This window comes from Nuphar pumila, chromosome 5 (genome assembly GCF_984573655.1).
Source record: "Nuphar pumila chromosome 5, dmNupPumi1.hap1.1, whole genome shotgun sequence".
In the NCBI taxonomy this organism is placed as follows: domain Eukaryota; kingdom Viridiplantae; phylum Streptophyta; class Magnoliopsida; order Nymphaeales; family Nymphaeaceae; genus Nuphar; species Nuphar pumila.
Genome location: NC_143253.1, coordinates 31,550,247 through 31,694,425, shown reverse-complemented (window position 1 = coordinate 31,694,425; position 144,179 = coordinate 31,550,247). Strand labels below are relative to the sequence as shown.

Below are 144,179 nucleotides of genomic sequence, written 5' to 3'. Positions count from 1 at the left end.
AAAAGTGATATATGCCAAAAAGATGGACTATCTGTTGGACATTATGGGTTACGGGTCCAACCCACAGTCTGACCCGGTTTGACACCCTCTTAGTGGGTCACATAAGTGGCTGAGTAATGGAGATAGTGGGTGGGAGTTACGTGAATGTGGAGAGACCACATTCACGTAACTGCCCAATTCCTCCATTATATAAGGGGTTAGGGGTTACAAAGATGATGAGAATTCGTAACTATTCCCTGCCCAAATTCAGTTCTGCATTTAGACTTAGCAGAATAGGATCCTGCTCACCGTCGACATAAGGCCTGGGCTCATTGTGGGCGTCGACCGGCTGAGGAGAACGCCGAACTACCTACACGGACTATGGAGAATCCAGGTACACTCCCTGTCAATGATGTTTTTTACAGGGTTTCGCCCGACATTGGGTTATGGGCCCACAGCTACCACGCATTCCCGTTGTGTGTGGCTGTGTAGGCCGTTTCGGTGTTTACGGCATCGGTGGAGTCGCCGTGGGGCGACAACCACCGGTAAGCGGCTGATCATATCCTTATAAAAGAAAAAGAAAGGATGATCAGAATATACCTGTGGCCGTCGAGCTGCAAGGATGATCCGCTGTTGCCGGGATGGTCGCTGGAACCATCGCTTGAAGAATCCCCCGTAGCTGTCGGCTGGCAGATGGCGAAAGGGTTTCTTTGTTTTTCCATTTCTGCCATTGGGCAAGGGGCTTTTGCCGGAAAGCTGTAGAGGTGACAGCGGCGGTCTTGCCGGCGCCACTGGTTTTCCCACCTCATCGCCGGAGTTACCTGTAAACCGGCGGCGACAATAAAAAAAAAATTATTTAAACCCTTACCTGTCGCCGGGGAGGAGGTGGGTTCGTCGGGGTGTTTTGCCGGCAAGGGCAGCCATTGGTCGGCGGCATCCTTGCTAATGTCGTCGGGGCTTGCCGCCGGACTGGCAGGCGCTGCCATGCCCTTCAGCCATCGGACGACGAAGCCACCATCGTCGTCGTGGGGCGACGTCTTTTGGCGGGGACGTTGTCGTCGGACCGGCGTCACCGTGGGGTGACGCAGGTCGCCGGCCATCGTGCCGGTCGCCGTTACGGCGACGTGGATCGCCGTGGAACCAAAAAGGGAGGAAACCCCCTTTTCGGTTTCCCTAAAAATGAAACAGAAACCATCGGGTTTCTGTTTATTTTTTTTAAGGGACCGGATCGGGTCCGATGAGGAGACTCGATAACAGACCCGATTCAAACCCTTTTGGGTGGATCGGGTCTGCTTTTTCACTTTTTGGATCTGACCCAGACCCATAAATGTACCGGGTCTGGGTCTGATCCAGAAAGTATTGGGTTTTTCTCTCGGATCGGGTTTGACCTGGGTCCATTTAGGACCGGGTCTAACCTGGGTCTGCTTTTGGATCGGGTCCGATCCAGACCCATTAAGGAACGGGTCGAACCCGGGTCCATGAAGGACCCGGTCGTACACGGTATCCGGTTTGGACCGGGTCATACCCGGGTGCATGAAGGACCGGGTCGTACTCGGGTCCGGTTTGGACCAGGTCCGACCCGGGTCTGTTTTGAACCGGGTCCGACCCGGGTCTGTTTTGGATCGGGTCCGACCCGGGTCTGTTTCGGACCGAGTCTAACCCGGGTTCTGTTCAGGCCGAGTCTGATCCGCATTAAGTAAGGGTCGGGTCAGACCCGGATCCCATTTAAACCGGATCGGATCCATGTAATGTAGGATCCAAACACTATTAAGACTGAATCGGATCAGGAACCTGATCCGACCCCTTCCGGAACCGGTTCAGAGCCATTTTGACCGGTTCTTTCCAGTTTCTCACCGGTTCCGAGATGCTGAGACCATGTTTTCATAAATATAAAGAAATACAAGGATTTTGGCATACGGTTATAGGGTTTTATGAACTTTTATTCACATTAAGTATCAGTTTATAAGGTTAAGAACCAGTTCGGACCCCTAGATGACCGGTTCAAGGCATTTTCAGACTGGTTCAGAGTGTTTTTAAACCGGTTCCTACATGAGGACTCTGAGTTTTACCCATATGAGCATGCTTTTGTTATTTTTCATGCTTTATAAAGTATTTATTTTGAATAATGTATGACTTATGCATGTTAATTCATGTATTTAGCGTTGGTTAAGTTATGCATGATGATTTTAAGCATGAATTGTAACTAAATTTATGACAATTAGTTTATGCATTTTTGTTGAAGATATTATGTCATAAATATACATGCATTAAAATGTGTGCATGGGCGTGCTCCATAATACGAATAGGTTTTTCGGTAAAAGATTTTGATTAACTGATTCATGTAATCACCAAAGTGATCTGAGTCGTGTTAATTAAGGATTCTTTGGACCGTATTAAGATTCATAACTATGATTGTGTGTGAATTTATGAAACATCAATTCTACCCAAAGGTAGATCGTTGTGTTCCAAATTTACACAGGGTGTGATAGTAGATGTGCATTCTAGCCCATTAAGCATGTTTGTACCCAAAGGTACAGTGCTGAATTGCCTCTGGATTCATGATCTACTAGTTTCACCAACTGAAGTCAATTACTTGAGAATTGAAGAGACAGAGCAATTATGAGTATTGTCGTTTTCACCAAAGTGAAATGATAATGGCTCAACTATGTTTGTCTCAGAAAAGGTAAAAATAAAGGGTCTCACTTTTACCTTTCAACACGAGTCACGTCTGAGCAATAATAGTAATGTCTTTCCGTTTTTTCGTTCCTTGATTTATCAGGTTCCTTCCATATCGACGGTTTAAGTAGTATCCCTATCTTAGACAGATCAAATTTTTCTGATTGGAAAGAAATCGTGTTATTCACTTTGGGCTATATGGATTTAGATCTAGCCCTTAGAATTGACGAACCTCCCGCTCTTACAGAGCAGAGTACAGCCGATCAAAAGGCTGCCTCTGAGAAGTGGGAGCGCTCAAACAGACTTAGCCTGTTGCTTTTGCAATCTCGGGTGGCTAAGAACATTCAAGGCACAATTCCTCATTGTAGGATTGTTAAGGAATTTCTGGGAGCCATTGAGGCTCAATTCGTCACTTCTAATAAGGCAAGGGCCAGTACCCTCATGTCCAAATTAGTGTCTATGAAATATGCTGGTGACAGTCACATCCGACAGCATATTTTGGAAATGAGGAATATTGCGACTCAACTGAATGACATGAAGTTCGCCATCTCTGACTCTTTTTTAGTCCATCTGATCTTAACCTCGTTACCTACTGAGTATGGACCCTTTAAAATCTCCTACAACACACATAATGATGAGTGATCTTTTAATGACCTCTTGAGTAAGTGTGTTGAGAGGGTGCCAAGTGCACATATGGCCTCTCATAAGGATAAACAGAGGTCGAGGCCAAAGAAAAGCTCCTTCAAAAAGAAGAATCAGAAGAGAGCCACTGGAGAGAGTTCAAACTCTCAGGCGAAAGCCAAATCCCAGTTAGGTGGCCCTTCTATAAAGTGTTTCTTCTGCAAAAAGAAAGGGCATAAGAAGGTGGACTGTTTGAAGTTCAAGAAGTGACTCAAAAATAAAGGTAATAAGTCATTCGTTTCTCATGAGTGCAATCTTATTCATGTTCCATTGCATAGTTGATGGATTGATTCTGGTGTCACGGTGCACATTGCCAACTCTTTGCAGGCATTTCTGAACAAAAGGGAACCAACGGAGCACAAAAAAAGCATCTTCTCAGGAAATAAGATGCGTTCGCATGTCAAGAGCGTTGGAACCTGCAGAATTGTGTTGGAGTTGGGATTTGTATTGGATTTGGTCGATACATTTTATGTTTCATCTTATAGTCGGAACCTAATTTCAATTTCAAAACTTGACAAATTTGGTTTTGCTTTTAAATTTGAAAATTCTAAACTTATTGTTATAAAAAATTCAATGAATGTAGGTTCTGCATATATGTGTGATGGTTTGTATCGATTAAGAACCAAATTCCAAATTCGAGAATCTCACTCCATTGAGAACACAATGATTGGCAATAAACGTGGCCTAAAGGATGATCAATCTTATTTACTTTGGCATCGGAGGTTAGGACATATCTCGAAAGAGAGAGTCCAAAGACTCGTGAAAGAGGGAATCCTTGGATCCCTTGATTTTACGAATATAGAGTCATGTGTTGACTGCATAAAGGCTAAGCAGTCTAACACATATAAGAAAGATGTCAAACGTAGCAATGGAAAGTTAGAAATAGTGCATACGGATGTCTGTGGCCCCTTTTCATCGTGTTATACGGGTGAAAAATATTTTGTCACCTTTATAGACGATTACTCATGGTATATGTATCTCTACTTATTATCTGAAAAATCTGAAGTCTTTCAAGTTTTTAAGGACTTCAAGAAGGAAGTAGAGAAACAAACCGATGAAGTTATTAAGGTTGTCAGGTCAGATAGATGTGGTAAATATTATGGTCGTTTCACTGAGATGGAACAAAAGGAAGGTCCATTAGCACGATTTCTAAAAGAGAAAGACATTGTACCTCAGTATACCATGCCTGGTAGTGCTTACCAGAATGGTGTAACTGAAAGGAGAAACCGTACGCTTAAAGAAATGGTTCGAGGGATATTGAATCACTCAAACCTTCCTTTGACTTTTTGGGGTGAAGCTCTTAGGACTACAGTGCATATTCTGAATAAGGTTCCTACGAAGGTTGTTCAAAAGACTACTTACGAGTTATGGACAGGTAGAAAACCTTCTTTGTCATATATGCACATATGGGGATGTCCAGCAGAAGCTAAATTGTATAACCCACATATAAAAGCTTTTGATCCTAGGACAACTAGTGGTTTCTTCATTGGTTATCCAGAAAGATCGAAAGGCTTTAGGTTTTATTGTCCATCTCATACACCACAGATAGTGGAAACTGATAAAGCAAGATTTCTTGAAAATAGTTCTGTTGGGATAGATGCGTCTCAAAATATTGATTTTGAGGAAATGCAGGATTCAAGTTCTACACCTGCTGAGGATAATGACCCGATTTTCTCTATCATTATTCCTTCGAGTAATGTAAGAGAAAGTCCAGTCAATGAACATCAATCTCAACTAGATCCGGTTGTTGATGAGGATATACAACAACAACAGGATACAGAGGCTCATTTTGAACCACCTGTAGCACCTGTATGGAGGTCCACCAGAATTAGGAAATCTGCTATCCATCCGGACTATGTGGTGTATTTACAAGAGTCAAATGATTTCATAGACATTGATGAAGATCCCTTCACATTTGCAGAAGCCATTGAAAGTGAAAGATCAACACATTGGATCAATGCTATGAAAGAAGAGCTTGACTCTATGGCAAAGAACCAAGTGTGAGATCTTGTACCTCAACCTGATAGAGTTAGACATGTTGGTTGTAAATGGGTTTATAAAACCAAAACAAACTCTAAAGGTCATGTGGAGAGGTACAAGGCTACGCTTGTTGTAAAAGGTTTCACACAGATAGAGGGCATTGATTATAATGAGACTTTTTCTCCTGTCTCAACTAAGGAATCATTAAGGATAATCATGGCCCTCGTAGCTCATTTTGATTTAGAGCTACATCAGATGGATGTGAAAACGACCTTCCTGAATGGGGATCTGGATGAGGAGGTATACATGCAACAACCTCCTGGTTTCAGTATAGATGACTCAAATAACTTAGTTTGTAAATTGAATAAGTCAATTTATGGACTTAAACAGGCCTCCCGCCAGTGGTATAAGAAGTTCAATCAGGTAATTATGAACTTTGGATTCACTGAAAACATTGTTGATCAGTGTATTTACATTAAGACTAGTGGGAGTAAGTTCATAATTTTGGTTTTATATGTTGACGATATTCTTCTTGCAACTAATGATTTGAGCCTTTTACATGAAACAAAAGAATTTCTTTCCTCTCATTTCGATATGAAAGACATGGGTGAGGCCACTTATGTCCTTGGAATCGAGATCCGTCGTAACAGAACTAAGGGTGTCTTTGGCCTATCTCAGAAATCCTATATCCTTAAGGTTCTTAAAAGATATGGGATGAAGAATTGTTCTCCTAGTTCGGCACCTATAGTAAAAGGGGATAAATTGAGCTTGTAGGACTGTCCTCAGGATGATATTGCGAAGGCTCAGATGGATGTTGTCCCATATGCCTCGGCAGTTGGGAGTTTACAGTACGCGCAGACCTGCACTCGACCTGATATAGCATTTGTTGTGGGAATGCTTGGTAGATATAAGTCAAATCTAGGCATTGTGCACTGAAAGGAAGCGAAGAAGGTCATGCGCTATTTACAAGGAACGAAAGAATATATGTTGATCTACAGGAAAGTTGACCACCTAGAGGTCGTTGGATACTCTGATGCGGACTTAGGAGGGTGTATTGACAGTAGAAAATCCACTACTAGATACATTTTCCTTCTAGCGGGTGGTGTTGTCTCATGGAGAAGCGGAAAGCAGTCTACCACTGCTGCTCATACCATGGAGGCAGAATTTATTGCTCTATACGAGACTTCGTCACAGGCCATTTGGATAAGGAACTTCATTATGGGTCCTGGTATAGTGGACTCTATTGAGAGACCACTAATGATCTTTTGTGACAATGAAGCAGTCATGTCCTTTTCAAATAACAACAAGAGCTCAACATCGTGTCGACACATGGAGTTAAAATACTTTGTTGTTAAAGAAAGGACTGAGAATCATCTGGTATGTATTGATACAATTGGGACGAAGGAAATGACTGCGGATCCCCTTACTAAAGGGCTAGCACCGGGATTGTATTCCCAACATGTAAAGGGGATGTGTCTTTTTTATTACTTCTGATGTATGACAATACATTATGTAATCACATTTGTGTTTATGTTTTGATTCTCTAAGGTTTTGAGTTATTGTTGATTTTGCATAAAGAATCTCTCATATGGGTTAGAGAGAATAGCAGAATAACAATATTAAAAGACCAATAGAATAGGTGAGAGACCAGCCTATTCATAAAGGTAATTTCTTTACATGCCTAAGCATTGAAGGTGAATTGTAGAGTAGTACAAGGAAATATGACATTTCATAAAGGAGTGTTCATATCCTTGACTCATATGATTCATCCTTGTGATAAAGGGTGGCATGTGAACCCACATAAAGAATTAAATCGAGATAACAGTATATACCTCGATTTAGTACACTTTTGGTGTCAATGGGTCAAGTGGGAGAATGTTGGACATTATGGGTTACGGGTCCAACCCACAGTCTGACCCGGTTTGACACCCTCTTAGTGGGTCACGTAAGTGGCTGAGTAATGGAGATAGTGGGTTGGAGTTACGTGAATGTGGAGAGACCACATTCACGTAACTGCCCAATTCCTCCATTATATAAGGGGTTAGGGGTTACGAAGATGATGAGAATTCGTAACACTTTCCTGCCCAAATTCAGTTCTGCATTCAGACTTAGCAGAATAGGGTCCTGCTCACCGTCGACACAAGGCCTGGGCTCATTGTGGGCGTCGACCGACTGAGGAGAACGCCGAACTACCTACATGGACTATGGCGAATCCAGGTACGCTCCCTGTCAATGATGTTTTTTTACAGGGTTTCGCCTGACACTATCACCTGATAAGCCTATGCAATGGTGTTTTTAAAATAATTTCGAAAGTGATGGTGAACAGAATGAGTCTAGTTTTACAAAGAATTTATCTTAGGAAAATCAGAGGACATTTTTGAAAGAATTGTCCATTCAAGAGAGTATTGCTATTTCTCATGAGATTATCCATACCTTGAAAGAAAGTAGGAAGAAGATTGTTCGTGAAGGCATATGATTGGCTTGATTGGAAGTTCTTTGAGTCATCTCTAGTGTTCTTTGGCTTCCACCAAAGTTGAATCGAGTGGATCTTGTTGTGTGTCTCTTTGCCAACCTTTGTAGCCATGATTAATGAAAAACCAAGTGAGAAATTCTGGAGTTCAAGAGGTATTCAACAAGGAGATCTTTTATCTCTTTATCTTTTTCTGATAGTGATGAAATGACTCACCTGTAAATTGATAACTGCAAAAAATGAACTCTGTATTATCCCGGTGGATATCAAGACTTTCAAATGGAGCCATAGTTTCTATGCAGACGATTCTTTGTTCTTTTTTAAAGACAAGAAGTGATCGACTGATTTTTTTTTTGCTATATTGCAGCAATTTCAACATGTTTCGAGTCTTCTTATTAGTAAAGATAAGTCCATCTTTATCCCTTTCAATTTAACTCTAAGTAGAATTTTAAATGTTAGATATCTCTGTGGATGGAAGCTTGATCAACTCCCTTTTTGATACTTGAGAGTTTTGATTTTCACGTGAAGACTTATTACTTCTCATTGTGCATACCTAGTGTTAGAAGATGAAGAAAAGTTTAGAATCGTGGAATGAGAGGCTTCTTTTGATGGTCTATTGGATGTAAGAAGAGATGAGAAAAATAATTCAAAGAAGAAAACAATTTGGGGACCACTCCTCTTATGAAGTACCTTTGTTTGGATTAAAATGATGTAGAATAGTCTCATATTGATGAATCATAAAATGTTGGTGGGGTTTATATCCTACATGGTGATTCAATCACTTGTTTCAAAGAACAAGGGGATGGACTGATAACCACACATGTGCGCGCATGCTCGCCGTACCGTGCCGGGCCGGTTCGGGTAATTGTCTCTTTAGGGCCATATTCATTAATCTAAGTCCAATGTTCTTTTTTGTCTCACATTAATTGTTTTATTTGGATAAAATAAAAGAAAAAGAGAAAAATGGATAATGGATCATTTCATTGCAAGGTTACATCACTTCGTAACGGGTAATGGATCTCTTTCACATCTTTAGTATCCGTTCAGGGATTATAAAATGTGGTTAGAGGGTTGCGGTTATGGAGACTCTTTAGAATTATCCTATAGTATTTTTTTTCTCTCTCGCTTTTTCTTGCTTCTCTATGGGGCATTTTATGGAAAGGGGAGTTCTACAACAATTGTTTCCATAAATTGTTTTCGAAGGGTGATCTACCATCGAAGTGCACCTATCCAGATCGTCGAGGCTATTGTATCATGGTGGAAGGACGCTGGACTCTTTTTGCACCATATGTGGGGGCGAATCTTCTCTAAGGGGATTATTTTTATACGCCTTAGCCTATTACAAAATATTAACATGTTGTCATTGTTGTTCTTATTCTATTCTACGCATCTGTTTGATCTGTTGTCCTCGTCTGAATTTTGGTATAAAATAGAACTTGACTTGATTGAACCCTATTACGGTTTTGATATATTGTTAAACATGCATAACATGTTGATTTATAATCTGATTTGCCTCATGATATTGTATGTGAATATAACAATCTTAGAGAAGATTCTAAGCATGTCGACTTCATCTAATTTTATATCGAAAGTAGACATGTCAGGTATGCCTAAAAAGTTTGTCGGTCAGAATTTCAAGCATTGGCAATAACGTATGAAAATCTGGTTCATGACTATAGACTTGATTTTTGTTCTAGAGTTCGAATGCCCTACGGTTTTTTGTATTGATCATGATCCTGCCACTATTACTGCGGCTGTAGAGTGGAAATAGAATGATGGTATATGTTGTGGTTGCATTCTGTTGGCTCTGTCCAACACTTTGTTCAACGTATACAGTTCCTTCTCTACCACTGCTAAAGCCCTATGAGATCAACTTGACAAAAAGTACAATATCGAAGACCAAGGTCTTGAGAAGTACTCTGTTGCCAAGTTTCTAAAGTATCAGATGGTTGAAGGCAAGTCGGTTACTGAACAAGCACATGAGTTTTCGTTATTGCTCTATAATTTGGTTGAGGCAGATATGAAACTTTCTGAGAAGTTTTAAGTTATGACCATCGTGAAAAAATTTCCTAAGTCTTGGGTAGACTTTGGCATGTCTCTCAAGCACCATAGAGGAAAGATTTCCCTCGATGATCTTATGGTAGCCATAGCCATTGAGGAAGAACATAGGAGTAAAAAACAAGTTGTGATGCCAACTGAACAACCTAAAGTTAACATGATAACCAGATCATTTAAAGGCAAGGGCCAAAAAGCTAAACCTATAATAAAAAACCAATTCAAACCCAAGGTTAAAGTCAAGAAAAAGACAAAGAACAAACCTTGATGGAACTGTGGACAGGTTGGGCATTAGGCCAAGGAATGTCCTTCCAAGAAGGTCAAAGATCATGGGGCCACAGATGGTACTCCTCAAGTCAACATGGTGACTGAGGATGTTGGGACCAACACTGAGTATGTTTCTTTTAACCCTCAAATCTATCTTGTATATGAGTCAACTGAGTGGTTGGTTGACACTGGGGCTAATGTGCGCGTTTGTGCTGATAAGTTTGTCTTTGTCTCTTACCAGGCTATTGAAGGTCGATCCATGACTATGGGCAACTCTACGGCTGTAAAGGTGTTGAGGATTGGATGCGTGGACCTGAAGTTTTCTTCAGTATGAGTTTTATCTATATACAGAGTGCACCATGTGCTTGTAGTTAGAAAGAATATTTTAAGTGGTTCATGTATAGTTAGAGAGGGTTATGAGTTTAACTTTAAATATAATAAAGTTGTTATTTTACATTCTGGAATATTTATTGGCAAGGGGTATTTAGATGATGATTTGTTTAAACTTTGTGTTGAACATATTTGTAGTAATAAATTAGAGAATGATATTTCTTTTGATTCATTGTCTAATGTTGCTTACAATATAGAATCATCTGATTTGTGGCATAAAAGATTGGGTCATGTGAATTTTAATTCTGTAAAATGCATGATGAATTTGAAGATGATTCTTGAACATTCCATAGATAAAACTAAAAAATGTAAAATTTATGTGCAAGCAAAACAATGTAGGAAACTATTCCATACGATTGTTAGGGATTCTGAAATATTGGATTTAGTGCACACAGATATCTATGAGTTTAATGGAGTGTTAACTAGAAATCATAAAAAATACTTTATCTCTTTTATAGATGATGACACTAAATATTGTTATGTGCATTTGCTAAAATCAAAAGATGAAGCTTTTGATAAGTTTCTTATTTTTAAGAATGAAGCAGAAACACAAATTGGTAGAAAACTTAAAAGATTAAGGTCTGATAGAGAAGAAGAATATATGTCTAACAAATTAGATAAATATTGTCAATCCGTTGGCATAGTTCATGAGTTTACCGCTTCATATTCTCCTCAATCTAATGAGATTGCAGAAAAAAAGAATAGAACTCTAACTGACATGATAAATATTTTATTTGGAAGTTTTGGATTACCTACTTATATGTGGGGGGATGCTCTCAATACAACTTGCCATATTCTGAATAGAGTTTCACAGAAGCATAAAGATAATAGCCCATTTGAACTCTTAAGAAATAGGAAATCTAGCTTAAAATACCTCAATGTGTGGGGGTGCCTTGTAAAGGTACTTGTCTTAGAACACAACAGAAAGAAGCTGGGTCCTAAAATCATAGATATTGTCTTTTTGGGTTATGTAGAGAATAATTATGCCTATAAGTTCTTAGTAATTAAGTCTTAAATATCTGGTATAGATGTAAACTCTATTGTTGAGCTTCGAGAAGCTACATTCTTTGAGGATGTATTTTCCATGAAAGATTGTGTACCTCAGAATCTTTCTTCTTTAGATGTACCTTCAACCTTCGGTTCCATTCACGAACATGTGAAAAGGATGACAGATGTGGGGGTTGAGCCACCTTGTTCTGACTCTAGACCAAATGAGTTCGAGAAAGTGGTTGAACTAAGAAGAAGCAAGAGACCATAGATTACCAAGGATTTGGGAAGTGATTATATCACTTACTATATCGAGGATGATCCTCCCACTTTTCGAGATGCAATGGCTTCACCTGAAGCAAGGCATTGAAAAGAAGTCATAAAGAGTGAAATGGACTCTGTTGTTTCTAATGGTACTTGGAAACTGGTTGACCTCCCTCGTGGTAGCTCTACTATTGGGTGCAAATGAATCTTTAAGAAGAAGTTAAAACCAGATGGATTCATTGATAAGTACAAGTCTAGACTTGTTGTCAAGGGGTTCAAACAAAAGAAAGAAATAGATTATTTTGACACCTATTCTCTGGTTACACGAATGACCACAATTAGGGTGCTTATTGCACTGACTTCTATTTATGATTTCTCGGTCCATCAAATAGACGTGAAGACCGCCTTTTTGCATGACGATCTTGAAGAAGAGATCTATATGGATCAACCTGAGGGCTTTATGGTTCTTCGTAATGAAAATAAAGTTTGTAGACTTGCTAAGTCATTATATGGACTAAATCAAGCCCATAAACAATGGCATGAGAAATTTGATAAAGTTATTTTATCATTTAGCTTTGTTGTCAATGAATCTGATACATGTATTTATTTTAAAGTTAAAAGTGATACATGTATCATTTTATGCATGTATATAGATGACATTCTATTGTTTGGTTCCAATATGAAAATTGTGAATGTGACGAAGTCGTTTCTTAGTAGTAAATTTGAGATGAAGGATATGAATATTGCAAATGTGATCTTAGGCTTAAAGCTGACTCGTTCAGTTGATGGAATAGTTATTTCTCAATCTCATTATGTTGAGAACGTGCTTGAAAATTTTGGATATAACAAAGGAAGATCTGTAGCAACTCTATATGACCCTTCTACTCCTCTTTATAAAAATACGACTGGTGTTCATGTGTCTCAATTAAGGTATTCCCAGATTATTGAAAGTTTGATGTATCTTACAAATTACATGAGACCGAATATTATGTTCTTTGTGACAAAATTAAGTAGATACACAAGTTGTCCAAATCGTACTCATTGAAAGACATTGGACAAAGTACTTAGGAAATCGAAATGAACTATTTTCTTAAGTTTGCATTACAAGAGATTTCCTACCGTACTTGAGGGATATAGTGATGCGAGCTGGATAGCCATGAACTGTACGAGTTATGGTATAACAGGGTATGTATTTACCTTGGGTGGCGGCGTAGTCGCCTGAAGGTCAGTAAAGCAGACCATCTTATCACGATCTACTTTTAAGGCTGAGCTTTGTGCTTTAGATATCACAGGAATGGAAGCTGAATGGTTAAAGGGACTTCTAGAGGAACTTCCTTTAATGAGCAAACTAATTCCTGTGATATTTGTACATTGTGACAATATGACCATAATTGCAAAGATCAAAAGCATAAAATATAATAAAAAATAGAGAAGACACATCCAAGTTAGAATAAAATCTATAGGAGAACTAGTGTCTCAGTTAGTGGTTACTATGGACTATGTTGGATCCAAAGAAAACACAATTGATCCATTAACGAAAGGACTAGATACTATATTAGTCCTGAAATCTAGACAGGGTATGAGACTGAAACTCATTAGTAGTTCATCTATAGTGGCAACCCAACTTATATGAGTAGAGATCTCACAAAGTAGGTCAAATGAGGTAATAACAAGTTGTAGGGTGAACTGGATAGCACCTTCTTAATGTGATACTAAGTATATGTGTCTTTTCTTCTGATTACTCTGAAAATGTGCTATAGTTGAAAGTAAAGGAAGAGTGAAAACTCTGAATGGGTTCAAAGTCTTTTAGGTGAGATGTTAGCAGTGTATCTCTGGAGAATCCCACCTATGTGTGTGTGATTGTGTAGTTGCAGTTTAAGGATTTGGGTTATTTCTGAAATCACTCATGAAACAGGATTTGGGTGCATGGCCATTAACGCGCCGCCCCTAAAGATTACAACCAGAACCTTGATCATGTTGTTGCTAATGGATACTCATACACCAAAGGTTCAAGTTCAAGACTTTAGTTCACTTCGTTCCTGTGGGGGTAAAGTTAGACAACTAAGGTAGTGGTTCAAACTAGAAGGCACCATTACTAAAAGCATGATATGTCCTGCTTCAGATTACTCCATCTTGTATCTTTGTTTCTTCTTGTTTTCATTCTTTGAATTTGTGGAGGAAAGTTGGATATAAGAAAAGATGAGAAAAATAATTCTAAGAAGAAAATAATTTGGAGAACACTCCTCTTAAGGAAAACCTTTGTTTGGACTTTGATGATGTGGAAAAGTCTCATATTGATGAATCACAAAATGGTGGTGGGGTTTATATCCTACATGGTGATTCAATCACTTTTTTCAAGAACAAGGGGATGGACTAGTAACCACACGCGTGTGCGCCTGCCTGCCGCACCGTGCTGGTCCGGGTTCGGGTAATTGGCCCTTTAGGGTCATATCTATTAATCTAAGTCTAATATTCTTTTTTGTCACACATTATTTATTTTATTTTGATTAAATAAAGGGAAAAGAGAAAATGGATAATGGATTGTTCCGTTGCAGGGTCACATCACTTCGTAACAGGTAACAGATCTCTTCCACGTCTTTAGTATCCGTTCAGATATTATAAAACGTGGTTAGAGAGTTGCGGTTACGGAGACTCTTTAGAATTATCCTACAATATTTTTTCTCTCTCCCGCTCTCTCTTGCTTTTCTCGGGGGGCGTTTTCCGAAAAGGAGAGTTTTATAATTGTTGTTCTCAGAGGTTGTTTTCGAAGGGTGATCAACCATTGTAGTGCACAGATCCAGATCGTCGAGGCTATTGTATCTTGGGGGAAGGACGCTGGACCATTTTTGCACCGTATGTGTGTGGGGGGGGATCTTCTTTAAGGGGGGTATTTTTATACGCCTTAGCATATTAGAGAATATTAACATGTTGTCATTGTTGTTCTTATTCTGTTCTACGCATCTGTTTGATCTGTTGTTTTCGTCTGGATTTTGGTATAAAACGAAACTTGACATGATTGAACCCTGTTATGGTTTGAATCTATTGTTAAACATGCATATCATGTTAATTTATAATTTGATTTGCCTCATGATATTGTATGTGAATATAACATGATCAATTTTGTGTTAGCTTCTTTTCTCATATATTGGATGTCTGTCTTCAAACTTCCTCAGAAAATTATTGATACGTTGGAGCAGCTCATTTGGAATTTTCTTTGGGATGTGTTTCTTACCTCTTATCACTCCCACTTGCTGTCATGGGATATGGTTTGTAAACTGCACTGGGAGGGTGGTCTAGGCATTAAGCATATTGACAAGAAGAACATGGCTTTATTGTCTAAAATGTGATGGACACTGGCTTCTAAAGAAGTTAACCTTTGATGTTATCTTGTGATGATTAAATATAAAAGAAAAGGCTCCATTGGATTCTTGAGAATACTGTTGGTTGCTCTTGGATGCGGAAAAACATAATGAAAGTTATGTGTATTCTGGAAGAGGGGGGGGGGGGGGGCAATGGTCTATAGGAGATGGTGATAACATGATTTTCATAAGAAAAAACGTGAACCGACACACTCCAAAAACACTTGTTTACTGTGGAAAAATGACCCATTTTTGCCTAAAAAAAGGGCCCTTGATTTGGATGAAATAGACATGCCCTTAAATATACATGCAACACTTTTTTTTTTTTGGATTGGCAAGCTGGGGTTAGGCAAACCCCTAGAAACAAAATTAGCCTGGAGGTTTGTCCTTCCAAACCCATTTTCTGTCCATACAATTCATCCTTGCCAAACTACAAGCATAGTAGTTTTGATCCTTGTTTGCCCAAACATATTGAACTCGATTAAACGGTCATAGACATTCCACAATAACCTTCGAGACTGGATTGTTTACATGCCTACCTTCCAATATCTGATTTGTAAGAGTGACACTATCTTTTCGAGAAGACTCAATGACAACTTTACTCCGTGACTGCATCAACCCCAAACACTCCCACCAAACACACCATTCTCTATGTTGAAAGTCTACAGAATTACTGAACCATCCCAAATAAATATTTTGACCTTCATGATCTCTTATGATAAACCCACTCGCCAATAAGTAGTAGCAGGAATCCACATGCTATACAAATTTAATTGAAACCAACCTTGATTGGGTGATGTCCATCGACCAGCATACAACCACCTACGAATAATAGGACCAGATCTACCTTGTCAGATATGAAGCACATTGACTCGAATCTCATTTAACATAATATCTACAATTTTCTTATGCCTAATTTTCATTTATTGAAACACCAACTTATTTTGAATGTCCCACAACTTTTGAATGACGCATTGAAACAATACCAGCCAAGCATGCTGCAAATTTTTAATCACAAATTCGCTGACGACACATATCAGTGGTGATCTCAGATGAAGGCATTTTGTAACAAAGTAGACAACTGGTGCAAAGTTTTCCTCCAGACTTTTGCCATGGGACACATGAGGAATAGATGATTAGTAGACAACTCTTGATACTCACATAAGGCATGAACAAAATTACAAGAGTAAATGCTAAAACTACCTCCTCAATTCCACAAATGCCTTCTCAATTCTTTTCTCCTTTACTGACCAAAGTCCAATCCCATTAATCGACTTCCACCTGCTTTCCGTTGCTGAATAAAATTTTATTTTATCCTAATAAAAAAGACTTTCACCCCAACTATTGCTCCCAAATATACCTTGGTTTCTCAATTCCTCCAACACCCAACTACCTTCAATGACTTCCAAAGGCCACCTCTCAAATAAAACCTCAGGCTAATCTGCAGGAAACGTGCTTCCTGTGAAAACACATGAATTGCTTTTCTCATGAGGGGGTGCAACCCTGTTTAATGAAAAGCGCCAGGTTTTTCAGTTTTTAAAATTTTTGAAATATTAAAATTTTCTCATTTTTGGATTTTTGGATAAACACGAGTCATCGATGAAAAGAGGGGGATTAAAGCAGACATATTTTTTGGATTTTTCAATTTTTTATTTCTTTTTCTATATTTTTTTAATGATAATGTACAAGGTTTAGGTTAGAATCACTTACCTCCAGTTTGAGTATTACTACCCATTTTGACTTGTTGATTGGACTTATGGTTGACTTCTTTGATGAATGACGGTTCTCCAACTTCATCAAATTAAAGGACTTGCATCAAATGACACACCAGAGAATAAAACATCCAAACCTAAGGTTTCAGAATCTAAATCCAAATTAAGCGAAAAGACCCATTCTGTTCTCAAGCTCATCTGGGGAGAATACCTGATTGAACAGAACACGGACTATCATAGTCATTATCAAACACCAAGATTTCTAAATCTAGATAAGAAGGGACTCTTATGAATTGCTTGGAAGACTCCTTGAAAAGTTGGCTCAGACCAAAGTCTTCATCCTCTGTATCACTTTGACTAGACTGATTCCACAGACTTAGTAGTCTTCCCAAGTTTTAGAGAGTATTCCAAAGGTGACACTCTCAAGTAGAGATCATGAGGTTGTGAGTCTATTGCTCTCACAAATTTTCTTCTCAGTAATAATACTCTGCTTCCACCAAGTTACGCTGGTCTGACGATCTGTTTGGTGTACCTTAGCCATTCAGTGTGCATCCTAATAGCTAATTGAGGGTAGGTTCACACCACTTTTGGGAACGTTGAGGACTCGATCTCTACAGGTGCCACTTGTTGGAGATAATATCGAAGTGCTTATGAATGGTAAGGTCCGAACTAATGTTGGAAACGTTGTGATCTCGATAGTCATCCCATACATGTTTTAGCCAGACCTCAAATGCCATTTGGACTTCTCTTTCAAAATGGTAAGGTCTGAACAAATTCTCGGATTCGAGTCTATTTCCAAAAGTCTGAATGTCTGGAGGTGGGGGTGGTAGTGGATCAGGGTCATCATAACAGCCGATAGGAATGGGTTATTGGACCTCTCATAGTCACTATAGACATCGTCTTCAAACCAGGCTATAGTGGTATTGCCTCCAAGGTTGATCTGAGGGCAGCTAACCCTTCTGACTCAACGCTCTTTGGTGAATCTGTAAAGGTCTTGACATCTTCATGTTCTGAATTGGACTCACTTTCTGACCTATAGTCTAAACAACTGGCTGTCCGATGGTTTCCCCTTCGACAAAGTTGAGTGGTGAACTTGAATAGCTGACTTGTTTTTTCCCTTCAGCGCCCAACTCTCAAACAGTATATAAGTTTTGGGAGGATGGCATTCCTGCTGGAATTGAACAAGCTTAAAAAAGTGGGAAAGATATGAAAACTTGTTGACATCACTGAAAAATCAAATAAATATGCAAGCAGATGTCACTCAAAATCTAGAACACCAAAGTTTTTCAGATTCCAAGCTACAATTCAATTCCTACCAGTACCAGCAAAAGCAAGGAAACTCAAGCTGCTAATCACGCTTATACTTTGTTTTTTAAAGAAAGTTAGGAACTTTGTTAGTTGGGGCAAATACCCCTTGACACTATGCGGATGCTTGAATGCAACCACCTATCATGGGATACCACTGGGTGGTGATAACATCTGTCATAGAACACGCCATTGCAGTGAGACGTCACGCGACGACATGGACATTGACACGTATGAATATTATTTTAATATTTTTAAATTTTAATAATTTTAATTAATATTTCACTAAAAATGCATTTCTATGCATTAAAATATCAACGATTTTTTTATTGCAAAATTTAAAATCTGTCTCTTGGTGACCTTTCCTTTAAAAAAATAAACGAATTTAAGTGTTGCACTTGTGTCACATGTCGGGTCGGGTCCGTATCCTAGTGATATAGGATAAAAATTCTCATCCAACTTTTCTGGATAAGTGGTTTCACATATAAACAGCAAATCTCGATAGGTTAAATCCCCACAATTTACATTTTCAAGGATCTTTTTGGATTTATCAATACTAATAAAAAAAATGACGTAATGTACGACAAATTTGATGTGTTTATCTAAATGCCTCACAAATTTTGAATTTGGCCGGATGTCCAATTTTCCCAACTTTTTTAGAACCTTTTTACCCTTAGCATGAGCGGATCTCTCGATTTTTTAGTGTTACATCGCAACACTCTCTCAATCCCGCTAAATCTTACTAAAAATAAAATTTGCATGATATTTATCCAAAAATCATGAATTTTACATAAATAGTACGAATATCATGACATTGCTTGTGAAAATCTATTACTTGTAAATTTCGTCAAGAGTTTCACGTTGGTGGTTGCGAAAGTCTGGCTTTTAATGCAAAATTAATAAAAAGTTTGCAGAATTGATAGACTTTCGCATTCTCTCGACTTATAGCGATGCAAAATTTCATTTTAGTGTGTGAATTTACATGTTATATATAGTTGATTTGAGTGCAAATTTTGTCAAGAGTTTCACGTTGGTTATTGCAAAAGTCTACTTTCAATACATAATTTATAAAAATTTTGCAGTATTCACGAACTTTTGCATGCTATCAACTTTAAGCGAAGTGAGATTTCGTTTTATCATGCAAATTTACCTGTATATATATAAAAGCATTTAGAGTGTGAATTTTGTCAAGAGTTTTACATTGGTGGTTGTGAAATGTCTAAAATGTTTGTGAAATTCCTTAAAGGTTTGCAAAAATCGCAAAGTTTTGTATGAGGTAATACAAAATTCCTTTTTAGCATGAGAATTTTACAAGCATTAAAAGCAATGTTTTGTTTCTTAAAACCTTTTATGTGCAACCAAGTACTATTTTCACATAACCTAAGGTTCTTGTTGTCTCCAATCGATGGTCCCCAAACCTCTTCCACCCTGGCAAAGTCTTTGGTGAATATTTCTGGTGAAACACATCGGTGGCCCTATATAGATAATTGTTTCAGCCAATCAGGTGCAAAAACAAGGTGCAAATATACGTTTAAGTGACAATTAAAGAAAGGAGAAAGGAGGTTTGCATACATTTTATGAGAAAGACCTCATGAAGTCCGCATAAAATATATGTGATCGTTTTGTAAATTTTGAGCATCGTTTTAAATATTGAAGTGTCATATTTAATGATAGTAGGTGGAGAGAGTCACATTTAATATTTTTAAAAAGAAAGTTCACTTTCTAAAAAGTGAATATGCTTTTTGTATGCGACTTTCCTAATGAATTTACAAATTTTCCTATATATCACAAATAATAATGATGAATACAATATGAATTTCCTTCATATTTGAGGGTTTTTGTACAAGCATAGTATAAAAGCAAAGCTAGGGTTTCACAAAAATTTGGGTTTTTGTAGTTTCCAACCAATGAGAAATTATGACCATTTTTCAGGGCCAAGCATCAACAGTAAGAAGATTGACAATACTTCATCGACAAAAATCATCGACAATGAGTTTTTCTGGCAAGCACATCTTATGATATGGGTAGAATAGAAAAAACAAGTTTGCAAGTTATTCATGAGTCTTGTCATTGATCATCTAAAAACCCATTCTCATTATAGAGAAAGAGAATAATGATGAGGTAGAATTGATGGGGGTCTATGGCTTTAATGAATTGTGATAGCGGATAGATATGTTGGACGATGATGATATAGAATCAATGATATATTATATTTTTTCATTCAATACAAAGTCGATGTATCTCACAGTCAACGTTTGATCACATGGTATGAGTGAGATAGAAAAAATTAGGAGAACAACACTGAGTGTAGAATCAACAATGGTATACTGTGTTTTCTCTCCATCAAAGATGCAGTACAACATTCTTGAGGCCCAAGAGATGAAGGCACATACTATGTTTTTTTTTCATCAAAGAGATAGTGAGAAGCAATATTTTTGTGAAAGAATGAAATAAATGCAATGTATGAGCGACTCCATTTTGTAAAAGTGTAGAATGAATGCAATGCATTATCATTCATTCATTTTGTAAAAAAATAGCATGAATGCAATGTATGAGTGACTTTATTTTATGAAATAATGAAATGAATGCAATGTATGAGCAACTTTATTTTCGTAAAATGATGAAAAAATTGCATGTATACAAAACAGATCACACATATACAAAATATGTGAATTCCCCCTAAATATGTGAATTTCCTATGCAAACTCCTTATGTGCAAAATTTCATAAAAGAATGTGAAAATCACACGTATACAAAACAAATTACACATATACAAAACATGCAAATTTTTCCTATTTGCAAATTTTTAACTAAATATATAATTTTTTTATGCAAATTTGTACATAAACATGCAAATTTTTTATACAAATTTGCACACACACACACACACACACACACACACACACACACACACACATATATATATATATATATATATATATGTGTGTGTGTGTGTGTGTGTGTGTGTGTGTGTGTGTGTGTGTGTGTGTGTGAATTTCCTTTGCAAATTTGCATATATATATATATATATATATATATGTATATATATGTATATATATGTGTGTGTGTGTGTGTGTGTGTGATTTTTCTTTAAAATATGCAATGTTTTTATTTATATGAAAATTTTATCAAATATAAAACATTTTTTATTTAAATTATATTATTACAAAACAGATTCGCTTGTTTAACAATTTAACAATACATACAAACAAAACTTTTAAAATTTACAACTAAAATTCATCCATAAACATAACAAAACAACTATAAATTATGTCAAAATTACATGCAAAAATACAATCAAATTTTGAAATACAACTATGAATGAAATTTACATTCAAATGACATCAAGTTTTTGTTCATCCTGTCAAAATTGCATTCATATTTTTTATTGTCAAAATAGAATATACGAGGTACTGTAAATGGTCTTTGGTAGTCTGCATTATGCTTGCATTTGCTCTATGTGGTACTTTTAGAGTCTCTCTATGAATCTTTTTAGGTGTTTTATCATCAAAATAAGTTATATATTCATGTTAGATTTAAATGAGTCCACTTACAAACATAACAAACAAACAACATGTGATATACTCACTTCACAGACCAACAACGTTTTTTCTCTAAAACAGAGGCACTTTACTATATTTTGGCAGCTACATACCTTCTTCATTCTCATCACCCTGTTTTTATCATCAATTAAAAACAAAATATTGACATGTATATGTATCATTGGTTGTATACACACATAACTCAAAACATTAATAATTATACCTTAGCTTGGGGGTGGGGATGGGGGTCATGTTGGGGCAGGTAACCTGAGATTGCAGTCCTTTCTTGTGCCACATATATACATAGTAAATTTTGCTAGATACCTAAGATATACACAACAAACATAAAATATTGAAGTAGTTCATTGGAAAATACTATAAATTACAAAGAAGCACTTTATTAAAAACTACTAGTTAAATACTTTTTCAAAGCATAGAATACTTATACATACTTTTAAAAGTGTTTCCACATGTTGTGGCCAATCTCACCAAATACACTACACTAGGAGCAGAGTTAGGAATCTAAACTAGGGTGATCACAAATGCACCTAGATTTTATCTTTGTATACATGCATATAGAGTAAAAAACAAAAATTATACAAGCACACAAACACACATAAAGTAAAAAAAGAAGAAGACATATCTACCATTGCTAAGGATTTGACAAGGAGGCCACTGAACACCTGACCGTTTCCAATGCCGGATGGCAGTGCAGACTATGCCAGAGAGAAAGGAGTCTCAAAAGGGGGAGGGGCACATAAGGGTGCACCCACTCTGACCCGACCTTACACAAGTTCAAAGTGAGCACTCATCACCGTGACCCAAACCCCACTATGGGGAAAAATTTCAAGTCACGGTAGGTACTTGCCCACCCAAGCCCCAATGTGGCTTCGCTCCTACACTACACTTGTATGGCACCACATCTTTGTATTCTATTCTCTATCTCTTAACCTTAAGTCACGCTGGTTTATATCCCACTTTGGGTGGATACACAGGAATAAGGGTCAAATGAGTGACATCTGAGATGTTATCTACCATTGAAAAGAATGAATATGTACTATATGCACCTCGATACGATTAAACTATAAAGAACTTGTCAGAATAATCCTCTAATAGCTTGTTCTTGTACAAAATGCATAAGATTGTTTGTGATTATGAATATTTGCTAACTTATCACTCTTGACAAGATTATGTTTGCTTCTCAAGATTAACATTGTGGCCATGCAATCATCACCGAGTTTCATACCAATGTTTAAGGCAATGCACTACTTGCATATATAGTAGTTGTATCTTTCTCTTAAGTTCATCTAGATTCTCTTTTACCTTAGGAATAACGATGACATTTTTTGCCTACTATTTTTTTTTATCATAAAGTTTTAGCAACATGAGACGAAGCCTCTCAATAAGAGGATCTAGAGGCTTGTCACATATGAAAAAAATCACAAATTAAAGCTCTCTGCTATATTAGAGGTTAAGTACCCGTACATTCTTGCTGAAAAGTGACTCTTAGCCCAATGTTTCTCGATCACTTCCTCAATTACATATAGGTATGCAACTTCATCTTTCTCCTGGATCTTTTTATAAAATAATTACATTGTTATCTCGTGGTTGCTCGGAATGTATTCCACCAGAATGCATTGAGTGGTAAACCAAATTTCTTAGAAAAGTTCTATATCAGGTACTTCATGCAAAATCTAACATGACATCTAGGCCATGTGTGGAGGACACCATGCTGAAACCCTAAGTGTCTATCTAAGACAACTATCAACTATACTTTATCTTTGTATTTATTATCATCGAAGCATAAACATTCTGCCTTAAAATGCCTCAAAAATCGCACAATAACTTTTTTGACTCTTTATTTACAACCACAAATGTTGCATGAAGCATCTCACCTCTAGGATCAATACAATGGGCCGACAACAATATACCCAATATATTTTTCTTTTAGAAATATGTTGTCTACCATAAAAGTTTGAGGACATCATTTTAAAAACCCAACCCATCGATGCATGGACAAAAGGATAAGAATATGTATTAAAATCGATCTTTCTAATCGGTCTTGATGGCGTCTGGCGATCCTCGGATAGCTGTCATCAAATGATCACAATAGGTAGGAAGCATCCTGAAGGATTCTTCAAATAAACCATATATCACATCTCTGATCAATTTCTGTCTATGCCATTCTTGTTTATAAGTATCCTCAACACATTCCTCGCAACTTATGTCATTCATGATTTCTCTTGGAGTCATCTTTGGGTTATCGTGCAGGCGTCCGTGAATAATATTTGAAATTCACTTAGAAGATAATTTTTTTACTATGAAGTTGTCCATTGCTCGCTATCTTTCATACCTCTTCACTAGAAAGAACGATGCTCCACTCATTTTTGTGCAGTAGATCTTCTAGGGGCAATCAACCATAGTCTATGGGTTCTTTTTCATACATATGATAGTGACTCTGTTACTGCATCTCTTCATAAATTTTGCTTTATAGTTATTCTTGATAACATGATCTTTCAAAAACTCATGACAATGCTCAAAATCATTAAACCTTTTGCCACAAGCAATTTCTCCATCGTTTGGGTCTATTGTTAGTCACTAGATCTATTTACAGTCGTTGAGTTTTTTTATTGTGCAACTCGTCATACAACTCATATGCCTCTACTTCAATGATTTTTAATCTCTTTATTGAATGAGAAACTATTGAACGAGAATCAAGGGTTCGATTTCTCAAATGTTATTCATGCATCGTTCTCACCCGCCATTATTTATCACCTTTCATAATTGTCTTGGTCATCTCCTATCATTTATGATTTTTGCTCAGTAGACATGGTATAATCATCATCATCGCTATCATCTGATTTTTCATTATGGTCATCATCATTATTACCCCGAATAGACTGATCGATTAAACAAACTAAATTAAAATTTGTCATATATATCACTCTATTTGCTTACATGCATGCAATATTCCTATATTTAACTTTTAAGATTAACAATAAAAATAACCCATCCAGATCAAGCATAAATTAGAAAATCCAACAACCTTTACTTAGATTTGTCATCTGCGTTGAAAGGCTGAGTGTCATCCAACTTACTGTGATGAAGATCACCAACAATTTTTTTTCCACGTGGTTCCATATCCTCTGCAGCGATCTTCTCATCATTAACTATTTGGGAGAGTGAGATGTTCTTCAAATGACGGAGATCAATACATAAATATGCCTCAGATAGGTGTACATTATCCACAAGATTTTCAATATTTCATTCATCAACTAGTTATTGTACATCACTTTTGATTGCTTCTTGTACATCATTTATAACTGCTTCTTGTGTAACTTTGCAACCAACAACTTCTTATTTGACTTTACAAACAATGGCTTCTTGATTACCTTTACTAGCACTTATAGCTTTACTATTAACCAAGTAAACATCATCACTATATAACAGTGATTATATATCATCATCGTCTAAGACATATATCCATATATGTTAGCCATCTAATTTTGGAGAACACTTATACCAGAGGATCATTGACTCTTTCACATATCTAGTTTTATGAGACATCAATGCTACAAATTCTTTATAGTTGTTTTTAAAAACCAATATAGATATTCATATAAGTTGCTTAGTGCTATAGTAAAATATTCATACCCTTTGAAAAGTCATCATAACTGCCTACACCAACTATACAATGTATTATTTAATAAGCAATAACTTCTTAGAAAACTATTGCCCCACAATAACTCTTATAACCCCTATTCAATGCTTGTACACAATCAACCACAGTCACATCTACCAACGGGGGGAATGATAAAGATTAGGAAAGATCAACCCGTTGATATAGGATTACATAAATAAAACATCTACAATAGAAAAACATACATAATACAACTACAACAACAACCAAACAAAAAAATACTACAAGGCTATTAACTGCTCATATCTAAAAATAAATAAAAAAGTTAAAAAACAATGATAATTTTCAGAATGAAGCAAAAAAACAAACTGGGGAAGTCGATGAATGTCAAAATGAAGCAAAAAAACTAACTGGGGAAGTCGATGAATGTCAAAATGAAGCAAAAAATATTCACAAGAATCGCTGCAAGAGTACAAGAAAAAGGGTTACCTCTCTTTTTACATACAAAAAAAAATGAGCATAAACGTATATAGATAAATTTGTACGGTAAAACAGAATTTTGTATCACTTAAAGTCGACAAGATGAGAAAATCCATGAATATCATAAATTTTTTATTAATTTTACATCGAAAGTAGACTTTCATAACAACCAATACAAAACTTTTACGAAATTCACACACTAATCACTTTATATATATATATATATATATATATATATATATATATATATATATATATATATATATATATATATATATATATATATATATATATATATATATAGACACACACACACACACACACACACACACGTAAGTTCACATGCTAAAACAAAATTTTGCATCGCTATAAGTCGATACCATGAGAAAGTCCATGAATTCCATAAATTTTTTATGAATTCTGTATCGAAAGACAAACTTTTTCAATCACAAACGTGAAACTCTTGATGAAATTCCCAAGTAACGGATTTTCACAAGCAGTGTCTCAATATCTGTACTATTTATGCAAAAATCATATTTTTTGTGAAAATATCATGCAAATTTTGTTTTTAAGTAAGATTTAGTGATATTGGGAGAGCGTTGCGATATAACATGCAAAAAGGTAAAAAAACTGTTGAAGTCTAAGGATCCTTTTTTGTATTTAATAATAATTTTTTTTAAAAATCATGAGATTTTCAGTTGTTCTATCTCCAGAAACTGTAGTTAAACCTGTTAGGTGGATCCATGTAGTCTAGCCTTGCATGGTAGGCATCCAATGCATTGAATCATTGGTGGTGGCGTGTTTTCTCTCTGCACAAACACACACCAGACACACGTAACCAACCTCAAAAGCAATTATCTCAAAACTGGCCATTTTTTTCAGTCCACAATTTGATTGTGGCCAAATGCTTCCATGTGGATTATGACACAAAATTTATCTGTGGCCAAAATTTATTGGTGAAGCAGATTTAATGTTGTGGTGTTTGGCGCCACACAATGGCTTCCCTTCTATTAAAAAAGGAGAGCCCATGACTGGACCCCTTACCCTCCTCCATCTTTGGGATAGGCGTAGGGAAGCAGATCAGGTCATGCTAAACATGAGCGTTTTTGCTCATGCCGACATCGTGGTCGTATGTTTGCATTTTAGATGAATGCCACATGGTTTTGTTGACTTTTGAGCTTTTTAAAATGAAATCGGATGGCCACGATGTCGGCATAAACAAAAACGCTCATGTTTAGCATGACCTGATCGACTTCTCACTTGTAGGGCCCAAGGCCTCATGAAAGGCAATTGGGTGCGTGTACATAATCAGGTCGGATACAATCGGGTTCGGGTCTACATTTACATGACCTAAGACCCGATCCATTTTCACTACGATTTTATATTTTGGACCCGACCCAAACCCACGTGTCTGTTGTATCATTTTTCAGATCACGCAGTTTCACAATCAACATCATGATATAAAACATGATATAAATCAAGATATGCAGCAGAATAGAAATCATGATTAACAGTAGATCGAAACAGAAACAGGGAGCAAGCATGTCAGTTTCCGCATAACACCAAAATCTAGACCACAACAAATAGACAAACAGTTTCATAAAACACAATAAAAACAATGAAAGCATGTTAATACTGTGTAAAAGGCTAAGGCGTATGAAAGTACTCCCCTTAGAGAAGATTCGCCCCCACATACAGTGCAAACAGGGTCTGGCGTCCTTCCCCCAGGATACAATAGCCTCGACGATCAGAACTAGTGCACTCCGACGGATCGTCCTTCGAAGACAACCTCTACGAACCGATGTTGCAGCAAAACCCTTTCAGGGAAAACTCAGCAGAGAGAGAGAGAAAAACCGGGAGAGAGAAAACCGCAGAGCCGTTCTTCAGAAATATGTGTGTCTAGCATCTGCGTAACCCCAACCCTAACCACGCTTTTATAACCCACGAACGGTTACAAAACGTGGATGGAGCCCGTTACGGAATCCGAGGCATTGAGACCCATTAACGGACTTCGAAGAATCAAGATCCGTTACGGAATCCGAAGAGACAAGACTCTTTAACAGACACAGACTACGAGGAGTCGTGACCCATTATCATTTCTTATCACCCATTAAAGCATCCAAATAAACATAGAAACTTTGGGCAAAAATGTACTTTGGCCTTGATTAGATATGGCCCTAAAGAGCCAATTACCCGAATCCGAACCCGAGCCTGAGCCAGCCCGGCTCGGCTCGGCATGACACGACGGGCGCGCGCGTGTGTGTGTGTGGTAGCCATCTCAACCTCTTGTTCTCAAGAACAAGTGTGAGAGTTTACATGTAGGTTATAAAGCCTACAACAAACTCAAACCTAATCAATATGGGACTATTCCACGTCATCAAGTCTAAACTTTTCCAAAAGGAAAACAACACAAGTTTTCTTCATTTGAATTCTCTCTCACCTCCCCTTCTTACACCCAACATTCCCCCACAAATTTAATGAATGAAATTGGGAGGAAACCAAGATGCAAGATAGGATATTCTCCAACAGGACATATCATGCTTTCAGCAATGGTACCTCCCGGTTTGATCCACTACCTTAGTTGACTAACTTTACCCCTACAAGAACGAAGTGAACTGAAGTCTTGAACTTGAACCTTTGGTGTAGGAGTGTCCATTAGCAACAACATGATAAAGGTTCTGGTTGTAATCTTTAGGGGCGGCGCGTTAAAGGTCATGCGCTCGAATCCTGTTTCATGAGTGACTTCAGGAATAACCCAATTCCTTAAACTGCGGCCACACAGTCACACTCACATAGGTGGGCTTCTCCAGAGATGCACTGCTAACATCTCGCCTAGAAGGCTTTGAACCCATTCATAGTTTTAACTCTTCCTTAACTTGCAGCTACAACACCTTTCCAGAGTAATCAGAGGAACAAACACAGATAAATAGTATCTTATAAGGTGTTATTCAGTTCACCCTACAACTTGTTATTACCACATTGAACCTACTTTGTGGGATCTTCACTCAGATAGGTTGGGTTTCTACTGTAGATGAACTACTATAGAGTTTCAGTCTCATCCTCTCTCTGGATTTCAGGACTAATGACTTATCTAGTCGTTTTGTTAATGGATCAACTGTGTTTTCTTTAGATCTAATATAATCCACAACAACCATAACTAAGACACCAGTTCTCTTACAGATTTTATTCTGACTTGGATATGTCTCCTCTGCTTTTGGTTATATTTTATACTTTTAATCTTTGCAATAGTGGCCATATTGTCACAATGCACAGATATTGCAGAAATTTGTTTGCTCATTAAAGGAAGTTTCCCAAGAAGTCCTTTTAACTATTCAGCTTCCAATCTTGTGATATGTAAAGCACAGAGTTCAGCCTCAAAAGTAGACCGAGACAAAATGGTATGCCTTACTGATCTCCAGGCGACTACGCCGCTACCCAAGGTAAAAACATACCCTGTCACGCCATAGCTCCCAGAGTTTATGGCTATCCAGCTCGCATCACTATATCCCTCAAGAACGGTAGGGAATCTCTTGTAATGTAAACTCAAGGAAATGGTTCCTTTCAGGTATCTAAGTACATTGTCCAATGCCTTCCAATGAGTGTGATTTGGACAACTTGTGTATCTACTTAATTTTGTTACGGAGAACGAAATATCTGATCTCGTGCAATTTGCTAGATACACCAAACTTCCAATAATCTGAGAATACCTTAATTGAGACACATGAACACCAGTCGTATTCTTATGAAGAGAAATAGAAGGGTCATATAAAGTTGCTACAGATCTCCCTTGGTCATAGCCAATTTCTCAAGTACTTTCTCAACAAAGTGAGATTGAGAAATGACTATCCCTTCAGCTGAACGAGTCAGCTTTAAGCCTAAGATCATATTTGCAACACCCATATTCTTCATATCAAACTTACTACTAAAAAACAACTTTGTCTCATTCACAATTCCCATATTGGAACCAAATAATAAAATATCATCTACATATAGGCATAAAATAATACAACCATCACTTTTAACTTTGCAATAAACACACTTATCAGATTCATTGACAACAAAGCCAAATGATAAAATAACATTATCAAACTTCTCATGCCATTGTTTAGGGGTTTGTTTTAGTCCATATAATGACTTAACAAGTCTACAAACTTTGTTTTCATTACCAGTAGCCATATAACCCTCAGGTTGATCCATATAGATCTCTTCTTCAAGATCGTCATGCAAGAAAGCGGTCTTCACGTCCATTTGATGGACCGAAAGATCATAAATGGAAGTCAATGCAATAAGCACCCTAATTGTGGTCATCCGAGTAACCGGAGAATAGGTGTCAAAGTAATTTATTCCCTCCTTTTGTTTGAACCCCTTGGCAACCTGTCTTGCCTTGTACTTGTCAATGGATCCATCTGGTTTTAACTTATTTTTAAAGATCCATTTGCACCCAATAGTGGAACTACCACGAGGGAGGTCAACCATTTTCCAAGTGCCATTAGAGACAATGGAGTCCATTTCACTCTTTATGACTTCTTTCTAATGCATTGCTTCAGGTGAAGCCATTGCATCTCGAAAAGTGGGAGGATCATTTTCGATAAGGTAAGTGATAAAATCACTTCCCAAATCCTTGGTAATTTGTGGTCTATTGCTCCTTCTAGATTTAGCCACTTTATCAGACTTAATGGGTCTAGGATGGGAACAAGATGGTTCTACTCCCACATCTGTCATCATTTCCACATGTTCAAGAATAGAACCAAAAGTTGAAGGTATATCTAAATAAGAAAGATTTTGAAGTACACCAACTTTCATGAAAAATACATCATCAAAGAATGTAGCTTCTCGAAGCTCAACAATAAAGTTTACATCTATGCCAGATATCTTAGACTTAATTACTAAGAACTTATAGACATAGTTATTCTCTACATAACCCAAAAAGACAACATCTACGGTTTTAGGACCTAGCTTCTTCCTGTTGTACTCTGAAATAAGTACCTTTGCAAGGCACCCCCACACTTTAAGGTATTTCAAGCTAGATTTCCTATTTCTCCAGAGTTTAAAAGAGCTATTATCTTTATGCTTCTGAGGAACCCTATTCATAATATGGCAAGCTGTATTCAGAGCATCCCCCCACATATAGGTAGGTAATCCAGAACTCCCAAGTAGAACATTAATCATGTCAGTTAGGGTTCTATTCTTTCTTTCTGCAATATCATTAGATTGAGGAGAATATGGAGTAGTAAACTCATAAACTATGCCAACAGATTTGCAATATTCATCGAGTTTATTAGAGGTATATTCTCCCCCTTTATCAGACCTCAATCTTTTAAGTTTTCTACGAGTTTGTGTTTTTGCTTCATTCTTAAAAAATAAGAAACTTATCAAAAGCTTCATCTTTTAATTTTAGCAGATATACATAATAGTATTTAGTGCCATCATTTATAAAAGTGATAAAATACTTTTTATGATTTCTGTTTAACACTCCATTAAACTCATAGATATATGTGTGCACCAGATCCAATATTTCAGAATCTCTAACAATCGTATGAAACAGTTTCTTACATTATTTTGCTTGCACACAAATTTTACATTTTTTTAGTTTTATCAATAGAATGCTCAGGAATCATTTTCAAGTTCAACATGCATTCCACATAATTGAAATTCACATGACCTAATCTATTATGCCACAAATCAGATGATTTTATGTTATATGCAACATTAGATAATGAATTAAAAGAAACATCATTTTCTAATTTATCACTGCAAACATGTTCAACACGAAGTTTAAACAAACCATCATCTAAATACCTCTTGCCAATAAAGGTTCCAGAATGTAAAATAACAACTTTATTACTTTTAAAGTTAAATTCATAACTCTCTCTAACAAGATATGAATCACTTAGAATGTTCCTTCTAACTACAGGCACATGGTGCACTATATAAAATATAGAACTCATCCTGAAAGAAACTTTAGATCCACGTGTCCAATCCCTAACACTTTTGATGTCGTTGAATTGCCCATAGTCACGGATCTACCTGCAGTAGTCTGGTATGAGACAAAGATAGACTTATCAGCACAAACGTACACATTAGCCCTAGTGTCAACCAACCACTCAGTTGAATCATAAATGTGATAGATTTGCGGGTTAACAGAAACATACCCAGTACTGGTCCCAACGACCTCAGTCACCATGTTGACTTGAGGCGTTCCATCTGTGGTCCCATGAGCTTTGGCCTTCTTGGAAGGACATTCCTTAGCCCAGTGCTCAACTTGTTTATAGTTTCAGCACGGTTTGTTCTTTGCTTTTTTCTGGATTTTGGCTTTAGGTTTAAATTGGTTTTTTATTGCAGATTTTAGTTTTTGTCCCTTGCCCTTAAAAAATATGGTCATCATGTTCACTTTAGGGTGTTCAGTTGGCATCACGACCTGTTTCTGGCTCCTGTGCTCTTCTTCAATGGCAATGGCTACCATATAAGATCATCTAGGAAAATCTTTCCTCTACGATGCTTGAGAGACATACCAAAGTCTACCCAAGACTTAGGAAATTTCTCCACGATGGTTATAACTTGAAACTTCTTAGGAAGTTTCATATCAGCCTCAGCCAAAACTATGGAGCAACAACATGAACTTGTGTGCCTGCTCAGTGACCAACTTGCCCTCAACCATCTGATATTTCAGAAACTTGGCAACCGAGTACTTTTCAAGACCTTGGTCTTTGGTAATATATTTTTTGTCAAGTTGATCTCATAGGCCCTTAGCAGTGGTAGACGAGAAATAGTATACATCGAACAATGTGTTGGATAGAGCCAACAGTATGCAACCATGGCATATACTGTCATTTTCTTTCCACTCTACAGCCGCAGTGACTGCAGCAAGATCAGGGTCAGTATCAGAAACTGAAGGGCAGTCGAGTTTCAGAACAGATAATAGCCCTATCATAGTGAACCAGATTTTCGTGCGCTGCTGCCAACGCTTGAAATTCTGACCAGCAAACTTTTTCGGCATACCGGACATGTCCACTTTTGGTACAAAAGCAGAAGAAGTCGACATGCTACGAATCTTCTCTAAGACTGTTGTATCATTTTTCAGATCACACAGTTTCACAATTAACATCATGATATAAAACATGATATAAATCAAGATATGCAGCAGAATAGAAATCATGATTAACAGTAGATCGAAACAGAAACAGGGAGCAAGCATGTCGGTTTCCGCATAACACCAAAATCCAGACCACAACAAATAGACAAATTGTTGCATAAAACACAATAAAAACAACGAAAGCATGTTAATACTGTGTAAAAGGCTAAAGTGTACGAAAGTACTCCCCTTAGAGAAGATTCGCCCCCACATACAATGCAAACAGGGTCTGGCGTCCTTCCCCCAGGATACAATAGCCTCGACGATCAGAACTGGTGCACTTTGACGGATCATCCTTCGAAGACAACCTCTACGAGCCGATGTTGCAGCAAAACCCTTTCAGGGAAAACTCAACAGAGAGAGAGAGAAAACCGCAAAGCCTTTCTTCAAAAATATGTGTGTCTAACATCTGTGTAACCCCAGCCCTAACTACGCTTTTATAACCCACGAACGGTTACAAAATGTGGATGGAGCCCGTTACGGAATCTGAGGCGTCGAGACCCGTTAACGGATTTCGAAGAGTCGAGATCCGTTACAGAATCCGAAGCGACAAGTCTCTTTAACGGATACGGACTACGAGGAGTCGTGACCCGTTATCATTTCCCATCACCCATTAAAGCATCCAAATAAACATAGAAACTTTGGGCAAAAAGGTATTTTGGCCTTAATTGGATATGGCCCTAAAGGACCAATTACCCGAACCCGGCCCGATGGGCAAGCGCGTGTGTGTAGTAGCCATCCCATCCTCTTGTTCTCAGGAACAAGTGTGAGAGTTACATGTAGGTTATAAAGCCTACAACAAACTCAAACCTAATTAATATGGGACTATTCCAACAACAAACTCAAACCTAATTAATATGGGACTATTCCACGTCATCAAGTCCAAACTTTTCCAAAAGGAAAACAGCCCAAGTTTTCTTCATTTGAATTCTCTCTCACCTCCCCTTCTTACACCCAAGAGTGTCTACCATTATAAGCTCAGGTCAAGTATAATCGGGGTTCGGGACATTGGGTTGGGTATACCCAACCTAGTTACACATTTACTCACATAAACCTATTTGATTGTACAAAAAGGTCAAATAAATTAGGATTTCTCTTTTGGGTATGAAGTCGGTTTGGGTCAGTTAAGGTTCGGGTGTATAACTAGTTTGGGTACATAATCAGGTCGGGTTCGGTTTTAAAATAACCATTTGGGTTCGGGTATATAAACAGGTAGGATTCCTTGAGGTTCGAGTCTTCATTTACTGTACCCAAGACCCAATATATTTTCACTATGGGTCTATATTTTGGATCTGACCCGAACTAATGGGTCCACTAATATTGATTTGGGACATCGGATTGGGTCGGGTATACCTGACCCATTTATACCCTTACTCATAGCAACCTATTTGATTGTATCAAAAGGCCAAATAAATTAGGATTTATCTATTGGGTTAAGTCATTTGAAGGCAAAAAGTTCACTGATCATAAAGAAGATGAGCTTCAAGAGAATGATTTGTTGCTCCTTCAGAGTGGTGGGCAGTATGTACTCGTCTCACCATTCAAACATTGCCTGAGATAGCATAAAGGGCAGGTTGCAGTCGTCCACCTGGACGATTGCTTATGAAAAGAATATATCAAAGCCTTTAAGTTGAAACAAAAAAAATCAATGATATATCATATTCAATGAGTTCTCAAGCATTATTCTGACTTCACTTTAACATGACAAAAGGGCAATAGGAAGAATATGCAAAACATAAATTAATGTTAAGATTACTAAAATAGAATGCATATTAATTTTATGTTTATTAACATCTTTAAATCTTTAATTGAATATATAATATTTACTAATTAGAAACAGTCACATGGATTGGGTAAGAAGCAAGTTCACGTGTATAACCAGTTTAGGTACATAATCAGGCTGGGTTTGGGTCAGTTCGGTTTTAAAATATGGAGAACTATTTGGGTTTGGGTACATAATAAGGTTGGATTAGTTTGGGTTTATGTATTCATTTACAATACCCAAGACCCAATCCATTTTTACTATAGGTCTATATTTTGGACCTGACCCAAAGCAACGGGTCAACCAATATGGGTTCGGGACATCTGGTTGGGTCAGGTATACCTGACCCAGATAAATCCCTACTCATAGCAACCTATTTGATCGTATCAAAAGGCCAAATAAATTAAGATTTATCTATTGGGTTAAGTCATTTTAAGGCAAAAAGATCACTGATCATAAAGAAGAAGAGCTTCAAGAGAATGATTTGTTGCTCCTGGAGAGTGGTGGGCTGAATGAGCTTAACTCACCGTTCAAACGCTAAAGGGCAGGATGCAGCATTTCATCAGCATGATTGCTTCCAACATAAAAAAATATATATCAACGCCTTTAAGTTAAAACAAAAAACCAATGATATATCATATTCAAAATGTATCAAATTCATTGAGTTCTTGAGTAATATTTTGGGTTCACTTCAATCTAACAATTCCCATGACAAAATGGCAATAGGAAGAATATGCAAAAAAAAAAAAATTTAATTAAAGTTTAGATTACTAAAATACAATGAATATTAATTTTAAGTTTATCAACATATTTAAATGTTTAAATGAATATATAATATTTATCAATTAAAAACTTTCATATGGATTGGGTATTAAGTAGATTCAGGTGTATAACCAGTTAGGGTACATAATTGAGTCGGGTTCGGTTTTAAAATATGAAGAACCATTTGGGTTTGGGCACATAATCGGGTCGGGTTCGAGTCTTCATTTTTAATACCCAAGATCCAATCCATTTTGACTATAGGTTTATATTTTGGACCTGACCCCAACCAATGGGTCCACCAGTGTCGGTTCAGGACATTGGATTGGGTCGAGTATACCTGACCCAATTATACCCTTACACATAGCAACCAATTTGATTGTATCAAAAGACCAAATAAATTAGGATTTCTCTATATATTGGGTTAGGTCATTTTCGAGGAAAAAAATCATTTATCATAAAGAAGATAGGCTTCAAGAGAATGCTTGGGAAGAATGAGTTAATTAGTCTCACCATTCAAACACTGCTTGAGGTGGCGTAAAGGGCAGGATGCAGTCATCCATCAATTGCTTCCGACATAAAAAGAACATATCAACGCCTTTAAGTTGAACCAAGAAAACCAATGACATCATATTTAAAATGTATCAAATTCAATGAGTTCTAGAGTATTACTCTGGGTTCACTTCAATCTCACGATTCTAATATGCAAGAAATGAATTAAAGTTTTGATTAATAAAATATAATGCATATTAATTCTAAGTTTATTAACATTTTTAAATATTTAATTGAATATATAATATTTATCAATTAGAAACTTTCACATAGATTGGGTATGAAGCAAGTTCAGGTGTATAACCAGTTTGGGTACATAATCGGGTAGGGTTTGAGTCGGTTCGGTTTTAAAATATGAAGAACCACTTGGGTTTGGGTACATCATTGGGTTGGGTTTATTTGGGTTCAGGTCTTTGTTTACAATACCCAAGACCTGATCCATTTTTACTACGGGTCTATATTTTTGGACCCGACCCAAACCAATGTGCCAAACAATATCGGTTTGATTCGGGTCATAACATTGTGTTGGGTCGAGTATACCCGACCCAGTTACACCCTACTCATCGCAACCTATTTGATTGTATCAAACAGTGTTGTGAGAGGCGTACGCCTCAGTACCTGAAGCGTACGCCTCAGAGGCGAGGCGCACGCTCAAGGTACTGAGGCATTGCTGTGATGCGCCCCTCATCAACCTCCGACCAGTTGTGACCACCGGCCACCGGAGTTGCTGTGCTGCAGCTGCTGCTCAGTCTTCTCCGACCACCGGACGACCGGCATATCCCTCGCTTCCGTACCAGCTGGGCGGGTGGTCCTTCTCTTACTGCCTCCCCTCCCACCGCTTCACTTCCATTCCAGTTGTGAGAGGCATACGCGTACGCCTCAGAGGCGAAGCGCAGGCTCAACGCCTCGCTTCGCCTCATCGCATTTAACAACCTTGGTATCAAAAGGCCAAATAAAATAGGACTTCACTATTGGGTTAGGTCATTTCCAGTCAAAAGAATCATTTATCATAAAGAACACGAGCTTCAAGAGAATGATACGTAGCTCTTGCATAGTGGTGGGCAGAACGCCCACGTCTCACCATTCAAACGCTGCCTAAGGTGGCGTAAAGGGCAGGATGCAGTCGTCCATCAGGATGATTGCTTCCGGCATCAAATGAGAGGTATTTTTGTCCTTGCAAAAATGAGATACAAGTGTTTCTAGAGTCCAATTTTTTGGCAGCATAAGTTGGCAGACCTCAAAAAGTCCAATTTTTTTGGGACAAACTCGTTCAGGACAAGTTGTCCAAGGCGTCAAACACATCTTGACAGTGCTTTTGATTGCCTGAAATTCCATTTTTGGAAGTCCATGACAACCCAAAGTTCATGTTTTGATACAGTTCAATATGTGAAAATTCCACCCAATTTATAAAAATTGCGCATATATAATCATCTCCTATCATCAAACCTTTATCTCAAGCATATAAGGTCGGCCTTGGCCTCAGCCTCACTAGTCCTGTTTCTCTAATTTTTTCAATTCAAAGCTCTACCTGCATCACCCTGCAGTCTTTCACCTCCCACAGACTTTATTTGTTTTAATTTCTAATCAAGTCCCATTTTCTTAAAAGGGTGGGTGCTGACCTTTATCTCGATTGTGGGTGCCGTCTGATTAATGGCCAGGACTAGGATTGGTTCACATTTTCACCTTTATGTGGATTGGTTCATATGCTTCAGCTGGAGGGCTAGGATTAACATAACTCATCCTATGTCAAAGGATGAGATCTTTTTGCTCGGCTAAGGGAACCCATAATGACAAGTGAAAAGATCTTATTTGATCACCCTCCATCTTGGGGACAGGGCCTGTTAGGTGTAGGACCCAAGGTCTGATGGAGGATGATGGGTACTTAATGCATAAATTTTTGTGCAATCATATTGCACCCTATCCGAACTCTATTGACAAGCCTAGTTGATAAAACTCTTGAGTTCCTACCTGCCCGTAAGGGAGGAGTATAGTTTTGACCTCGCGGACAGGGACATCCCCTTGGATCTTGAACCATCATGTGAGATGATAAATCTGTTGGAATTCTAGGGCGGTGGTGTGCGCAGTGTGAGGAAAGAGAGAAAAACTACAGTGAAGAGGGAAGGAGTTTGGATTGGTAAACGACCTGCTTCAGAGGAGATGAAACTATGATTTCTCTGTATTCTCTTCCTCTTAAATGTAGGGGCTGATTATAAATAACCTCCTTTGGATAACCGTTTCCCAGCCTTATGGGGGTATAACAACCACGTATTTGGCAATTATCCATAAAACAACTAGATGGTTATGCAACCACCATGTTTTGTCTCTTTGGGTTTCAATTGTGAGACCCTACGGCTACAATGATTCCATTATCTAGATCACTAGCATGTAGAGCAATGGAGGTGCTGACGGGTCCAGCACCACAACCGATAGAGGGGTCTCCACCACCTTCTGTCTTCGTACCGGGATGTTGCCCTCCTTTAAGAGTGCCACCATGCCTCTGCTGCATTCGAACTAGAAAAATGGCTCCACCACCTCCTCCACACATCAGCTGTGGATTCTGTTTAGTTTTTAGAACAAAAACACAAGTTTTTTCACTTTAGAAAATCATTTTAAACGTGGGTCTAGAAAATTGGTCAAAAGAAGTGTCATACAAGTCACTCTGTTACTTCTCTCTCACCCCCTATATTGCAATGATTGTATATGTCTTCTAGAACAGCTAAACACATGAGATGACATGCAAATAAAGTTTGACATGATGAAGACAAAATCATGCATCATGTTGACGCGAAAGCTTGGAAGCACTTTGATCATACTCATCAGACCTTCGTAATGAAAGTAAAAAATGTTAGGCTAGGTTTATGTACAGATAGATTTAATTCATTTAGGGGTAGATCAACCTCATGCTCGTGTTGGCCAGTATTTGTCACCCCATACAACCTTCCTCCATGCTTGTGTATGAAGTGTCAAAATATTTTCTTGTCTCTATTGATCTCTGGTCTGCCCTCTCCAGGCCAAAATCTTGATGTATATTTAAGATCATTGATTGATGAACTGAAAATACTGTATAATGACGGTGTTCTCACGTATGATGCCCATAAAAAACAAAACTTCAACATGATGATTGTTGTTCTATAGATAATTAGTGACTTCTCTACGTATGGTATGTTATCTGGTTGGAGCATACATGGAAGGTTAGCATGTCCGTACTGCATGAAGGATACAAAATCTTTTAGATTGACACATAGAAGGAAGTTGTGCTGGTTTGATTATCATCGTCGATTTTTACCCAGCAACCATCCATTCCGACGATAAAGGAATACATTCCAAGCAAACACAACTGAAATAAAAGGTCCACCTATACGGTTGTCTGACATAGAGATTTTAAGATGATTGTGATACTTTTCATATAAACTAACAGATGCCCGTAGTCTGACGTCCTTCCTTGAATTTGGGAAGAATCACAATTGGACAAAGAAATATATATTTTGGGACTACCATATTGGCCGACCTTATTGATACGACATAATTTGGATGTGATGCATGTGGAGAAAAATGTGTTTGATAATGTGTTTAATATGGTAATAAATATCAAAGAAAAAATTAAGGATAATCCGAAGACCCATATGGATTTAAAAGTAATATGTAAAAGACTAGAATTAAAACTCTAAAAGTACAATGGCAAAGTATTGAAACCAAAGGCAAGGTACGTGGTTGAGATAGTTGAGATCAAGTAAAGCAAGTATATCAGTGGTTGAGACAGCTGAGAATTTTATATAGATACGTTTCTAGCATTGCTCGGACTGTGAAGATAAACGAGGGACAATTATATAGGTTGAAGAGTCATGATTGTCATGTCATTATGCAACGGTTGATTCCCCTAGCATTTCATGATATATTAGACAAACCTATATGATAAGTATTATCCGAGTTGAGTAGATTTTTTAGAACATTGTTTGCATCGAAAGTTATAGTAACTGAGGTAAAAAATCTCGAGGATTCTATCGTCACTACTATTTGTCAGCTAGAAAAGATATTTCTGCCATAATTTTTTGATGTTATGGAACATGTGATCATACATTTGCCATATGAAGTTAGGGTTGGTGGTCTTGTGCAATATCGATGGATGTACTCATTTGAAAGGTATATTTTTATTTATACTTTTCTCTCTAATGCTATTGGTAATTTATTGTATTACGAGATATATATTGTTGACAGATGCATATTTGACCTCAAAAAAAAAGGTTCGAAATAAAGCAAGAGTGAAGGGTTAAATTTGTGAGGCGTACACTTTAGAAAAGATTTCAAATTTCTCATCTATGTACTTTGAACCTCACATTCCAACACATTACACTTGCCCACCTCGTAATGATGATGAAGAATAATTTACTGTGGCTGACAAACTATCGATATTTAAACCACTTGAGCATGCCTTTGACAGTTGTCGGTCAAGACTCTTGGAACATCGAGAGCAAGACGCATCACAAATCTATATCCTTTTTTAATTGCTCAGTGATCAACCCCTACATCGAGTAAGTATACTTAATATGTGACACTAAGTTCTATACGTGCGTACATGGTTCGATAATATAAATATTTGTTAAGTGCATATGATTTGATCTAGAGTTGCGAAGAGAACTTTCACATCATACTGATTCAGAAGTACAGAAAGAATGTGAAAATAAGTTTGGAGCATGGTTCAAAGAGTTGGTAAAGACGATGACATACATTCCTTTTGTGTACACAACAATTTGTTACTTAATTGGTGATTATTACAGTCATTGTTTATGCTTGTAGGTCCGCCATGATGATGTTAATGATCAAGGAATATGTGATTTACAAAATGGTCTGACAAAAGTTGTGCAATATTACAATGCGTACATCGTAAAGGGTTATCGATTCCATACAAATGACTACGATGTAAACAAGTCAATGATGAATAGTGGTGTGTATGTCAAGGGCAGCAGTTATAGTGAAAATGAACTTGACTACTACGTTATTATTGAAGAAATAATAGAGTTGACTTACTTAGGCATAAATAACACAGTAACTTTATTCAAGTGTCATTAGTTTGATCCCACAGCAACAAGAGTCGACAAAGCCTCAGGCATTGTGAAGGTGAACATAAATCAAGGCTTTGAACATATGAACCATTCATATTAGCCTCACAAGCTTAACAAGTTTACTATACTTCATATTCGAATACAAGGAAGTTAGATAGAAATGAATGGTGGGCGGTTTGCAAGGTGAAGTCTAAACTATACCCTGAGTATGATTAGTTACAGGAAGACAAGATTGTTGAAGAGGGTGATTACTATCAATCAGATAATATGTATGACTTCTCTTATGGTTACGATGTCACACATGGTTTGCATGTCATATCTACATTGTCAAATGGCACACGTATGAAAAAATATGATCCAAATGATATACCAAGTGGATGGGCGCCCAATGAAGAAGAAGACGAAGAAAACGAAGAGGAGAAGGAGGAAGAAGAAGAATATGAAAGTCAAACAAGTGATGAGGAAGCATACTCGAGCTAGTGAAATACATCTTTTAATACATACCACATCACTTTCTTGTATGCTCTTATTTTTGTAGTTCGGAGTCCATGTTACAACATGTACCGAGCAGGTATAAAGTTTCATGTCATTTGTTTCATGTCGTTAGATTTCAAGCTAGTATATGCATGATTGAATCACTATAAATTTTTATTGATAGCATTAGAACACATGTATGTATGATTGAATCACTATAAAAAAAAATTGACAACCTTAGAACACATATAAGCATGATTTCATCACTATGAAAGTTTTTTTACTGTCTTATAACACATATATGCATGATTTAATTACTATGAAAGTTTTTGACAACCTTAGAACACATATAAGCATGATTTCATCACTATGAAAGTTTTTTTACTGCATTATAACACATATATGCATGATTGAATCACTATGAAAGTTTTTTTACAACCTTAGAACACATATAAGCTTGATTTCATCACTATAAATTTTTTTTAGTGCCTTATAACACATATGTGCATGATTGAATCACTATGAAAGTTTTTTGACAACCTTAGAACACATATAAGCATGATTTCATCACTATGAAAGTTTTTTTACTGCCTTATAACACATATATGCATGATTGTGATACATAACACATTTATTTGACAGCCTTATAACACATATGTGCATGCTTGAATCACTATGATATTTTTTTGACAACCTTAGAACACATCGGCATGATTGAATCACTATAAAAGTTTTTTGACTGTCTTATAACACATATATGCATGATTGAATCACTATAAAAGTTTTTTGACAACCTTAGAACGCATATACGCATGATTTCATCACTATAAATTTTTTTTACTACCTTATAACACATATATGCATGACTATATCCATGTTTGACATTGTACAGATATAAATGATTTGAATATATTGCAATGTTTGACGTGACTATATTCATGCTTGCATGAAGTTATTTTTTATTTAATTATGTATTCATGTTCATGGCATTGCATATCATGTTGCATTCCATGCATACTTAGCATGTACATGCACAATTATAAAACTGATTCATGTAGAACCTTTAAATCTTTATATTTCATGCATATGTCATGTTCATGCTAAGATTAAGAGTTATGTAACTAATTCAAATAACATTTTTATTTGTTAAAATATGGTTCATGGAGGTCACAGTGGTCGAGCACCCAATGGTCGAGGACTAAGTAGAGGTTGTGGGACATCATTAGCTAGATGTCTTCGTATTATATTTAAATATTGGAATTTATTTTGTTTTTGCTTATATGTTGATATAAAATTTGTTACTTGTTAATCGTCTTTATAGGATTTTAGCTCAGTGATAGTCAGTCTCAGCCTTTGTCTTCACGTAATCCTTCAATAGGTATATCATTTAAATAAATGTACAATTGATTAGTTTATATGTGTATTGTGTGAATTTCTAACTCATTATTCTATAGATGATGTTTCGTCTGCATATGACCCACCTACACCAGCTACTCATACACATCACGAGACAACGCCAGATGCAGAATCTTCTCAGTCTAACACATGATGACTCATTCAAATAGTGTATAACGATATTCGACCGTACTAATTACATTGTCACTTGTCCAATACTTATCTTATAAATAGTGTATATTGATAGTCGATTGTTAATATATACCAATTCATGTGCAGCGCGAGGTTCGAGCCACAAGAAGTAATACGAGAAATTAGGAAGTCACTACTTCAGCATCTATCAGGATCGGTCACTCAATAAAAAAAGTACCTGAATGAGGTATTAGAAAGATTGTGGTCCTCATTCATGGTATATAATCGTTTATCATAGCTAATGTGTTTCATATATAATTTTTTGTTATAGTCATCTGCACTAACTTTCTAAAATTATTTGTAGGCTTTGAATCACTTTGCGATTGCAAAAAAAGAGCAGGATGCAAGGATAGTGTGGCAGAAGGTGGTTGTCAATCGATTTGCCGACATGCTATACAATATGAAAACTGCAGCAATAAAAGTAGCTGGTGGGATAGATGATCCACTGCAGTAGAAGGGTCATGGCCCTTCTACTATCAGGACAGATTATTGGGATGCAATGTGTGACAAGTGGGCAAGCCATGAATTTTAAAACCGCTTAGCAAAGGCTACACAAAATCGAGCGAAGATGCCTGATGCCCATCTATACACAGGTGGTTCTAGGACTTTTGAGAGCCACCAGAAGAAAATGATAACTCATCAATATATATATATATATATATATATATATATAATCAAATTTATAAGTATTTTTGCATATTTTTTAATTGATTTTTTTATCATTTAACCTTGCAGAAAGTTGAAAAAAAAGGCATTGTACCTTACAAGGATGTATTTATTAAAATACATAAGCGTAAGAGCACTGAAGAGTTCGTATCAGAGAAGGTGAGAGCGATAATGGTATGTATTTATTGTATTAATAAACATTGTAATATACAAGTTACCATGAATTATATTATCATAAATATTATAATTCTTAATTATTAGTTCTTACTGTAATCATTACTTTGTAGGAGTTATACGAGTAGCAGATGGTAAAATGATATGGCAATGACTCCACTTAGCATCCGCCTTTTGATCCTGCAGGATGAGTGACTGCAACCGATGAACCTAAAAAGGATAGTGTGTTCGAGTTTGGGAGCAACATGAACACCACACCACTCGTTGCCTCCTATGCAGTTTGGGCTCTCAGAGTTCTTGAGCCAGCATCAACTCACTATGATATTTTTTTGACAACCTTAGAACAATATCTGCATGATTGAATCACTATGAATTTTTTTTGTCAGCCTTATAACACATATCTGAATTTTGTTAATGTTCTTCACTTTATTGCTAGTCTATGTGTCATTCAACCATGTTACTTTGATTTTCTTATATTAGGTGCATTGCATATAATTTATTTTATTATATTTTGTTTATCAATACTAACATTTTGGTTCTCTTGTAGGATGTTGGAGATGATCAGTGTAGAGGAGCTGATGGAGGCATGGATGAAGGGGCAGATCGAGACAATGAAGAAGATGATGCTTTAAATCTTGGCGAGGAGTAGCTTCATGTGTTGAATTTGTTTCACTTGCTTGTTGTTTCAAACAAAACTCTTTGTATATGTTCACTTGTAACTAATTAGAACTTGACACAGATTATACTGGGTTGTTAAATTTGTTTCACTTATAACTTGTGTTAAATTTATTTCACCTACTTTTTATATGTATTTTTTATGTGTATTTTTTTTTATACACAGGTTATATAAATTGTATAACGAGAAATTTTTTCTTGATATTTATATTTCAAACAAAATTGTTTTATTTTTTTAAAATTTTGTGTTGGATTAGCGACGAATATTATCCGTCGCTAATATTTAGCGATGGATTTTTTAAAGAAATTTAGTCACAAAATGGTGATGGTATTTGGTGATGAATAATATCCGTCATAAATTTAGCGACAGATATTAATCTATCTCAAAAATTGAATCAACCGATGTTTTACGATGGAATATAATCCGTCGTTAAGCTGGCGTTAAATAGGCGACAGAATTTAGCGACGAAAACATATCCATCATGAAATTTTAGCGATGGATTATTGACGGATATGTATCTATCACAAAACCAAATCAATCCTTATTTAACGATGGATTAGCGATGGATCATGACATTCGCTAATCTGTCATGAATTAGTGATAGAAGTAGCGACAGATCAGTTCTGTCCCTAATTAACGATCAGGAAATTATGACGGACGCTATTCATCGCTAAGCCGTTGTCAATTCATCGCTAAACGGATTAGCGATAAATTTGCGACGAATTATCGTTGGATAGCGTCCGTCTCTAATCCACAGATTTCTTGTAGTGAGATGTATCATTTTATTTTACTATAAGCTTCTTTATCTTATGTTGTCTTCTCATAAGGGGCTTGGCCTTTAAGTTTTCTCTTTATAATAATGGGAAAAAAAATGATGCAAGGAGTGGGATGAAGTGCAAGCAAACTTCTCATAAATGCAATGACTTTTGGGTAATATCCATTCAAATGACAAAAATTTTGCAACAAAAGAGGCAATCCTTCTGAAAATTTTAAAATTTCTATTTTTTTATTTTCAAGAAAAAAAATTAAAGAATTTCTATTTTTTAGATTTTTTAAAATGGCTATTTATAAAGACAATCATATAACTTATTCATGTTCCCAAAAGATATGGGTATGATGGATGCATGACTTTGGATTGTGAGAAATGAAAAGCAAACTTGATTCTAGCGATACAGTTTTACCTCATATGACTCTTTGACCCGATATAGAGAACGATGTGCTCTTTGGATCTAACCAAGCTACTACAACTGTTGTGAGGATAGGTCCATGATATTTTTCTCTTAGAGTTGACCCATATTCTGCTTCTTTTCTCCTCCTATCCAACCTTAAACTTTTAAAAGATAGGATTTTAAATTTTTTCTTCGTTGTTGCCTCAAATGTGGTTTTATGAAATGGCAAATGATGTTGATCTTTCATATATAAATTATTTGATGACCTTTTAGCTCTCTTGACTCAGCATAGACTTGTTCTGTATAATGCAAATTGCAGGTGACCCCTTCACCATTTTCATCAGAAGCAAATGTAGTCATTTTTAATGTTCCTTTTCTCATTAATAAATATATGTTCATCTTCCCAACATTTCTTTATCTTTCTTTAACAACATAGAATCATGCCAATCCTTTATCTTCTTTTTGGCTCTTGAGAGTTAAGCCTACCACCTTCTTCTTTTCTTAGTTGAGCACTCTTTTTAAAGAGGATTTTGTGTCCATATATTAGTTATTGGGCAAGGTTAAAACCATATGCAATAGGTGCTCTCTCTCTCTCTCTCTACCTGCTTCTTTGCTTATGTTTCATTACCCTTCCCCTTCATTTTTTTTTCAATTTCATTCTTGTTCAATCTGGCATTGCTGCTATGTTTTTTCATTATTGGTATATGACAAATCCTTGTAAGGAGGTCCTAGAGTCCCTGGTTATTGGTCTATAAGAAAGTTTATTTGCATTACATCTAGGTGAATAATGCTTAGGATGCTTCAATCCATATTTGGTTATATAATATTTGGCACTTTTCTTGATTTTTGTATTATCTAAATAATAGCAATTTTAAGACATTTTTCATGAATTTCATGCATATGGTTGAATTCTTATAGATTTTTTAAGACAAATGGTATTTATTTCGCTGAAATTAGAGTTAAGACAAGTTTGAAGCGTGTCTGACAACTTTTACGAGCATAGTGGTCATTTTAAGAGTATTCTAGGGCATTTGTGTCTAGAGGGTCATAGTCGTTTGACTCAAACTTGATCCAGCTTAGTCAACTACATGAAAGACATGTTTGGCATTATTTTATTGACTAAATAGCATTTTTGTAGCTTTCTGGTTGGGAGACGATAGGAATAGGTCCAAATGACCCATATGGGATTTCTTTGGCTTGCAAGGGCTTTTCTATCTTTATAGAGCTTGGGTTGCCATCCAGTCCAACCAACCCTAGCAGATCAAATTCTGCCAAGGTCAGCTGCACCCAGTCAAGTGGTTGAGCCCATTTGATTGTAGGTTCTTGACCTAGTTAGCCAAGTAGATGGCTAACTAGGCCCAACACCTTTTAATTTTGGTTGAGGTTCTGGTTGGATCTCAGTTGGATCCAACCTAGACCCATTTCCCTCTTAAATCCCTTCCCTTTTTTATGATTTTTTTTTCCTTTCTTCTGCTCTATCCCCTCTCCTTCATGCATCTCCCTTTCTTCCCCTCTTCTCCCCCAATGCCCTCTCTCTCTCCTCTTTAGTGTTAATGTTGGTGGTGTGCCCTCCTCTTTCACTCATCATCTTCTTCTTTGTGTTGTTGTGTGAAGAACAACTTAGTCGTGGATCACCCCTCTCCCCTTCTTTCGGTGTTGTTGTATTTTGAGGAGATCTCACCCTATCGTGAGGAGCCTATGAAGAGAGGACCGACCTAGGGTAGGTTGGCCCTACCCCTCTACCTTCTTCTTATTCTTGTTTCTTCTTATCTCCCTTTTATTCTTTTTTATTTTTCTTATGATTTCTGTTTTTTTCTTTGTTTTGAGTGTCCTCAAGGAGGAGGATGAGCTACAACTTTTGTTCCATCCTTGAGATCATTTGGGAGGCTTAGATTTTTTATTTTGAACTTATGCCTATCAAATTTTTTGATTTAAGGTCAGATCTCAACCCTCTATCTCTCATTTAGCAGCATGTATTAGATGCGTATAGGGCTGGAACATTATGAAAATTTTCTGACATGAAATCCCTGTGTTGTTTATGTGTTTCTTGAAACAAAAAAAAGATTTTGGTTATGAGGCACATGTTGTTTATTTGTTGGATTCTGAAAAAAAAATTGTACTAGGACTCGACCCTCTCTCGTGTTGGCAACATAGATAGATGCATGTGTGCGTGTTTTGCAGTTCCTATGTGTATGGATTTTTGGATAAAAAATTGTTATTAGAATGCTTAACTGCCTATTGTATATTGATTCTGAAAAAAATTTGTTATTAGATTGTTTAACCTGCCTATATGTATTGATTTTTAACCTGCCTATATGTTCAATTGTTTGTGTATTTAATTTTTTGAAAAAAAAATATTAGATGCTTATTATCTATGTACAATTTTTTAAAATAATTCTGATAGGAGAATGCTTAACTGCCCATGTATTTTGATTTTTGGATAAAAATATGTTATTAGAATGCTGAATTGCCTATTGTGTATTGATTCTTAGAAAAAATTGTTATTTGGTTGCTTAACCTCTCTATGTGTAATGATTTTTAGAAAATCTGTTATGAGAATGCTTAACTGTTTGTGTGTATTAGATTTTTGAAAAAAAAAATGTTAATAGATGCTTACTACCTATGGATTTTGATTTTTGAAAAAAAAATCTGATAGGAGAATGCTTAATTTTCCTTGTGTCTTGATTTTTGGTAATGAAAATTTGTTATTAGAATGTTTAATTGTCTATTATATATTGATTTTTGGAAAAAATTGTTATTAGATTGCTTAACCTGCCTATGTGTTTTGATTTAAAAAAAAATTGTTATGAGATTACTTAACTGCCTATTGAGTACTAATGTTTTAGAAAATTCTGTTAGTATATTGCTTAACATGCCTATATGTATTGATTTTTGAAAAATATGTTATGAGAATGCTCAACTGTTTATGTGTATTGAATTTTTTGAAAAAAATATATTATTAGATGCTTACTACCTATGTGTTTCAATTTTTAAAACAAAATTGATAGAAGAATGCTTAACTGCCCATGTGTTTTTATTTTTGGATAAAAATATGTTATTATAATGCTTAACTGCCTATTGTATATTGATTTTTGGAAAAATTTGTTGTTAGATTGCTTAACCTACTTATGTGTATTGATTTTTGAAAATTTTGTTATGAGAATGCTCAAATGTTTATGTAAATTGTAGTTTTGAAAAAAAATCTATTTTTAAATGCTCACTACCTATGGGTTTTGATTTTTTTTAAATAAATTGATAGGAGAATACCTACATGTGTCATGATTTTTGGAAAAAAAAGTGTTAGCAAAATGCTTAACTGCCTATTGTATATTGATTTTTGGAAAAATATGTTATTAGATTGCTTAATTTACCTATGTGTATTGATTTTTGTAAAATATATTATGAGAATGCTCAATTGTTTATACGTATTGGATTTTTGGAAAAAAAATATGTTATTAGAATGTTTAATTGCTTATTGATATTGATTTTTTTTGGAAAAATCTGTTATTAGATTGCTTAACTTTCCTATGTGTATTGATTTTTAGAAAATCTGTTATGAGAATGCTCAACTACTTTTGTGTATTGAATTTTTTTTTTTTAAAAATCTGTTATTAGATGCTTACTACCTATGTGTTTCAAATTTTGAAAAAATTCGGAAAGGAGAATGCTTAACTGCGCATGTGTTTTGATTTTTGGATAGAAATCTGTTATTAGAATACTCAATTGCCTATTGTGTATTAATTCTTGGAAAAAATCTGTTATTAGATTGCTTATCCTGCCTATATGTATTGATTTTTAGAAATTTTGTTATAAGAAGGCTCAATTGTTTATGTGTATTAAATTTTTTAGAAAAAAAAATATATTTTATTAGATGTTTAACTACTTATGTGTTTTAATTTTTAGAAAAAAAAATATTATGAGATGCATAATTGCCTATGTCTATCGATTTTTGAAAAAAAAACTGTTATGAGATGCATAACTACCTATGTGTATTGACTTGTGAAAAAATCTATTATGAGTTGCTTAACTACCTAAGTGTTTGTTTTAAAAGAAAATTTTCTATTATGAGATATCCATGTTGTCCATATTGATCTAAGTTAGAAAAAAAATATTATTTATAGCTTGTGTGCAAGGTTCTATGTTGTTCTAAATTAGGAATGTACCATATTCTTATGAAACATATTATACAAATTTATAATTTAAGTATTGGTCTATTCTTTTATTTTGGCAAACGTTAATTGAATTGAAGGCCCAGAGGTTGTGGCATTAAATGAATAATGAACATATTTCTTATGTTTAAATGGGGTTTGAACTTAGTTTAAAGTTTTTGTTAATGCGTTATTTTCTTTTGGGCTCTTGAATAGATTATTGGTAGATTTTTTTATACATGGGCTTTAGTAGGTCACATATATTGTATTGGGATTCATGAACTTGAGTTTTACGATATTTTTTAAGTTTTCTCAGCATGGATCATGAGAAATAATTTTTTCCAAGTGTGAGCCTACTATAGGATGATAGTGAGGCCTTAGTTGAACATGATGCTTTTGGGGCATGTAGGTGACCCCATATATGCAATAAAATGATTATACAAGCTAGATAACTAATATCATAAGTTAAAAGAACTTGGTATAACTTGTTGGTCAAGGCTCATTTACCTAGAAGATACGTTGAAAACTAAAGTAAAAATAAATTTTAATTAAATATGAAACAAGTTACATAGAGATGTTTGGTTATATCCTAAAAGATGTGATAACTTGTCACCTTGAGTAGCTTTGTACTTATTTTGTGAACGAGTTTGCACAAACCCTATGGGATGTGATGAGTTGTTGATAGACTTCTTCTCAGTTGACGATGGCATGTTGTTGTTATAGGGCTCCGTCTTGGTGATTAGGGTGGACCAGTCTTCAACTATGGTAGTTTAGGAGACAAAGACTCTTTTATGTAGGAGGTTCAGCTACTTATGCTAGCGGTAGTGCACTATGACTTTGTCTAAAAAAAGAAATGTCTTAACGAAGGGTTCTGAACCCTGATACTGGTATAATCGAGTTCTCTTGGGGTTAATAAATGATGTAAAATATCAGTGTTTAAAAATATACTTTCATGTAGACCAGTGAGCTTCTAGTGGTTCGAAGCAGTGGTGCCCTCATGGAAACAATAATTAATATCGAAACAAAATAATTGAATGTGCATAATGTAGAAAGCAAACAAATAACTTAAATAGAAAAAATATTAAAATATATTCATGCATCTAGGGTGTGCATGTATTATTGTTTTTCCTCTTGAGTTAGAGGTTTAGTCGAGTTAGATGCCACAGGGAGTCGGGTGTTGGGCTCGTGTAGAGTCGTAGACTTGATTGGAGTCCAGTTTTGCTCACTGACCTATCCATGTTTGCTATCATGATATGTGAGGTCGAGTTTTCTACTGAGACATGTGTTTTGCCTCACCCCTACTTTCTTTCTTTTTTTCATGTACTCACGGGTAGGCATGCTTTGGTGGCGATGGATGTGATGGAGTTGAGTATCTCTGGAACTGGATTATTGATCCATTCTAGTCTTGGGACATCTGTGTTTTTGGGACTTTCAAATGTATATGATTTGAAAATTTTGTAAAAGTACTTATATATATTTCACCGGATTTTGTAAATGTCAATTGAAAATTAATATATAGAATTGTTTTGATTCACTGTGTATGGTATTGCCCATTTGGATTGAAATTGCTTTCATTTGGTTTTCAAAAAGAACTTAAAATAGTTTTTCTTTGTGTTGTATGCTCGTTTAAAAAAAATAGCTATAGGTTCTCTCATTATTTGTTTTTCACTTATTTTATTTTATTTTTCTCTATGTTGACGTTATATTCAATTTTCAGATGAACTTGTGATTGACAAAGAGAGGTTATGTACTACTTTAATTATTTATTACCTGATGGAGCATCTGGCGCATATTAGAGACCTTATCGGTAATTTTGTAGATGCAACCCCATCCTCTACAACAACGCAGCGAAACTAATCGAAACTGTTGAAAATATGACATGGCAAAACAACTCATGTAGGATGTTATTGTAGAGGTTTCTCTGTTTATTTTAATTTATGATTTTCTGACAGGTCCAATAGTCTTTGGTTATATTTCTCTGTGGAAGGCCATATTTTTATAGTTATTAAAAGGACCATTATCATTTCTAGATTTTATGATGCATTCATATTGTAGGCTGAAGCAGGTGGCTCACCTACCTACCTTGTTGCTAGGGAATCGGGTGTAATATGATTGCACAAATATTTGTGCATTAAGCACCTGATCACCCTCCACAATCACATTGCACCTGATCATATCACGGGTTTTACTACAGGAGAACAACTTCAAATTCAAGTTCCTAATGACTGCATTGAAACCTTTATTTTTTTCATCCATGAAATTTACATGCTGCTTCTTTCGTTTTGAACCTATATACCTCTGCAAACAATGCTTCTAGGTTGGTCTGATTATTGGTAAAAGTGGGGAGACAATTAAGTGGTGTTCACATTCCTTGTAAACTCGGCTCTATATCTTGAAATGTTAAAAAAAAAATGTAGCTTGACTGAACAGTTACCATAGCATTTGCTGGCTACCACATTATAGTTTCCGATTTTTTCTTCAAATATTATATCATCTTCACATTATAATTTCCTATTTTTCATGTTTGTAGTTGTTAGTTTCACTATTTGCTTTATTGGCTTCAGTTTATGTCTAAATAATAGCTTTACATTCCAATATGCAGAACATTAGGTGTTACGCCGAACTTGCAAACAAAATTTTCTTGAAGAACTTGAGCCACACGTTTGAAGAAATGAAAGTATCAAGTATATGGTTCATGCACGTATTATGTGGGTTCATAATGGTCTCGACAATAAAGGTCATGCATGGTTTGTAAAAAATCACAATGCTTTGTATTCTCTGTTTTTCTTTCCTGTGCAAATGCACGGTATATATATATATATATATATATATATATATATATATATATATATATATATATATATATATATATATATATATATATATATATATATATATATATATATATATGTAGAGAGAGAGAGAGAGACCAAATAACCCCTGCCATGTTTATCAGGAAATTAAAGGAAAAAAACAAACAAGTTGGTAGCTTCTACCACTTTGGAAACAAGAACTAAGCTACCGACATCACTCACATAACAATGTAGTAGAGGATGCTCAGGACAGCAGCAAGGCAAGAACTGTAGGCTAAGCGTGTGGTTGAGGATGAATCCGACGGCGTGGAAGGCGCCGGTGCTTCTGATTTAGGGCCCTTTGCAGACGGGCTCACAGCTGGGCCATCTGTGGCTGGAGCATCGGCAGACGGCGGTGATGGCGGGGATGCAGCCGGGGATTCGGTAGGTGCAGAGGAGTCAGTAGGGGCAGGGGACCCATAGTCAGCAGACGGCACTGGAGCTGGTGGGCTTGCATGGGATGCAGCAGGTGCAGATGCATTGGATGGAGCAGGTGCACTTGCATTGGACGGGACTGAGGCTGCCTTCGGCGCCGAAGCCGGGGAGCCGCCGGATGCAAAGATCTCTGGCGGCTGGAGCACGGCGTCGATGGAGTATATGACAATCTGCTGTTGGTCCAGAACGGTATTACCGACATTAACGGTATTGAGGCCGGAGTTGACGGTCACATCTTGACCGTTGGTCTTCACATTCAGTTCAAATCTTGAATTACTGTTGGAAGCAAGGGTTTTCAAGGGTCCAGCCACCTTCTTCAGGTACTGCATTGGTTGATAACCCCTAATCGCATGGTACAATACAAGGGAGGACTTCTGATCAGCGGTCAGGTTGGCGGGTACAACGGCCAGGGCTTGATCTTTGGGTGCAAAAACTGTAATGCCATTGTTCTCAGCACCCTGGTATGTCTGAATTGCCCCTGTTGATTGGAGCAGCCCTGCAAAGGCCTTGAACCCAGCATTCAGGAGAGTGGAAGTGATATTAACCTGAGTTGCGGGCGTCGATGAATTCTCGAATCCAGGTGGGATTATGACGCTGCTGATCTGCAAGACCGATATGTTGTAGGGCTCCGCAGCAAGAGATTTCACGAGCTCGGCGGTTAGGCTGGAGCCGCGGGTGGCGGAGCCGAACGCGATCTTGCTGGAGCTCAGACTGGTGACATTTATGAAACCTTCGTGGCCAGTGGCAGTTCCAGTGGTCTGGAAGAGTGTGGTGAGCAGTGCGCTCTTTCCGGTGAGATGCTGCAGCTTCTCCGGGTCGTAGTAGTCAAGGACCACATGCAAACTTAGCACCCTCTTGATGGAATCCACCGGGAGGTTCCGCGCGGAGAGGGTGGACAGCGCATCATTGTTCACGGCAAGGACGGTGATAGTGTTTCGGCTGTTGATATCGGTGACGAGGCCCGTCTGCGTGAGGTAGCCATTGAAGACGCTGAAGTCCGAGAATTGGGTGAGCATTTTGGTGATGTTGAAAGATGTTGCAGTGGAGATGAGGAGGAAGAAGAAGAAGAAGAAGAGAGTAGGCCTAGACATGGAGGTGGGGCTCATTTTGGTCTTGGTAGGAGAGCAAACCAGTGCAGGGAATCCAATTTTGACGTAGGGAAAGAAAGGTTTGGAGCAGGAGCGGGCAATTCTTACCAATGAGCCTAGAAAGGAGGGAAGAATACATAGAGAGGGCCGGGGATGCATAAACGTGGATTGAATTGTTTTGCTAATTTTGGACATGATGAACGAGTGGAGGGGACCTACCATTTTTGGAGGTTTGATTTGTTCTCAGTTTGACCAATTACTACCGCTAGCTCTCGTGAAGAGGTCCTGTTCTCAAGGGGACCTACCATTTTTGTACATTGGATTTCTGATGATGTCAAATTGATTTTCCAAGGGCATGAATGAAATATTCATATAGTTAGGGCCAGTTTGCTATCCCTTTGCAAAAGTGATTCAAAACCACAAGATTCTTTCTTTCTTTTATTTTTATTTTGAGTCGCTGGTCACCCCCAAGTGACTTCTTGTCTCCCAACAGTTGAGGAATCGTTTTTTCTATTTTAAGCCTTTTTTTTTCAAGTACAAAGGCAAGGAAGGTCTCAACAAGTGTGCCCTTTGGCTTTTTTTCTTTTTGTTTTTTTATAAACAAAGATGGGTAAAATGTCTTCTTTCTTTTTTCTAATTTTGATAGGTAAGCTGGAGGAAATTAGGGATGGCAACTGTACTTGGTTGGATCCAGGTCTGGTATAAATATTTCTTTTTTGAGTAGAGGTCTGTTATAAACATTTCATAAACTGTACTTGGTCTGCATATTAATCGGACCCTATAGGTCTGACCTGAATTCGCAATTGAACCTCCTCCTCTCATACCAAGCTCTGATCCTATGGGAGGTGGGGGGGTCCAGATCGGGTCATACCTGACACGTTGACACCCCTAGATACATACAATGAAGCATAAGAGATCACTTGAATCCAGCTCATTAAATTGCCTTCTGACGCAGGAGCAGTAGCAAGACACCACATGTTCTCTGTAGGGGTGTCAACGGGACTGGTTTACCCGCACCCAACCCTAACAAAACCCTATAGGCTCCAGGTATGGTGATAAATAAGAAGTCCCGATTAAGACCTGGGTTCAGACCTGAAGGTCCGATTAATACATGGATTCTGGTATAGTTTGTGAAATTTTATACCTGACCAGAGTTTCGATTAAGATCTGCAATTTTTCAATGTAAAAATGATAAAAAAAATATGGTTTTACTGGGTATGGTCCGAGTTTGGTTCATGTAGTTCTTATCGGGTCCGGGTGTGATTTTTCTTATAGTGGAACCGATTAGACTCGGGTCCGGACCTGATACCATACCAAAAATCTGGTCCAAGTCTGGTTCCACCTGGGTGCGAACCAAATCCGACTCGTTGACACCCCTAGGTCTATGAGGTCTATTTAGAACCATTTTTACTATTTGTGGTATTTTTTAATTATCTAGTTGGATATTAGTTTTTAGATCATATTTTAGATCTTAGTTGACTTCAGATCTACCTCAGATCCATAGTAGAATTAGGGTTTCTAGGGTTTGTCTTTGTTTATCTATAAATACTTATGGTAAAAGAGAAGGGAGCAGCTTGGTGAATGATTTACTTTGTTATTTTTCTTGCAATTCTCTGCTATTTTTCATTAATTCTTGTGTTCCTAAATAATTAGGGTTTTAGCTAGGGTATCGATTGTGCAGGGTTCAAGGGTGATCCTATTGTTCACTGTATCACCCTCAATTGCATATTTTGTTTCTCATATAAATCTATACAATTCACCCAACGCTGACAGCAATAGGAAGCGCTGCATACTACAAAAATGCCAACTCCAAAGCAAAAATAAATAAATAAATAAATAAAGGACAGATATAGCTTCTTTAGTGCAGTTGCATTTGGGTGAACAGTCCTCTTTATTACTTTTGATACAAGAGATCATTTCTTTAATAATCTTCTCCATCCCAAGCTATTTCATTTTAGTGGCCTGTTCTAAAACACAAACTAAAAGATTGGAAGCAGGAATTTAATTATTATTAACCGATTGCCAACTGCAAAATGCTTCAAGTAATTAAGCAAAGTTACAAGAAGAAGTGAACATGGATACTCAATAAGCATGACTCAGAAAGATGCATCATCAAATATTCTGGCACAGAGCTACTAAGGAGCAAATTAGAGGCTCTTATATAGCCATATAGGCATACAATTAAAAATGCAACTGATGTAGAATGACTGCTGCAGATAAACGTTCTAGCACTAAAACTTAATCTATCTAAACTAGAGTTACCAGAAGCTTCTTAGGTAGGTGGGAAGCTCACTTCCCGGAAACTCGCTTCGAAAGTGTGATACTCCTCGCTTCCGAAACTTCATGGGAAGCTTGATTCCCCCACGCTTCTTCTATGCTTCTCATTTAGGGTGGCAATCGGGTCGGGTTGGCAGGTCGACCCGGCGGGTTGGCGAGTCAGCATACCTCAACCCGAACCCAACCCGTTTATTAAACGGGTAACCCGACACGACCCACCAACCCGTTTAATAAACAGGTTGGGTCGGGTAAACGGGCGGGTTGGCAAGTTGACCCGCCTGCCTAACCCGTTTATTAAATGGGTCAGCCGAGTTGGCGGGTTGGCATACCCCTAACACGAACCCGACCCGTTTAATAAACGGGTTAGGCGGGTTGACCCATTTATTAAACGGGTTAGTTTAAGCCCAACCCGAACCCGCCTAAGAGGCGGGTCAACCCATTTATTAAACGGGTTAGTTTAAGCCCAACTCGAACCCGCCTAAGAGGCGGGTTGGCGGGTTGGGTTGGCGGGTCGTGTCAGGTTTTGCCAACCCCACTTCTCATACAAATGGTCTATGCATACTATATGTTTTTCTCATGTTTCTTTTCATCTTTTTCATATATTTTCTCTCACGCTTTCACTCACTTTCCATGTACTTTCTTTAAATTCGTAACCATCATTGTTAGATTTTAACAAAAATTTAACTCTTTTATAGAAAATTCATGAATTATAAGAATGAACCATTTTATTTTAGCTTTTATTTGTTTCTTGTTTGATTCCATATTGCTTCATTTTGTATTCATATTTTGCTTTTAAATTGAAACTTCGCTTCTCGCCTCGCTTTCGCTTCCTGTATCGTTTCCCGCTTCTACTTCCTACTTTGGCAACCTTGGCCTAAACCAACAAAAAGAATCATGTGGAAGCTCAAACAACCAAGGTTTGTTTTCTTTTTTTTATTTTGATTAGCAAAGAAACTACTTGTTGCAAATAAAATTTAATTGTTGCATTGCAACATAGAACTTTCGACTAATCTGGTTAACACTGAACTTGGTAAAATAAAATGATTGAATAATGGAAAAAATTACATTATTCATATATGATAAAAGATCATATCCAGTAGTGTTGTTTCATTTTTTAGGATACAATAACTCTTTAATAACTGAATTTGTAATAATCCTTTCTTTTCGAATGAATTAATTTGTCTTTTGCTTCATATGAATTCAATTTTTGTAAGTGAGCAAATATCTAATACAAGAGTACATGTCAATCAAAACTAGAGTTATCAGAAGCTTCTTAGATAGGTGGGAAGTGTGCTACCAGAATCTCTCTTCATAAGTGCATTATTTCTTGCTTCTAAAATTTAATTAGAATTTTAATTCTCTTGCACTTCTTTTATGTTCTTCACATGCTTTCAATAGCGTCTTTCTATTGGATCCAAATATGGTCATTGGGTCTTACAAAATGGAATCCAATGAACCCTAAGGTAGTGGACCCTTGAAGTGCAGTTAAGGAGGTGATTATTGGATAGTAGAACATGATTCTCTATTTTTCTAGTGGGAGTTAGTTATCTAGGCTGATAGTAACACCAGAAGGTGTAAAGATTATATATGCTCAAGGTTTCTATCATAAGAATAAGATGTTGGTGAAAACAATCGAACCCTCCTCAATGAAGCCATCAATCCCTCTCTCTCTCTATCATCTATCTCTTTCTTTTTACACTACTAATTTGTTGCATCTATACGTTGTTGGGCCTTCAATGGTATCAGAGCTACATGCATCGATCAAGTATTGTTGAAGCCCATAAGTTGTGTGATGACACTTGACAATTGTCGTTGTCTCTCATTTTTTCTTTTGACTCACCACCGAAACAATTTGACTGGATGATACTCGTGTGAATCTCCCTAGGGAAGATGTTGCCAGAGGGCCTCAAGGCCATCTCTCGGTCATTGAGCAATAGTCGGGGGCCTCACGGATGCGCTAAGATTACCTAAATCATCTTTGTTGTATGGGAGCTTTGGGTTCTCTGGTGTCATCTTTGCTGCAACTGACTTCTCTAGCCACTTGGTGATGTCACAGAAACTAGAGTTGTAGAATAAGTCTCTTATAACGAGTCAGGTTTACGGCTGCTTGTGGCACACCAACTCTGGTGCTCGGTGTAATACCCATGCTTTTTTATAATTATGAATGAAATAAATATGAATTTTATGTGAATTTATGGCTTGATTCTAGTTCTTGATTAATCTTGAGAAATGCTGAATTTAGTCCAATAATCTTTTTAATTTAATGTTCAATTTGAAGATAAATTTATACCTAAGTTGAATTTAAAGTGAAAGCAAAGTTTGGGTTAAATTTAATTTATATTTAGTTTGAAATTTAATTATGATTGAATTTAGTTTAGATTTGGATCTAAATTGAATATTTAAATAAATCTAATTGAGATTTGAATCCATTGGGTGGGACGCCCCTCTATGTGGGCCCCACTTGAATCAATATTCCTATGTGGCATAGGTTTGCATTAAGTTCAAATAAGGTGTGATGTCTCCCACTCTCTCTCATTATTTACTATGTTGTAAGTTAAGAATAACTAGGTAGAGTAATTAGATAAGTTAGGTAGATAAGTTAATTACTTAGTCTAAAAGAAACTAAGTAGTTACCTTAAATAAAATCCTAATGATTAGAAAATTATCTAATGAAGATGAAGAAAGGTAATTAGGTAACTTGCGGAGGAAGTTGAATTGGATTCAACCTTCTAGGCAATTTTGGGAAAGGGTCCAATTTAGCTTAGACTTCTTCTGGAGGAAGCCAAGTGGTGTCTCTTCCTAAGGTGGTCAAATTTTAAAATAAACTAGTTACTAAGATTAAAAAGTGAAAGAAAAAGAGAAAACATGTTTGGACTTTATCCTCCCACATGATTTTGGGAGAGAAAGAGAGTCTTTATCTCAAGTAGGGATTAGTGTGAGAATGCCAAGTGGCATTTTTCTTTAGTTACTATAAATTATTACCTAAATGATAACTAAAGTAACTTAGAGTGAATAGGCGGTTAAGTAGGAGATTCTTGATAGGGTTCAAACCTCCTACACGATTTTTGAGAGAACCCTATGGAATGTAGGATTCAACATGAAGGTGAAATGTGGCACCCTTCCTATATGGAATAATATTTTCAAGTAATTAATTAAGTTAAATATTAAATAACCTACATGTGTCAATGGATTAGGGATCCAATTTGAAATGGATGGTTTGGGTTGAGTAGGATTTTTAGAGAGAAGCTATAAGAGAACCCCCAACACGATTTTTACTCTCTCTCCTCCTGGTCAATCTCCCCTATCTCTCTCTCTCTAGCATTTTTTCTCCACCATGTCCCCTAGGTTGAAGAGAACCTCCATTAAAGGACCAAGGTGTTGAACCTTCCATTGTTGGGGTTTAAGAGAAAGATTTGTACTGGTGAAGATAAAGGAGACTTAGACTCTGTGATCTTTAAGGTAGGGTTTCTCTAACATCGGATGTGTGTACGGGCTAGAGTACGCAATCCATGCATGGGGATGAATCCTCCCACGCATCTTATGACTAAAAAAATGTTCATATCTAAGTAGGATCTAAGTTTTGATGTATTCTAAAGTATTTTTATAGTTTTAAAACCTGAAATAGGTATTTAGGAGAATGGTTTTGAAAGATCCAAGTTCTTTATAGTTTCTTGATATGTTTCATGTATGATTTCATGATATAATGTTTAGATCTGTATTAGAATCATAATCATAGGTGTTTATGCATGATTTGATGATGATTTAATAGATGAAAATCGTTTTTGACATATTTTCATGGTTAAGCTTGATGTATGCTTGGATTTTTGATATATTTCTTGAATAGCATGTTGTTTTTTTAGTGTCTAGATCTGACCAATGATTTTGTAAATTTGATATCTTTAAATCTATTTATGAGAAAAATCTCAAAAATTATGAGGACACTCTACACATATAGAGGAAGGCTTTAGTCTAAGCCTTGCATTCATCGGTGTTCATATGAGGGAGATATGCCCTCTGAAAGTTGTATATGAGATTTTGTCTGAAATAGTGAACCTATTTCGAGAGACATGTCATAGAAAAATCATATCCCCACGATAGTGTATTGTTTTGATCTAATATTTTTATAGATGGTAGTTAACATGACTGAGAACTTGAGATAAAAAAACTTGTGTTCTAGTTCATTATTTTGTGAATTAAAAATCGGGCAAGTTAGCCTAGGAACAGTTATGTCCTAAATTTTGTTTTGTCTAGGGACAAAAATTGCATGTTGTACAAAATTTTTAATTAAATATTAGTAATGTATTTGGCTCTAATTTTTTATATGCTATTATGGACATGTCAATATTTGTTCAGAAAAACTGTCTGAATTTATTTCAATGTTTAAGATGCCTTGATTAAGTGTCCAATGGATGGATAGGTCTGGACAAGCCTATTTTGGACAAAAAAAAAATAGATTACAGTATTCAAATTTTTATAAATTCAATTTTAATGATTTTGACATCAGGTTTGTGCTTGATTCAAGAAGTTATATCTGAATTTCAATAGATTTTACAATCCAAATAAAATTTTGTCCATGCAGTCCCAAAATTAGAACTCATGTATGATTTCTTGTTTGGGTACCAAAAGTGGGTCCCACAATCATGGTGTAATTCTAAAGGTAAATGAAACATGTATTTGACATGATTTAGTGCAATGTGTGAGCCTAACAGGGGCCTTGAAGTTGTATATTGGCTTATAAGCATGTCTCGATTGCCAAACAATACAAAATAAAGAGGTAATATATACAAAGTATTAACTATGACTGTTAACAGTCATAGTTAATAGTAGTTATTAACTATGATTTAATAAAGAGTCAGCTAATAATGAGTCCTGAGACTTTTAACTAAGACCTTTGATTTTTAACTATGGCTCCAACTATACTTAAATATTCAAATAAGGTATACCCTTTTAACTATAGTTGTAAAGGAGCCATAGTGGATGGTTCTTTTAAGTATTCGCTACGGTTAGTGGTTGTAGTTAACACTCTCCCGCAAAACTTTTTGTGGGTTGGATAAAAGAAACCCTACTCACCTTTTTTTATCCTCCCTCAAAAAGTTTGATCTCATCTTCTCAAACCCTAGCACCTGACGACCACCACCAGCGGCTGCCATCCGCCACCAACACCCAGGTCTCTCTCTCTCTCTCTCTCTCTCTCTCTCTCTCTCTCTCTCTCTCTCTCTCTCTCTCTCTCTCTCTCTCTATCTATCTATCTATCTATCTATCTTTGCCTGATTAACAGGGGAGATCGTGAGGAAGGAGAAATTATAGGGTTTCCTCTAAAGTTTGCAATTTCGATCATCGAAGGTATTAATTTTCATCTTAAAGTATCTAATTATGAAGACATTAAGGTTTTTCCTCCCTCGATCGATTTTCATTTTCTTTGGCTTTCAATTTCTTTTTTTCTTTTTTTTTTGTTTTTGATTTGATGTAGTACATGTAATAACTGACGCCCACTAGGTTTGTAGCATAATTAAGGTCGGGTCTTAGTTATTCAGGTTTTCTTCACTTTTTTATTGATTTGATAAGGGTTTTCTCATATATTCAGAGAATTTGTTATTGTTCTGGTGTATACATGGTTTTGTTCTTAGAATGCAACCAACCCTCAGTTGGGATATTGCATTTTGATTCAGAATGCAATAGCCCAACATGCTTCAGTTTTCTAGGTAAGTCGGGTGCATCTTAAAGTGCCATAATTTATGCATAGAAAATGCAGGTTTAATTTTGCATTTGTCTATATATTGATGCAAATGCATGCATTTTTGTTGTCTTACAGGGAAACAATGCTCAAAACAAGGCAAATCGAGCAAAACTAGTTACATATAATACATCTGTCAGTTGCAATCACATGAGTACTCATTATGATGTAAGTTTTTATACAATGCATATAAAATTTATTGACTATATATATAACTAAACTTTACTTCATTGTTTGAAAGTATTGTGCAATTTTGGATTGCCTACGACTTTTGTTTATTTATTTGTAGTTGAAGAGAAAGAACAATAGAAAATCACCTCCTAGTCAAAAACATAGAAGGAATGTCATACCAGGAAGACAGGAAGAGCTGTGAATAGCTACATAGATAAAATCGTTGTAAGAAAATGTTTATTAAGCATGTTTGATAATAAAATTTGCTTAAATTAACTTAGATTAAATTTGAATAAATGTAGGCTAAGATAGACAAGTGATATGCTCAGTTGCCACAGAGGGGCTAAAAGATGTTACTAGCCGAAATGATGTGTTGTCTCAAGTTTTGAGTCAAGACACGAAAGGCTCTGTGTGGGTGTAGGGTTTGGGGATGGGCGTTTCCTCTGAGCACATTCTAGGCCCTTCATCATCTAGGTCATCACAAGATTATAGTTTCTTGAGTTAGGAAAATCGAAAACTGGTTACTAGAGTAAACGCAATGGAGAGAGAGTTGACCGAGCTCATGGAAATGCTTACTCAAATCCTGAGGTCTCAGGTATATATTGAATCATATAATTGTATAATCTTTTTTATTTTAAAAGATCATTTGTTTTTGTGGTATATATACTTAACAATTATTTATTTTAATTTTGTAGCATTCAGCATCATCGTCCTAGCAAGATAGCTGACAATCATCTGCCACTTTTAGTTTCTTAAAAGTGAACAATCTTCTGCCACTTGTAGTAGAACCCCTTTCTTGCTATGTAATTTACGTGTTGATGACATTTGGACAGACTCTATTTCGAACTATACTCTATTTCCAACTCTTAAATAACAATATCAGATGTTTTTTTGCTGGCAGTGCTTATGGAGGGCATAGACATTGTAGATCACCAATGAGCTTCAACATTGATACTAGTGTTCTTTTTTTGTTATAGTTGTGCAACAACATGGATTTTAGATCATTGTACGGGACTATTGGTTCTAGTTGAATGTTTTGTCACAAACATTGGGTTATTAGTTGTTTGCATTGTGGACATACTTTTTCACATATACTGGGTTGTACATGCTATACTTTGAGTACTTTTTTGCTATTGTCCATCTTCTTTGTTTCTTTGTTGTGTGTATATGAGACTCTCATGATTAATGTTTTCCTAGATTGTATGAGATTTATGATGGCATCTTTTGATTTACTTGGTTTAATGGACCTTTTCTAATGGTCACTCATTAGAGTTAGTTGCCTTGTTTGAGTTCATATTGATGAGCATGATTTTAGTGTTCCTTTTTTGTTTTTCTTGCTGGAAAAGTGTGATGCTTTATCCTATATTCTCCATCATTTGTGTGTGGGACTTCATGTCCTCATCCTATGTCTGCAGGTAGATTGACATAGTTCAGAGATGGAATGACTGATGCAGGTACCTTCTGTAGGTTACCATTTTTATTCCTGAAATTTATAATGCCTGCACTTCTTTATGTGAATGCCGGTCATTTTATCTGCAAAGTACTTTGGCATTGAGCTAGTCAAGCTAGTTGCTCTCCTATTTTCTATGGGACCAAGCCAGAGGGTTCTAGTTAACTGCATAGATTGCTTTTTGAATTGTAGTTTTTCCCATTATTTTTCTTGTGGTGATTTGAATTGTTCACCTATCTATTTCAGGCTCTGGAATGTCTGATAGACAACCACATGCTTAAATGTGATGAAGGCACTGGTTGGTTTATATTCCAAACTTTTGGTACTGGTTGGTTTATATTCCAACTGGATTTTATATTTATCATAAAGAGTCAATCTTAGCTTTCCTGATTTTTAACATTTGTTCAGAGAAAATCTTGTTGTCGACCCTGCAATTTGCTCCTGAAAATCCTGCTGTCGACCCTGAAGGTGAGAGGAGGTAGTTTGCAGAATTTGGTGTATTGGAACATAGAGGAAAAAATGGCTCGTAGAAAGTAACGAACACAAAATATTTCGGACCAACACCTCAGTTTGTATATGGAGAAGGCTTCTTCTTTATCAGGATGTGCTAGCCATGCTAGCTGAATTGGTCGCAGTTAAGCACCCTGAACGAGTCTTTTGTTTGATGATATGAGATGCCTTATGATTTCTACTTCTCCAAAATCTTAATCACAATCTATCTAAAATTTGTGATCTGCTTGCAATTTATTTTTGAGAAGTAATGGCAAAATAAAAGAATAAAGTATGAAAAGAATAATAGAATGATAAAAATAAGCTTGATATGCCTCATAATATTGCCATGATTCATTCAAGTTGTGGGCAATATCACTATAGTGATTGCTTCTAATATCTTTGCAGAAAATGTTATGATATCTGAGTTAATATTTGTGATTGATATACATATTATTATCATGATATTTTGAGAATATCTTCTTCAGTACATCTATATGTTCGGAAATTTATAACCATTGGTCACGTATCCATCAAATGGTTTGCTTTAAATGGCTAATTTGTTTGTCACAGAAATTTATTTCTCCAGTATTACATTGTAACATACAAATTACACTTGCAGGTTGCACAAGTGTGCAACGTATTGTGGCTGAGCTAATTCCTCGATATGCCCTGTACTGCCCAACTGCTTTGGAAGCTGCTGCCCAGGTTGCCATTAATATGTACAATTGGAACTCATTGATTATTGTGAGAGGAGATGATGATGGTGTTGCATTTCAGACTGCGCATGCTTGGATTTTAGGTCTGGTTGATATATCTAATGCTGCGTCAACTGTGGCACCTACCTCATCTGTTATTCGGGGCATCTGTTCTGCTATCTTTCTTAATGTGCTGACATTTTTCATTTCAACCTTTGAGGGAAAGGACATATATCAAGTGTATGATATGGTAACAAGCCAAGTTGAAGCTCAAGACACTGGTCCTCACTCAGATAAGCTGGATGACGGGGCTACTTTGTGCACAGATGTTGTTTCAGCTATTTCAGAATCCAATAATGATGATGAAGATGGACTATCCTCCACTAGTGGGCATTTGCCTGAGAAAGCATTGTTAGCTTCAGACTTTTTGATGGAACGGATAAGATGTGCTCACTTTTTCACAGGAGGGTGGTGTATGTTCGCCCCCGATGATTCACTGAATCCCACGTCTGTGTTCGGGGGTCTGAATGAGCACCACGTATACAAGCACATGGGGATCGTATTCCCGTGTATGTTGACATCAATTAGCATTGGAGTCTGGTGTGGTTGCAAAGACTTAAGTACCCTTTCTTGTTATTCTTCTCATAAAGTGATGGTTTAAGAAAATAACAAAAATGCCCTTCATTCAAAAAAGAAAAAACAAACAGTTTAAAAAAAGGACAAACATGTCTTCCATCCAGAAAGTCAAGGATGATGTTGACTCTTCAAAGTCTACCCAACGAAACAAACCTTAATCGCTTCGCCGATGGTGATCCGGCGAAACGATGGTGAGCCGGCGATCCGATGGTCATCTGACGAAACAAACCTGAGCCATCAAAAATGTATGTTTGAACTTTTCATCATCATCTTCTTCTTCTTCCTTCTTCGTAAAACACTGTAAAACCCTCTCTCTCTCTCTAGAGAAGAAATCAAAGGAGGCAAAGAGTTCCTCCTGGAGAAGGCCATGAACATCAACCATCTCACTCTCTCTCCCTTCTCTCTCTACTTCTGTGCATATCCAACAAACGATCCTACATTGCTCCATCAAACACCGACTGACTTGCACAGTGACTGTAACATCGTTCAACTTGATGAGTTGTTGAGCCTGATTTAGAGTTTTTGCCCTTACAGAATGGGGGTCCGGGGGCTCCCCCCCCCCCCCCCCACAGCGCCCTCCGGACCAAATTTTTTTGGGGCCTTTCAACAGCGATTTGTAGTATTATGGGGCTTTTCTATAATGATTTATAGTATTTTCGGGTCTTCAACGAGCTCCACAATGATTTATAGTGTTATCCGGCTTTTCAACAGCGATTTTTAGTGTCTCCCGCAAATCACTATAGTGATTTATAGTGTTTTTGGGTCTCCAACGAGCCCCACAACGATTTATAGTGTTGTTGGATCTCACTATAGCGATTTGTAGTATCTTCCGCAAATCGCTATAGCGATTTGTAGTGTTATTTAGTAAGCAAATCACTGTAAATTGCTACCCGAATTAGGACCAACTTGTCAAGGCCATATCTCCCTAACTGGAGGTTATATTCCAAATCCGTAAAAAGTGGTGTCTTTGTTATTGAGTCTAGTTTATTATTGTAAATTTTCAGTGATTTCTATTGTCATTTCATTCCTCATTTTAACTAAAAACCTGACCCCTATTATTCTGTGTTATTTGAGTTGCACAACACCATTCTCGCTTGACATCCACATCTTGATTCAGGCATGCTCCTTGTTTGATTTTCCATTGATTTCTTCCAACCTTACTTGGAACAAACATATGTCTTTCTCACCACGACACCATGTGCATTTTTTTATCACGACACCCGGGACCCGTGCCGGGGGGGAGCCCCTGGACCCCTCTTCTGTAAGGGTAAAAACTCTGAATCAGGCTCCACAATGAATCAAGTTGAACGATGCTACCCACGCTGGGAGGAGCCCTCAAACCCCCCTCCTATAAGGGCAAAAACTCTGAATCAGGCTCCACAACAAATCAAGTTGAACGATGCTATCCACGCTGGGAGGAGCCCCCAAACCCTCCTCCTATAAGGGCAAAAACTCTAAATCAAGCTTCACAGCTCATCAAGTTGAATGATGATACCCACGCTGGGAGGAGCGCTCAGCCCCCCCCCCCCCCCCCTTCTGTAAGGGTAAAAACTTTGAATCAGACTTCACAACTCTTCAAGTTGAATGATGCTACCCACGCTGAGAGGAGCCCCCAGACCCCTCTCCTGTAAGGGTAAAAACTCTGAATCAGGATCTACAACTCATTTACTTGAATGATGTTACACACGCTGGGAGGAGCCCCCAAACCCTCCTCCTGTAAGGGTAAAAACTCTGAATCAGGCTCCACAACAGTCAATGTGCAAGTCAGTCGGTGCTTGATGGAGCAATGTAGGATCTTCTGCTGGATGTGCACAGAAGCAAAAAGAGAAGGGAGAGAGAAAGTGAGAGGGTTGATGTTCATGGCCTCCTCCAGGGGAGATTTCTTTCTCAGATAATCATGCAGTGCAGAGACTGGGTCTTAAATAATCATCTTCGGGGCACTTAAGTCTTTATAACCACTCCTTTTCAAGAATCGTCATTTTTTTTGCACCAATGGAGGAGAGGGTACTTAAGTCTTTGCAATCACATCAAACTCCAACGCTAATTAATATTGACAAACATGGGGATATAAGATGCACATGCTTACATACATGGTGCTCTTTGGGACCCCCGAACATGAGATGTAGCTAACTCCCCTGTTTGGGGGGGGGGGGGGGACATATAACCTGCTTCACTTTTTCACATATATTTGAGTGTGAAACTATCAACTATGCATGCCATGCATTCTGTAGGTGTCAGCTTTTCCTATTCACTGCAGGATACGTTTGATCTAGTGGAAAACCTCTTCAATGATAGCCTCATTTGCTATTTGCTATTTGCTATTTGCTTCAGCAAATATTGTACACTATTTACTTTTTTCCCATTTAGTTGCTCATAACAATTATCAAGATGTGTTTGATAGCTTTTATTTCTAACAATCTAATGCACTTTTGTGTTGGTGCAGTGTGAGGGTCTCCAATGAGCTTGGTGCATTGCATCCCAAAGCTGCTAAGTTTTTTATAACAGTAGCTATACTGCAACATCTCTATCTGTTGAAATTATCTTTAATGATTTTAGTTTTCATCACAGAGAATATGTTCCCTAAAAGTGTTCACCACACAGTCTGATGTCATAAAAGAGGCATCCAAGCTCGCAAACCTCCTTTCTATAACAATGCTTCTCAATAGCGTCCAACCTGTATTAGTATTTATTTGATGTCATGCTCTCAGTTAATGACTAGTGCTTCTTTTAAGTTCAATGTAAGCCTAAATTATCTATAAAATGTGTCGGTATTTTTAAAATATTGTCATAATATATCATTATAATATCACGATATTTTTGAAAAAAAAATCTTATTTTTTTATATATTTTAAGCCTATTTTATCTGAGCATGCAAAAAAAAACATTAACTAATCAGCGGTGACTACTGTCATTAATTATGGCCCCAGGTCGTACTTAATACTCATTAATGACTACGACCACTAGTCATAGTTAACAGTTTGACATTACTGTGTCAATATCCTCATTTTCTACAGCTATGACCGTAGTTAATGCTATCCCGATTTACTACGATAATATTCACTACGACTCTATAACGCCTCAAAAATTCAGAGACTGAAAATGTCACTAAAAATTTTTGCTTTTTGAAACACAACAGAAGACATAAACCAACTCTAAATATTCAGACACATCACAGGTAAAAAAATACAATAATAATCATTTCAAAAATATTTCCTTCAATTGAACAAATAAAAATAAACCAACTCTGAATCTACAATATTTGCTTGTTCATCTCTTTGAACATGAAAAGTTTTTATAAAAATAAGTAAGATAACTTAATGTCATCGTATGTACTAGTAGACCACTCTCGGATCTCTAATGTGTACAAAATTATATACATAAAATATATCACAATACTCATATGTGATATTTCAAAATATATACAAAAGTCAATTGTTTCAAGCATTTTTTTTTCACAATTACAATACATATTCATATGACAATTTCTTTAACTGAGTAGAATCAAATTATAATTAAATAATTATAAAGAATTGCTTTCATCTCAAAATCCTTAATGAATTATATATATAATCAAAATAATTTAATTTAAATAATCATAAAGAATTGCTTGCATCTCACATTTTTTTTATAAATATAAAAATCAATTTACAAAATAAATAAAATAGATAATTATATATTTACATGCCTATCCTATATGCATGAACCATAGTATTATCTTTTAAATTAAATTGCTTTTGTATTAAATGTCATGCTAGCAAACAATTCACAAAATTTAAGTGACTCCTGATTCAACAATATCCCATGGAACCACTCGCTCAGTTCACTGTGAGCATACATAATTTTAGGGAGTTTTGTATTATTCACAAATTTATTTTATATTTTACTCTTGAAAGTAGAGAGGTTGGTACTAGAGTAAAGGAACCTTCATCAAGGCTTCTCGCGACTGGCAATGATCGCAGTCAACTGCAACACATGTACATGGTTGAACTGGCAGCATCTTTCAACCGAGTCTATCACTCTTTACATCAACCGTGGATCAGAGACATGATCACTTATCCTTTAGAATTATTGATTTTTGTTTTCACCCTCATAACCCTTCTCATGGATAGATTATCTGCTATTGGGTTTTCACCATCACAACCCTTCACAAGAATTTTACGGGGATGGGTGGAAAGCGTCGATACTACTTGATCTACTAGCTAGTTGTCAAGTTTTCACCATCAAACTAGCTCCATAAATAATAGTGCAACTTATCTTATCATTTTGAGATCATCTTTTCAATACATGCTATTAAAAATGAATGCAACATGCTCAAAATTTACAATAGTTGCACTTTTTGGTCAATACCCATAAAATATTTCATACAATCAAAATACATCAACATGCAGTTACAAAATTTATCATAATTATAATTAAACATAAATAGCATGAATCATCATCATGAAGCATGTATTCAATTATAAATGGATCTCTAGACAATTCCAAAATCCCTGGTTAATACTCATGGCTCAACCACAATCTTGTACGCAATTCTTAGCATGTGTATCACATACAAGTCTCATAAATAATTCAATTAGATTTAGGTTTTTGAACCCATAATCCCTACAAATAAAAGTGTCGAGTATTTTTTATTAATTTAGAAAAAATAATGCCACCTTAGGGATTTATGATAATAATTTAAATTTCTTAAAATAATAGTAATTCTCTTTTGAGTATTTTAAATTCAAATCAAACAAAAGTTGCTTATTTGACATTATTTATCCTATAACAAATCATGGTATAAAAAATCAGACAATATCTATATTGTTTTAATACAAAAAACCCAAAAATTATTTTAAAAGTTTTAGCAAAACCTGTCTTAATTTAGTATGAAAAATCCCAAAATTTATTTAAGAACCTCCTCTATATATGAAGTCGATAGATTAAGATTTTGACATAATGATTGCATTTTAACTCATAAAGGAAATTCTAAGGGTTTAGGAGAAAGCTTTAGTAAGTCCTATAAATCCATACAAGGGACCTGATGAGTCTGACGGGTACATACTTTGTTTATGGGAGTTTGGATAGTGCTTCTGTAAAGCCTCTGAAAATTTTGGCAGCGCTTTCGCTATATGTTATCAAATTTTTTGATGGTGAGCGAAGATTTTAGCAGCCTAAGAGCATAACATAAGCATTTTGCTTGATTTAAATGAAGGAACACACAACTAGGTGTGGGTTGTTCTGGTCTGCTGCACGCAAAGTTGTACACATACGCAACAATAAATATGTGTAGAGAGAAGTTCATTGGCAATGAAGGGGCCACCAGTGTCGTAAGTGAACTGTGATAGGTGCCTAGGCAGCGCCTATGGATTAGTAGGTTCGTCGGCAAAGAAGGGTGGTCGGGAAGGCCTCTGGTGCCTTGGGCAGACCGTGAAAACTGCCTTAATGAAGGTGATGGTGCTAAGAAAGGTGCACAGTAGTGAGGAGTTCCACAAACAAAAGAGGGCGGCCCGTTAAGGCCTATGGTATTATGGGTGTTTGTGTAAATACACCTTGACAGAGGCGTGTGAGCCTAGAAGTGCACTCTAAGGAGTTCATGGTAGTGGGGTCTCCACCTCATAGGGGGGCAGCCATTTAAGGTTTATGGTGTCATGGTTGCACCGTGTGAAGCATCTCGAATAGGCTTCAAGGATTAACCTATGCAAGGGGCATGCATGTGCACAACCAAGTCGCAGGAGCGCTCATATTTGTTTACCGTGTTTTGAATCAGACAACACTCCTCATAACGACACTCCAAAAGCCAGATTTGTCTGAGCAGAGTTCACCCAAACAAATTGAAATCGTAGGAATGTAGAGGTCGGGGTTACGAGTGTTTCTACCAGAACAAATCAGAGAAATAGTGGGGTTTGTGTAGAGTTTTCTAGAAGGAGAACCTAAGTTTTAGAGAGAGAAAGATGGAAATTGAGAGAGAGAGAGAGCTAGAGAGAGAAGGGGGGAACATTTTTTTTAGGAGAGAGAGAGCCCCCTGCTAGGTGTTCTCTTTTAGCCTTCCTGAAAACCATGTTTTGGGCCCATGGATTCTGGAACATGGTTTTGTAAAACTATGTTTTGAGCCCATGGTTTCAAGAACATGCTTTTGCAAAACCACTTGCAAAAACCATTGGCCTTCGATGGTTTTACAAAAAAGGTGAGAATTATGATTATTTTATTATTTCTTTTATTTATTTATTTTGTAATTTCTATAAATCTCATTTATTTGTTCCAAAATAGCCTTAGTCTAATTCCACATAACCAAGTTGCCACTTGGGTTATAAAAATTACCTTTTTTACCCCTTTGTAATTTGGGAATTTACCTAAATATGCTCTAGTGAGATAAATTACTGTTTTACTCCTATATAATTTAATTATTTTTTTGAAATACCCTTAAGTTGTAAAATTATCATTTTACTCTTAGATAATTTTATTATTTCTCAGAATATACCCCTAAGTTGTGAAATTAATGATTTATCCCTAAACAATTTAAATATTTCTCATCACATATCCCTGAATTTTGGATATGTATTAATTTCTGGATCTGTTAAAAATATCTATTTAGATATTATCCATATCTGTTTAAAGGATCCCGTCACTATGGATCTGGATCACTCTAAAACAAACAAAGGATTTAAATCCTTATCTCACTTTGATCAAGCTTCTGGACCTTAAATCTCATTTAGATTCAACTCAAATTTTATGGAGTTCAAGCTTACTTCAAAAATCACAAATCAAAATAAAAGAATTTATTAAACCTTTAAAAATTTTAGGTATTATAAGCTCGATCGTAGTTAATGGTTATTAGACATGGTACTATCCAAGTGGTCATAGTTAAATCTTAATTACTGTGACTTTTTTAGCATTAACTACGGCCAACAGTCGTAGTTAATAATATAAAATTTTATAGTGAAATGACAAGTAATGCATGAATGATTATTACATAGCATAAATGTGTACATGGACTTTATTTTTGATGTAATGCATGATGTGATGACATGTAGCATGCTTGAATAATATGCATCATGAAGAGAATGCATGCTATGATTATGTTGTAAGACATAAGAAAGATACATGAACATGTGTTTGCGGTTTCGTGAAACCCATGCAGTGTCAGCAGACACAAATTGATATTACGTGTTGTGTTGTATGTACTGTGTTATAACACGTATGAAAGGCACATGCACTTGTGAATGCTCTTACTACAGGAAAACGGTTAGTGGACCAATTGGTGCCAAGGCGCACCAAATCAATGGAATGATACACATGCACATAACATAATTCATTACTTTAGGAGAGGTATACCTCAAGGCAGGTACGGTGGACATTCAATTTACAAGTATCAGGGCACTATGAATGCGATATTGTTTTTTTGAGCTTGTAAGAGTGTAAATCTACCAAAGAGTAGGTAGTTTTTGGCTCATACCAATGGCATTGTACCTTAAAGAGGTACTTGGGCCACCCTCTTTTTGTGCTGAGTGACATGATACTTGCATTTTAATGCACTAAAATTGTATTAACAACTTTCATAACCCATTTTGATTTTGGTCTACCTTGGAGAGGGTAGGTGGTACAAAACTTTGTTGGACCATGTATATATATTTCTGAGAGTTGTAGGCTTCTCTTTGGTCCTTAGTCCTCAGATTTAGGGGACCAGGACTACCTTAATAAGCCCTAGATGGTATGTCCCAGACACTATAATAGTCACAAGTCGTACAACCCAGTTTGTCATTGGACACATCATACTGGTGGAAATTCTCTTCTAGCCATGGGCTGCCCACAGTTGATTCATTTTAGTTAGCCACATGCCCCGAGATTTCTAACCCTTTTTAAACATGTAAAAATTGAAAGTTTTCTCTTATTAAAATCGACTGTGAAAACTTCTTCAACTAGGGTTCAAAACCTTGGGCGGGTTACATTTCAAACAACAATAACAAGACTGAATTCAAATAGCAATGTTTATCTAAATTCAGCTCCTAAAAAAAAGAAAATGATGGGCTCTTGACGTTGCCGCAACAACCTGCATTTGTTCTAGTCTTCTATTCCATACTTGTGTTTTTGTAGGGGTCAGAACAACCCTCTACTAGGAATACAATGACAAAACATATGTGCATGGATACATGCATACATGAACCATTTTTTTTTAATTTACTATGTTTTCGAGTTTAAATTTTGGGGTGTTACACTCAGGCATTTCTTCAGCGTGAATGTCAATGACTAGTTGCCAGGAGCCACCACTATCTTCACAACTCGAGGGGAACTAGAGGAAGAGGTTGTAGTCGGTGAGGGAGCAGAGAAGTCCTTCTTGACATTGGCGATGGTGGGAGTGGCAAAGTCTAGCTATGGCAACCACTGTGTGGTATTCGATCGACCATTAGATCTTGTTGGTGTTGGAGAGGCGAATCTCCACCCACCTTCAATTTTTTTGATAGTGGGCCTATTGGAACCCACTCGAGAAGTGGTTTTCGAGTGTCATATTCCTCATGACCACTATTGTCTTCCTTAATTGCCCTTGTGCCCCCTCCAGCAAGAATGCCAACTCCTTGGTTGCCCTTTTGTGGGCCACCAACTATCGTGAGGAAGCGAGCATTATGCTCATCCTGTCCCTTCGAGGCTGCCATTAGTGGTTGTGGCGCAAAGGCTAGCACAGGTTATGGCATCACAGACGAGGAGGAGGATCTGCTTTTCTGATATAATGGATTGTCATTCATCACCTCTGCAAACGACAATAATGCCACAACGAGGAGGCTCACAAGCATATCTTTCTCTCTTGTGGCCTCCCTCCTCCTCTGCCACCGTCTGACAGGTCTAATAATATTGAAAATGGTCATGATGGCACCAGAAAACTTGTTGATCCAGATCAACGTGAGGCCAAACAGGAACGTGTGAGTGAAGATCAACCAGCCAGAATCACTCAACTCGCTAACATGGTCGATGATCACTGACTTCACGAGGGGATTCCATTTGTTGGACGTTGACGACTCTGTTAAGGCAACTGTGACCCACGACACTGGGAGGGCCTTTTGCTCTGGCGTCAACATGACTGCCATATAAGGTGTCTTTAAGGGGAACATTAAATGATCTAGAGACCAACTTTATCTTCCATATGGAGAGAGCTGTCAGAAAATGATCAACGGAATCGTCAATGATTTCGCTATCACCACCAGATTCGAGATCGCCTGTGACATCCTCATTGCTAAAAGGGACACCAAAGTTTATCGACACAAATATTACACTCTTCTGACAATTGGATTTAGCTTTTTTAAAGGGTTAAATAATGGATATTTTCATATGAGTGGTTTGAGTTTTTGTGAAATTCAAAAAGGAGGTGCATATTTTCTTAATATTATAAGGGTTGTCGCAATTTATAAATTTTTAGATAAGCTATCTAAGTTTCTAAATTTGCATAAGAACCTATCCTAACTTCTGACATTTTCAGAAAAGATAATCAAGTTATGTTTTATTACAGATTGATGCTTCAACTTTCAAATATTTTTTTGTTTAGATGTTCAAGCATGTTATATTTATAAAATTATTTTTTAATGTTATAGTTTACTATATATTGCTTGTAACTTTCTGTTTTTACAAAAAGGGTGTTGGAACTTGAAAATGACTATAAAATCATAATAAATCTATAGAAAATTATACTTGCATGACAAAATTAGATAGAAGCATGTCTTAACATAAAATTATTACTTTTGTCTTATTTGACATAATAAAAAAGGGGTGATATTACTTGATGATCCTTGAAATTGCTTGAAGTTGGATATATCATTGACCAAGATAGGATGATGGGTTGCTAAATTATGCATATTATTTGATTCATTAAAGTGTTATTATTTGAATAGATCATGATTGCATATGTTTTTCATTTATTTTTCATTGAATATTTAAACTTGCCTTAAAGTGAGAGTAAGTTAATACACTTTTATGTGCAAGTGAGAGAATGTTAGTAATGTGCCTATAAATTTAGTGATTAATTATGGCTTATTGTGAATTTAATTATTGTTAGGGATGGATCTCTATCATGAATATAATGAATTTGAATATAGATCTATGGTTGGACTTAGATGCATAATGATTGTAATTTGGTGTTTACTTTAAATTACATATATGTTAATGTATGTGTAATGCATTGTTTGATTTTTATGTGAAAGTTCTCATTATGAGTATCTACATGACATGCTTATCATGTTATATGAATGTTTAATGATACTTGTATTGCACAAGGCTTATTATGTTTCATTGTGTATATATTTTTTCTTTAAGAATTTGAGAAGTGACACTTTTTTGTCAAAGTTTCATCATAAGAGCATGATAATTGATAAATATGATTATGAAGTCATACTCTCACTGATATACATGTAGAAACATGTTAAACATGTTATATGGATAGTCTCATGTCAAATACTCTTGAAATTATCTTATTCATAAAAATGGTGTGATTAAATAAGTAGATATTGATGTAGTGGATCTAAAATAAATACTAGGATCCAATTTTATTTCAACAACTTGATAGGATATATAATGAAATGAAACATATATGATTGATTTAAGAGCTATACCAAGTTAGGACATGAATAATTCCTTTCTTTTTTTGTTTAAAACCAAACACAATTATCTTGAATTTTCCTCTTCGGATCATGATTATTCCATCCAGATTTAGATCATGAAATGGTCCACAGTATGTAAGTCTAAATTGAACTAAACATCAATGCTTTAAAATTAAAATGACATTAATGCTTGTTGAGCTCCCAATGTTACTTTATTTGACATATTATGAATTTAAAAAGCCTTGGTTTTATACTTGAAAGTACATGATATGATTGAATCCTAAAATGCTCCCTTGAATCATATTAATTATTATAAAAGTAGAAACAAAATTATTTCTCTTTGAAATCATTCCAAAATAAGTTAATTGCATGAGAACATGATTGCATGGTTTCACAATATTTAAAATACTGTGTAACTTGCACTTGTGTTTTTGGATAAAAAAATGAAATTTGTATATATAGAGCCAAAGTAGATATGTTGATGTAGTTAATCACTTTGTAAAATTAGAGCATGACTCTAAATGTGCATGTCTGAAAAGAAATATATTCAAGTTTCTCATTATATACATGAAAAGTGAGAGTGAAATTATGATTATTAGAGTTTTCACTTGAAATGAAGGAACATGATTGAATATTTTTTGATATGTTTTAAATGTTTAATGCATGACTTTTATTCATGGTTTTGGATAACAAAACATAATGTCTGGATCTGGATACATGGATCCAAAGCTGATATGATAATATAATAATCAAGTTGTGATTCACTTTATGAAATTAGGAGTATATAAATCTAATTACATGTTTAATAAAGAACATACTTATGCTTTTCATAATGTACATGAAAAGTAAGAGCATTTGTCATAATTTAAGAATTGATTAAATAAACTTGGTTTAATATATTTAAAGCTTACAAATGTAAATTGCATGCATGTGACTTGGGATTTTAATTTGAGTCCAAAAATATTGATCCAAAAATCGATGACAAGTGAGAAATGATTTGAATGAGAAAATTAAATCATGGTTAATCTTAAGGATAAATATTCATGATTGCTAATTTTAAGCATGAAGATGTTTGAAAATTACTATCAATATGGATATTGACTTGGATATATTGAATCAATGGGTTGATAAATAGTTTAGCAATGAATTATCTCTTCGAGATGAATTAATTAGCAGTACGATAAACAACTTACTGCTGGTGAACAATATGAACAATTTGAAAATGAACCAGCTGCTAGATAGTCAACCCATGAGTGGCCATAAAAGGACCATGCATTCTTCCTAAGAAAGAGATGTTGGGAGGCCACCTCTATTTGCATAAAACTCATGTGGTGAGTGAAGGTTGGTCACCTCTACTTACCATGTGAGAAGATTTTTTTCTCTACAAGATGCAAAGAAAATGTGACATTATAATACGAAGAAAAGTGAAAGCTAAATTATAATTTGCCTATGCATATAGATATTTATCATGGTTGCTTGTATGAATGCATAAAGAAATATTTTTCATGCTTTAGAAGCTATATACATAGTATGCAACATGTTGTATTTAATTTTTTTTAATCATATTTATGACTTTGGATTTGAATATATTGATCCAAAATGATAAGGTAATGATTAACCTGATAAAACTCAAAGCATGTTGCATGTGATAATGGTGCACATGGATAATAGAAATTTTGTCTATGGTGAAATATTAAAAAGTGGGAGCATTAATCATGTTTGGCAAATCAAATTTTTTATAAATTCATGGGTTGATGAAAATTTATAGTACTCCACTAGTATGCACGAGGACTTTGTGCAAGTTTATTAAGACATGATGATGTCCTATGACATAGTCATGGAATAGTCATAAGAACCATATGGCTAAATAAAAATTGAGACCCTCATTATGATAAATGTGCAAAATAATTCACCATGGTTTGCTCATGAGGCATAGACATGATCCAGTGAAGGTGAAAATGAAAATAAAATTTTGCACATGGTATTGCACATTAAGGGTTATAATTAAAATTTGACATGATGAGAAACCCATATAGTTATGTGAAATGAGTGCATGAAAGAATCATGATGAAAAATCAACATAGTTTGTGAATATCTCCATGATAGTAATATATCATAAAGGAAAAGTCTAGATATTGTATGTAAAACCTCATGATGTCATAGATAAACCCATACTATATCCGGAAAGAATCATGATTTATATGATGATGGAAAGACTACATGACTATATGAAAAATAACTCATAGCATGTGAGAAAAATATTACACTTAGATATTAATATAGCCCTTGGAATTATATAAAGGTTATTTGGTGTGTGTTTTACTATATATGATACATGATGCACTGGGTATGATATAATAAGTTTGTTCACCCTTATGGCTAAGTGAAAGATGTTGGATCTTGATATTGGATCTAAACATAAACATTGGGTCTCACAAAATAGAATTCAATGAACCACTAAGGTAGTAGACCCTTGAAGCGTAGTTAAGGAGGTAGTTATTGGATAGTGGGGCATGATTCACTATTTTCTTAGTGGGAGTCAGTGATTTGGGCTGATGGCAATACCAAGAGGTGTAAAGATTATATATGCCCAGGGTTTCTATCATACATATAAGGTGTTGGTGAAAACAATTGAACCCTCCTGAAGGAAGCCACTAATATGCTGCATGTACACGTTGTTGGGCCTTCACTCTCGTGCTTTTCTTTATATTTTATTTTTCATGTGATCTCTCACACTTCCCATTCACTTCTCATGTTCTTTCATTAAATTGGTCACCTTCTTTTTTATATTTTGATAAAAATTTCATTATTATACTAAAAATCATACAATTTAGAAATAGTTATTTTTATTTTAGCTTTTTTAATTTTCCTTTTAAGATGCACTTTGCTTCTCATATTACTTTTTTTTTATTTCCTCACTTCTTGCTTCTTATAAATTTTAAAATCTCTCGTTTCTCACTTCTACCTCTTTATTTGACAATCTTTATCAGAATCAAAGAACTTTAACACAACTTGCATGTACAAGCAACATTTCAAGTGAAAAACCACTGAAGTGGTATTCCATGTGGTAAGAGGGGTCCTCTGCCAAGCTGAAGGCCCAGGTTTGAATCCCTTTACCACATGGGGCTTAAGAGATATCTGGTACGGGACTGCCTAACCCCAACTTGCCTATAAAAAAACATTTCAAGTGAAAAAAAGTGCAGTTGTAAATTTTTCTAACCTTTCCTTATTTGCCCTCGTCCCAAAATACCATCAATATCAATGAACAGTCTTTCATCAACAACAGAGAAATGTTTATTTATTTATTTTCCAGAATATGCAAGCTGAGATATAAGGATTCTACCCATGCCCCTCAGTTGTGATGGTGTAGTCTAACTATCTCAATTTATCCTTCAAGAATCGAGCTCGGATAATGAATTCATTGAGGTTCTTAACTTATGAGGGCAATCAGATTTGTAGTCAAGTAAAAAAAGATAAAATTAAATCCTAACTAGTCTAAAACATGATATTTATACTTACGTTTGGTTCAATCACATGAAATTCACTTCCTAATACACTTTAGAAAGTGAATCTTGTTTGGACAATACTTCAAAACAATCAAACATAAAACTTTTTTGGCACAAAATCCCAAAACAAGCCTCATAAAAAGTGAATTGGCCCATAACTCAAAACTAGGATTTAAAAAGTGAATCTCATTTGTGTGAGATTCACTTACTCATGAGATTTGAAATCTCATGAAAATTTGAAAGTGAATCTTTTTAAACAATATTTTTACTTTTCAAAAACACAACCAAACATACCCTTAATTATATTTAGTTCTTATTTGGATTTGAGTTTTAATAGGATTCAGATTCAGATTTCAATACAACATTAATACCAAATCTGAATCCAATTTTTAATTGAATCTGAATTTGGCTACCAAATCTTATTATTCAGATTAGGATTTGGGTCAGATATCAGATTACTTATGACTGTTAACTCTAATCAGTCCAGCTGCATTTTTTTAGAGAAGTTCGGCTACATTATTAGTGATAAGGCATATGACTCAACAACAATATATACGCATGCACATGGCTTTGTAATGTGTCGCGCACTTTTTAGATGAATGGATATCAATGGTTGTAAAATGAACTACCATTATTTTTCAAAATGTTTTTTTTTGGTGGGCTTGTTGGACATATGTTGAAGGAAGAATCTCGTAGCAGCAGCCTAGAAGAACAACAAAAAAGACAATGAAAGAAGAAGGTAGAATGCCTTTTGGGGGTTTGCTTCAAGAGAGCTTCATATTCTTGTTTTGTTTTTGTATGTCGAGCATGCCTCTTTATAGGCTGCTTTCTCTCTTGGATTCCCTCAGACTCGGTGAGTAGTTCCGCCAGTTGGGAGAGGATTTCGGAGGACTAGGATTTTGATAAGCATGCTTTTGAAAAATAGTTTAGAAAAATGGTCCATGGTTCATCCACGAACGAGCCCTTGTTCGTGGATGAAACTAGTCTATGCGGTTTATAGCCACATAGACTATCAACTCCCACTTGGCCATAAATCTGTTGGGCTTGCTCCCACTTTTGTGGGTTTTTCCTTGAAGATTACGGTTTTTCTTTTTTAAGGATTTTCATCATAATCATAAATATCTTAAACCCATATGAGCAACATGTTTTTAAAATAGATCCTCAGGGATTCCTTTTATTAGAGGATCAACTATCATGTCTGATGTTGGTAGATAATAAAAAATTATCTCATTTTGCTCAATCATGCCATGTATGTAATGGTATTTTATCATTATATGCTTGCTTTTTGAGCTATCAGTTCCACTTTTTATTAAGAAAATGGCAGCATGATTGTCACAAAATAGTTGCACAGGTTCAACTTCTAGATTTAGTTTTAAATCATTTATGAACCTACTGATCTAGATTGTAAATGTTGTGGTTGCATTACACGCGATATACTTAACCTTTTGAGTATGTTGAGCCACACAACCTTGTTTCTTAAAGGAACATGCAACAGCTCCTCATTCAAAGAGGAAGATGTAGCCAGAGGTAGATTTGCTATCATCTTTGCATCTTGCAAAGTCAACATCAGAATATTCAATTAAATCAAGGTTGTCAGCTTGAAAGCTTAGTTGTAGGCCTTTAAAGCCTTTTAAGTATCGGAATATTCTTTTCACTGATTTAAAGTGAGGTCAACCATGATTACTTTGATATCTACTTACAAGACGAACAACAAAGCTTATATCTAATCTTGTACACAACATAAGATATATTAGGCTTCCAACAGCTTGAGCGTATGGCACGTCCAGTTTATGTTGGCCTTCTGATGGGCAGTCACTTTTACTCAGATTTACTCCTTTGGCAACAGAAGTACCAATGGGTTTTGAGTCATGCATTCTATATTTCTTTAAGATATAGTCAATGTATCTTTCTTGATTTAAGCTGAGAAATTTTTATTTTCTGTCTCGGGTAATTTTAATGCCTAGAATATATGAGGCTTCACCCATATCTTTCATTTTAAAGTTAGTATACAACCAGCTTTTCGAGTTGACTATCATTTCATTATTATTCCTGATTAATAATATATTATCTACGTATAACGATAGAATGCAAAAGTGACTCCCACTTTTCCAAACATACACATAATGATCTAACTGATTGGCTACATACCCAATCTTGGTTATTGCATTATGAAAAACCAAATACCATTGTCTTGGTGACTGTTTAAGTCCGTACAAGAATTTTTTTAACTTGTATACTTAGTCACTATCTATGACATACCCCTCTGGCTGAACCATATAAATGGTTTCTTTTAAGTCACCATTCTAGAAGGCAATTTTTACATCCATCTATCATACATCAAGATCGAAGAAAGCCGCTATGGACACAAATATTTTTATGGATGCAAACTTGGCCACTGGTGAATAGGTTTCAGTGTAATCAATTCCCTCTTTTTGGGAAAAATCTTTAGCAACCAGTCTAGCCCTAATTTTTTCCATGGTTCCATCAGATTTGTATTTTTTCTTTAGGACCCACTTGTATCCAACAGGTTTTCTTCATTCGGGGAGATCGGTCAATTCCCATACCTTATTCGTTTCAATAGATTCTATTTCCTCATCCATAGCTTTCTTCCATTCTAAAGCTTCATGTGATTTAATTGCATTAGAATATGATAAGTTATCGGTCATTTCATCCAGGTCCACTGAGTAACATAGCTCCTCAGACAAGAATACATAGCAATCATCCAAATAGGATGGAGGAGCTCTAGACCTTTTATGACCACTCATTCTTTGAGAAGTAGAGGGATCGAAATCAGTAGGTTTATTGTCTGATTGTTTCACAGTTGGTTCATTACCATACTATTCTGCAGTTGGTTCATTGTCTATCTCATCATCATCATCATCCAATAAATCAAACAAGTCTTCACCTTGATCACTGGATTTATTATTGAGTTCTTTAAGAAATTTTACATTTCTACTTTCGATCAGTCCCAACCTTTGATGATATAACCTATAGCCTTTTGATCCTTTAAGATAACCAATAAAAATGCATCTAGTAGATCTATTGTCCAGTTTATCCATAGTAGGATCTAGAATCTTAGCATGTGCTACAGATCCCCATCTTTTGAGATGGGCTAAGTCTGATTTCATACCAATCCATCTTTCATAAGGTGTGGTTGGAACAACTTTGCAGGGCACACGGTTCATTGTATACATAGTTGTACTCATAGCTTCTCTCCAAAATACTTTAGGTAACTGTGCACCTCCCAACATGGATCTGACCATGTTCAAGAGTGTTCTGTTGCATCTTTCAGCAACACCATTTTGCTGAGGTGTTTTTGGCATGATTCTTTGCCTGTCAATGCCAAGATTTTTACAGAACTCACTAAATTCATTAGAGTTGTATTCACCGCCTCTATCTGACCTTATTTTCTTTATGTTTCTACTAAGTTGTCTTTCAACTTCACTTTTATATATTTAGAATTTCTTGAGTGCTTTAGATTTTTGTCTGATAAGATACAAGTATCCATACCTTGAGAAATCATCAATGAATGTTATATAGTATAACATGTCACTGTGAGTTTGGACTTGAATGGTCCACAAATATCTGTATGAATTATTTTTAATAGTTCATACAGACATTTGATGAAAAGGGTTTTCTTGTCATCTTTCCATATATACAAGACTCACATTTTTCAAAGTGAGACTTATTAAAAGCAGGAATAATTCCTTGTTGGGCCATTTTCTTTATCTTTTTAATACTTATGTAACCTAATCTTTTATGTCATGTATTTATATCAATGCTAAGGGCACAATCAATATAAACATAAAGAGTTTTTTTATTGTCACATAGTTTGAACATATTATGTTCTTTTACATATTTGCCCTTAAATAAGACTCTTCCATGTTTACCCACAATGGCCTTTCCTGGGACAAACCTGACCTCAAACCCTTTTTCAATGAGGGCTGGCACATACACTAGATTTCTTTTCATAGAAGGTACATACAGAATATCATTAAACAAGATACTTGTTCTACCAATGTTCAACTTATACAATCCAAATCCTAGCACATCGCAATAAGAATTGTTTCCCATATAGACTTTATGTTCACCAGGTTTCAGCTCTTTTATATCCACGACACCATCGGTAGTCTTGGCTATGTGACGAGTAGAGCCTGAGTCTACCCACCACCCTGAAAGCTCCTCATTCGCAAAGTGGCATTCCGACACAACACAAAAAACCTCTTTGTTGTCATTTTTCTTATGGTTGTTGTTGTTGTATCAATTATTCCCATAAGTCTTGTTGTTTGAAATCTTGGATCTGTAGTTTCTCAGGATGTGGCCCAATTTTTCACACTTGAAGCATTTGACTTGGGAGTCGTTGTTCCTTTGAGGCTTGCGAAACCCTGAGCCCTATCCTTTGTTGAACTTGCCATTTTCTTTTTTCTAAAATTATTGGTTTTAAAAGGTACTCGACTACTAATGGGTGTCTCTTGGGCAATCAACAACTCAGATTTTTTGTCTTTGTTCATGTGTTCTTGTTTTATAGCTAACTACAGAGGCAACTCAGTTAGGTTAAGATTTTTGGAGTTTAACCTAAGGGCAGTAGTTACCATCTTCCAGGATGATGGTAGGCTGTTCAGGATAGTGGATACTTGCATACGGTCTGGGATAACATTCTCGGCTATGGCTAGGTATTTTGCCATGACTAACATCCTATTTACATGGTCCACTACACTCTCATTTTCTTTCATTCTATATGAGTTACATTGCTCTACTAGTAGTTGGATGTGAACCTCAGATGTTGTGTCGTATTTTGCAGCAATTGCTTCCATCATATCCTTTGCTGAGGTGAAGTCTTCAAACACCCTAATTAGGTCGTCATCTATGTATGTAAGCATGATTGTCCTAGCCATTAAGTCATCTTTCAAAAACTTTTCATATTTGTCTTTTTCGTCCTTAGTTGGGGGTTCTTTAGGTTTAGATACAGGGGCATTTAGGACGTACTCTAGACCTTCTAAGGTAAGGGCTAAGGGTATACATCTTTTCCAGATGGCAAAGTTTGATCCACTCAATTTGTTAGTTTTGGTTAGTTCAGAAGCGCACACTTGACTGGCCATTTTCTTAAAACTATTGATTTTGATAAGTTCAACAAATTCAGACAAAGGAAAAACAGAAAATTAATGAATTAATCCATGACTTAAAAGAAAACTTAGAAGAATATACTCTCTTAGAAAAAAACTTGCCCCTTTATGTATAATTTTTGTTTTATATATATATATATATATATATATATATATATTATTTTTTATTTTTTTATTTTTTTTATTTTTTTTAAGAAACCTCTTTTTGAGATTTTTGAAAAAAATAGGTACTCAAAAGTAAATTCTTAAAAACTAAAATGGTTTTTGAAATTTCAAAAAACCGCAAACCGTGTTTTGCAATTTTTGAAAAGAAAAGAATGCGGGATAAAATGTTTTAAACTTTAACCCGGATTTTAAAATACTCAAAATTTCAGAGTGAAACTGGAATTTTTCAGAATCGGGTATAAAAAACCCTTTTCAAGATTTTTTTCCAATTTTCTTTCGCTGGTTCTCTCGACCGACTTCAGGGTGATAGCACCGCCGGTGGTCTTTCTGGCCGATCCCGGTGACCCTTTGGCTAGCTGGAGGCTTGGGTTTGTAGATCCGGTTGTAGGCTTCTATTTTCTGAGTGTTTTGATATTTTACCCTCTTTTCTCTCTCGGTTTCTCAGAAATACAGGTCTGCCAGAGATTTTTTCGGCAACGCTCTGGCTCAACAGAGGTTTTGGGTTTGTAGCTCTGGTTGCAGACTTTTATTTTCTGAGTGTTTTGATGTTTTCCCCTCTTTCCTCTCTCTGTTTCTCAGAGGTACAAGTTTGCCAGAGATTTTATCGGCAACGTTCCTGCTCAACAGAGGTTTTGGGTTTGTAGATCTGGTTGAAGGCTTCTATTTTCTGAGTGTTTTGATGTTTTTCCCTCTTTCCTCTCTCAATTTTTCAGAGGTATAGGTCTGCCAAAAAATTTTTCGGCAATGCTCCGGCTCAACAGAGGTTTTGGGTTTGTAGACCAGGCTTCTATTTTCTAAGCCCCAACCTTAGACGGCTTCGGTAAAAACCTTGTTTCATGTCTGCCTGTGTTTCTCTGTGTTGTTATTTTATTTTTTTCTTTTAACAAGCTCCCTAGTTGTGAGTTAAGGCTTAATATGTTGGTGGTTGTCTTCCAGCCGATCTTAGGGGTCTTATGGATACGCCGGTGGTTGTCTACCAACCGGGTGTTCAGAGAGAGGAACAGAAAAAAGGGCAAAGTTTTCAAGGTGGACGCTGAAAAATAGTGTCGACCTGAATGTATTCTACCGGCAGAATATATATATATATATATATATATATATATATATATATATATATATATATATATATATATATATATATATATATATATATATATATATATATATATATATATATATATATATATATATATATATATATATATGTTTATTTTATGTCTAACATTAGCTAAGTTGACATGCTTGAAACATATATAGGCTAATTTGCAAAAAATGGCCTATGTATGTCGAGGTTCTGACAGAGATTTGAGCAGTTTCAGATGAGCTTTGGTGTGCTATTTCGCACACACAACCCTTTTAAAAAAAATTCCTTTTAACCCAAAAGGAAAAAATTTTACCTGATTTTTGCAGACGCTGATGTGCAGGGACTGGAGGAGAGTTTGACTGCTTCAGGTCGCAGGCTGCGATTCGAGACCTAGCCTTGCTTTGATACCACTGTTGGACCTCTGTTGAAGGAGGAATCTCTCGGTGACAGCCTGGAAGAACAACAAAAAGGACAGTGAAAGAAGGTGAAATGCCTTTTGGGGGTTTGCTTCAAGAGAGCTTGAGATTCTTGTTCTGTTTTTGTATGCCGAGCATGCCTCTTTATAGGCTGCTTTCTCTCTTGGATTCCCTTAGATTCGGTGAGCAGTTGCATCAGCTGGGAGAGGATTTCGGAGGACCAGGATTTTAATAAGCATGCTTTTGAAAAACAGTTTAGAAAAATGGTCCACGGTTCATCCACGAATGGGCCCTTGTTCGTGGATGAAACCGGTCTATTTGGTTTATGGCCACATAGACTATCAGGGCTTTGGGTGTTGTTTATCAGCATCCACGGTGGTCTTCAACATCTTTTATTTCAAGGTTTTCTGAAAATGATCTGCTCTTTATGTCAATTTGGATTTGCCCGCATTCATTTTATAAAAAGAAAAGAAAAAATGATGGGAGTCAGGTCTGAGACAATGGTGTCAGCACCTTCTCCCCAGGCGATCTAGATGTCTAGAATTAGTCAATATTCTGGACAAGAATGTGGATTGATCCTAGCTATTGGTTAGGATGGATCCTGTCATATAATGAGATCCGTATGCAAAGAAAAGCCACATCGATTGCTTCCACACAACGGCAGCATCCTGTCATATAATGAGATCCTAGCTATTGGTTAGGTTAATCTTTGTTTGGTTTTGAAGCAACCATTCATGGTCCACATAATTGGATCCAAGCGCCCTGAACATATGGAGCCATCTAGAACCGAGTTTGAGGTTGACACATGCCTATTGATCAAGTTAATCTCATGCAGGTCTAAAGGCTCAACCTGATCTCACATGGTTCACCAAAACTGGATACATAATTTATTTTATTGGCTTAGAAGAAGGATCACTTTGTCCATCTTGACTTTGAAGTATGCAGCCCAAGTTCACAAACTCACACCAGTGTAAGGATGCAAACAGAACAAAAGGGGCTCCGTTTGTCTGGTAGGAGCAGCTAGTGCATGTCACCTTGTGTTGGGAGGTTGCAGGCTCAAAACCCAATGGTATAGGTTGTATAACTGGTAGGGGGTCTGCCTAACCCCCAGCTGGACTTTCAAAAAAAAGAAAAGAAAAGGGATGCAAACAGATAATATACGGACCAAACCAGGCCAGGTCCAAATCCAAACCTAAAATGCAAACAATACATCTGCATCTGCATCCGAATCTGGATGTGAGGTATATCTGATGACGTAGTGTTGAATCTAGATCTATATAAAAAAAAAAATTGAGCACTATTATAATATTTAGGGTTATATCAACTTCTGCAAAATATCGCTGATATTTGTTGCATATGAAATAACCCATATATGTGTGCTTGTGTGCATGTATGAGAGAGAGAGAGAGACCTTTGAAGCTCAATAGCGTGAGCGGCATCCCAATCTATGAAGAATGTTAAGTAATTGGAAATTGGATATCATTGGGTTTGAAGTGGACTATGTCCAAATAAAAATTTCCTCTACCACTTAATGTTATGTTGCATAAATATATTTATACACATGGCACATTTTGTAATTTTTTGGCTATAAAAGCATAAACATCACTATAAGTCATGATATATTCATTTAAATAGCAAAATCACGATATGTTAGACATAACAAGTTACACCAAAGGTGATAAACAACTATTTCCACATTTTGGGTCATTTTGAAACAATCATGATTTTTTGTCAAGAGCTCAACTTACAAGAGCTGGGCCGCGTTGGGCTTAGATTGCGCATATTAAAGCCAGAAGAGGTAAGGAGAATGCATGATCTACCCAAGACCTCAACGCATTTTTTATCAACTTTGAACTTGGCCAACCCAAGAGCTCAACTCGATTTTTATCAACTTTGAACTAGGCCAACCTAAGAGCTCAACTCGATTTTTATCAACTTTGAACTAGGCCTTAGTTTGGCTGGGTGTGTCCAATGCATTATTATCGAGCCTTATCCCAACTCTCAACTGCATGGCGCCGGTTTGATGAGTCTTATTTGTCTATTCTTTCTTTCTTTTATATTGTTTATAGGCAAGCTGGGTTAGGCCGACCCCCACCAGTTATACATGTCTTTTTGTCATTCGTTGAGCCGGGATCAGCCACACCAAAGACTCAAAATCTTTGATAATTGGGTTGTGGCTTGCAATGCGGCTTGTACCTCATACTTGAATCCTATAAAAAAAGGTGAGTTTTATGGTGTGGGGGCACCACCTTGAAAAAAGCACGAAAAAAGGCAAATATACAAAATTAGAGACAAATAAACTTAAAATAAATTTAATTAATAAATTAAAAATAATAGGAAAGTGAACTCACCACGGGCTTAGGTAGCCTTCAACATTGGCTCTGACGAACAATGAATTCGACACCACCTCCACAGAGCATGAGCTTAAGAAGGTTCGGATCCAACAAAATAGATCCTATGATAGGTGATCTAGACCTAGATTTGGCAGATAGGTTTGACAGAGTGAGGGCGCTTAGGTTGGGTCAGGCTTCCAATGTGATAGGGCTTTCTTACTCTAGTTCTAGATGGCTGCACTAGAGGGGTGTATCCTTATTTATAGATTTTGAAATGTATTTGGGTTTCAATTCTATAGTTTTAGGTCTAAAATTTTAGATCTGGGTTTTGATGATATGGCATAATTCTATTGGTTGAAAGTTTTGAAGTCTCTTTCTGATTGGTTCTTGTTATTAAGTTAAATACTATTGGTTTAAGTTAACTAGCTTAGAAATTAAGAAACTTGAAACTGACCAAGTTAAATGAATATAAGGTGAGAACAATACCTAAGAAATTATGAAGTCTTATCTTTAAGAAAAATGAAGAAAATATAAGAATTTTCTCCTATAGATTGAATATAAGAATTTTGAATATTCATATTTTAAATCGAGTCGTAGTTTGGATCTATTATGATAGACTAAATTATTTTGGCCATAACTTTCTATCTGAGTGCCAGATTGAGACATGGTTTGATGCATTAGAAAATATACTTAGAGCCCTAGCAAAAATCAGGATTTTGGTCAAACAAGTGACCTTGTTTTTGTCAAAACTCTTTACTCTAATGTTGGATCAACCTGACTTTTGTCTCATTTGAAAAATAAGGCTCTCTAATTTAATTCATCTTTTGGTCAAACACTTAAGGATGTCATTTTGAAGGTCAAGAATGCACTAAAACCTAATTTTGATTTGAAAATGACTTGAAATACCTTGTTTTAAACGAATATTTTTTTCAAAAGACTATTTGATCAAATTTAGGGTGTCTACAGATGTCCCTCTTTGTTGTTGAATGCGTGAAGCTTAGTTGATAACAAAGAAGTAGACACACCAATTTTGAAATACAAAAGATTGACTCTGACATTAGGCTTTTTGAAAAAGTTCTATGAAAGACAATGACATGGCGACATAATGTGCATTCCATAGCTTAAGTCATGTATTTTGCTTCACACGAGGGTGTCTCTATGATGTCTTTCTATATAGGTATAGAGGTTTTGGTTGTACAACCTTGGGATAAAAACTAAGCTAAAACCTTATTTTATATGAGAGTTTTTTTCTTAACTTAGTTTCGTGAGTGAGAAGTCTTTATTGAGCAAGGTCAGATGAAAGATGAAACAAGTGCCTTATCGTGTAAGATTGCATAGAAGATGGCTAACAATTTTTTCGAGAGACATTGACTTCTTCAAAATATAAAGACAAAGACAAACTTTTCTAACAAAGATACCAAGATATGATAGCAATACTTTTGGCCAAGACATACTTAGAGATAAAGGTGGTTATGCACTCATCAAATGTGTACCAAATTGCTCTACCTATTAACCTATTATCCATCTATTTATAGGATAATCCTAAGATAGAATTGGACAGGTTCCCTAATGGTACAATTGGGTTGCTAGCTATGTTAGTTGCAAGAAAAATGTGTTAGTAGCATAAAAGATATGCAAGACAAATATAAATAAAATATACAAAATAAATATACTTTAAATATATAAAATAAAATAAAATAAATATTTTTTTAAAAAAGAGGGAAGTGAACTCACCACAAGCTTTGGTAGCCCTCTTAAGTCATTGGCTCTGATGAGCAATGAATTTAACAACACCTCTGCATGGCATGAGCTCACGAAGGCTCAGATCCAACAAAATGGATCTTATGATAGGTGATCTAGACCTAGATTTGGTAGGTAGATTTGATAGAGTAAGGACACTCAAGTTAGGTTAGACTCTCAATGTGATAGGGCTTACTTATTCTAGTTCTAAATGGCTGGAATAGATGGGTTAATCCCTATTTATAGATTTTGAAATGGATTTGGGTCTTGATCATGTAGATTTTGAGTTCAAAGATCCAAATCCATGGTTGAAAGTTTTAAAGTTTCTTTTTATTGGTTCTTGCTACTAGGTTGAATCTTATTGGTTGGATTTACCTAGCTTAGGGGCTAAGCAACCTGAAATTGTCCAAGTTCAATGAATCTAAGGTGATAGCAATTCCTAAAATATTAGAAAAGCTTATCTCTAAGAGAAAGTGATTGCGGGATAAAAAACCAAAATGATAAAAGATCCTATCCAAAGGATCTATTTGGATCATAGCATAACACAATAGCACAACAAAATAATATCAGAATAGTTCATGACCCAAAGACACTAGAATCACTAGACTCCACTGCCTGAAAAGCAAGACCCGATCTGAAAGCTAGGGAGTCAGAGAAAATTTTCTGCATTCCAGAATTAGTTTTAAACTTTAACACTGATTTTGGGCTTAGAAAACAGAAAAATTTAGGAAAAGTCTCAAAAGAACAGAAAGAGAAGACTCTGAGATCTTTTCAATGACTCTTGAATCATTGGAAAATGACAAAAGGATGCTGAGAAACTGCCTCGATGATACACCTATGATAATAGAAAAATAGGCACCCAGGTAACTATTTTGACTCGTCTACTCTATTTTCTAGATACTAGCCTTGAAAATTAGGTAGAATAGAAAAAATAGAAAAAGAACAAAAAATTAGCTTTCCAACAATATCAAGATCACCCTAATATGATATACGGTTGGAGAGATATATGGTACAAACATAATCCCCTTGGTAGCTCATAAACTATTTTATGTAAAGTTTTAAGGGCATAAACAGTTGGATAATTTGAATATGAAGCCACACATGTCACAATGGAACATCCTAGGATGACAAAAAGAGATCCAATCAATATCAGATAAAACCACTTCCACATACCTTTTCTCCTATTGATATAGATCTTGCTAGATGCAATAGCTGCTAAAAAAATGTTTCAGATAAAAAAAAAATTCGAACCAGGGCACTGGAACCTTTTGAATTTATAATAGCCATTTGGCAGTAAACTAATATAAAGCACTGGGAGAAACAGGAGAAACATGTGATGGCCCATGAAAACAACATACCTAACAGGATACCTTAAAGAGTAGCAGAAGAAGAACAAAACTAACATAGTAACAGGGACGTGGTGGGAAATTGATAATCGAGCTAGTGTGCAAAATAAATGGAATCAATAATCTTATGTTGATGCTTGTAAGAATCATGAAACACAGGACATGAAATCAGCATAAGGTATATTGATGGGAACGAAATAAGTAAATCAATAACCCATTCAGATGGCAGAATACAGAGATGGACCTAAAAAAAATAAGATAGCTCATATATTTTCTAAATGCAACAACCTAACTTGGAAATATCCAAATACCATGCAACATCTCTAAGAGAAAAGTGATACAGTGGAATAAATACATGCTGATATATGGTGGTGTTAAATAAAACTTCCAGGACTGAACTCATAGGTACGAGAACATAGTTTAAATAAAAAATAAAAATAAAAAAAGAAAAGAAAAATGGGGTGAAAGAACAAGATGTATACCTGATAGTGGTGAGGGAAACGGTAAATTTCAGGGATGGCATGCAACAATATAAACTAAAAAAAAAGTGGAACGACTATGACAATAAAAACACAAATCGGAAGAAAGGGGAATACATAATACAAATTGGACTAATAGCCATTCGGTAATTGAAAATGTGGGAATGTAATTACCCCTCTTATATTGCAAGCAATGCAGGTCGACGATGCTATAATGCAGATCGACACTGCAACTTATGCATTTGATGAATTAATAGATCAAAAACAGAGAAAGTAATTGAAAAGAAAGAAATATATATATAGGAATGAGGAGGCATTCCCTTGACTGTAGCAAACAGAGGATCCACTCCTGCTACATGCAGGATAGTCTCCTCTTTAATGCTCTTATAAACAAATGAAAGGAAAACGAAGCAGAAAGAAAGAAACAGATTAAGACAGAGTAGTACTGAAGATCAAGGGGAAAACGATGCTTTAGCAAAAAAAAAAAAAGGGAATATGATTTCTTACCTGTAATTGCAGGGGATTTGATCACTTGCTACTGAGAGGAAAAAGTAATGCTGGCTATTATATGTCACTGCAGGGTGAGATCGGCTCCTGCGATTATGCTGAAATTTTGGGATGAGAAAGGATCCTTCAAAAGCAAAGTCGACTCTCGATGAGGGGAAAATTCGATGGATATGATCAGTAGAGAATCGAAGTTAAGAGAAAAGAAAGTCCCCTTTCCCCTGGATGGAGGCCTTCCCTTTAAAGAAACCGTGGAGGTTTCGAGAACGGGAGGGCGGTTGAAGATGGGTTTCTTTCTTTCAGGAGAGAGAAGCTCGAGAGTAATGCACCAGGGGTATGGAGGCCGGATTTCCTTCTCCCCCCCCTCACCCCTTCTCATTCACCTCTTCTTATTGTGGGCGGAGGAAGGATCCGGAAGGCGAAGATGGTTGAAGATTGAGGGAAGAGGGCGAAGATGGTTGTTGAAGATCGGACGATGGAGAGAGGAGAAGAGGGGAGCGCGGGAAGGGGTTGTTGGAATTTTTCCCTATTTTCAAAAAGGTGGTTCCCCTTTTAAGAATTTTTTTTTTTAAAAAGTGTTTAAGAAACGAGATTTTTGGTAAAATGTCTTTAAAAACTTGAAAATCATTCATTTTTCTTGTAATTTTTCCCAATTTTTTTTTGGTTTTTAGTTTTTTTTTAATTTTTTTTTTGTATTTTTAGAATAAAATCCTAAAGTTTGTGAGAAAACAAAGATTAAAACTAATTTTTTTGTGTTTTTGCAAAAATATTTACAAAAAGGGAATTTTTCTGAGAATTTTAAAGCCATTTTGAGAAAATTTCTTCAGAAATGGGTTTGGGTCCGGGTTTTGAGGAAATTTGGATTTAAAACACTGGATTCGGATCCAGAATTGATTTTGAATATATCAATATGGAATTTAATTCAGAAAATCTGAAGAATGACTGAAATTTAGTTTTGAAATTGCTTTTATCTTTTCAGAAAATGAGGGTCAGGGGCAAAAGGGTCATTTTGAAAAACCTTTGAAAAATTTGGGGTGTTCACACCTATGATAATAGAAAAATAGGCACCCAGGTAACTATTTTGACTCATCTACTCTATTTTCTAGATACTAGCCTTGAAAATTAGGTAGAATAGAAAAAATAGAAAAAGAACAAAAAATTAGCTTTCCAACAATATCAAGATCACCCTAATATGATATACGGTTGGAGAGATATGATCTTCTTAAGTTGGATTGCTCGTTGGCTCTAAAAAACAAACCAAAAGTCTGCTTTGGCTTTAGAACCTAAAAATAATGACCTTGAAGGGGTTTTCAATTCTGACCAAAAAAAGAGAATATATCATAATCTCAGCTTTCTAACAATTATAAAAACACATATTTTTGAAATCAAGACTTTGAGATATGACCTAAAAACAAGGTCTGGCTGATAAAAAACAATAAGAAAACCAACTATTTTCTCAATTTTCGTGCATTTTTGGAGACATTAGAGGTAGAATCAATTGCGTCAAAAATGAGAAACATAGCCATGGATGTCTATTTTTCAAAGATTCCTAGCATGCGATGATACGACTCATAGAGATAGAGATGGCCTTGCCAACAAGGCATGATCAAACAAGAAAAATAAAGTAGAAATAGATTTTAGACCCAGGGTAGATCCAATATTCAAAAATATTAAAAAAATACAAAACTGAACCTTGCAAAGCTAAATCCCGAGAATTTTCAATTTCGGCATTTAGACACGCGGTCTTACCCTGATGACCATTATGTGGATACTCGAATTTCAAAAACCAAAATGAGTGTATTCCGAAAAGGGATTCAGATTTAAAAACTGGTTCGAATTTGGGATTAGAGAGATATGGGGTTCGCTCTTCAAGTTGTGCTCTTTTTCTCCTCTATTAAGTAAGGATTAGTTGTATCAAGAACTTTGAAATCTTCAAGCTTGCAAGGGGTTCGTACCTCGTACATGGATCATATAAGAAGGTGGGCTTGATGGTGTGGGCCACCATCAAGGCTCAAAAAAACATGAAAACACAACAAATATAATAAACGTTAGCAAAATAAACACGTTTTATAATAGAATAAATGAAATAAATTTAATAAAGAGTGTAAGAAAATTAAATCTTACCTCGGGCTTAGGTAGCCCTTCCATCTTCGCAGGGCTTAGGCTTAGGATGGTTCATGTTTGGTAGGGTGGACCCTAAAACTAGACCTAGAACTAGGATAGTTGGCTAGTGGGAACATCAGAGTAGGATTGACATAGGCTAGGGTATGCTTTTGATACAGCATGATCCCTTTACTCCGGTTCTAGATGTTGTACTAGGGAGCCTAGGCCTCTATTTATAGATTTCTTGTTAGGCATAGATCCTAATCTTATTGGGTTTGGGGTTCAAAGATCTGGATACACTTTTGGACGGTATGACAAAATCTTATTGGTTAAAGATTTCAAGGTATGTTTCTTATTGGTTTTGGGGTTCTAGGTTGAATCATATTGGTTGGAATTACATAGCTTAGAGGCTAAGCAATTTAAGAGTGACTAAGTTTAATGAATCTAAGATGAGAGTAATATCTAAGGTTCATTGAATGTAAACTTGGATATTAGATTTTAGATCAAGTTAGAAGACAATAAATAAATTTGGATCTAGTCTAAAGATCCAAACAACAAATGAATTTGGATAAGATCTAAATGATAATTAGATCTTGATTATATTCAAAGATTTGAGTAACAATTGAATTTGGATCAGGTTTAAAGTTATGAATGACAATTTGTTCTGAATCATGTTTAAAGATCTGAGTAACAATTGGATATAGATCAGACTTGAAGATCCAAATGACAATTAAATCAAGATGAGTCAAGACGACCATTTAGGTCAAATCTAGATATGGACTAGACCTATTTTTACATCAAAAACTATTTCGGCCTTAATTACATACCACATTAAGGAGGGTTATGTGTGCATAAAACATGAAAAAAATAAAAACAAATAGAGTTTTCCCCTAAGGGTTTCCTTACCCATAAGAGTAGGATACATTATCCTCACCCATAAAAACAAACTGTTGGTAGCCTCTTAAGTAGGGAAAATCACCCTCGGGATAAGAGACCTAATAGGTCTGGCTAAGCTTACCGTACTTATGGTCGTTGTCTTGACAATATAAACCTGTAGTGCACCCCTTTCCTAGGGAGTCACCATATGCAAGATAGCGACCCATGAGAATGGAAACCTAACCACCCACCTAGTGGCCAATATGGGTGCATACCGAGCCTAGGTTGTTCGAACTTGGCTCGCTCAGAAACACCCTTATTCAAGCTCAAAGCTGAGCATGACCCGACTTTTAAAAAGTTGCTTATTATTCACTTTTAATAGGTGGGATTAGATCCCCAACCTTTCCAAAACTGAACAACTGCCTCACCCTTAGGCCAAGCTGGGCTGCTTTGACTATTATACTGAAAAAGGATACATATTCTAAAAAAATGGATAAGGTTATTGTAAAACGTGAAAAGTTTTAATAACGGGAGATTCGAATTCGCTACCTTTCATAGAGTTGTTCAAAACACTACCCCTGGAGAAATACTAACATTTAATTTTTTTCTACAAACATATTTATATATACTATTTTCATGAGCTTAATCGAGTTTAGTGGCTTGATCAAGCTTGGCTCATTTATGTAAATCGAGCCTGGACTTGTGTACAGGCTCAGCTCATTTACTTTCATGGACGATCTCAAGTCAAGCTTAAATAAGCCGAGCCCGAGTTAGCTCGGTTAGTTGTGTACCCTTAGTGTCCAAGGCCCCCTCCATTGCGCCAAGCCCCTTGAGGCTAACTCACAGTGAGACATTTTGACAAAATCTAACCTCATGAATGTGTTCAACATGGTCAAAATAATAAAAATGAACTCTTGAATGGTTATTTTTTTTGTGAGGGTTAAAAATTTGATAAATTGTAGGCTGTTGATTTTTCAAACCATGTAAAATCTTATATACACATTAGAAAAACATGTTCCAAATATTGATTTCTAATAAACTAAGAATGTAGATCACATCTGGAGGATCATATATATATGTGCTGAGAAGAAGTTTCAAGCCAAATCCTATACTTGTATACTTGTGTGTTGATATTAGTGTTTGTATCCAAAATGACTTTCTATTGAAATAAAACTAAAATATAATAAAATATTATTTAAAACTATTATAAAAATGTCATGTGTGTCAACATCGGAGTCTGCGTATCCGAACATGTCCTATCCGAACATTTCTGCTCATATCACCAGGGACACAACTAAAATGGCGTGTCCCTGTGACAACATATGATATACACATGATTTTTACCTGAACAACTGTAGACCTAATTTGAATAATAACCAACCACAACATAATTCGCATAAAATATAACCTAACAAACCGACCTGCAAAATATTTGACCCAACTTCTATCTACCATTTATAACCAGCGTGATGATAGTTAGTAGGGAAACAACAAAAACAAAACATTTTGCATTCAAGAAGATATGAAAGGTATTGCAGTGAAGAATAAAGATGAAAAATAAGTCATGAAAAGCCCAAAAGAAGGTTGGCATAGTGGGTGGGGCCTTGGCTGCTAGATGGGCTATCAAGGTTCGATTCCCATGGGCGTCACCCCTCTGCCGTTGCTCAGCATAGCCCCCCCGGAGCCAGGGTCTAGTGTCAAAGTTTTACGTCATCGGCATGAAGACCGTAGGTATGATAGACTGAGCCATGACCAAGTCATCATTGATGAATTTTGCACAGCAAGAAGATAAGAAAGACAGTGATTAACGTGGTTCAACCATGAAGGTCAACATCCACGGGAAAACAGAGGGAGCTATTCTTATTCAGCACACATATTTTCTTATGTTTCTAAACAACATAGTCAGGGCTTTATATAGGCACAAGAAGATAATCATAGCAGGTCTCCAACGATATCCTTGATAAAAAAGGGTAATTCTATCCAAAAGATATAGAGAAGATATACCATGGATAAGCGAGAGCAATTGATAAGCGAGAATAGGTAAGACACCCGTGTTTTCCTAAAAACTCGAGATTTCCTTTCAACACTCCCCCTCAAGTGGGGTATATAGATCAAGACATCCCCACTTGGATATAGATGATTCAAGTTGTGATCTAGAGATTCCCTTTGTAAATCCGTCAGCTATTTGATTATCACTCTTGATGTAAGGAGTGCAGATTTCACCAGCAGTGACTTTTTCTTGGACATAATGAAGATCAATCTCTATATGTTTTGTCCTCTCATGAAAAACAGGATTGGCAGCAATATATATTGCAGCTTTGTTGTCACAGTGAAGATTAATGACATTTTGAGTCTCAAAGCCCAACTCGCAAAGCACACTCCTTGTCCATACTAATTCGCTGACTGCAGACGCTATTGCTCTATACTCTGCCTCAGCACTGGATCGAGCCACAACTCCTTGCTTCTTACTTTTCCAAGCCACAAGATTACCTCCTATAAATATACAATATCCCGATGTAGATCTTTTGTCACTAATATCCCTAGCCCAATCAACATCACAATAACCTTCAATTTTGATATTTTCATGGCTTTTAAACCATATACATTGATCGGGATGACCTTTAATATATCTAAGAATTTGATCCACCATCCTTAAATGAGATTCCCTAGGTTCATTCATGTATCTGCTTACCAAGCTAACAACAAAAGCAATGTCAGGATGAGTGGCAGTAAGATATATGAGTTTTCCTACTAACCTTTGAAATTTGCCCTTGTCAACCTCAGGATTTTCTTCTGATGCATCGGTTTTGTAGTTGGCTTAAAGAGGAGTTTTAACAAGTTTAGATGCCAACTTTCTAGTCTCTTTTAACAAATTGAGAGCATACTTCCTTTGGCTTAAGTAGAGATCTTTATTGGATTGAGCAATCTCTATACCTAAAAAGTATTTCAGACGACCAAGATCTTTTATATCAAAGGTGGCATGTAAATGCCTTTTTAACCTATCAATTTCATGTGAACTATTGCCTGTAATAACTAAGTCATCCACATAGACAAGCACAAGGGTAATATCTTTACCATTTTTCTTTACAAACAGAGTATTGTCAGACTTGCACCTTATGAAGTATCATCTTTCAAGAGCTTGACTTAGTTTGGCATACCAGGCTCTTGGAGACTACTTAAGCCCATAAATAGCCTCATTAAGTCTACATACACTTCCTTTTCCTTCATTAGGATGACCAGAAGGCAATTTCATGTACACTTCCTCATTCAATTCTCCTTGTAAGAAATCATTTTTGACATCAAGTTGATGGAGAGACCACTTGAAATTACATGCCATAGATAGGACAATTCTTAAGGTATTCATCTTTGCCACAGGGGCAAAGGTTTCATAATAGTCCACTCCATGTGTCTGAGTAAATCCTTTAGTGACCAGTCGAGCTTTGTATCTCTCAACGTCACCATTGCTTTTGAACTTTATTTTATAGTGCCATTTACACCCTACTGCACGCTGCCCCTTAGGAAGCGAAACAACTTCCCACGTATGATTTCTTCTCAAGGCCTCCAGTTCCTCATGCATGGCTTCCTTCCACTGAGTCAAATCTTTAGCTTCTTTATAAGAGGTTGGCTCATGATGTTTATCAATACTTTTAACAAAGAGTGCATACTTGAGAGAAACCTGTAAGTAGTTAACATACTTTTCTATGGGATAGACCAAAGTATTATAAGTAACATAGTCCTATAGTCGAACAGGTGGATAAAGTACTCTCCCTGATCTTCTTACCAGGATCTCTTCATTCTGAATTGGTTGAGGTTTACAATTTTCTTGGGCTTCATTCTCAATCATCAAGTCAACATTTCTCAAATTTTCTATTCTGTCACTGATCAACTGATCATCATGTATTCGAATTTGAAAGGATGTGTCAAGAATATCGGCAGTTGATTGAGCATTCTCCCCCTGACCTGCATGTCCCTGCATTTTACTGTAAAAATATGTCTTTTCATTAAAATTAACATCACGAGAAACATAGAATTTATCAGTTTCAAGATGATAACAATGATATCCTTTGCTCTTAGTGTTGTACCCAAGAAACACACACATGAGTGCTCTTGGGCTTAGTTTATCATGCTTGAAGGGCGCAACTCAAACATGTACAATGCAACCAAATACACGCAGGTGCTCAAGACCGAATTTTCGCCCATGAAGAACTTCTAATGGTGCCAGATTTTCTAACCTCCGACTAGGTATACGATTGATCAAGTGACACGCTGAAGCTATGGCCTCATTCCAGAAAAATTTTGGAACGTTAGATTGAAACATTAGAGCTCGAGCGACCTCGAGTAAGTGACAATTTTTACGCTCAGCTGACCCATTCTACTGAGGAGTATTAACACACGAGGTTTGATGTATAATGCCATGCTTTTCAATATACTCTTTAAAGCAGGTATTTACATATTCGGTGCCATTATCAGATCTTAACACTTGGATCTTAGAAGTAAACTGAGTCTGAATCATGGAGTGAAACATCTTAAAATTATTGAAGACTTCATATTTATGCTTCAAGAAATAGACCCAAGTTACCTTGGAATAATCATCCATAAACAATACGTAATAGCAAAAACCAGACTTAGATTCAATAGGAGCAGGGCTCCACACATCTGTATGAACAAGAGCAAATGGTTTATTGGAGGCATGCTCAGACTCATCAAACTTAGGTCTACTTAACCTAGCAAACTGACATATATCACACTCTTTATTATCAAAATGTAGATGAGGAAAAATTAGATTCAAAGTACGTCTTCCCGGATGGCCCAACTGATAGTGCTATTGAGTACTTTTCTCTTCAGTCACTAGCAATGCCTTACATTTTTTATTGATCCTGTAAAGGCCATTGATCAGAGAGCCTTCACCAATCTTCTTTTTCGTATTCAGATCCTGAATAACGACATTAGTAGGAGAAAAAACTACTTGACAATTCAATTCCTTAGTGATGATCTTAGTAACTGAAAGAAGATTTGAACTCAAAGTAGGTAAATAAAGAGCATGATGCTGACGACTTGAGTCAAGCAGGGTAATTTTACCCAATCCTTTTAATGGAATATGAGATCCATTAGCCGCTGAAACAGGCCCCAAATTATCGTTGGGATGAAACTTATAGAAATAATCAGGTCGATTGACCATATGATCAGTAGCGCCTGAATCTATTACCCAAGGCAAAATATTTGAAAGAGTTTTCATACCTGACTTTGTATGCTCTAAGACAGTAGCAGTGTGCGCAGTCACTCCTGTAGATCTTTGAAGACTCTGAAGAAGCTCAATGATTTTTTCTAAGGCTACAGTCGTATCTTGATGACTAGTGAGATTAACTTGTGTTGAAGATTCGTCATATTTGCTGTTATTCTCCTCATGTTGATTAAGATTTTCATCTCACCTACGATTGTCTCTATTGGGTTTACTGTTCAGCAACCAACAACGATCACGAGTATGGCCAGTTTTCTTGCAATGGGTACATTTAAATGGCCGAGAAGAGTTTTTGGTATATCGACCTTGATTGGGGCGATCAGACCCATGATCCCTATTGGCAATAAATACAGTTTTCTCTGAGGTTTCAGCAGTATTTTTGTCACCTAAAAAATCATCAGGATTCATAGCCTTTCTACGACTTTCCTCACGCATAAGCATAGAGCACACGGTGCCAAGTGAGGAAAGATCGGACGTCATAAGAATCTGGCTTCTAGCCTGCTCATAGTCTGTTCCCAAACCAACCAAAACCTAAAATATGCGTTCTTGTTCTCTTTGCTTTTGTATATAAATCAAATATGTGGTGAGAGGACAATAGGAGTCCATCTCATCCCATTTCCCTTTAAGAATACCAATATATTCACTTAATAGCATATTCCCTTTCTTGAGATCACGAATTTCGTGAGAAAACTGATATAGATGAGCAATACTATATTTCTCATTGTAGAGTTTCCTAACAACATTCCAGATTTCTTCAGCAATTTCTAGAAACATGAAGTTGTCAGAAATCTTAGTCTTCATACAGTTCAGGAGCCAGGACATCACCATGTGATTCCTGGACTCCCACTCCTCGAACTTTGGATCATCAACTGCAGGTTTGGGTTTTCTTCCATTGATGTACCCAAGTTTCAATTTTCCGCTAAGGAACAAGGTGGCTGCTTTGGACCATGTAAAGTAATTCACTCCATTTAAAAGAACATTTGTGACTCTGAACATTTGTGACTTTGGTATTGGGATTACCTAATTCCACTATGATCCTTTGTTGCACCACAGAATCTTCAGATGCCATAAAGCAACCTGATTGATGCTCACGGTCCCAACAAGCTTAAACGTATAGAGGCTCTGATACCATGATGAATTTTGCACAACAAGAAGATAAGAAAGACATTGATTAACGTGGTTCAACCATGAAGGTCTACATCCACGGGAAAATAGAGGGAGCTATTCTTATTCAGCACACATATTTTCTTATGTTTCTAAACAACATAGTCAGGGCCTTATATAGGTACAAGAAGATAATCATAACAGGTCTCCAATGATATCCTTGATAAAAAAGGGTAACTCTATCCAAAAGATATAGAGAAGATATACCAAGGATAAGCCAGAGCAATGGATAAGCGAGAATAGATAAGACACCCGTGTTTTCCTAAAAACACGAGATTTCCTTTCAACAATCATGTAGGGTGCGGTTTCGTCAGACTATAAATTGAAAAAAACATGTCATGAAAATTTGAGCTACAAAAAAATTGGCAAAGCAGATGAGTTTAGTTCGAGATTGATTTTATAAAAGAAGGCATAAAAAACAAGGAGTGATTTATATATAGGCATTTGACCTCTAACCATTTTATATATTCATGGCCTTTCATTTAAAATATTGTATATAATTGCATGGGATTTGCATAATTATCACATATAGTTGCTTCAGTATATCCCATTGAATAAATCAGCGCATCCAGTAGGCGCAACTTGTGAATGCCACCAAGTTGACGGACCTCACAAGTTCGAAACCCACCGGTGGCATCCCTTGTCTCAATGCGTGGATAGGGAAGGACCTCAAGGGTTTTACCAATGGGAGGACAACAAATGTGAGGTCAGAAATTTGTATGTGTGTGTTTTCCTTTGGGAATATCCCTCCCCCTCCCCTGCAAAAAAAAAAAAACTTAATAGTTTAAATGTCCATATTGTCTCTCACTGTCTTTTCTTTCTTCTTTATTTTAGAGAAAGACAGAATCTTACTCACCATTATGTCTTCATGAATCCTGCTTCAAGCTCAAACTGCGTTCAACCCTTCCTCTTCATTCTTGCTTATAAAATGTTCCTTTATTGTTTCGATGGAATTGTTTGGTGTTAAAAAAGGAGACTTGTAATTTCACACCAAACACCCTACCAACTGGCAAACTTTGTTACCCTTAAGGCAACTATCTACCATGCTACTCCACGATTAAAATCAAACTGCATTGTAATTTATCTTTTCACTACTGCTTTCCTCTCCTCTCAACTAGCACCACTGCTTAGGGATGGCAGTGGACGGGAAAAGCGGAGCCCCGCCTCGCCTCATTTGGACCGGGGATGAAGGGCATGAAACGGGGATGGAGGCGGGGATGAAAGTTAAAATCTATCCCCGTGCGATGATGAACTTATGCTTTTTCCTGCCCCACCCCGTCCTGATCACCGCCTTGCCCCCACCCCCCTCTATCCCCAGTCTTTTTAAGGGATGACAATAGATCAAGGGGAAACAGGGCCCACCTCGACCCCATTTGGGCAGGGGATGGAGGCAGAGGTGGGGGTTAAAATCCATCCCCATGCAAAAATGAAGACAGGGATGAATGTTTGGATTTTGAGACGCTGCGGGGGTGGAGACTTTGTCCCCCGCCCAAATCCCTACCACTACCCAAGCTTACTTTTCCCATCTTACTCTTTTACATCAACTTCGACTTTAAAACATGTACCCCAGCCCATTAGTCCATTTGAGTGTAATCCCCAAATTGAAAGTATATACCCAGAAACATTCTGACCCGATTCAAATAATTCATGTTTGGGCCTGATTTATAGACCCGTTCCGAAAAACAGTTCGGACGAAACCGTCCCAATTTGCAACCCTAGACCCACACATGCTCTACCTAAACCACGTTGGATGTTCACATCGGACACAGTACGCGGGTCCCAGTACTAGACCCATATCATCAAAAATTTGTTCCAGGTCGGGTCTGGGTCTGGCCCATCGAAAGGCATTCAGTCTTGCCCGCGTTTTTATCGGCTTTATCGTCGTACGGTCACGCTGTCTCCGTTTTTCAAACAACATAAAATTACTAAAATATTCCTCAAGAAATAGTCAATAACAAAGATATCCCCCAATTGATCAATCCGTGATCATGGTCCCCGAAGAAGGGTACTATGGTCATATAGCAAGGGTTTGACAGTCATTAAAGAAATACGAAAAATAAATGCGAATATTTTTTGAATTTCAGGTCTTCTGCCTGGCGACGTACCAAGCGAAAGCCGTGAAGATTTATTTATTCAATCACTATGTACAAATAAAAAGGATTTTCTTTTTGCATTTTTTTGCTTTTTTCCATCTTCCTTCAAAACCCCCAAATCCCCACATTCTCTCTCTCTCTCTCTCCTCCATTAAAGAAAGATAGCTCGCTCTGAAGATTTCGAAGAGAAGGGAGACGCTCAGATCTTCGCATTCCTCACGATGCCCTAAATCTCTTCTTCTTTTTCTTCTTCTTCTTCTTCTTTGTTTTTTGGCGCAATGCAGGGGTCAAATCAACTTGGATTGGGCATCGGGTGAGGAAATTAGGTTTTTTTTTGTTTTTGTTTTTTCATCGGCATTCTTGATTCGTGCCTATTATGCGGAGAATTGCACTATGTCTCTGTCTGTCTGTGTGTCTCTCTCTCTCTGTATGTGTGCTTGTGGTTATTGTTGTTGTTGTAGGGTTTGAAAGCTGTATGAGTTTGCTGTTGTTGTTTGCAGAGAGTTGGCGTTCGCGGATGCGGGGAATGTGGAGCACTGCGTCATGTATCTTAACCAGACGCTCGTCACTTTCGGGTTCCCGGCCTCTCTCGACTTGTTCTCCAACGATCCGGTGAGCTCTCTCTCTCTCTCTCTCTGTCTGTCTTGTTTATTTCTTTCTTTTTGAACGCACGTAGCAAATGCTCTTGATTTTGGGATACATTTGCGATTTTTACAGCTCTCTCTCTCTCTCATGCACGAGAAAATACTCTGGAATTTGGGGATAAAATTACGTTTTGTACAGCATTCTGTCTATTTCTCTAGAGGAATTGGAAGGTCCGAACCAATATAATCTCCTAACCGTCCTAACCGGATCCAAAATGCATAGTTGCAGGTGGCTTTTCCTTGATCTAAATATTATATGTGTGCATACATGGTGATCGCACTGCTATTTGGGTTCAGCTTTTTCCTGGTTGTGAATTTCTTCTTCTATTTTTCTAAGATTTTGTCAAATTTTAAGACTTTTTTTTTATAATGCTGATATTGTACTGCTGTTTTTTTTTTGAACTCGTTGTGTTGATGGGATTTTAAATTTGGCGATTCATCTATTACTGGGCTTTCAAGACTTTCAAGTATTGATTTTTTTCCTATTATGAAGTTGCTTTCTTTCCCAACGGTTACTTAAAGGTGTAATTTGGCAGGTTTCGATTGCTCGGACATGCAATTGTATATATGCACTGATTCAGCAAAGGCAGCGTGATATAGATTTCAGGGAGTCGGCAAACGACCAGAGGCAGAGGTGAGCTATGTAGCATAGTTCGATTGCTTGCTTCCTTACCCTTCGTTTGGGTTATGTTACTTATATTAACTTCCCATCAATGTTTGTTTAGGAAACCCTTCAGCATTGTCAGCATTCTTTTCATAGGTCTCTTTCTTTGTTTAACTTCTGACAGTTGTTGGACTAGAATGTGACGGTGAGGTAGCGAAGTTGCACAGGAAATCTGACAATGACATGAAATCCGCCTAGGTGAAGGGAACATTTTGGGTTTAACTGTATGCTACTGAATTTAGCTAAACAATGCAAACTTTGTTTGACCCTTTCTTGGACCAATAGTGGATTTTCTGCCGTAGATCTGACTTGACACCAAAAATGTATTGGATTTATGAAATCAAATTGAGACTCAGTAGTAGATATGAAAGTATCAGTCTCTTTTTCTTGCACAAAAGAACTTGTGACATACTCTTGATTCTTCAACCAAATTGATCTCATGCAACTTCTTTGTAGAATTTTGTTCTTCTGTGGTTGGGTGTGATGGCTGGGTGGTGAAGGCATGGTAGCAAAGAGGTTTGGTTTGGTTTTGAGTTTCACCAGGGGACAACCACAAATCTCTAAAGAATGATTTGCTTTTTCTTTTTGATAATTTTATAACTTTTGGACGCTTCTACATTTTCTTCTCTTACTTAGCATAAGTGATACACCATAATACAGCCCTTCCAGGGATGTACAACCATTGCTGAATATTTTGAGAATATCATATCTACTTGATGCAGAGCAGGATCGACCCAGATCCATACAGCCTGACCTAGGCAGGGGACCGGGCATGCACGATGGGATTGAGGATCGGACCCACATAGTGGATCTGACCCAGAACATGGTACCAAGACGCAGGGATGGTGTACCCCTGCGTACTTATTCCAGACGAGCACAGGTTCGAGCATCCCAGGTCCAGCAGCAACGAGAAGACGTCTCGGGTCTAGGATCGGACCCGAGACCCGGATCCAGTTGACGCCTTTAAAAACCTTATTCTAGGGTTGTGTGTGGCAGAGATGATTGGAGATTGCAACAACCTTTTGTTTTCTGAATTGTTTTCTACCAGTAGATTTCCCTTTGTTCTTTATTCCTTCCTATTGCTTGTTTCTATTTAATTTAAAATCATCCTATTGTTCGATTGAAGTGCATATTGAAATAAAGAAAACCCAACACCATCGATTTCGGTGGTTATTCCAATTATTTTCTGAGCAACACACGGTGTGAGAGTCGTGCTCTTTGTTTCAACTTTCAAGTGCTCGTGAAAGTCGATCCCCTTGCTGCATCAAAGTGGTATCAGAGTTCAGCCTTTCCTCCTTCGTCAACGACATGGCTCAAGAGGCGAGGAACGATCTTGCAAGTGAAAAAGAGCGAGAGGAAACCGGTAATGAAGATCCAATGATGCGTATGATGAAAATGATGACCAAAATGCAAGAAAATATGTTGCACATGAACAAAGAAGTGGTAGGGATATCAAAACGGCTGAACGGGATTGAAGGTTGGCTCGTTGCCCTAGAGTCGCCAACAGAGCTGCACACGATGCCAACCCAAAAAATGGGTACAGGAGTGGGCGACTGCTGTCGGTCTCGTCAATGCTGCAGTGATCGACCCAGCCCAACTGAACCGTCAGCCTGCCGTGCAGCCGGAGGGCATCGAGGAGGATCTGTGTTGGAATGCCAGTTGCGAGACACTCCAGCAAGGGGTGTCATTTCTGAACCCTAGCGCGACTACCACTCGGGTGGTCGGAGCCCTCCAGCCGACCTCGAGGCCCATTGGAGACCCTCCCATCGTCGGCCTGGGTGCACAGGCTTGGCACCAACCCACAACCCAGGGGCTGCAGGCCAGACATGGCTTGCAGGGCCCGAGCGTGATGCAGGGCCTGGCTGCAGGTGCGCCTGCATCAGCCCGGGTTGGGGCTGGCCTGTCGACCCTCCCAGCACCCGTGCATGGGGGCTCGGTCGCAGCCCACCAACGAGCAATAGGGGTTGATCCCTTGTGGATCAGACCGAACCCAACATGGTCCGGCCATGAGCCGAGACTAGTGGGGCCCGGACCCAGGTCCCGAGGACCATCCTTTGGCTCCCTGGGAGCAGGTCCGAGTCTTGAAACCCCATACATGACCTACCTAGTTAGGTTCAGTTTGCGGTTTGCCCTAAATCAGACTCAACCCACTACTTTTGATTCCCAAAATGGATCCAATGCCAACCTAAACCCATATCGGACCCGGAGGGAGCTCCAGTTTGAATTTGAGCCGGGTCAAAACCAGACCCATCTTGTTGTGGATCAAAGATCGAGTTCAAACCAGGCCTTCTCACACCACAACTCGATCCATGATCCCACCTACCCCATTCTGGGTCCGATGAATAGTCTAGGACTTGACCCGATCCAGATCCAATCGGGTGATTCATCCCAATACTACACCAACCAAACCCAATACCCGTACCAGACCCAACCCGTTAACCTGTCCCCAATCCAGAACCCCGCACTATACCCGACCCACTACCTCCACCCAAACCCAACCCATAATCCAAACCCATATTATCATGTTCCTACCCACCTAGAGCCCGAGACCCGACCAACCCTTCCACCATTAGTTGGACCTCTTGTCGTACTGGTGCCTCAACACCAACCACAGATGGTTCCCACTCACGGGGGGGTGCAAACCGAGCCCGTTTCCAGCAGTCGCCATGCATATTCAGTAGGGGCCAGCGCAACCTCAGCGCCGACCACACATTATGGGGGTTCGTCAGCACCAGCCTCCAGGCGAGCAGTACCGTGAGGGTGATGATGAAGCAGTGTTGGATGATGACGCTTTCTGGAACGAATATCCTACAGGAATGGTGGAGACTCGTCAGCAGAGAGCACCAGAGCACCAGAGCACCAGAGCACCCCTCCACCTACGGGGTGAAGCTAGACCTTCTGGAGTTCGCAGGACGATTCGATGCAGAGCAGTTCTTCGACTGGGCTTATGTCGTACAGTTTTTCTTCAACTACCACACTGTAGCTGAGCACCGTCGTGTCTCTCTAGCATCCACCCGATTGAGGGGCCTAGCGCATACATGGTGGGTTGAGCTGCAGAGGTCGAGGGAACGACAGGGACTAAAGCGCATACAGTCATGGGAGGAGATGCAGTCCAAGTTCGTGCCATCGAACCACGTTGAGAGAGCCTACAAGGAGTACCTGACCCTGCGTCAAGGCACCCGTACTGTGGCGGAATACACTGCTGAGTTTCATCGTCTATCCTTGCGAGTGCAGATCGAGGAGACCACCTACCAGCAGGTCACGATGTATATTTCTGGTCTTCGTCCTGCTATTGCTGATGATTTCAGTTGTGTCACAGTCGAGTCATTGGATCAGGTAAGCAGTTATGCCATGAATGTGGAGGAAAAATTGAAAAGGAGGCAGGAATATAGGACCTCCCGTAGTGACCAGTTCACTCGACCGAAGTCGAGTTTCCCAACCAGGGGAGTAAGCTCCCCTAGGAAAGAAGACTCAAAGTCCAATCCTAGAATAGACCCTAGCAAACCCGACCAGTCCGGACCTGCATACAATACCCGATCCAAAGCCAAACCTAGTGAGTCTACCATCCGTTGTTTTAGGTGTCAGGAGTTAGGACATGTCGCGTCCAAGTACCTCACCGTGAACAAGAACGCCCATCTCGTCGAGGATATTGTTGAGTCTGAGGGTGAGTCATTGGTTGAGGAAGAGGGTGAGAGGGAAGTCGTAGAGTTCAACGGCAACGTCGAAAATTTATTGTCCATCCGTCATGTTTTGAACGCACCCTGAGAGTCGACCCCTGTAAAATGGTTGCAGAACAACATTTTTAGAATCTGGTGCAACTGTGAGGGTCATGCGTGTGATGTTATTATCGACACTGGTGCGTGTGAGAATATGGTATCCGAGAGTGTCGTGTCCACCTTGAACTTGAAAATGGAGAAATTGTCCCAACCATACAAGATGGCATGGTTCAAGAAAGGAAACGAGGTTCTCATCACCCAACGTTGTTTAGTTTGGTTCTCCATGGGGGAGCATTACCATGATGAGGTGTGGTGTGATGTAGCCCCTATGAGTGCGTGTCACATTCTTTTGGGTCGCCCCTAGCAGTTTGATTGCAAGACCATTCACGATGGTCGTAGGAATACGTACTCCTTTATTTTTAAGGTCCATAAATTAGTCTTCCTCCCTATCAAGGAGACCAATTTCCTCACTGTGGATAGGCCTGAGCGAGTTCTCAGGCTCGCGGGCCTCTCTTACCGGTCTTTCTTGAGCCATTGTCGGGAGGATGGTTATTGTTATGCCCTGGTGGCTAAGTCGTTGATGAATATGTCTTTGTTCGTTCCTGTGGATATCACCCCTCTTCTTGAGGAGTTTCGCGACATTATGCCATATGACCTTCCTGATGGTGTACCTTCGATGAGGGTGGTTCAACACGCTATTGATTTTGTCCTGGGATCGAGTCTCCCTAACCTCTCTGCGTATCGCATGAACCCATCCGAGCATGCCCAGTTGTTGAGGCAGGTTCATGAGTTGCTGCAAAAGGGGTTTATTCGTGAGAGTGTGAGCCCTTGCGTCGTACCCGCCCTGCTCACCCCTAAGAAAGATGGGTCCATGCGCATGTGTGTTGATAGCCGAACAATCAATCACATCACTGTCAAATACCGTTTTTCCATTCCTCGTTTGGATGATATGTTTGATATGTTGGCTGGTGTCTCTATTTTCTCCAAAATTGATTTAAATAGTGGGTACCACCAAATCCGTATTCGAGAGGGGGATGAATGAAAAACGGTATTCAAGATACGTGATAGATTGTATGAGTGGTTAGTCATGCCATTTGGGTTATCAAATGCCCCAAGTACTTTCATGAACATAAAGACCCAAGTATTGCGTCCTTGTATAGGAAAATTTGTCGTTGTCTATTTTGATGACATTTTGATTTATAGCTCGTCTTTGTCTGATCATTTGAGTCAGGTCTTATTGATTTTAAGGAGGGAAAAGTTATATGTCAATGCCAAAAAGTGTGAGTTTATGACGTCAAGTGTTGTGTTTTTGGGCTTTATTGTGTCGTCTGGCGGAGTTAAGGCGGATCCCGCCAAGGTCCGTGCGGTTGTAGATTGGCCTACCCCAAAGACTATAGGAGAGATCTGGAGTTTCCACGGGTTAGTCACTTTCTACCGTCGTTTTGTGAGAAACTTCAGCACCCTCATGGCCCTTATCACGGAGTGCCTAAAGGGGACTAGTTTTCACTGGACGCCTGCCGCGGGAAAGGCCTTCATGCTTATCAAAGAGAAAATGACTAGTGCCCCCGTCTTAGTCCTTCCTGATTTTAGCGCAGTCTTTGAGGTTGAGTGCGATGCCTCTAAAGTAGGAATTGGTGCAGTCTTGAGTCAGAACCGCAGACCCAATGCTTTCTTTAGTGAAAAGCTGACCCAAGCCAGGTGCCAGTACTCCACTTATGATGTTGAGTTTTATGCCGTGGTACAAACCTTTCGTTATTGGAGGCATTATCTTATTTATAAGGAGTTTGTCTTGTACACAGATCATGAGGCGTTAAAGAATTTGAATAGTCAAAAGTAGTTGAGTGCCCATCATGCCAAGTGGGTTAGTTTCTTGCAAGAGTACACTTTCACTATTCACCATCAATCAAGTACTCTGAACAAGGTAGCTGACGCACTTAGCAGGAAGAATAGTCTTTTGGTGACTATGTCAGTACAGGTCATTGGGTTCGAGCAGTGCAAGGAGTTGTACCCAATGGACCCCGACTTCCAACAGGTTTGGGAAGGGTGCCTCTCCCCTGATAGCACAACTGACCCACAGTTCAGTATACATAACGGTTATCTCTTTCGAGCTAACAAGTTATGTGTACCTGCATTCTCTCTTAGACTCTAGTTGATTTTTGAGTTACATGAAGGGGGACTAGTTGGGCATTTTGGACATGATAAGATGTTCGCTTTGTTAGATGAACGCTACTTTTGGCCCAAAATGTGCAAAGATGTTGTCAAGTTTGTTCATAGTTGTCGAGTGTGTCAGGTGTCCAAGGGTCGTCATCAGAATAGTGGTCTGTATACTCTGTTGCTCATCCCTGAGCGACCCTGGGAACATGTGTCCATGGATTTTATTGTGGGTCTTCCCAGAACCTCGCGCCGTTTTGATTCCATCTTAGTTGTGCTTGTCCGATTTTCCAAGATGGCTATCTTTGTCCCGTGTAAGCGAACTACCGATGCTTCGTTAGTAGCCTCGTACTACTTCAAGGACGTGGCCCGTTTTCATGGATTGCCTCACATGATCACCTCAGATCGTGACACACGTTTTATGAGCCATTTTTGGAAATCGTTATGGGCCTTATTGAAAACCAAGCTCTAGTTTAGCAGTGCATATCACTCGCAAACCGATGGTCAAACCGAAGTCGTGAACTGCACCCTACGGAACTTGTTAAGGAGTCTCGTTGGAGACGAGAATGTCAAAACATAAGACCTAGTCTTGCCTCAAGCCGAGTTCGCATATAACAACTCCATCAACCGGTCCACGGACAAGTCTCCTTTTTAAGTGGTTTATGGTCGGTCACCTACTCATGTAGTAGATCTAACCCTTGTGACCAGTCTCCTAGACCCATCCCCAGACGCGTTTGATGCCGTTGAGTACATGCGTGATATTCATAGACAAGTCCGAGCCAAACTTGTTGAAAGTTACGAAGCCTACAAAGCTTTCGTAGACCAAGGTTGTCGAGATGTCCAGTTCCAAGTCGGTCAGTTAGTATGGGTTTACCTGCGCCCTGAGCATTTTCTAGTGGGTACTTATGGCAAGTTGAGTCCTAAGAAATATGACCCTTTCAAAATTATTCGGCGATTGGGTCCGAATGCCTACCTTCTTGAACTGCCTGAAGATTGACACATTTTGCCTATCTTCAATGTGTCTGATCTATATGCTTCCAGTGGGGACAACAAGTCGTCAGAGCTGACTTCTTCCTGAGCAGGATCGACCCAGATCCATACAGCCTGACTCAGGCAGGGGACTGAGCATGCATGATGGGATTGAGGATTGGACCCACATAGTGGATCCGACTCAGAACATGGTACCAAGACGCAGGGATGGTGTACCCCTGCGTACTTATTCCAGATGAGCACAGGTTCGAGCGTCCCAGGTCCAACAACAACGAGAAGACGTCTCGGGTCTAGGACCGGACCCGAGACCCGGATCCAGTTGACGCCTTTAAAAACCCTATTCTAGGGTTGCGTGTGGCAAAGATGATTGGAGATTGCAGCAGCCTTTTGTTTTCTGAATTGTTTTCTTCTAGCAGATTTCCCTTTGTTCTTTATTCCTTCCTATTGCTTGTTTCTATTTAATTTAAGATCATCCTATTGTTCGATTGAAGTGCATATTGAAATAAAGAAAACCCAACACCATCAATTTCGGTGGTTATTCCAATTATTTTCTGAGCAACGCATGGTGTGGGAGTCATGCTATTCGTTTCAACTTTCAAGTGCTTCTGAAAGCCGATCCCCTCGCTGCATCACTGCTGTTGCCATTTCCAATTAATATATTTCTTAGAATTCAATTCTGGTTTAAGGGAGAGGTCATTTCTGAATGTTTTAATATGGTAAGATGTTTTTTATTGTTACTTTGTTCTCTTGGACTTAATTTGGTGTAGCTGAATGTCTATTCCTGTATATAATTGACGGAATCTGTTTAATCTTTTTCTCTTAACATCATGCATTATATTTCCCTTCCAGATTACTATCAGATATATCAAGATTAGAGGCTAAGGTTGAGAGGCTTGAAGCACAGTTGACTGCCAAGGACAGAGAGATAGCCACATTGACACGCACGGTTAGTTGCTATGCTGTGCTTTCACATCTTCAGTTATCCTGTTATAGAATCCTGTGAGCATTTGTTACAATATCTTTTGTTAACACACCATCCTAAATTTTTGGTTGATCAGGAAGCTAAAGCAGCAGCCACATTTAAGGCCCAGATTGAAAAGTTGCAACAGGAGCGTGATGAGTATCAAAGGATGGTTATTGGAAACCAGGTGCTGAATTTCTCATCAAATTGAGCCAATAAGACATGTCCTACTGGCTTCTTTTCCTCGAAAAGATATTTATAATCTATTGTGCTTGCCAACACAGAGATCTTGTTATCTTTAACTTTATATTGATGACTGTTGTAACATCATAAACTGTTGGTTCTGATCTATTTTCAAATCGTATTGAAGCAAGTACGCACTCAGCAAATACATGAAATGAAAAAAAGGGAGAAAGAGTATGTAAAGTTGCAGGTACAACCCTCACAAATTTACCATGCTTATCATATATGTATAGGATGGAGCTGTTATTTCCAGGAGAATTTCTTAAAATGGAAAACCTGTTATTTGCAAGTGGCTGATGGCATTTTGTCATTGTGCAGGAAAAGTTAAATCAAGTCTTGATGGAGAAAAAGAAAGAATCTAGGTCAGGCATGGAAATAATGAACCTGCTTCAGGTAGCTTAGAATGTATCTATAAACACAAACAATGGTTTTAATGATTGTATGAAGTTACCATGGTTTCACATGATTTTTTTTATGCAGAAAGAAGGCCGACAACGCGGGACATGGAACGGGAAGAAAGCTGATAGTGATTTCTACAAAATGATTGTGAGAAAAGTTTATATATGATTTTTCCTTTAGTTCACGTCATATTATTATTATTTTTTTAGCTCTTATCTTGCTACTGGTAGGTTGATGCATATGAGGTGAAGAAGCAAGAGTTAATGGCAGAGAATGCAGATCTTCGAGCATTATTACGTTCAATGCAGGTAATAAATAGAGTAGAGAACTCTTAGAGATATTGCTGTCTAGCATATAGATTATGCCTATAAAATAGTATATCGTATGGCCAAACACCTGTTAAACCTAAGACTTTAAAAGACAGAAATTTACTGAGATATTTATATTCATGCTTTGTTGCTTTAGCTTGAACTCTTGCATTGTACCAAGCATATCCATGTCATTTCCTCTACTTGTGCCCATGTCTAAGGGCACATTTGGTTGCTCCTTTAAGAATGATTCTGAATCAATGTGATTCAGAATCACATGGGCTCTCAACCAAACATAAAAAGGTAACCTGTGAGAAACTGAATCTCATTTGCCTTTGCAAATGAGAGTCACTTTCTAATTTGTGTGAGATTCAGAATCACATTTTCACCCATGTGATTCTGAATCACATTGATTCAGAATCATTATTTAAAGGAGCAACCAAAAGTGCTCTAAGTGACATAAGGAATCACCAGAATGTTTCCTGTTGGAAGCTAGAGCAAATGACAGATTAGCACATTCAAAGTGTAATCCAGCTACAATTGATTGGAGTGGATGTCTAATCAGCTATTTTTCATGTTTCTAGTAGCTGCAGTGTCAGTCCTTCTGTGACAAGGCAAGCTTTGACAGTGTTGATTTGCCAATGTGGATTCTTGATTGGTGCTTGCAATATAAAAATAGGGTTTTAGCAGACCAATGGATACGTTCTTTGTAAAGTTCAGGTTGATATGTACATGCATTTCTTTGCTGCTTGTCCATTGTTTACCTAGAGAGAGCTTTGTTCCAAATCTAGTGTCCCCTATTGAACTCAAATTTTAATAATTGTCTTGCAATATGAAATGAGTGTTAGTTTTTCAGGGAGCATTCGATGGTAGCGCTCTGGTTAAGTTATTAAGTGTATGAAGTGTGATGACTCTTGTATATGCATATGTTTATGCTTGTATCAGAATCAGAAAATGAGTGAGTGCATAAAAGCTGATAGACATTGAAAGTCACCTGCCTTTGTCTGTCTATGTATGTATGCCTTCTTGGAAGCTTATTAGCTGAACTCAGTTTCAATATTAATGGGATATTTATGTTACATGCTCAAGGGCATAGGTGTTAGTGTTGATTTGGGTATGGAGTTAGAGATACATTGAGTCTGAAAAAACAGGATATGAGGTAGCACATGCAAGATTCAACATGTCTAGGCATGTTTAAACTTCGAACTCTGAAGGGAGAAAGTGAGTGAGACAAGTAATTATGGCATAAGGGACTAGTAAGTAAAGATTACATTACATTTCATAAATTTCTGTTTGGTTTTTCACATAAAATAATGCGATCTTATGATGACAAATTTCAATCATTCTGGATTTTCTGATTTTAGTGAAAATTAACAAAGCGAATTTCAAAGAACATGTTTTGATATAAAAATAACGAAGGATGAAACTAAAATTGCGAAGAGAATGTTCATACCATATATTTCTGTAAATGTTGAAAACCTATGTGGAGTGTCCAAAGCTTAAATGCACTTCATACTCTATGAGCAAAAGACTAAGAGCGGCCAAAAGCATTTTGGATGTCTTGGTCTCAAGAAGAGTTGGACATGAATGTGGCTGGTTGTTAGCAGTGTCCATGTTCTGATGTAATTGATTTCTGCAGTCTTGCCATTTTCAATTTGCGATATTATAAATTTCTACTACTATTCTTTGGAATAATTAAACTAACAACTTTCTGCCACATGTCTGATTTTGTATGGCATTGTTTTCATTATATTATCTGTGATATACTCTCTTTTCATAAAAGATAACAACTAAGACAGTTCTTTATTGGTTATTCTTTTTGTCTTTTCAGACCATATATGACCTTTGCATTGCATCAATTATAGATCTCCAGTGATTAACAGCATGAAACATCATTGCAGATTGTTGTTTTCGACTGCTGATTGCAATCATGTCATTCTTTACTGCTTAGATATGTAACTTGTAATATCTTCTTATCAGCTTTATTAACGAATTTAAGCCTACAAGTTTCAAGCACTCAAAAAATCTTGAGTTGTATGGATCCCATTATTCCATTGTCCTTTGGCCAACAGAAGCTGCAATGTTCATGTTCATGGAATGTAATATGATACAAGGTGCAGGGACTTGGAGAAGGGAGAGAGAGATATGATTAAAGATTAGGAGGCAGGCCTTAAGATGTGACAAGAAAGAATATGAGTGGCTCAAGGTTTAGTTCACACAAAAAGTTAGTCAACTCGTAAGGCCCATTTAATGTAGACGAGACAAAAGCTTGGTGATGATAACTTCTCGTAGTTAGAAAGAGTCAAAACTATGATAAAACATGGCAGTCGTCACAATGCCCTTTGTCTATGATTAGTGACATGGAAATAACATCACGTGGAAGTTCTTGTTATGTACTGATGTTAGGTATCCATAAAGTGCTCATTTAGGCATCCATATTACATAAGTCAACACTTTCAGAAGATTGGCTAAGCATCAGTTATATGTTATATGTTATATTAGCTTTGTTATGCAAACAAATGTATCAAACATGTAAAATTGAGATTTTGTGTGGTCTTCTTGAATAGTATATTGGGAGACATTCTTATACATATATAGTTTGCTGAAGGTTACTTGCAGATGGATCTTTTATTCGTAACCAGTAGGCAATATTGTGAATGGGTTACTATGAAACTGTTATCAATCTTCCTCATGGTTGATATTTGATCTTTTACAAGTAGCTGTTCGATGTACAGATGGACATGCGTGACTTCTTGAATGCACCAAATGGATTATCCAAGCAGAACGTGGCTCTTAATGAAGGGGCTGATTCTCAGTCTCCACCGACACCATTAGGTGGTCTAACGGTATTATTTCTCTCTAATCCTATGTGCAAAGCTAGATTCTTCCTATAGATTTTGTTGCTTTGGTGCACATATTGAATTTTAATGTTTGATGCCTTTGTTACCAATGCTCCTACTTTCAGGATGTTTTTAATCTACCTTTTCACATGGCAAGAGATCAGATTGAGGAGAGTCTGCGAACAAAAATGGTTTCTATAAAGGTGCTTTATCATCACTGTGTTTTCTCCATATTGAATTTGTGATTTTTACTAAGTTGATTAGCTTCTTCTGGCAACCTATCAGTTCATAGGGATGGCAGTGGACTGGGGCGGAGGCGGGGGACAAGGTCTCCACCCCCTCCCCGTCTCAAAATTCTGCCCTCCATCTCTGCCACCATCCCCACACGGGTTTTGATTTTAACCTCCATCTCTACCTCCATCCCCATTTCATGTCCTCAATCCTCGGTCCAAACGGGGCGAGGTGGGGCCCCGTTTCTCCCCTGTCCATTGCCATCCCTAAAGGTATTTTAGTTATTTTACTAACGGGGATTGGGGGCAGGGCGGGGGAAAGCGTAAGTCCATCCCTGCCTCCATCCCTGCACGGGTTTTGATTTTAACCTCCACCCCCGCCTCCATCCCCGTTTCATGTCCTCCATCCCCGGTTCAATTGGGGCGAGGCGGGTGGGGCCCCGTTTTCCCCCAGTCCACTGCCATCCCTATCACTTCATGATCAGTCAAACTTAAAATGCATAACCACAACTGATGTGTTCTTTTGTGAAGGAGCGAATGATTCAACTTCAGGATGCTCAAAAGGGTGCGGAGGTCACTTCTGAAGCAAGTGAGAGAGAACTGGAGCTTGAAGCTCAACTTGTTGAGGCTAGGAGCATCATTCAAGAGCAGGTAAATGTTTTGCCTTTCCTAGCTAGTTAAATTGCAGAGTTGGATGGGTTCAGGCTGCTTTGACCAAAGAAAATATCTACTTTGTCTTTTTCAAGTTTTCAACTGTACATCTGTCTTTAGATGGTTTGGCTTACACTTCCCAATTGATGTTCAAGCAGAAGTTGACATCATATTATTGTAATCAATATTGCGTCATATCTGTGAGTGTAATGCTAAAAAGCTTCTATTTCTTTGACTTATTAATATTGTGTTATGTTGCATAAACAGCTGGTGTTTTCTAACTTTGAGAAAATTGAATTGGGTGAATTCAGTTCATTGAAATATATATACCACACTGTCATGTTTCTTGTAAATAAAAAATCTCTTTTTCCTGCATTTCGCTCATCCGGAAGCTTTTTATCTTCCGACGCGCAGTAAGCTAAAGCTTCCTGTAGGTTTGGTTGATAAGTGACTAAAGCACCTCTCCTGCCAAAGGCGAGAGCAGTCGTACCTGTAATATCCTTTTAGTAAGCAAAGCAGGTGCCATAGCTTAATCAGCTTCTATGTGTGTGTGTGTTGGCATGTGGATGAAAGATTTTCTTTTTCTTTTTTGTCATTTATTGTGTTTGCAAATGCTTTCCATTCAAAAGGAAAACTCTAAATGATGCTGCAAATTGAAAAACTTTAAAATCAATAGACTAAATATATTGTAGTAATATCTTGATATCATCATGAAAATCGTGTAAATTTTCTAGAGAGAGAGAGCATGGTGGTACACACTAGTGTTGTGAAAAGCGTTGAGGCGTAAAGCGTAAGCCTCAATTTTTTTTAAAACTTTAAAAAAATTATAAAAAAATATCTAAAAATACAAATAAATAAAGAAATGCTTTATTGATGAAATAACAACCAAAAAGAAATAGAAAATCTCAAATAAGTACTAAAAAATATGAGATTAACATATAAAAGTAACTAAAAACTGATTACATAACTGGAAAATATATGAGATTAACCAAAAAAAGTTAAAATATACTAAGAAACTGATTACATAACTGAAATAACTGGAAAATATATGAGATTAACCTACAAAAGTTAAAATATATGAGATTATTCTAAAAAATATGGGATTAACATATAAAAGTAATTAAAAAAATGATTACATAACTGAAAAATATATGAAAATAACCAACAAAAGCTAAAATATACTAAGAAACCTATTACATAACTGGAAAATATATGAGATTAACCAACAAAAGTTAAAATATATGAGATTATTCTAAAAAATATGAGATTAACATATAAAAGTAACTATAAAACTGATTGCATAACTGGAAAATATATGAGATTAACCAACAAAAGTTAAAATATACTAAGAAACTGATTACATAACTAAAATAACTGGAAAATATATGAGATTAACCTACAAAAGTTAAAATATATGAGATTATTCTAAAAAATATGAGATTAACATATAAAAGTAGCTAAAAACTGATTACATAACTGAAAAATATATGAGATTAGCCAACAAAAGTTAAAATATATTCAGAAACTGATAACATAACTGAAATAACTGGAAAATATATGAAATTAACCTACAAAAGTTAAAATATATGAGATTAACCTACAAAAGTTAAAATATATGAGATTATTCTAAAAAATATGAGATTAACATATAAAAGTAACTAAAAAACTGATTACATAACTGGAAAATATATGAGATTAACCAACAAAAGTTAAAATATATTAAGAAACTAATTACATAACTGAAATAACTGAAAAATATATGAGATTAACCAACAAAAGTTAAAATATAGTAATATACTAAGAAACTGATTACATAACTGAAATAACTGGAAAATATATGTCTCAGAAATCTTGTTGTAAAATATATATATATATATATATATATATATATATATATATATATATATATATATATATATATATATTAAAGGCGATGCGCGTTTTTGATAACACTGTTACACACTCTTGTTTCTATAGATCTAGCTACCAAATGTTGGATCTAACCGTGCAGGTGTGTTTAGTTACTTTAGTACATTCTATTTACTATGTTAAAAGATTTTCTCATGTTTCATGCACCACAAGATTCCATTTTTTAGATGGTAAATATTCAATGGCTCAAAATTCGCGAAGATATGGATGGTTAAAAATGACAGAACATTATGGTTGAGTGAACTTTAACACATGAAAATAGTAAATTTAACATGTTAAATGTGATCCAAAGGTTAGATTTTGCTTTTGGAGATTAGATCTATGTAAATGAAGTATGTACCGCCAGAAGCTATGGTGTACAATACCACAATAGAAGCACCCATACAGATACACATGTATGTGTATGTATATGTACATACATGCATACATATATAAATACCTATATATGTACATATTGATAAAAGTGAGTGATTTTTTTATACAACCACAGGGTCACCTGCATGGCCAGCGGGGTGGTTGAAAGGGTGCTGTGATGAAGGTGCCAGATCAAGCCCTACTGGCTCACGTGTGTGTCCGTAGCTTTCAGAGGTGGGCTACATAAGGCAGATGGTCGTGGGGCTCCACACGGGTTTTCCTCGCTTCGGCGAGGGTCATAAAAAACTGTTGAAACTTGAATACATCTATGGGGCCAGAATTACAGAAAAGGTTCTGGGAAACCCATTTAGACCCATTTTGCATGTTCTCATGACTCAGAAATATAATAATAATAATAATAATAATAATAATAATAATAATAATAATAATAATAATAATAATAATAACAAGAACAAGAACAACAACAACAACAACAACAAATTCATGGCTCTACTGATACCATATTCTCAGAATATTAGCTTATTTAGTTCAGAAGAAAGATAAAGGGTCATCTTTATCTTGATAAAGATGATAAGATCTTCATAAAGCCTCTCTCTCTCTCTCATTGTTGTATATCTTAACTAAATAAAAATACTTGTCTAATTTTGATAATACCTTTTTCTAGTTTTCTTTACTCCTTTCTCTTGTGGTGGTGGCAACTTAGTTGTCATAGGTGCTAGGCGGAGAGCCCCTAAAAAGGCCTAGGCGGGGCCTAGGCAGTACCCAAAATAAAAAAAACATAAAAAAACATAATAAGAAACATGTATACAACATAAAATCAATCAATAATAAGCAATAGACAAATAATATGTTGTTTAACACTGTAAAACAATTATATTATGTAACCTTAACCTGCTCAAACAAATTAAGAATAAAATAACAATTGAATAAACAAACCATACAACTAACAATGTGAATGAACAATACACAAAAAATAAAATCATATGTACAAAAAAGTTAACAACAACAATAGACATAATACAAACAATAGACAAAATAATGTCTTCTTCTTCTCAACAATAGACATAATACAAGCAATAGACAAATAATATGTTTTCTTCTTCTTCTCAACAATAGACATAATACAAGCAATAGACAAATAACATGTCTTATCTTCTTCTTGAAGAAAAAAATAAATGATGTCTTCAAAACAAAAAAAAATCTTCAAAAAAAAAGCCTAGGCGCCGCCTTTGACAACTAAGGGTGGCAAATATAAAAGATAGCAAAGTAGTTAAAAATTTGTAAAGAAACAAAGGGTATGTTTTTTCTAGTCACAGGCTTTTCAGTGGTGAGTTTTTTCCCTGGGAATATATTCACACGATTAACATTCTGAAACACAATCTTCTCATGTTTGTTTTTTGTTGTGATTTTTCTGTGTAATTCTCATTCTTATGTTTGTGAAATGTTAGGTAAGCAAAAACTTCATCAAGCCTCTAAATTGGATCAAATTGGGATTTACCCATTTGAATATGTTCGGGTATGGATTGGATCTGTATCAACATTTTAAAGCAGATCTTTATTTGGATTCAGATGTAATCCTATCCATTTGGATTTTAAAGTTGAGCTTTGTTTTGATTTGGGTCTGATCCAATCCGTTAGCATTTTTTACATGTTAAAACCTTGTTTTGTAACTCTTTAGCCATATTCAGTATTAACCAACATACTCTGAATTTTGATTCAAACAGCAGATCATCAGATCTCAGCTCCCACCTCCCTCTTTTTCTCATCTTCAGCTTGCTGGAAACTGGCAAGTAGGCTCCCATCTCCCCTTCTTTCTGACCTCAACAAAAATGAAAAAAAAAGAAAACAGGAGAGGGGCTTGCGGGCAATTGGCAAGTCCCTTTCTGTTCACAGTCAGCTCGGAGATTTCCCCCTCAACCTTCTTTCTCGCTTCAACCATAAAAGAGAAAAAGAAACGTGAAAAGGGCTTGCTCCCAAGACCTTTTTTGCTCAGCTTCAGCTTTCTGGAAACCACTTTCTGGTGTGCAAGCTCCCACCTCTCCCCTCTTTCCAGCTTCAACAAAGCCAAAACCCAAAAAAAAAGAAAGACAGAGCAATAAAGGGGCTTGCTGTCAATCCCTCTTTTGTTCACATTCAGCTCATCTGCGATCTAGCTTCCCCCTCACCCTTCTTTCACAGGCTGGTTCTGAGCGCTGTCTGCTTAGAGTGAGCTTGCCAAAGATCCCTTTCTCGCGTGCTCCACACAAACACACACAAAAGAAAAAAAGGAAGACACCTTCCTACTTTTCCAGCAAGGTGAGAGGCCTTTCAATGTCTGGAGCTGCCTTCTGGAGGGGGTGAACGCAGGAGGGAGGAAGAGGCAGAGCATGCAGGATGGAGGTGGGAGAGCATTTAGGCGATTTATGAAGCCTAATAGCTAGTGCTGAACTACAACGTCTATAAAGCGCTGTCTTGTCCACATTTTTTGGATTCTCAGTTGAGAATCAATTCTCTGTGAAAGTTGGTCACGGGATAAGACTTGTGACCACTGACCAACATTCACAGCTTACAAAGCAAATCACAGATGGATTTTGAATCACAGGGAAAATGTTCTCATATTTGAAAAGCCCTGTGAAAGTCTTGTGAAAGTGATCTAGAATCACAGAAGTTCTGATTCTTGCACTTTCACAGGGCGAAACAAACATGTCCAAAGTGTTGGTCAGCACAAACTAAAATCCAGATATGCACGCACTTGCTCAAAGGAAGTTTGTGTAGTTAATGCCAATGGTCAAAGATTTACTACCCCTCATCTTTTAGGTGTGCTATCCTCAACGAGCATAACTGTCAATGGATGGCCTACATCATCTGCCCTTGTTAGACACTGACCAATTTTCAGATTGATGATACTGGTAATTTTTCCACTACACAGAGTTAATGATCTACATGGTATTATTATCTTTGAGTTTACTTGTCTAATATTTTCATAGACGGATTATATAATGGTGAAATCAACAGTCAATGCAGATAATTTTTTTTTGAGAAGCCAGTTCAAATAAATTTAGGGTGATGGATGTGTCACCAAGAATATCCATGTTTAGCTGACCATTTGGTCTTTTGTTTGTTCCTAGATATTCATACAGTTTCCATGAAAGATTTTGCACATATTATCAGTTGATGGCGATACATATGCTGTTCTTCATGGAGATATCAACTCTTTAATGTCTATACCTAAGTCACACGGACTCGGCTATAAGGTCGATGCACCCGCGTCGACACGCCCCGACACAGGTGCGGCTTCGGACACGGTCAACCAAGTGTCGGACTCGGTCAACGGACCGGGGCTGAGTCCGTCCACATTTTGGACTCGGTCAACTTTGACCAAGTCTATTTTTGTCCATTTTTAGGGCAAAAGACGTATAAAAACCTTAAAAAATAGATCTCTCTCTCTCTATATATATATAGCTGTGTCCCCTAATGGGCACAACTTTGACCGAGTCTTATTATTGTTATATATATATATATATTTAAAAATATATATACACATATATAGCCGTGTCCCCGTGTCCAAAATTTTTGAAATTGCTCCGCACCCGTACCGGCACCCATGTGACATAGGTCTATACATCATTTGGTTTCATGGTCCAATGCTTTTCTTTGAGTCTTCTGTTACATAATGAAGTGATTCTATCCTGAAAGGAATCTTAATATGCAATTCTAATGCAGGCTTCTATACTCTCCAAACATCTTGCAAAGTCTGAGAAGCCCAGGTACCTGTCTTTATTTTCTCTTCATAGGTACTTTTAGTGCTGCCATTGTCATTGACACTCCCTATTATATATAGGAGGGCAAATAGTCACCTAGACGTTGACAGAGAATCAATCCTATCAACTGATGCAGAGGTATCTTTGTGGGCATCATTTTGTGCTTTATATGTTCATGTTCGTTAATTACTAAACTTGATCATCATAACTTTGTGTATTTGCAGTGATTGAATGCATGCCTGTAACATCTGATCAATAGCAATAATATTCACAATGTTGGGAGTGGGGTGGCTACTTGGCATATGGTTTTTGCTAGAATTGCAATTAAGATGGCCTGATTGCCTGAAAGTAAAGATGTTCATGCATATTCTTTACTTTTATTTGAAGAGCTACAAGTGGGTTAGGTTGGACTGATAGGATGTCCAAGTCTGGCAGGTTTTGGGACATAAGAAGTAAACCATTTTTCAGGGAGGATTATGTCTTTCCTGGCTTATTACTTAATCAGTCCTTGCATTTGCTGACGCACAAGTGGTGCAGTTTGACACCATGGTAAATGAGGCATAAAGGTCGAATCTGTTTTGGTTTGTGCTGGAAATGTGGGCCTGTTGGTACCTGTCTACTTGATTCAGGCCTTAGGTTAGGTTTGGGTTAACTGTGTGGTGTCCCTGCTTCTCTCTCTGGCCTGCCCACTTCTGTCCATTTGTAGCCCTTATTATCCATTCTGACCAAGAAAAATATCAGCCTTTTGGGAATGATGATCAGCCTTTTCTTGATGTTTAACATTCTTCATTAAGACATTGTGTTACTGATTCTTATTGATGCTTTTATAGTTGAGTTATTTAAGCAATTAATTCTTGTTTAGTATCTGAGATAAATTATATCACCAAATAGTTTATAACAGCAAGTTCATCAAGAAGATGCAGATTAGCGGTGGCTAACAGGTAGGTAGCTTATTTTTCATCTTCTGCCTGCAGCCATCTATTTAACATCCAGTTCATATCTCAGCATATTTTTCAATCTCTTAACTTTTTGGCCCAAGTTGTAGTATACATGACCATAATACTACTTGAATAAGTGTAGTAACCAGAATTTTACTCGGTTAAGAATTCTGCTCAGAAAAGTAGGTGCAGGATTTTAGGTTATTCATGTCCATAGATTGCAATACTATGTTCATGCTATTATCTGCTGGCTACAAAACGTTTTATATGATCAATGGATAGTGCATTACCCATACAATAAAGTGATGATTAACTGTTGCATTTGTTCATCATTGTCCTAACTTCATTTTTGTGTGGTAACTTATCTGCAATCTATTTGCCCTTATCTTAGGATTTGTTTCTGCTTCTATTGTTTTGAATACCATGCTATCTTTGGACTGATGAAATAGGTTTGGCTCCGTTCTAGCCTGTTGTTCACTTCAATGTGTGTTCTTAATAGTGAGCTGCTTTTTTACTGTTGCGGTGCCACATCTTAACATGAAAAGGATGCTTCAGTTCCCCTTTCTTTTTGTAACTTCTCATTGCCATATTACAAAGGGTGGAGGAACTGTGCACAACAGAGCTTTAACATGCGTTCTGCCCCATGCCAATTATTAAACTTTATGATTTCGAGATTTTCGCATCAGCTAATGATATTTTCCTGGTATGTCTCGGTGATTTTACTGACTGTCCTCATGTCAAATGCAATGTTTAGGTGGTCTAAAACGTCTCGCTTCATCTAATCTTGTTGAAGCTCTGGGTGGATGGAGTTGCATCATTCCCTGATTCCTTGTCTGAAGTCCTGGCTGTAGAATTGGTCTTTGACGCTATCCCAGTGAGGAACACAGGATTGCATTGGATACTGGTGTTCAGGTCAAAGATACGGTGGCTTTTAATGGAAGGCCCAAAAAATTAAGAATGTAACCTTAGAGACAATGCTTATGTTACCAAACTGTTCTCTTGTACCTGAGTTGTTTAATGCCATTTCATGAAAGAAAAGGTTCCAGCTAGCTTTTCCACTCCTGGTTACAGTTCTGACAGGTTACATTAGCGTTTTTCAGTTGAAGTCCGAGTAGGGAAAGAAAAAGAAAGAACTCATCAATTATTATAAGTTAATTCTGCAAAGCAACAATATTGGATTTATAGGAGAGAAGGTTGTGAAAAAAAAAATGTATTGAATGCATCAAAGTTCATTGAAAGTGATCTAGTAAGTTAGGACTTTCACAGAAATACAAAAGCCCTTCTGATCCAAACACAGACAATAGAAAATTGGGGAAACATTGTTTAGCATCCTATATATTCTGCTACTCATCTCCACAAACAATATCTGGGTATCTGAAGAGTTGGCTTCTACATTGATCTTCCAGTGTCTTGCAGACACTCCACAGAACATGTTGAAGTCTTGTTTTCCTAGATCCTCTTTCAAGTAGCCAATGAAGTTCAGTATCCTCTTCCAAGTGTTCATTCTTTTTGTCCTCCAAGGTTTTGATTCCTGCAATGTGGATGCTACTAATCCAAAACTCAACTTCCGTTTCTATACATGCTTCGATCAGCACGATCATGACTTCACCAACAGCTTCATATTCATCATATGGATTCCTAAGTTGGACCTGTGCAACGACATGGATCTGAACTGCACTTGTTCCCCTGGATTTGAATTTTGCCATCTTTGCTTCCCCCAGCATTCCAGTCTGGATTCTTATACCTTCCATGACCAGTTGTTCCATCCTGCTCATTGCACACACAAGAATCTTCTCCAAGAATCCATTTGCCGTGCCTTGTGTGTCTGTGATCTCATTCTCTAGATCACTTGCGATATCGACTAGTGGCATCAATTGGTGCAAGCATGAATATAACCTCTTTGCCCCCATTAAAGCCACGCTATGCAAAATCTCCATCGCGGTTGAACCTGTCTCGATTGAAACTAGCGCTGGTTCTGAAAACTGCATCACCAACTTCCTCCATGGAGTTATTGTTTGCATTCTGTGGATATAATTTCCATTCCTCAGTCTAACTGTGTCAAAAACTCGATCCTTTTGTGCTTTTTCTATCTCGATTCCTGCCTGTTGGGCCGTGAGACTATCTAAGCAATTCTTGGAATCGTCAGACGAATTGTAATCTAATGTTCTGGGGTATGAAAGATGGGGGGAATATGGGGAAGCTATCCTGGGACTTATTAAGTCCCTTAGTTGCTGTTCGGCCTCCAGCCATTTGCCGAGCTGGTTCAGTTCAGCTTCTAACTGTTGGGCTCGTTTTAGGTAGGCTTGGGCTGCTAGTCTGCCATTTCCCAGGTGGGTGGTGCTGAGGGAAGATGTAGGGCTGGGGTTAGCAAGAAGGTCTCTGAGGGTAGAATGGTTGGTTGATTTGGGTTTGGAGGGAAGAAGGTGAGGGGCAGGCTCTGAGTGGATGAAATGCTGTCGAAGGTTGCGAAGGAATGATTTGATTCTTGAACAGTCGATAGAGACAATGGGAGGCCTGTTCTGTTTCTTGCTGACAGACATGGCTTCACAGAGAGAGAGAGAGAGAGAGAGAGAGAGAGAGAGAGAGAGAGAGAGAGAGGTTTCAAATTATTTGGCTCGACGCTGGGTTAAAGGGATGAAGGTAGATTTTGAAATTCTGTTGTGGCCATTTGGCTGTTGACATACGTGAGGATAAAGATTGTATTTGAATTTGTAACGGGAAGGTTGAGTTCACTCTCTCCACGCGTCAAGATTGTCACGTAAAATTTTGAGATAAAAGATGATGCAAAGGCAAAAACATAAAGAATCTGCACAATTTCTACTGCAATCTGAATTAGATAAATAACTAAAATGCCGCTAAAGTTAAATTTCTTACTATTCTTTCTAATATGGTTGTTTAAAATGAAAACCATAATTTCCACAATTTCTATGTTCTCTACCAAGAGAGTCAAAATATCGGATCTCAGATTTCGGTAGCACCAATCTGACGCAGAACTTATTTTGTGCATTTGATTATAGTTGTATACCTTAGGATACTAGAAATTTGGTTCATGTTTTGATGCATAAGTCTTTCCTTTTTCTCTTCCAAGGGCCAAGGCTCCAAAATGCATTAGGTGAAGAACCACCGCCGTATTTGTGATGGAAGCACAGACGAATTAGTTCCCCTTTTCTTTTTTGTATCTTTTTTCTTTTTATATTTCTATGATAAAGACAAGCATATAGAACAAAAATGAACATTAGAAGGAAAGTTGGCAATCTAGAAACCTGCAGAATGAGAATCTATTTAGGAGCTAGTCTAACATGTTTTGGGGCAGAAACAAACGCCTGTAATTGTAACTCCTTGGCATGATTATACGATATTTCATTAATACAATAAGACAATGTTGGGCCATTTTGAAATTAAGAATTTTGATGCCAAAACAATGTCACATTTGAAAGGAGATGCATGATGGAAGTGCTTTTTGATGTTTTCAACATCACATCAGCACGAGATCATTCAAAAAGGACTAGTCGGATGAAGCAGCAGCGTTCATTCAAAAAAGGATTCAGGACCAGGTCCTTACCCAAAACAGAAAAAAAAGAAGCAGGGTTTAATTCAAAATTCAAAATTCAAAATTCAAAATCCTAATCTTATTCCTAAATCCTAAGTATTATAACAGAAGTAAGGGTAGTAGGCAGGGCTGGGAAATAAGCCGAGCAGCTTGTGGTTTGGCTTGGTTCGGTTCTCGATGAACTTGTTCATGTAGCTGATCAGTCAAGCACGAACAAAAGGTGCTTGGCTCGGTTTGTCTCATGTAAGATCGTAAGAATATAAGATATAGAATTTTAGTGCAACATTTATTATAAAAAGCAGTTTTGTACAGCTCGTGTCAACATTAAATTCATATATATATATATATATTTTACATGAGACAGCTCGTGCCTCGGCTTGTCTGCCTAAGAGCATGAGCCTAGCTCGAGCTGACTTAAATGGTAACTGAGCCGGGTCTGAATAAGCTGGGCTCGACTCATTCGACTCGTTTACTAGCCCTTGTAGTAGATGTTAAAATTTAAATGCTTAATTACTTATTCTAAATTAACAACCTCGCTATTTTTTCTGACAACGTCATTAAAAATTTGTTTACTCTTCTTTCATATAGTTTTCTAATAAGTCTGGTCATCTTGTAACTTTTTTTTTTTTGAAAGGCAAGCTGGGGTTAGGTAGACCCCTACCAGGTTCTAAGAACATTACATGGTACTACTATACGTGATCCATTAATGGGGACCAGTCTGGGGGGTGGTCCTTCCAGGACTTGTGTAACTCCCCTCTAGCCAATTTGGCTAATTGCTTCACTATAGATACAGAATAATCTAAATTCTTGTATACAAAATGAGTCAAAACTATACAAAATTTGATGGGCCCACCGCCGCCCCACCCTACTAACATTCCATGTTATGATCTTCATTAGACGAAATAGGGAGGGGGGTTTCATCCACTAGGGACCCTGTCCTTTTCCGACACACTTGGGGCTCTTAGTAGGCACATCAATCGTTTTCTCTTGCGAGAGATCCTCTGTTATAGGCGCTGTCTAGGCCTCTCTCAACATTAGGGTCCACAACCAGCCCTAACCCAGTGGGAGCCCCTTTCCACCATCTTGTAACTTTTTGAAAGAGGAATGAAAACCTCCCCAAAGAAAACGGTCCAAAACCTACTCAATGAAAAAAAATTGGTATTTTTTTTCAAAATTCTGACCATACATATGTGTTCATCATGATTGATTTATTAGAAATTTATCCACTTGGATCATGGGTTTTGGATAGAAAAATTGGTATTTGGAGCCTAAAAACTTTATGAAAATTATATGCCATTGATTTTTGAAACTTATAAGAACCTATCCATGCGTATGAATCAAATGCTCCAAGAACTGATTCTTACAAAAACAAGCATATAGATGGCAGGGTGAGAATTAAAAAAAAAAATTTACCCAAAATTCAATAAAACGTCCATTGGTTTGAGGTTTGGGAGGGTTTTCCATTGGGTAGGTTTTCAATTCCTTTTTGAAAACTCTTAAATTACCATATATAACTCTCTCTCCTTCTCTTTCACCTAATTGCAATATAAAATTGATGATTCGTTCTTCTCTCTCTCTCTCTCTCCTAAAGTATCTCCGTAAATCTCTCTCATCTCTCCTTTCTCATTTTCGGTATAAAAAGCAAAACTTATGCATAGGGTTGGCCAGTTCGATGGGTAACGTTATCAACAAAATGTGTTTGAAATGCATACATTTTTCTGTGTTATTCATCTAATTTATCATAAAAATAATCTAGGCCTGTCCATTGGATGGGGCATTATGTTTTAATTTAAATATATATTAAGCCATATAAGAGTCTATTTATTTCATCTAGTTATTTGATTATATATTTTAAAAATGTTATAACATGTTTTAAACATATACATATTTATATATTTTATTGATTTATTTGTCATAAAAAGATTAATATAACCATGATTTATGTAGGCCCAGCTATATGGACAGGCTGTTAAATATATAGTAATATGTTAAAATCATTCGATTCTCGTTAGTTGGAACCAGGTCCACACCTGGGTCTAGTTGCTAGTTCACCAAAGTGATGGATCCTCATCCAGCATAGAACCTGAATGTTGACAGAGAAATTTGCTTTGTTTCTATTTCTCTCCTACCAAACTTCACAACCTGAAACCATACCAAAGAAGGTGTTTTCATGCATAAAGCAAGCGCTCATTTGTGACAATATTGTATTCAACAAGCAAACCATAGCAGTAGAACAAAGCTAGATAATCGCATGGCATATTGCACAATTATCTTGCTTGATAAGAAAAGATCACACCGTCCAAATGCATTAGAAAACCCTGAAACCGGCCAATTATTATTAACCAAGAAAAATAGTTACTTTTCTTCACATACAAAGGTACCTTAAGCTCTCAACAAATAAGTGGTCTTATATATATATATATATATATATATATATATATATATATATATATATATATATATATATATATATATATAGAGAGAGAGAGAGAGAGAGAGAGAGAGAGAGAGAGAGAGAGAGAGAGAGAGAGATGCACTCATTTCTACCCACCTTCTCATTCTTCCCGTTCTGCTCCTTCAAAAATAATTATTTTGAATATTTTTTCTCACATCTAACACCATAGATGTGATTTATATGTTTTGTTAAGTGAGAACTGGCTTTTGGATCACCAAAATCTGACCTCCATATAGGTTTTTCTGGTAATCCAAAATCAATGGTTATGAAGGCACCAATTTTTCTCAGCTCATGAAAACATGTTTTTTGGTTGAAAAAACATGATCCAAGGGTCTATTCCCACTAAATCGAGCATGCTAAACACATCTAACGGTTCAGATCTATCATAAAATACTTCAAAACTATGGGGCAGAATGAGAAATGGGACCAAATATGTCCAGTTATATATATATATATATATATATATATATATATATATATATATATATATATATATATATATATATATATATATATATATATATATATATATATGAAAGGGGGACTGTTCAACCAAAAGGTCTAAAATTTACAACCGATGGTAATAGATGACGTTCCTTCTCTAACAATTGAGTTTTTCATCGATAGGACTTTACATATTGGATTTTTATAATTCATTTAGTGAATGACATGTTTTGGATTATGAATTTTCAATGTTTAGATGAGTTTTTGAAAGCACTAAAAATCAACAGCCGATAGTACTTTGTATTGCAAAGTTTTAAATGCATTGTGAGCCATTGATTTTTTACGTTTCGAAAAACAAAACTATAAAAAACAAATATATGAGGTTCGATCAATGTGATATTCAAACATTGGAGAAGAGGAGTCATTTAATCATCATTGGTTATATATTTTGGACCTTCCTTTGGTTGGATGACCCCCCCCCCCCCCAATAGATATATTATGGGTCACTAGAATATGTTAACTAGAAATATGTGAACTAAAGTGTGAACTAAGCATTTTTAACACTTTTTTGCAAATCCAATCCTATAGATGTATTCAACATGGTCATGTATTTTTTTATAAAAAAATATGATTTTATGTAACGACACAAACCAAGATCTCTAGAGTTCGGGTTCACGAACGTCACTTCTCAAAGGGAAATTACCAAAACAATCTCAAAATTGAGCTCAAGTTTTTTTATACACATGTCATAACAAAGTCTAAATAACCAATAGGTCCATCTATTTTAACAAAAATATTAAACCATCCATGTCCATCTAAGATAAAGGTCCAAATCCATATCCAAAATATAAAAATGCAGAAATAAAATAAAGTACTCCAAGTACTTCAAGTCACTAGTATCCAAGTCTACTGAATTACTTCCTTTCTTCCGTAGTGCTCCGTAATCTTACAGTTGTAATCAAACAAGATTGAGTCTAAAACTCGGTAAGGTTCCATTGACAAATATAATATACATAATCGTTATAACTGTAGTGAGCTCTAAGCTCCTATTCTGAGTTTAGTTCTCTAACTAGCATACATGTTGTTTATACATTTTATCTCCCTTTTATCTTTTCCTAATCATTCATAAAACCATTCTTTATTTATAAAATTGATATTTTCCAATGTCATCCTCTACAATAATCAGTTATTTTGGAAATAACCTTTTCAGCATAGAAACCCACATAGACAACTCCAGAGACTATGGTGTTGTTCAAACATATGAACCACTCAACAAAAAACATAGTTCAAACCGGTCCAGACTATGAAATTTCAATCGCTACAACTTTGCTCACTGGTTGCAAGCCAGAGAGTCCAATACGCCCGTCAATAGCTAGCCGAAAAGTATGAAAAACTATACCTACCCCCAAGGTTTCTGAGAAGCTACATCTATCCTCAAGGTTTGTGGTTCATGCTACTTTCTACATGTGGTTAATAGACAATGTTTTTACCCTCAAGGGTAACTTAGGAACTCCTCAAGATTCTAAAAACAAATGAGGTACACACACCTCTAATAAAGCTCTAGACAATGTCCTTCATGGTAGAGTTCTTATCTCTCCATGTGTTATTACCTTAAATGCATTATTCCATTTTTCCCCAGTATTAATGTATTATACCATTTTAAGTATGCCTTCACTGACTAGTTTTTAACAAGTAATCACATTGACACAATAACAAGTCCAGGGATAACAATGTATTACAGAGATCCAACCTAAATTAATCATTCCACAACATTAAAATACCCCTCTCAAGGTATCAACATGACATTCCCAAAATAAGTTATATTATGAGAAATCTGAAACTCTACTTTATTTCTTAAAGCCTATCATTCATTTTTTCCACAACTTACATGTGCCAAACTATTATTCTTGTTTCAACAATAAGTGCATTCATGTCATGAATCATATACTAACATTTTCATGAATTGACAAAATATTATGATAACATGTAATATAAATCATAATTCACATGCATGTTTTTAAAAGCCACAAAATACAAATTCTTAAGCATACAATCAGCCTATTTAATCACAAACATAAAGCAATCAACATACAAATACTTCTAAAATACAAGGAATCACAACACCTATTCATAACAAGATGTATTTTATACACAAAGACTATTTTATTATCTAGGAAGTTATTTGTAAATGTTCTCTTACCTTGAATGCAAGAATTTATTCTTCATACTACAATCAAGTTTCTCATAGAAGTAGGAGGATCTGTTCGGTAAACAAAGACTCATTGAATTTATCAAACCGATATTTCTTTTATTTTATAAAATTACTAAACTACCCCTCTCAAAGATGGTATGGCAGACCTCTATATTGGGTGTTTGGCAATGAAAATAGGATATGCAAATTTCTCTTTGCCTCCCAATTCTAACACACTAAATCTCACCCAATTTCAAGTTCAGAGTGAAGAGTTATGCCCATTTTATCGAAATAGGCAAAAACTAGGGAAAAATAGTTATTTTACCTCTCAAGCAATTCTGAATCTAGATAACAGAACTATGAAGGATTCAACTTGCCTTCTAGATCTGACTTGGATCTGCAGACTACCAATAAAACCCAACACATGTATATGTATAATTTGCTTGTTACTCTTAACCAACGAAGCTATGATGACCTACTGGTTAGGGATAGTTCTCTACTTGTGAGAGGTTGGGAGTTCAAATCCCACCCTAGTATATATATATTTTCCTTTTTGAATTCACTCAACCTAACCCAGACCTAGCTTGGTCTGGGTCTAGCCCAAACTGAACATAAATGAGTTTGGTCCCTGATTCTCTCTCTAATTACATAGATTGGATTCAGATCCAATCTAGTCTGGTTTAGATTCAAACTAAACCCGAGACAGAGATCTAGTCTCTATCTTATACACAGGTTAATTAAACTAGATTCAGATCCAGTTTGGTACAAACTGGACCAGACTCACTTCAAATGGACCGAGCCTTAATCCAGTATGAGTTTAGTCCAAACTAGACCCAAACTTGATCCAGTCTAAGTTTGGTCCCAAACCCAGATCTAGTCTATTTGGATCAGTTTGTGATAGGAAATCGAGACAGTCATTGTCTCGGTTTTCCATATATGTTTATATATATTTATTATTATTATATATATATATTATATTATACTATTTTCTTTCTTTCTTCTTGAGCATACTCAATCTGGTTCCACATAAACCAAATTGGTCTAATCAAAGACGACAAAGTGAGTGCTCTCTGTTTCATCCCAACTTGACCAGACTCGGTCTGGTTTCACCCAGACTGAGTCGCTATGGTTTCACCCAGACCGAGTCACTCCGTTTGAAGATTGAGATAGAAAGTGATTGCTCTCTGTCTCACCCAAACTTTGACCAGACTCAGTCTGGTTTCACCTAGACTGAGTCGATCTATTTGTAGACCGAGATAAAGAGAAACTGCTCTCTTTCTCGCTCCACACTTGACCAGACTCAGTCTGAGTGAACCCAGACTAAGTCGATCTATTTGTAGGCTGAGACAAAGGCCACAACCTCTGACTATGGCCTCTCACTCCCTCTCTCTTGGGTGAATGCCACCGGCCACTTGGTTGCCGGTGGCTGAGGTAGGGCGCCCCCCTTGCCTTGTCCTCCTTTTCACGACGGTGGTGCTAAGCAGTGATAGAGGAATGCCCTTTGTCTCCCACCCCATTTTTCTCTTTATAGTGGGCGATAGGAGCAAAGGGCCACCCTCTGTTCCCACCCGCCTCCTCTCTTCCTCACCGTGGGCGGCAGGGTAGAGGGCCATCCTTTGTCCTTCGCCCCCATTCTTCTTCTTGGCACCATTGCCAGCAACCCTGAGGTTGCCGATGGCTGGGATAGAGGTTCTCACCCTTTGTCCCGCCTCTCTCTCTTTTTTTCTATAGTTGCAACAACCATGGTTGCCAATTTCTATTTTTTTTTTGAATGAAGATACAACAAGGGTGCGAGGTGGTTTACTTGCCGGTTGGGCTCCTACGATTGGATGGCGTGCCTCAACCTCCCTTGTACTCCCTTTCTCCTTTCTTCTATCTCATACCTCTCCCTCTCTCAAAAAAATAGAGGGTACGAGAGAGGTTCATGGGTTTATATAGAGGCCCATGAGGGTCTCTCTCAGCTCTTCTCTCATAATGTGGGTCTCTCCTCTCTCCTCACTTCTCCATACGTGGTGGAAGAGAGTGTTTTCCCATTAATCTCCATAAATATGGGGTCTCTTCCCCTTCATGTATGAAGAAGTGGGAAGGGGAAAGGACTCCCATGGTTTTACATTTTTTGATGCTTGAATATGCACACAAATTTTGAGCTGCGATTTTCAAGCATTAAAAGATCCTTCTTATGCATCATAATTGGATGATCTTAAGTTGGTATCTTTAAAACAAAGCATCTACATTACATCCATATGCTAAAATTTAAGAAAAAAATCTTAAAAATCTCGCTTTACTCTAGTTCACATATTTTCATTTAAGATATTCTAGTGGCCCTATATATATATATATATATATATATATATATATATATATATATATATATATATATATATAGAGAGAGAGAGAGAGAGAGAGAGAGAGAGAGAGAGAGAGAGAGAACTGAACATATTAGGCTCCATTTCTCTGCCTCGTTCTGCCCCATAGGTTTTAAGTGTTTTATGATAGATCTGAACCATTAAATGTGTTTAGCATGCTCAATTCAGTGAGAATCAACTCTTGGGTCATGTTTTTTTGACCAAAAATATATTTTTCTTTGTCAGAAAAAACTAGTATCTTCATAGCTATTGATTTTGGATTACCAAAAGAACCTATATACAGGTCAGATTATGGTGATCCTAAAGCCAAGCCAGTTTCCACTAAAACAAAACTTATAGATCACATCTACAGTGGCCTAACAAGACGTAACGAAAAAGAGGGCCTAAAGAACACATTTCTCATATATATATATATATATATATATATATATATATATATATATAGAGAGAGAGAGAGAGAGAGAGAGAGAGAGAGAGAGCATGCTTGAATTTATAGGAATCAATTCTTGGATCATCTGATTTTGATACGCAGATAGATTTTTATAAATATTCAAGGCTTAAAAATCATGCGGAACACCTCTATATTCAGATTTAAGTAATACATAAAATAAACCTTTGAATAGACAAGTGGTTACAGCTACCAACTTCTTTTTTGTCTCTCTCTCTCTATATATAGAGAAATCCTTGTCTGTGAAATAGAATACTGAGAGATTGCAGAAGATTACGAGCCTTTTCCACATGTGTGGCCATTATCAAGGCATAATTTTTGGGGAAGGCCTTGGACTCTTAACTAGCGACACAAACAACTTTATGGTTTATGGTGGATTTGTCTCCATAGTGTTAAACTAAGACCTATTGAATAAAACAAAGCCCAACTAGTGGCCGTTAAGCAAACAACAAATTGTCGGCGAATATAAAAAGACGAGGAATAAGATTTTCTAGAGCGTATCATTTAATGCCACGCCTGTGGATGGTTAAAATGTTTTAGCCTTTTGGGCAGTGCATCATTCAGTAATAAATATTGCTATTACTGTTATTATCATTATTAAAAGAACTATATATTTGCTTCTGAGTCTTTTTACTGCTACATATCTCAGAAACCGTACTAATATCACTAGCAAATGATCTGTCCTCCTTGATTTGAGTAGGGACTTGGCATGGAATACTTCAAAAAATGCCTAGCTAGCTGTAGGAACTTTTTGCTTTAATTTGATTTTGTGGTTGTGTTTATCGTTATTTATTTACTAGAAAATGCTTTTTGGATGGATTTGTTTGGATAAAAAACTCAATTTTTTATTGTACAACTTTTTGAGAGTGTAGACCGTTGATTTTTTTTGAGGGAGAAGGTAAACAGTTTATTAATAGTTAAAAGAAGCTCAACATACATGATGGTCAGGCGACGAGGCGTCAGACCTTGAAAGATCAGATACATGAGAGCATTGAGTGAATAAAGGCTTGAGCCATTCCAGATCAGTGGCATCCCATTTGATGCTTACCATAAGCATAACGTAGGAGAGCACCTGCTTGAGAATGGAGTGGAGGAAAGAGTGGGTATCATGAAAGATCCTGCTGTTCCTTTCCTTACAAACCACCCACCATGACATGACATGAACAATCAGCATCTCCAAATGAATGACCATGTCTACGACTTGGCAATCGCTTGAGGCCCCAAGATGAGATTCCTAGCGAAAGATTGTTCTGGTATACATAAACCACTCCCATGACATTCGAAAGAGGCTTTGAAAAAAACAGCATGACCAAAACAGCGACATAGCATATTGGGAAGCGTGCTTCCTCAAAGCGTGTTTCGGAAGCGCAAAATACGGCACTTTTAAAATGTGCGAGTTAACACAAAAAAAATAATTTAAGAAGCACACTTCTCATTTTATAGAAGCTCGCTTTTCTTATTTTTTATTTTTTTATGTTTTTTTTTATTTTTTTATATTTTTTTTGCTTCCTTCTCTTGCTTCTTAGGTCGCTTTCGAGACTATTCTTAGTTCACTTTTAAGTCATCTTGCGCTTCCCGCTTCTTAAAATTTTGAAAGTACTTCGCTTCCCGCTTTCACTTTTGCTTTCCCGATTGACAACTCTACTTCAACCTCACCACACATGGCAAATGCTGATGATGTTAACACTTCTTTTGCACAAATTGTCATGTGTGAGTAGCAGCCAAATGAAGCATTGTGATTGAGGATAGAACCAGGTCCCCAAGGGCGCTTGGAAGGAAGAGGCTGAACACCCTGTTAGGAAGAAGTAGAAGGAAGCCACGGAGAAATCACCGGATGTTGAGCAACACTAAGCACAACTTGAATGTGAATAATCCGGCAGTTGAATACACCACCTAAACTCAGGCAACATCTTACACCAATATGTCCATGTGGTGGAGCGGAGATGACAAGGCTTGTGCGGTTTCCATGACAACATATCACAATTAAGTTGATATTTCCATTTGAAATAAGGAACCCATGTTGGGATAAGCCACTAATTGTTGCAGTTACCCACGTTTTGGTAACTTTCTTTTTTTGTGTTCCTTCCGATAAACATACAAGGAGGCAACGGTTACACTAACGGTTCTCTTGCTGCAGCTATAAAGAGGGTATCCATGAGCAACCCTAGATATGCGAGCATAAAGAGAAAAATGCAGAAAAAAGGGTTAAGGTAGAAACATACATTTTCTGAGTTTTTTCGACTAAGGAGGGGAAGAGGAATTCTGCTCACCGACTGTTGAAGGAGCCTGTGCTCGTTGGAGGGCTGCAGTCCGACTAAGGAGCGAAGCTCATCCCGTTCCAGCCACCAGTGCCGACCACCAACCATCATCCGGTTTTCCAATGGCCGCCTCAGGTATGCCTTCCCTCTGTTTTTGTTGTGCGTTGCTGGAGAACCCCCCCCCCCCCCCCCTAACATTTGAGTTATGGGCCCACGCCATGCTTCCATTGCAAGGGTTCGCTGGCATTTTTTCGACGGTTGTCGCCATAAGGCGACAATGTTTTTCGACAGAGCGGAGTCGCCATGGGGCGACGTTGCTGGCAGTCGACAACAGGTCATCGTGGGGCGACATGATGTCATCGGTAAACGGCGATTGTCGCTGTGGGGTGAAAAAAAAAACCTGCATAAGGTTCAGATTTATCTGTGGCCATCGGAACTACAGGATGATTAGCCGTCGTCGGGGTCACCACGTTTCAATGCCGTCATCTTTCGCCAACCTCCATAAAGGGGTTTTTTAAAAAAAACCTCTTTTCTGATACTTTCCTCTACCGTCAGGCAGTGGGGGTTGCCATGAGGGTGTGTCACTGGGAAATAGCGGCCTTTGACGGCCGATTCGTCGGTGTCAGGGGCCATCCGACGATGTACAACATCCGGGGCACTCCGCTATGTTGTTCTTTTCAGCCGTGGGGCTGTGTCGGGCGCCAGGCATTGTCGATGGAGCATCACCGGCTGGGCGCTGTGAGGGTCACCGACAGGTGATGTGGGTCGCCGGCAGGCCAGGTGGGTGAAACCCCCTTTCCGGTTTCACTGATTTTTGTAAACAGAAACCCTCAAGTTTTTGTTTTTTGATTTTTTATCGGCGGAACCGGATCGGGTCCGGGTATGGGTCTGATCCAAAAATATCGGGTTAGACTCGGATCCGTTTCATACTGGGCTAGACCTGGATCCGGTTCATGCCAAGTTGGACCCAGATCCGGTTCATGCTTGGTCAGACCTAGATCTGGTTCATTTCGGGTCAGACCCAGATCTAGTTGTAACCGGGTCAAACCAGGATCCAATTAGTAATCGGGTTAGACCCAGATCTAGTTATAACCAGGTCATACCCGGATCCAGTTAGTAACTGGGTCAGACCCAAATCCAGTTATAACCAGGTCAGACTCAGATCCAGTAAGGGTCCATGCACTATTTGGCCTGAACCGAATCAGGAACTGATTCGACCCTTTTTTGAGACCGGTTCAGAGCCATTTTTGACCGGTTCTTTCTAGTTTTTCATCGGTTCCGAGATGTTAAGACCCTGTTTTAGTAAATATAAGAAGATACAGAGATTTTGGCATACAGTTATAGGGTTTTTATGAATTTTTGTTCATACTTGACACCAATTCATACGGTTCAGAACTAGTTTAGACCCTTGGATGACCGGTTTAGGGCTCTTTCAGACTGGTTCAGAGTATTTTTAAACTGATTCCTGCTTAAGGACCCAGAGTTTTACCCATTTAAGCTTGACTTTTGTTATTGTTTATGCAATTTTTTTGTAATTATGCATATATAAATGAATGTATAATATTGACATCAAGGATAACTAGATGATTTAGTGAATTTATGTCACCAAAGTGACTGAATACACTTATGTTGTCATATTTTTGTTCTATCATATAGCTTTAGCTAATATCACTATTGTACTTAGATTCATGAAATGACAAACGACCCAAATATTGTTTTATCGTGTTTGGAATTTAGGTAGGGTAAAATGAGACAAATGTGTTGAGATACATCGCACATGTGTATCCAAATGTACCATGTGTTGATGGTCTAGTTTCACATGAGCTTCAGTTTTACTAACTATGGTCAGTAGGCGTAGTGATTACGTGTGTCAGAGCTCTTACCAAAGTAGGACTCCGATAACCCCCTACACTTGCCCAAAAATAAGCATATTCAGGGCCTTTTATTTATTGCTTTTTCCATTAAGCTTGTCTCGTATATGCTTTCTTTTGATACATGTCTTTTGTCATGTAGTTTCAAGTTCTGTGATTTTAGATGGCTCAAGTTTTATACATTTTCTTGATGGATCTAATTTTAGTGATTGAAAAAAAACTATTCTTTTTACATTAGGGTATATGGATTTAGATCTGGCCTTAAGGATAGATGAACTCGCTGTCCTGACTGATCAAAAGAATGCTTTTGAGAAGTGAGAGCACTCGAATAGACTTAGCCTGTTGCTTTTACAATCTAAGGCGGCTAAGAATATTCGCAGTGTTATCCCACAATGCAGGACAGTGAGAGAATTTTTGAGTGCTATTGAATCATAATTTATGAGTTCAAATAAGGCCAGAGCCAGTATCCTAATGTCAAAGCTTATAATTATGAAATATTCTGGAGGGGGTAATATTCTCCAGCATATTTTGAAAATGAAGAACATAACATCTTAACTGAATGACATGAAGTTGACCGTTTCTGGCTCATTCCTAGTCCATTTGATTCTGACGTCCTTACCTTTGGAGTATGAACCTTTCAAAATATCTTACAACACACATAATGATGAATGGACATTCAATGAACTTATGTCGAAGTATGTTGAAGAAGAAAAGAGATTGAAAGAAGAGAAGGTACAAAGTGCACATATGGCTTCTCATGGCTCCAAGGTAAGACAAAAAAAGAATGCATTCAAGAAAAATGCTAGGAAGAAACCAGTAGATGATAAGACATCCCAAGGCAAGCAATCCGACTCTACTCCCATAAAGTGCTTCTTTTGTAAGAAGAAGGGACACAAGAAGGCAAATTGCATAAAATATAAGAAATGGTTGAAAAATAAAGGTAATTTGTCATTTGTTTCTCATGAATATAATTTATTATAAAATTTTGAAAATAGCTAGTGGATTGACTTTGGTGCTACTGTTAATATTTTCAACTGTCTACAGTCGTTTCTGAACAGAAGGGAACCAACAATGCATGAAAAGAGCATCTATTTGGGGAACAAGATGAGTTCACATGTGAAGGGTGTTGGGACCTGTAGGATCACTTTAGATATAGGCATAAATTTGGATCTTCATGATATTTTTTATATTCTATTATATAGCTGAAACTTAATTTCAATTTCAAGAATGGATAAATTTGGATATTGCTTTAAATTTGAAAATTCTAAGTTATTTATTTACAGAAATTCTATTGAAATTGGTTTTGCATTAGTCTATGATGGTTTGTATAAATTAAACGTGAAGATCCAAACTTAGGAGTCTTTGACTTCTGAATACACATTGGTTGAGAATAAACGTAGTATGATTATTAACAAATTCGACATATTTTGGCATCAAAGGTTGGGTCATATATCTGAAAAAAAAATAAAGAGACTTGTAAATGAAAGGATCTTGAAATCTCTAGACCCGTGTGTTGATTGCATAAAGGCTAAGCATACAAACACATATAAATAGGGTGTCAAATGTAGTAGTGAGATATTGAAGATAGTCCATACGGATGTATATGAACCTTTTACCCCCTGTTACATAGGCAAAAAATATTTTATCACCTTTATTGATGACTATTCACAGTATATTTATCTCTACTTGATTTACGAAAAATCTGATGTTTTTCAGATGTTTAAGGAATTTAAGAAAGAAGTAGATAAACAAATCTATAAAGTTATTAAAATAGTCAGGTCTGATAGAGGTGGTGAATATTATGGTAGGTTTACTGAGATGGGGCAAAGGGAAGAACCATTAGCGTGATTTCTCAAAGAGGAAGGCATTGTGCATCAATATACCATGCCTGGTAGTGCTTATCAGAATGGTGTAGTTGAAAGGAGAAATTGTATGCTTAAAGAAAGGGTCATGGCTATGTTGAATTATTCAACACTTCTCATGAAGTTGTGGAGTGAAGCCTTAAGAACTATTGTACATATTTTGAATAAGGTTCCTACAAAATTTGTGCCTAAAACTCCCTATGAGTTGTGGACAGGTAGAAAACCATCATTGTCTTATACACATATATGGGGATGTCTTGCAGAGGCTAAGTTGTATAACCCTCACATTAAAGTCTTTGATCCAAAACAACCAGTGGATATTTCATTGGTTATCTAGAGAGATTAAAAGGATACAAGTTTTACTACCCATCTCATTCACCACAAATTGTTAAAACGGATAAGGCAAAATTTCTTTAAGAAGGTTCAGTTGGATTAAGTGCACTTCAAAACCTTAGTTTTGAAGAAATACATGATCCTGTTTCATTACTTGTTAAGAAAAACACCAAAAGATACCACATTGTTATCCCTAATGATGATATGGTTGATCACCCGATTGTTGATGCATAAATCCAAAGTGAACCTATTGTGGACAATGCAGAAGAGCACGAACAGGATGAACATGTTTAACTAAGCCTGAAGAACGACCTGTTTGGAGATCCACAAGAGTTACGAAATCTGCCATATATCCTGATTATGTGGTGTACCTTCAGGAGCATGATGATTTCATAGATATAAATGATGACCCGTTGACTTTTATGAAAGTTATTGAAAGCAAACAATCTAAACACTGGATAAAAGCCATGAAAGAAGAGTTGGACTCTATGGCTAAGAATCAAGTGTGAAATCTTGTCAAGTTACCTAAGAGAGTAAAATCCGTATGGTGTAAATGGGTCTTGAAGACCAAAAATGACTCCAAAGGTAACATATAGAGGCATAAGGCAAGATTGGTTGCCAAAGGGTTCACCTAGATGGAGGACATTGACTATAATGAGACATTTTCTCCTATCTCAACTAAGAAGTCAATAAGGATAATTTTAGCCCTCGTAGCTCATTATGACTTAGAGCTACATCAGATGGATGTGAAAACAACGTTCCTCAATGGGGATCTGAATAAAGAGGTATACATGGAACAACCTCTTGGTTTCTCTGAAGATGATCATTTGGTTTGCAAGCTTAACAAATCAATATATGGACTTAAACAAGCCTCCCGACAGTGGTATATTAAATTTTCTCAAGTTATTGTGACTTTCGGGTTTATAGAAAACATTTTTGGTCAATGTATATACTTTAAGGAAAGTGGGAGTAAGTTCATTATAGAAAATATACAACTTTCAATGGGCTTAGTGACATTAGGAATGGCAGTGGATCGGGGCGGAGGCGGGGGACAAGGCCCCCACCCCATCTCAAAATTCTGTCCTCCATCCCCGTACAGGTTTGAATTTTAAC

General features: G+C 37.0%; 1 protein-coding gene and 1 pseudogene across 1 annotated transcript; one reads left to right on the top strand and one right to left on the bottom strand.

The window, feature by feature from the left end:
- Positions 1-52,977: 52,977 nt before the first annotated feature.
- On the bottom strand, positions 52,978-54,339 carry LOC149837297 (fasciclin-like arabinogalactan protein 10 pseudogene; annotated as a pseudogene).
- An 8,702-nt stretch (positions 54,340-63,041) lies between these two features.
- Positions 63,042-126,337, top strand: LOC149837296 (Afadin/alpha-actinin-binding protein). The gene is made up of 18 exons (XM_090008008.1): positions 63,042-63,098; positions 64,200-64,251; positions 64,362-64,421; positions 65,065-65,551; positions 105,010-105,121; positions 105,690-105,787; positions 113,524-113,620; positions 113,733-113,822; positions 114,006-114,068; positions 114,197-114,271; positions 114,359-114,424; positions 114,508-114,585; positions 117,321-117,431; positions 117,551-117,628; positions 118,187-118,306; positions 124,313-124,356; positions 124,431-124,488; positions 126,043-126,337. Exons 1-18 carry the CDS (start codon positions 63,042-63,044, stop codon positions 126,049-126,051), a joined length of 1,755 nt encoding a protein of 584 aa, XP_089864134.1. The 3' UTR covers positions 126,052-126,337.
- The last annotated feature ends 17,842 nt before the right edge of the window (positions 126,338-144,179 follow it).

Excerpts from the sequence above, each read along its gene's own strand:
- LOC149837296 (XM_090008008.1), top strand. The coding sequence starts at position 63,042 with ATGGAGAGAGAGTTGACCGAGCTCATGGAAATGCTTACTCAAATCCTG. Across the intron at positions 114,069-114,196 it reads AAGAGTATGTAAAGTTGCAG|GAAAAGTTAAATCAAGTCTT; the intron begins GTACAACCCTCA and ends GTCATTGTGCAG. Across the intron at positions 114,425-114,507 it reads GTGATTTCTACAAAATGATT|GTTGATGCATATGAGGTGAA; the intron begins GTGAGAAAAGTT and ends TGCTACTGGTAG.